The sequence below is a fragment of the Bufo bufo genome, chromosome 4 (assembly GCF_905171765.1).
Source record: "Bufo bufo chromosome 4, aBufBuf1.1, whole genome shotgun sequence".
Lineage (NCBI taxonomy): Eukaryota > Metazoa > Chordata > Amphibia > Anura > Bufonidae > Bufo > Bufo bufo.
In genome coordinates, this window is record NC_053392.1 from 213,874,048 (window position 1) to 214,018,226 (window position 144,179).

Here is a 144,179-nt window from a genome sequence, read left to right on the forward strand (position 1 = left end):
GTCAAAATTGCTTTTGTGAATCGGGTAAAACGGGAAAGTTCCTTGCACGATTAGTGGCCAATCAGAGAGAGACTACCAGTATAAGGGAAATTAGGAACGCACAAGGAAATAGGGTGAGGTCCTCAGAGGAGATTAGGGAGGAATTTGTGAAATATTATTCTTCTCTCTATAAGTCTGATGCTATGTTTAGTCGTAATGATATGGACCAATATTTACAACAATTGGATCTTCCTCAGTTAGCCGTACAGGACAGAGAGATGCTGGATCGCCTTATTCTTTTGGAGGAGTTGCGAGCGATACTCCCATCCCTAAAGTATAATTCATCCCCTGGTCCAGACGGCTTGCCGTTTGAATTGTATAGGTACCATGCTAAATCGCTCCTTCCGATTCTGCGGTTTTGAATGAATCTTGCTCATTTGGTTCTTTACCTCCATCATTTAGAGAGGCAGTGATCATCTTGGTATTAAAAAAGGATAAAGATACAAGCGATATGGGGTCATATAGACCCATATCGCTTTTAAATACGGACTATAAGATATTTGCTAAAATTCTGGCTAATCGCTTGAAGAAGGTTATAGCCTCTCTGGTACACCCCAACCAGACGGGTTTTATTCCGGGCCGGCAAATACAGATGAGTCTTTATAGGGTGTATCTGAATCTTTCTGTTGGGGGTAGTATAGACCACTCCGTCCTGTCTTTAGATGCCGCAAAGGCGTTTGACAGGATGGAGTGGCCTTTTTTGTGGGCTACTATGTTTCAATTTGGTCTGGGGAATATGTTTATGGAAATGACTCAAATGCTATATGAACAGCCGGTGGCACATATCAATATTAATGGTATTAGTTCTTCTTCCGTTATGATGCGGCGAGGGATGAGACAGGGATGCCCCCTATCTCCCCTTCTTTTTGCCCTATTTATTGAACCGTTGGCCTGTAAGATCCGTTTAGATAATCGTATAGACGGCTTCGGGGTGGCGGGAGTGAGCGATAAAATAAGCCTATATGCCGATGATGTGATTCTGTTCCTGGATCAGGGATGGAAAATCCTTCCCTATGTGATAGAAGCAATAGAGGATTTTGGTAAATTATCAGGCTATTTGATCAACTGGACTAAGTCATCGCTCCTCCCGCTGAACCGTAAGGCCGTAGATGAGGGGAGTGGAGTTCGTGTCCTAATGACACCTTGGATTATTTGGGGGTTAAGATTGGGGTTCCCATAAATAGGTTTTATGAGCTTAATTTGGCCCCGGTTTTGAATAAAGTTAAGTCTAAAATATGCGCTTGGAAGAAATTGATATTGGCACAGACAGACCGAATAGCATTGGTTAAAATGATTATCTTGCCTATTGTGATGTACCCGATGTGTGCTTCCCCTGTTTGGATCGATGACATCTTTTTCCATAGATTGGAGACTCTCATTAATGATCTAATTTGGGGAAGGAAGAGGGTGCGTATAAAGCAGAGATATTTATGGCTGTCGGAGTCAGATGGTGGGTTATCATTTCCTTTCTTTCAAGGATATTATTTATGTGCACAGATTCAGCGTTGCTGTAACTTTAAAGAGAATTCACTTGCACGATATTTGATAAAAGTTATGGATAAACCAATAGAGAATATTTTCACATGTTTGGAGTCTGGGTATATGGGATTGAGGAAGTCTTTGCTGATCCCTTGCTCCCTACAGAGGGTTTGGAATAAGCTTAAGGAGATTCTTAAAGTTTCTTGCCCTTTTGCCTTCACCCCTCTGTGGTAGAACAGGGGTCTGGTGGAATTCTTCAAAATTACAGACTTTGTTTATTGGTTACGTAAGGGTGTTAGTAATGTGTGTCACCTTTTTTATGCGGGACACTTTAAATCCTTTTGGGAATTTAATTTCACCGATAGTTCACCATTAGATTTGTTTATGTATTCACGCTTAAAACATACATATGAAGCCTCTAGGAATAAAGGCTACATTTTTCCACGAGAGAATCTATTCTTTGATTATTGTTATGCCCAGAAAGATGAGAAGGTCAAGATATCTAGATTATACGGTAAACTCCGAATGGCATTGGCAACTGTGACACTATTTAAAAGCCCAAGTAAGTGGGAGCAAGAGTTGAATTGCTCTCCACTACAGTGGACCAGTATTTATAGGAATGTGAGAAAGGCTACAGTTTCCAATTCTCATAGATTAATTCAATTTAAGATCCTGCACCTACTGTATTATACGCCAAAAATGCAAGCGAAATTCCCCCAAAATAAAGGATGGGATTGCTGCTGCCCTAAATGTGGATATGTGAATTGGGATTTTGGCCATCTACTTTGGAATTGTAGTAAACTAAAAAATTACTGGGAGCAGGTCTTTATAACCCTACAAAAGGAGTCTTCTACGATATATAACCCCGGGATATTGACAGTGATATTAGGATACTATGCTCCAGAAATGGAAATCCCGGTCCGGGTCAGACAGATCTGGATAAGGGGCATGATGGTGGCAAAAGTTATTTTAATCAAACACTGGGGCTCTGTCTCCCCGCCCTCGATAAATGAATGGATCCTGTACCTTCAACAAATTAGAATGTTTGAGGATATTGAAAGGAAACGGAGAGCGGCACGTATGACTGCTTAGCTATAATTAATATTGTCACTGTGGGTATATTTCATTGAGTGGCTTTGACGACAGCCAATTTGGGGGGGGGGGAGTGTATAATTCTATTCTCTGTACATCAACTTTGAATTTATAGTGATATGTATAATTTAGGCAGGGTTCTGCCTTTCTTTATAGGGTAGTTGATTGTTGTTGACAATGGCTATCCTGTCTAGACTGTCTTGTTTACTATAATGCACTGTTTATTTATATTGTTTTTTTTTTAAATAAAAATAAATATTTAATTAAAAAAATATATATTATTATCTGAGTACCATTTCCTTTATTAAGGCATAGCACCTGTGGGAGATAGGTGCATTATAACAGCCTCTGCAGTAAGGCAGATTCCATAAAAGATGGGTATACTTACATGGCCATATTTGATGTACTCAAGGATGTTGAGCTTAAAGTGTACTTCCAGTTATAAATTTCCATAAATGCATAGTGAATATAAGAAACTTTGTGATATATATTATTAAAGAATTATAATTCCTCCTAGGTTTTTCAGGGTGCTTTCCTCCACTTTTCCTTCACTCAGCCTCCTACCTCTAGTAGCTCCTGTTTCCATCTCCAGCCACACACCAAAAGTCCATGGAGAGAGGAGGAGTGATGAGAGGGCTGCTGTCAGCTAGGAAGTGATTAACACGCTCTGAACAGTGGTAGAGCCTTATATTACTAGATATAGCAGGGTCAAAAGTGCTAAGTGCAAAAGAGCTAAGAAACTGCAGTTTGTGTCTCTTATCCAGCAGCTTCCTCCTCCGCCCTCCTCTCTCCATAGAGGTCAATGTTAAAAGCAGGAAAGAGCAAAGCAGCCTGATAAAAGCGGTCCAGAACAAGCTGCTTCACCTCCTCCATTTATGTGGTCTGGAGATGCTGTTTAATATACTGTATATAGAGATGAGCGAATAAAAAAAAAAATTGATTCGGCCGGTTCACCGAGTTTTCCGAAACGATTCGATCCGAATTTATTTGCGGTGAATCGCGTAAAAAACTGCTATTTCCTGGCTGCAGAGAGCCTGTATAGTGGTGTAGAACACTGTGCCTTGCAGTAACATGCATAGGGAGTCTGCTGTGGTAGTGAAACAATACTGTGAATCAGTATGACACGCAGATGACAGGCGTCGCTCCTAGAATCACTGCACACTTTGCTTATTTGGGCAGTCATGGGCCATAACTGACCAAATAACTCAAGTATGAACTCAGCCTTACAGGTCAATGTTAGCGTCAAGAAGAAGTGCACTCCTTTTACACCATCGTCAGCTGATTCCACATTCCACAGAACCTGTTCTATTAAACACTTACCGTATTTTTCGCCCCATAAGACGCACTTCCTCCCCCCAAAGTGGGGGAAAAATGCCCCTGCGTGTTATGGGACGAATACTAATGAGCGCTACCATTATGGAAGCGCTCATTAGTACCGGAGGACCAGGAAGGAGGAGGAGCAGCGGCGTCCAGGAGCAGGAGAGGTAAGTGTTTTTTTTTATTTTGCGATCTGAGGCTGAATTATGGCTGGGGGCTGCTCACATATGGCTGGGGGCTGAGTACATATGGCTGGGGGCAGGGTACATATGGCTGGGGGCTGAGTACATACAGTGTGGCTGGGGGCTGAGTACATATGGCTGGGGGCTGATTATATGACTGGGGGCAAATCACATATGGCTGGAGGCTGATATGAGGAATGGGGGTCTCATCTGAGGTCTGATTGGGGGTCTTCTTTATATTGGGCTCTGATCTGAGGTCTGATTGGGGGTCATTCACATTGGGGATTTTATTGCTCTGATCTGGGATCTTATTAACATTGGGGATCTGATTGGGGCTGTGAGCTGAGGTCTGATTAACATTGTGGGTCTGATTGCTGATCTGAAGCCTAATGAAAAATGTTTTGTTCTTATTGACCAGCTCTAAAACCTATGTGCCTCTTATGGGCCGGTGCGTCTTATAGGGCGAAAAATACGATATACAAGTAGAGCCCCGCTGACAGAGTGTAGAGGGTGTCAGCATGAAGTTTGTGTTGACATCACTGATTTATTTTGCCCTTCCTCTGATCCGTCAGAAAAATAACCCCCAAAAAACGGATCTTGTCTGTTGAGCATCCGTATTCCCTCGGTCAGCCTTTGGTCAGTAATCCATCAGTATTGCTAATGCCAAAAAAAACAGGAGTGGATCCAAAACAGAGATGACACGTGAATGGAATATTTGCATGTCTTCTGTGTTTTGTACTCACTCCTGCTTTTGGCTACCAAATCATAAGCCAATTCTGATAGGACCATACAGGCCTTACAGCTGCTACACAGACAGGATCCGTTCTGCGTCTCATTTTTCCTTCCTTCTGAAAGACCAGAAGAAGGGTCAAATAAATGGTGATGTCATCCAGGCCAAAACGGCAAAATAGTGGCTCAGTCATGGAGTGGGGATGGTGGGAGAACAGCTTGAGGAGACCACAGAATGGCCCAGTGACATAGTGGTGAGGTGGCAGCAGCAGCAGCATGAGAAGGCCACAGAGTGGCACAATGACAGAGTGTGGAGTTGGCAGCAGCAGCAGCATGAGGATGCCACAGAGTGGTAAGGTGACATGGTGTTGAGGTAGCAGCAGCAGCAGCATGAGGAGGCCACAGAGTGGCCCAGTGGCATAGTGTTGAGGTAGCAGCAGCATGAGGAGGCCACAGAGTGGCACAATGACAGAGTGTAGAGGTGACAGCAGCAGCATGAGGAGGCCACAGAATGGCAAGGTGACATAGTGTGGAGGTGGCAGCAGCAATGAGGAGACCACAGAGTGGCAAGGTGACTTAGTGTGGAGATGGCGGCAGCAGCAGCATGAGGAGACCACAGAGTGACCCGGTGACAGAGTGGGGAGGTGGATGGCACTAACAGTACCCGCTGACGATGGTGGGTGTAAGAAGGAGCACTTAGCATCAGATGTGTGGCATCAGGCGGGTGGCAGCATCAGAATAGTAGCTGAGGCAGGAAGCCATAAGAAAACGGTCTCTTTTGTCAAGGTTTGGGTGAGGCAGCATGGATGATCTAATCTGATGCATCCGCCATTGGTGGGTGGAAATCCTGGCTGATCCATGCCTGATTCATCTTGACAAAGGTCAGTCTCTCCACATTTTGTGTGGACAGGCGAGTTCTCTTCGGGGTAACTATGGCCCCTGCCGCACTAAACACCCGCTTTGATGCCACACTACTGGCCGGGCAGGACAGCTTTTCCAGGGAAAACTTGGCCAGTTGCAACCACAAATCCAGTGTGGCTGCCCAGTAGTCCAGCGGATCTTCAATGACGGCTGGCAGGGTGCACTTCAAGTAAGCCACCACCTGCTGGTTCAGGTTCTGCTCTGTGTCTAGCTGCTGGTGAGTAATTTCTTCACTATGTGGGTGAAGAAATCTGCTCATCAGCGACTCTAGACTCAGGCTGCTGCTGATGGAGCTGGTTCTCCTCCTGCCCCCCCCCCTCCCCCAGCAGCGATTGCAGTGGAATGTGAGCGCAGACGGCCCCCCCAGTCAGACCTGCGAGAGGATGAACGATGGCACAGATAGGCAGCAGCCAACTGACTACATAGGATGTCTCTATAGTAGTTCAGTTTGTCCTCCCTCTCAGCGGGTGTAAAAAAAGGCCGGTAGTGAGGGTCCAACAAAGTGGAGAGCCAGAAGTCATCTTTCTGCCGAATGGTGACAATTCGGCTGTCACTACGCAAGCAAGTGAGCCTGCATCGGGCCATTTGTGTAAGTGACTTGGAGGGACTCCCTGCCTCAATCTCCACTGCATTTTTTATATAGAGAAAAATACGCACACTTTATTGATTATAATATGCAAGGTTGGATTTATTGTGTTACACACTAAAAATGTGAAAAACTAAAAAAGATTAAAATAAATTTGCACTAGATTGCCTTACACTGCAGGCAAACTTAGTATTACAGCTCTAGATTTTCAGTTATGTCGTATATATTGGATCATTGATCTTGTCCAATGAGGCTGCGATATTTTGGTAGACGTTTCGGTCTCTGTCGACCTTTATAAATTTATCGCTGTAACATAAGAGGAGAGTATGAATATCAAGAAAGTACTCATAGGTGCTGTATATACAAAAAGTTACTGGTATTGGTAGTATTCAAATTGAGCATATTAGTACAGGTGATGTTCACATTTCAACATATTAGTACACTTTGATAACATTGAATTGTGACAACTCATGAATGCAGATGTGACATTTAAAGTACTGGGTAGCTGTATGTCTCAAGTTACGAGGTGGAGACGGATAGGCACAGAGTAATATGGGTAGATCATATAGTAGGTGCTGGGTCAAGGGATGAAGGACAGGAGGGAAAGAGAGATGATTCTTACCAGGTGAATTGGCATGGTGGTAGTTGAATAGTGGAGCTGTGGTATGGCGCTGTGATGTGAGCGTCTATAAATATGTCCCTAGTTATTAGTTTCCTGTGTGTGCGCTGGACGTGGGCGCATGTGCGTCATGGCTGTGGGACTAGCAAGGGTCATGTGTGTTGAGGCGCACGCGCTACGTGTATTAGGAGTATGCGGCGGCCATCTTGGAAAGGGGAGGATATGCGCCATGGCATCCAGAATATAATGAGACGGTGCGCCTGCGTTTTAGTGGGTATGGACATGGGAGCGGGGGGGAAGGGGGATGAAGCCGGGAGGGGGGCTAGACCCGGAACCTGATACTACCTGTGATGGAGCTGGGGGAGTATTTTCAGAGTGTCTAGGAAGAGAATAAAATAATTGTGTTAATCATAAGAACAATTACATAAAACATATGAGCTATGTATAAGTCATGACTGAAAGATGTCGTATTCGCGATTGGGGGCCAGAGTCCCTAGGGTATGGATCCAATAGGATTCCCTTTTCTTTAGTAGTCCAACGTGGTTGCCGCCGCATCTTGGTCTTGTTATCTGTTCCATGATTTAAAACTGTAACTGTGCGACGTTATGTCCCGCCTTTTTGAAATGATCCGGTAGGGGAAGCCACGTCTTTTCGCATCGTATGGTTGACTTGTGGCTGGCTATTCTATCTTTCATTGCCTGGGTGGTTTCCCCAACGTGCATGAGGCCACATGGACATTTAATTAAATAGATAACAAAATTGGAATCGCATGTGTAATAGTCCTTAATTGGAAAGGGATGTCCCGTGTGTGGATGGTATATCGTGTTGCCTTTCAGAACATTGTTGCAACATGCACAGTGTAAGCATGGGAAGGTGCCTTTCTTTTTGGTGCCCATAAATAGCTGTCTAGGAATTTTCTTTTGACTGCCTATATCTGCCCGTATTAGGTGGTCTCAGGTTTTTAGGTCTCTTGAGGCACATTAAAGCCGGTGTTTGAAATTCTGTGATGGTGGGGTATGTTTGCTGTAATAGGGGCCAATGTTTCCGGATGACCTGTTGTATTTTAGGGACGATGGTATGGTATGTGTGAATAAACGCTACTCTGCATTTGTTATTGGAATTACGTGGTTGTGATATTTTAGTTGTTTTGTCTGTTAAAAGGTGGTCTGGATATCCTCTGTCTCTGAATTTTTGTCACATTGTTTCCAATTGACTAAGTTGGTTGTTTGGATTGGGATTTCGCTAGGGCTTTTTTTGTATTGTGGGGATGACAGCTGGTATATTGAAGAAGGCCGTTCCTGTCTGTAGGTTTTGTGTAGAGGTCTGTGGAAAGATTACCACCATTCATATCCTTTTGAACTAGTGTTTCCAGGAAACTCATGGAGTTGGAGTCATGGTGTAAGGTGAATTTTAGTTCAGTTCTTATCTGATTGATGTTGTCCACAAACTGTAAGAGGGTATGTGTCTGACCTGTCCATATGCAAAATACATCATCTATGTATCTGTACCAGCAGAGGGCAAACTGTTTGAATAGTGGATCTTCGTAAATGAAAGTGGTTTCAAATTATGCCATGTACAGTACAGACCAAAAGTTTGGACACACCTTCTCATTCAAAGAGTTTTCTTTATTTTCATGACTATGAAGGCATCAAAACTATGAATTAACACATGTGGAATTATATACATAACAAACAAGTGTGAAACAACTGAAAATATGTCATATTCTAGGTTCTTCAAAGTAGCCACCTTTTGCTTTGATTACTGCTTTGCACACTCTTGGCATTCTCTTGATGAGCTTCAAGAGGTAGTCCCCTGAAATGGTCTTCCAACAGTCTTGAAGGAGTTCCCCCAGATGCTTAGCACTTGTTGGCCCTTTTGCCTTCACTCTGTGGTCCAGCTCACCCCAAACCATCTCGATTGGGTTCAGGTCCGGTGACTGTGGAGGCCAGGTCATCTGGCGCAGCAACCCATCACTCTCCTTCATGGTCAAAAAGCCCTTACTTTCAAAGTTTTCCCAATTTTTCCGCTGACTGACTGACCTTCATTTCTTAAAGTAATGATGGCCACTCGTTTTTCTTTACTTAGCTGCTTTTTTCTTGCCATAATACAAATTCTAACAGTCAATTCAGTAGGACTATCAGCTGTGTATCCACCTGACTTCTCCTCAACGCAACTGATGGTCCCAACCCCATTTATAAGGCAAGAAATCCCACTTATTAAACCTGACAGGGCACACCTGTGAAGTGAAAATTATTTCAGGGGACTACCTCTTGAAGCTCATCAAGAGAATGCCAACAGTGTGCAAAGCAGTAATCAAAGCAAAAGGTGGCTACTTTGAAGAACCTAGAATATGACATATTTTCAGTTGTTTCACACTTGTTTGTTATGTATATAATTCCACATGTGTTAATTCATAGTTTTGATGCCTTCAGTGTGAATCTACAATTTTCATAGTCATGAAAATAAAGAAAACTCTTTGAATGAGAAGGTGTGTCCAAACTTTTGGTCTGTACTGTAGGTGTTAGCATATGGCGGCGCCACATTTAAACCCATGGTGGTCCTGCACGTCTGGATGTAGTAGCTGTCTCCAAAAAGGAAATAATTGTCTTTGAGAACTAGTGTAAGTAAATCAAGACAGAAATTAATGGAGTCTTGGGTTAGGTTTGTGCATCAATGAGGGACAAACGTGTGGCTTGTATGCTGAGGTCATGTGTAATGGATGTATATAAACTGTTTACATCGAATGTTACTAGAAGAGATGTGGGAGGAATCATAGATATGTCTCGTAAGATGTTTAAAAAATGGCCTGTGTCTAGTAAGAAGGATCTGGAATTATGGGTGAGTGGAGTAAGAATCTTTTCTAAGAAAATTGAAAGTGGAGCCAAAATGGATTCTGTAGATGCGACTATGGGTCTACCCGGTGGGATTTTAGGGAGAATTTAAAATACTGGGGTGATTGGATGTGGATCAATTAAAAAATTGTATGTTTTCTTGTCGATGACTTTGTTTGTTAGGTATTTGTCTAGTGTAACTTGTATCTTGGAACGAATGGAGGGAATTGGATCACTATTCAGTTTGGTATAGGTAGTTGTGTCAGAAAGTTGTCGTTCAATTTCTGCGATATAGTCCTTTCTGTCCATCACGACAATAGCACCACCTTTATTGGCTGGTTTTATGATAATGTGTTGGTTGTTTTTGAGATTCCGTACGGCACCTTGTTCTTCTGGTGTTAGGTTCTGTTTGGTGGGGTATGTGCCTTGCTTGAATTAAGTAGTAATCTTTTTAATGTCGTGATCAATTAAGGTAATGGAAGTTTCTACTCCATGGTTAGATTTGGGAGGATTAAAATTACTTGGTTTACGTAGGCTATGTCTATGGACAATTCTGATTGAGATGCAGTGTCCTTTTCCATAGTTGTATGGTGTTCATCACAGAAACAGGCTTTCAGTATCAAGGTTCTGTAGAACCTCTGTAGTTCCTGAAATAAGATAAAAGTGTCATACTGTGGTACAGAGCAGAAGGAGAGGCCTTTCTGTAGCACATATAGTTCAGGTGATGTTAGGGTATAGGATGAAATGTTTATAACTAAATCAGGTGTCTTCTTACCTGAGATTGTGTCTGGATTGGTCTGGCGTGTTTCTCCGGAACGTTGTGACCCACGGGTTGGTTTCCCCTTCTTCTGCATTGTCCTAAAAAAGCTGGTGGATGTCTTTGCCCATGAGAAGTTTTGCTGCCGGAACTGGTGGAATCATAGTGGCGGTCCATTCTTGATGATCTTATGTAGCTGTATGATGGATTCTCCACCCATCTGTACACTCGCATACTGCCACAGTGTGTCTGGGTCCTCTGCCTCGTCTTCCTCATCACCCTGTAGCTCCTCTGGCTGCTCCAATGTCCTCCTCCAGTTCAGCCCCCACAGGGCTCATGTGGCCGTGAGATCTAGGCGCCATGTCTCCAGTCCCCTGACCAACCAGATTTACCAGTATCTGTTCCAGGACATGAAGCAGCGGAATGACGTTGTTCATCCCGTAGTCCTGGCGACTGACAAATAACGTGGCCTCCTCAAAGGCCTGAGAAAATGGCAGGTGTCACACATGAGCTGCTACTGGCTGACATCGAAGTTACACAGGGGAGTACTCCTGTCCACTTGGATCATCAAGAAATCGTTTATGTCTCTGTTCGTATAGTCGGTCCAACATATGGAGGGTGGAATTCCACCGGGTGGAAATGTTGCATATCAGCCTATGTTGGGGGATGCCATTCTGCTGCTGCAGCTCAAGGAGGGTGTTCTTTGCGGTATACGAGTGGCTGAAGTACATGCAAAGTTTCCTGGCCATTTTTAGGATGTCTTGCAGATGGAAGGAAGACTTCAGGAACCGCTTGACAACCAGATTGAACATGTGTGCCATGCAGGGCGCATGGCTCAGCCCTCCTTGATGCAGCGCCAACATCATGTTCTTCCCACTGTCGGTCACCATGGTTCCGATTTCGAGTTGTCACAGAGAAATCCAGGATTTGATTTCTTGATGAAAGACACGGAGCAGTTCCCCCCCTGTGTGACTTCATTCACCCAGGCAAACGAAGTGCAGAACAGCGTGACACCGCCGTGCCCTGCACATGTGGTATGCTGGTGGGGCACTGTGAATTGTCCCTGCAGTGGAGGCTGAGGACAAGGTGGAGGATGAGGATGCAGAGGCGGACATTGTTGCAGGACCAACGGCGTGAGAACATGGAGGCGGAAGTGGCGTCACCTGGCCAAATTGCTGGTTTGGCTGGGCAGGAACCACATTTACCCAGTGGGTCGTAAAGGACATATATTGTCTTTGACTGTAGTTACAGCTCCACACGTCGGCGCTGCTGTGCACTTTGGCAGACACCGACAGGCTCAAGGACTGGCCCACCTTCTGTTCTACATATGTGTGCAGGGCTGGTACTGCCTTTTTGGCAAAGAAATGAAGACTTGGGACTCTCCACCTCGGCTCGGCACAAGCCATCAGTTCTTTGAAAGGTGCAGAGTCCACCACTTGGAAAGGGCGGGACTGCAGTACCAGCAACTTGGCCAGGAGCACGTTCAGCTTCTTCATTGTTAGATGAGTGCATGTTTCTTGGTAATCGCTTCGGTGATCGATTGCTGACAGAAAGACTGACTTGGAGGAGTAGGAGCAGGAGCTTCAGGACCAGCAGATGATGGGAATGACAGACAGTTTCCTTCGGTTGAGGTGGTGGAGCCTTGACTGCCTGAAATCGGGTGCGTGCCACTGGGTGATGCAGCGGTTGCTGCGGCAGGCTGGACCACCACATTGGAGCCACGGTTCTCCCAGGCTACTTTATGGTGACGCTGCATATGTTGACGCAGGGCTGTGGTGCGAACATTGGCACCTTGGTCACACTTCACCTTCTGCCCACATATTCGACAAATGGCCATGTTCACCTCCCCCGGCAGCTTAACAAAAAACTGCCACACTGACGAGTAGGTGATTTCACCCCCACAGTATACGGATATATCAGAATCCGAAATATCAGAATCTGAGGGAAGCACATATAATCAGAAAACTGGTACAAAAAGAAAGACTAAGAATAGAGGAGGATATCAACAAAGGAGAAAAAATCCTCCTATTCCAACTACTAATTCAGGATGGCAACAAGGCCAACAATTAAACCAAACCCGCACATAATAAGTACCATGTCGCAGCCATCTTTATCATCATATGCATACTGTACTACAGTGGCATCGACTTTGCCTGGAACCCAGGCAATTACATCACAAGCCACAATACCAAATATTCCCTCTCCTTTTTTAGTGCCACGTATTCAATTGAGGGATCGAGACAAGTGGGGATACAATCAGAAAATGTAGAAAAAGAATCAGCAATGCAGATTATCAATCTATCCAAAGAGACGTTCAAACCTGAATATGAAACTCTGATAAGTAAGGGATTATCCTATACCCCCACTCCAGGCTTTGACTGTTTTCTATGGGTCAAGGATATAAATGTATTTGCCAGGAAACTGGCACTTAATAAAAAATTCAAGACCAAAGAATACAACAGAGGAGAAATGAATAGGAGAGAAATAGAAGCTCTGGAGACCCTAGAGCAATTATCTAGGGAAGGGGCAGGAGAAATCCTGAAGCCACAAGCACCTTTTAGCAATATGCGTCCGAAATCTAAATTTACCCCTCTTTTTACTGGCTATGCCAATATAGAAACGTTTGTAAACCTAGTAACAGAAGATTTGCAGAAGATAAAAACAAAAAAGATAAAGTGGGTGGGAACCTCAGCATTGAGGATAAGACAGCTATGAAAGCACTTATAGAAAAAGATGACTTAGAGATAAAACCTTCTGACAAGGGAGGAAACGTCGTACTTATGAGCAGGGAGGAATATGTTGCGATGGTTATGAGATTATTAAATGATAAGACCACGTATAAGAAATTAGAGCAGAATCCAACAGAAAAATATAATAAAGAACTGAGAAGTATACTAGTAAAAGCAAAAGAAGAAGAACTCATTACAAAAGAAGAGTTCAAGATTCTCTATAAATCGCATCTAACCATCGTGACTTTTTACGCCTTGCCAAAGGTCCATAAAAAACGAGAACATATTCCAGGAAGACCGATAGTTTCGGGAAACGACAATTTGTGCGAAGGTATCAGCACATATGTTGACGCCATCATCACACCATTTCTGCAGGCGCTTCCTTCCTTTATAAAAGATACGAATGACACTGTCATCAGACAGGGATTTACATGTTACGGAGAATAAATTTGTAGCAAGTTTGGACGTTGAGGCCTTATACACAAGCATCCAACACGAAATGGGTATAAAAGCTGTAGAATCCTACCTGTACACAAAAGGCACGCAATTTCATGAACACAATAAATTTGTTATTACACTTTTACGTTTCCTACTTACGAACAATTTTTTCACTTTTGATGGACAATTTTATTTACAGACAAATGGCACCGCGATGGGCACTATTTGTGCACAGAGTTTCGCTAATTTATTTTTAGGGTGGCGGGAGGCTAAATATGTTTTCACAGACCACAACTCACAATACACTGATCACATTTCTTTTTGGGGAAGATATATAGACGATATTTTAATTTTTTTGGATGGCACAGAGTCCGACTTTTTTCAATTCACCAGAAATCTCAATGAAAATGATATAGGTTTATCATTCACCGCAGAAATTCAAAAACAGAGTTTATACTTTCGTGATCTAAAAATTAACCTTGGGTCTGATGTCATGACAGAAGTGTATAGAAAGCCCACATCCACCAACAGTACTAATGAGCAAGCCTTTAAAAAAGAGAGCAGTCTCTTATATTGCAGATTTTTGGCTAGAGGCTATCCAAAGAAGACACTCCACCGAGCCTATAACAAAGTAAAAAATATAGAAAGAGACAGTCTATTTCACAATTTAAAAAAAAAAGAAAAAAAGATGAAAAAATAGTACACTGTATAGGCACCTATGATATAGAACATCAAAGAGTGTATAAAATCCTTAGACGACACTGGAACATATTGTGGGCAGACCAAGATCTGAGAGAAATAATCCCAAGGAACCCGGCAATAACATATAGGAGAGGGTAAAATGTAAAAGAAATATTGGTACATAGCCATTTTCAGCGACAGCAAAAACATACAGAAACTTGGCTAACAACAAAAGGATCATATCCTTGTGGGGGATGTACCTTCTGTAAGTATATGTCCCCAGAGAATGAATTTAAAAATCCGATAGATGAGAAAACATATACCATAAAAGACTACATTAATTGTAGGACCACAGGAGTGGTATATGCGATCCAATGTGGGTGCCCCAAGCTCTACATTGGAAAAACAACTCAGGAGCTGAGGAGAAGAATTTCGAAACATCTGAGCAGCCTAAACACAAATGAAGAAACACCTCTGTCCAAACATATAATCAATCAACATAAAGGGAACCCCTCAAGTTTAAAGATATGGGGGATACAGAAAGTTAGAAGAGGCCCCAGACAGGATGACATAGACAAGAGACTACAACAAGAGGAGACCAAGTGTATCTATCGCCTGAAATCTCTCTCGCCAGGAGGAATAAATGAGGGATTTACCTTTGCCTCATTTTTTATAATCCCCCAAAAAGTATATAAATGAAGACCAACACACAAAAGTAAATAAAAAAGGCTATGCCAGGAAATACAAATACTAATAGAAAAAAATAGACTAGCTAGATAGGGGACTAATGTACAGAAGACATAAATATGGATTAAATATAACAAATATTTAAATGCTGATAAAATGTACAGAAATGAACTTACACCCCTGGAGGGGTGGTGTACCATCTTTCACTGCACCTATTCGGTTCCTATAAAAAGAATACAAAAATAAAGGATACATCATTATTATGGTTGAGCGGACGCGAACTGTAAAGTTCAGATTCGTACCAAACTTTAGGATTTTTGGACCCCAGACCCGAACCCGAAAAGTTTGAGTTGGGGTTCGGTGTTCGGCGCTTTCTTGGCGCTTTTTGAAAGGCTGCAGAGCAGCCAATCAACAAGCGTTTAACTGTCTGACCTTAGAAGCCATCACAGCCATGCCTACTAATGGCATGGCTGTGATTGGCCAGTGTAGCATGTGACCCAGCCTCTATATAAGCTGGAGTCACGTAGCGCTGCACGTCACTCTGCTGTGCTTAGTGTAGGGAGAGGATGCTGCTGGTGATTTCAGGGAGAGAATAGAACTGAATCTTTGCTCAAAACCTGAATCTAACTCAGCGATCTACATACATTGTGTTTTGTGGGTGCAGGGCACAATTTTTTTTATCCTGCCCTGAGCCCAGTGACCGAAAAAAAATAACTTTTATAAGTCAGTTAGGTGGGCGGCGGCCATTTTATGCAAGCTTAGTGCACTAGCACTGCATCTGAGCTTTTGGGACATTGAAAATCAATTATTTTTTTGCAATTTACAACATCTGGTGCATTTGCAGGCTTAGTCAGTGTGCAATTTAAGCTAGAAATACAGCCATCATTTTCTGGGTTTTTAAAAACACACTTTTTTGCCCAAAAACACTATTTTCCAGATCTGCAAGTGTTAAATTCAAGTTTAATATATACAGCTTTCATATTCTGTTACCAAAAAACAACACTTTTTTGGCAATATACAACATCTGGATTAGTCAGTGTGCAATTTAAGCTAGAAATACAGCCATCATTTTCTGGGTTTTTAAAAACACACTTTTTTGCCAAAAAACACTATTTTCCTGAACTGCAAGTGTTAAATTCAAGTTTAATATTCAGCTTTCATATTCTGTTATCAAAAAAACACCTTTTTGGCAATATACAACATCTGGATTAGTCAGTGTGCAATTTAAGCTAGAAATACAGCCATCATTTTCTGGGTTTTTAAAAACACACTTTTTTGCCAAAAAACACTATTTTCCTGATCTGCAAGTGTTAAATTCAAGCTTAATATATACAGCTTTCATATTCTGTTACCAAAAAAAAACACTTTTTTGGCAATATACAACATCTGGATTAGTCAGTGTGCAATTTAACCACCTCAGCCCCCATGGCTTAAACACCCTGAAAGACCAGGCCACTTTTTACACTTCTGACCTACACTACTTTCACCGTTTATTGCTCGGTCATGCAACTTACCACCCAAATTAATTTTACCTCCTTTTCTTCTCACTAATAGAGCTTTCATTTGGTGGTATTTCATTGCTGCTGACATTTTTACTTTTTTTGTTATTAATCGAAATTTAACGATTTTTTTGAAAAAAATGACATTTTTCACTTTCAGTTGTAAAATTTTGCAAAAAAAACGACATCCATATATAAATTTTGCTCTAAATTTATTGTTCTACATGTCTTTGATAAAAAAAAAATGTTTGGGTAAAAAAAAAATGGTTTGGGTAAAAGTTATAGCTTTTACAAACTATGGTACAAAAATGTGAATTTCCGCTTTTTGAAGCAGCTCTGACTTTCTGAGCACCTGTCATGTTTCCTGAGGTTCTACAATGCCCAGACAGTACAAACACCCCACAAATGACCCCATTTCGGAAAGTAGACACCCTAAGGTATTCGCTGATGGGCATAGTGAGTTCATAGAACTTTTATTTTTTGTCACAAGTTAGCGGAAAATGATGATTTTTTATTTTTTTTTCTTACAAAGTCTCATATTCCACTAACTTGTGACAAAAAATAAAAACTTCCATGAACTCACTATGCCCATCAGCGAATACCTTGGGGTGTCTTCTTTCCAAAATGGGGTCACTTGTGGGGTAGTTATACTGCCCTGGCATTCTAGGGGCCCAAATGTGTGGTAAGGAGTTTGAAATCAAATTCTGTAAAAAAATGACCAGTGAAATCCGAAAGGTGCTCTTTGGAATATGGGCCCCTTTGCCTACCTAGGCTGCAAAAAAGTGTCACACATCTGGTATCTCCGTATTCAGGAGACGTTGGGGAATGTGTTTTGGGGTGTCATTTTACATATACCCATGCTGGGTGAGAGAAATATCTTGGCAAAAGACAACTTTTCCCATTTTTTTTATACAAAGTTGGCATTTGACCAAGATATTTATCTCACCCAGCATGGGTATATGTAAAATGACACCCCAAAACACATTCCCCAACTTCTCCTGAATACGGAGATACCAGATGTGTGACACTTTTTTGCAGCCTAGGTGGGCAAAGGGGCCCATATTCCAAAGAGCACCTTTCGGATTTCACAGGTCATTTTTTAAAGAATTTGATTTCAAACTCCTTACCACACATTTGGGCCCCTAGAATGCCAGGGCAGTAAAACTACCCCACAATTGACCCCATTTTGGAAAGAAGACACCCCAAGGTATTCGCTGATGGGCATAGTGAGTTCATGGAAGTTTTTATTTTTTGTCACAAGTTAGTGGAATATGAGACTTTGTAAGAAAAAAAAATCAGCATTTTCCACTAACTTGTGACAAAAAATAAAAAATTCTAGGAACTCGCCATGCCCCTCATGGAATACCTTGGGGTGTCTTCTTTCCAAAATGGGGTCACTTGTGGGGTAGTTATACTGCCCTGGAATTCTAGGGGCCCAAATGTGTGGTAAGGAGTTTGAAATCAAATTCTGTAAAAAATGACCAGTGAAATCCGAAAGGTGCTCTTTGGAATATGGGCCCCTTTGCCCACCTAGGCTGCAAAAAAATGTCACACATCTGGTATCTCCGTATTCAGGAGAAGTTGGGGAATGTGTTTTGGGGTGTCATTTTACATATACCCATGCTGGGTGAGAGAAATATCTTGGCAAAAGACAACTTTTCCCATTTTTTTATACAAAGTTGGCATTTGACCAAGATGGGACACTTTTTTGCAGCCTAGATGCGCAAAGGTGCCCAAATTCCTTTTAGGAGGGCATTTTTAGACATTTGGATACCAGACTTCTTCTCACGCTTTAGGGCCCCTAGAATGCCAGGGCAGTATAAATACCCCACATGTGACCCCATTTTGGAAAGAAGACACCCCAAGGTATTCAATGAGGGGCATGGCGAGTTCATAGAATTTTTTTTAACTTTCCGCTAACTTGGGACAAAAATGTCAATCTTTCATGGACTCAATATGCCCCTCACGGAATACCTTGGGGTGTCTTCTTTCCGAAATGGGGTCACATGTGGGGTATTTATACTGCCCTGGCATTCTAGGGGCCCTAAAGCGTGAGAAGTCTGGAATATAAATCTCTAAAAAATTTTACGCATTTGGATTCCGTGAGGGGTATGGTGAGTTCATGTAAGATTTTATTTTTTGACACAAGTTAGTGGAATATGAGACTTTGTAAGAAAAAAATAATAATTTCCGCTAACTTGGGCCAAAAAAATGTCTGAATGGAGCCTTACAGGGGGGTGATCAATGACAGGGGGGTGATCAATGACAGGGGGGTGATCAGGGAGTCTATATGGGGTGATCACCCCCCTGTCATTGATCACCCCCCTATAAGGCTCCATTCAGATGTCCGTATGTGTTTTGCGGATCCGATCCATGTATCCGTGGATCCGTAAAATCATACGGACATCTGAATGCAGCATGACAGGGGGGGTGATCAATGACAGGGGGGTGATCAGGGAGTCTATATGGGGTGATCACCCCCCCTGGAAGGCTCCAGGGAGACGCCTGTATGTGTTTTGCGGATCCGATCCATCTATCAGTGGATCCGTAAAAATCATGCGGACGTCCGAATGGAGCTTTACAGGGGGGTGATCAATGACAGGGGGGTAATCAATGACAGGGGGGGTGATCAGGGAGTCTATATGGGGTGATCACCACAGTCATTGATCACGCCCCTGTAAGGCTCCATTCAGACGTCCGTATGCGTTTTGCGGATCCGATCCATCTATCAGTGGATCCGTAAAAATCATGCGGACATCTAAATGGAGCTTTACAGGGGGGTAATCAACGACAGGGGGGTAATCAATGACAGGGGGGTGATCAGGGAGTCTATATGGGGTGATCACCACAGTCATTGATCACGCCCCTGTAAGGCTCCATTCAGACGTCCGTCTGCGTTTTGCGGATCCGATCCATCTATCAGTGGATCCGTAAAAATCATGCGGACGTCTGAATGGAGCTTTACAGGGGGGTAATCAATGACAGGGGGGTAATCAATGACAGGGGGGTGATCAGGGAGTCTATATGGGGTGATCACCACAGTCATTGATCACGCCCCTGTAAGGCTCCATTCAGACGTCCGTATGCGTTTTGCGGATCCGATCCATCTATCAGTGGATCCGTAAAAATCATGCGGACATCTGAATGGAGCTTTACAGGGGGGTGATCAATGACAGGGGGGTAATCAATGACAGGGGGGTGATCAGGGAGTCTATATGGGGTGATCACCACAGTCATTGATCACGCCCCTGTAAGGCTCCATTCAGACGTCCGTATGCGTTTTGCGGATCCGATCCATCTATCAGTGGATCCGTAAAAATCATGCGGACGTCTGAATGGAGCTTTACAGGGGGTAATCAATGACAGAGGGGTGATCAGGGAGTCTATATGGGGTGATCACCACAGTCATTGATCACGCCCCTGTAAGGCTCCATTCAGACGTCCGTATGCGTTTTGCGGATCCGATCCATCTATCAGTGGATCCGTAAAAATCATGCAGACATCTGAATGGAGCTTTACAGGGGGGTAATCAATGACAGGGGGGTAATCAATGACAGGGGGGTGATCAGGGAGTCTATATGGGGTGATCACCACAGTCATTGATCACGCCCCTGTAAGGCTCCATTCAGACGTCCGTATGCGTTTTGCGGATCCGATCCATCTATCAGTGGATCCGTAAAAATCATGCGGACGTCTGAATAGAGCTTTTCAGGGGGGTAATCAATGACAGAGGGGTAATCAATGACAGGGGGGTGATCAGGGAGTCTATATGGGGTGATCAGGGGTGATCAAGGGTGATCAAGAGTGAATAAGGGGTTAATAAGTGACAGGGGGGGGGTGTAGTGTAGTGGTGCTTGGTGCAACATATTACTGAGCTACCTGTGTCCTCTGGTGGTCGATCCAAACAAAGGGGACCACCAGAGGACCAGGTAGCAGGTATATTAGACGCTGTTATCAAAATAGCGTCTAATATACCTGTTAGGGGTTAAAAAAATCACATCTCCAGCCTGCCAGCGAACGATCGCCGCTGGCAGGCTGGAGATCCACTCGCTTACCTTCCGATCCTGTGAACGCGCGCGCCTGTGTGCGCGCGTTCACAGGAAATCTTGCGTCTCGCGAGATGACGCGTATATGCGTGACTGTGCGCAGCGCTGCCACCTCCGGAACGCGAATCTGCGTTAGGCGGTCCGGAGGTGGTTAAGCTAGAAATACAGCCATCATTTTCTGGGTTTTTAAAAACACACTTTCCCCCCCCCAAAAAAAACACTATTTTCCTGATCTGCAAGTGTTAAATTCAAGTTTAATATATACAGCTTTCATATTCTGTTACAAAAAAAAAACACTTTTTTGGCAATATACAACATCTGGATTAGTCAGTGTGCAATTTAAGCTAGAAATACAGCCATCATTTTCTTGATTTTTAAAAACACTTTTTTTTGCCAGATTCCACTATTTTTCTGGCCTTGCAGCATCAGCACGTGTGAAATTACAGGCTTATATACTGCTGTCAAATTCAGTTATTAAACAAACACCCGTTTGGGCAAAAAAAATTAAAATTGTTGGCAGCCTTTGCTGCAGATGTCATTGTGAGATACCGCCTTTACATATTGTCTATTTAGTTATTTGAAATAAAGCCATTTTGGGCACAATTCTTTGATAGCGTCCTAGTGTGGATCAGGGCGTGTGAGATACACCCTTAAATACAGGGGTTCTATTCAGGTATTTTAAATACAGCTATTTTGGGCCAAAAAATTAAATTGCGGCCTAGAGTGGATCAGGGCGTGTGAGATACACCCTGTATATACAGGGGTAATCTTTCAGGTATTTGAAAGACAGCCATTTTGGGCAAACAAAATTAAAAGAAGGCCTAGTCTGGTTCAGGGCGTGTGAGATACACCCTTTAAATACAGGGGTTTGATTCTTTTATTAATAAAACACCTTTTTTTGTGCAAAATACACAATTTTTCAGGCCTTGCAGCATGTTGATGTTTGAAATTCCAGGGTTATATACTGCTGCCATATTCAGTTATTAAACAAACACCCGTTTGGGCAAAAAAAGTTTATTTGGCAGCCTTTACTGCATATGTCATTGTGAGATACACCCTTTATATATTTGGGTTATAATCAGATATTTGAAATACCGCCATTTGGTGCACAAATCTTTAATTGAGGCCTAGTGTGGGTCAGGCCATGTGAGATACACCCTTTAAATACAGGGGTTTGATTTAGGTATTTGAAATACAGCTATTTTGGGAAAACAAATCATTAATTGAGGCCTAGTCTGGTTCAGGCCGTGTGAGATACACCCTTTAAATACAGGGGTTTGATTCAGGTATTTGAAATACAGCCATTTTGGGCAAACAAATCTTTAATTGAGGCCTAGTCTGGTTCAGGCCATGTGAGATACACCCTTTAAATACAGGGGTTTGAGTCAGGTATTTGAAATACAGCCATTTTGGGCAAACAAATCTTTAATTGAGGCCTAGTCTGGTTCAGGCCGTGTAAGATACACCCTTTACATACAGTGGTTTGATTCAGGTATTTGAAATACAGCCATTTTGGGCTAACAAATTTAATTGAGGCCTAGTCTGGTTCAGGGCATGTGAGATACACCCTTTAATAACAGGGCTTCTATTCAGGTATTTGAAATACTGCCATTTTGGGCAAACAAATTTAATTAAGGCCTAGTCTGGTTCAGGCCGTGTGAGATACACCCTGTACATAATGTCGTTCTATTCTACTATTAAACACCCATTTAGGGCAAGATCCTAAATTCAAGAAATATGAGGAGAACGTCAAATAAGGGACGTGGCCCAAGTCGTGGTGCTGCTGGTGGAGCTCCTGTTGCAGGGAGAGGACGTGGTCGATCTGTGCCAGCTACACGCACAAGTGAAAACCCTTCCTCAGGTGCGAGTAGGCAACAGAACCTGCAGCAGTATTTGGTCGGGCCTAATGCTGCTCTACGAATGGTGAGGCCTGAATAAGTACAGGCGACAGTAGATTGGGTTGCTGACAGTGGATCCAGTTCCTTCACATTGTCTCCCACCCAGTCTCCTGCTGAAAGACCACAGTTGGCACCTGCAGCCGATGTCCATCAGTCTTTTACCTCACCCCTTGCAAATCAGCCAAGCAGTCTGAGCCCCAAGTCATGCAGCAGTCTCTACTGCTTTTTGATGACTCTGTTAGCAGTGTTTCCCAGGGCCATCCACCTAGCCCTGCCCCAGAAGTGGAAGAGATTGAGTGCACCGATGCCCAACCACTTATCTTTCAAGATGAGTACATGGGAGGACCATCGCAGCACGTCTCGGATGATGACGAAACACAGGTGCCAACTGCTGGGGCTTTCAAAAGAGTGCAGACCGACAAGGAAGGCAGGGGTAAAGACTGGGTGGAAGATGATGTGGAGAACGATGAGGTCCTCGACCCCACATGGAATCAAGGTCATGCGAGTGACCTATGTAGTTCGGAGGAAGAGGCGGCGGTCGCACAGAGCCACCAGCACAGCAGAAGAGGGAGCAGGGTGCAAAAGCGGAGCGGCCGTCCTCTAGACAGTACGCCTGCTACTGCCCACCGCAGCAAGGGACCGAGCACACCAAAACCAGCCCCAAGGAGTTCCCTGGCGTGGCAGTTCTTCAGACAATGTGCTGACGACAAGACACGAGTGGTTTGCACGCTGTGCAATCAGAGCCTGAAGCGAGACATAAACGTTCTCAACCTGAGCACAACCTGCATGACCAGGCATTTAAGTGCAAAGCACGAGCTGCAGTGGAGTAGACACCTCAAAAACCAAGAAAGGTCTCTGGCTCCTCCTGCTTCCTCTTCTGCTGCAGTCTCGGCCTCTTCATCCACCTCTGCAGTGACAGTGCCACCTGCCACCCTGCAAACAGAAGATCTGCCAGCAACACCAACACCTGGGTCACCAAGCATCTCCACAATGTCCCACGGAAGCATTCAGCTCTCCATCTCCCAAACGCTGGAGAGGAAGAGGAAGTATCCCCTTACCCACCCGCGATCCCTAGCCCTGAATGCCAGCATTTCTAAATTACTGGACTTTGAAATGCTGTCATTCCGTCTGGTGGAGACGGATAGTTTTAAAGGCCTTATGGCAGTGGCTGTCCCACAGTACGTCGTGCCCAGCCGCCACTACTTTTCCAGGAGAGCCATCCCTTCCCTGCACAACCAAGTAGGGGACAAAATCAGGTGTGCACTGTGCAACGCCATCTGTGGCAAGGTGCACCTCACTACTGATACATGGACCAGTAAGCACATTCGGGGATGTTATTTCTCTATAACAGCACACTGGGTAAATGCAGTGGCGGCTGGGCCTGAGGCGGATAGCAGTTTGGCGCATGTCCTTCCACCACCGAGGATTGCAGGGTGCTTCAGTTTGCCTCCTGTTGCTCCGGTCAGCGTAGCACCTTCACCACCAACTTCAGCACAGCCAGGGGCAAACGACAGCAGGCAGTTTTAAAACCCCACACCGCGCAGGAGCTGTGGACGGGCCTTGAACAACAGACCGATGAGTGGTTTGTGCCAGTCAGCCTCAAGCCCGGCCTGGTGGTGTGCGATAATGGGCGAAATCTCGTAGCAGCTCTGGGACTAGCCGGTTTGACGCACATCCCTTGCCTGGCGCATGTGCTGAATTTGGTGGTGCAGAGATTTCTTAAAAATTACCCCGACATGTCAGAGCTGCTGCATAAAGTGCGGGCCGTCTGTGCACGCTTTCGGCGTTCTCACCCTGCTGCTGCTTGCCTGTCAGCGCTGCAGTGTAACTTCGGCCTTCCCGCTCACCGCCTCATATGCGACGTGCCCACAAGGTGGAACTCCACCTTGCACATGCTGGCCAGACTGTGCGAGCAGCAGCAGGCGATAGTGGAGTTTCAGCTGCAGCATGCACGGGTGAGTCGCTCGGCGGAACAGCACCACTTCACCACCAATGACTGGGCCTCCATGCGAGACCTGTGTTCCTTGTTGCACTGTTTCGAGTACTCCACCAACATGGCCAGTGCCGATAACGTCGTTATCAGCGTTACTATCCCACTTCTATGCCTCCTTGAAAAAACGCTCCTAGCGATGATGGAAGAGGATGTGGCACAGGAGGAGGAGGAGGAAGAGGTATCATTTTGTAGGGTTTCCGGCCAGTCATTCCCAAGTGGCTCTGAGGGTGGGTTCCTGCACCCACAAACGCCAGGTACACAATTGTCCAGCCAGGGCACAGTTCTGGAGAAGGACGAGGTGGAGGATGAGGAGGAGGAGGAGGAAACATGTTCACAGCAGGGTGGCACCCAGACCAGCTCATGGCCATCACTGGTGCGTGGCTGGGGGGATACAGAGGACACAGACGATACACCTCCCACAGAGGACAGCTTTTCGTTGCCTCTGGGCAGCCTGGCACACATGAGCGATTACATGCTGCAGTGTCTCCGCAACGTCCGCCGAGTTGCCCACATTCTAACTTGTGCTGATTACTGGGTGGCCACGCTGCTGGATCCCCGTTACAAGGACAACGTACAGTCCTTAATTCCGTCACTGTAGCATAATCGTAAGATGCGCGAGTACAAGCGCACGCTGCTAGACGCGCTGCTGGTGGCATTCCCACCTGACAGCGGGGGCACAGTGGAAGCACAAGGCGAAGGCAGAGGAAGAGGTCGCCAACGCAGCTGGGGCACCGCCAGCACCTCAGAAGGCAGGGTTAGCATGGCCAAAAGCTTTGTCAGCACGCCACAACAACCAGCACCACCAGCTGATATGGAACGTCTTAGCAGGAGGCAGCATTTCACCAACATGGTGGAGCAGTATGTGTGCACACGCCTACACGTACTGAATGACGGGTCTGCCCCCTTCAACTTCTGGGTCTCCAAATTAGGCACATGGCCTGAGCTTGCCCTATACACCTTGGAGGTGCTGGTCTGCCCTGCAGCCAGTGTATTATCTGAACGTGTGTTTAGCACGGCAGGGGGAGTCATCACAGACAAGCTCAGCCGCCTGTCCACAGCCAATGTGGACAAGCTCACGTTCATTAAAATGAACCAGGCATGGATCCCTCAGGACTTGTCCGTAGCTTGTGCAGAATAGACATGTATACCGGCACTAACCAGCCATTGTTATACTGCAGCACAATTGCTCATTCTTGTATTTTGGATATTTCACACTCTTTTAGAGTGTACCCTAATTTTAAAAAATTAAATTAAAATCAAAAACCTGTGTTGGCTACCTCATCCTCCTCCACCGTCGCTTCCACCTACACCACTACGTCCACCGCCTCCTAAAACTCCTACTCCATATGGAACTCCACCTCATAAATCAAATTTTTTATTTTTATTTGTATGTATTTTATTTTATATCATTTCACTACTTTGTCATTTACATTTTCGGGTGAAATTCACAAATTTTTGTGTGTATAGTACCACTGCTATACCTAGTAGACCAGTAAAAAATAAAATAATAATTGTCATTTACATTTTCGGGTGAAATTCACCAATTTTTGGGTGTATAGTACCACTGCTATACCTAGTAGACAGGTTAAACAATAAAAAAAATTGTCTGTTACATTTTCTGGTGAAATTCACCAATTTTTGGGTGTGATGTACCACTGCTATACCTAGTAGACTGGTAAAAAAAAAAATCTATAATTTGTCTGTTACATTTTCTGGTGAAATTCACAAATTTTTGGGTGTGATGTATCACTGTTATACCTAGTAGGCCGGTTAACAAAAAAAAAAATTGTCAGTTACATTTTCCGTTGAAATTCAACAATTTTTGGGTGTGAAGTACCACTGCTATACCTAGTAGACCGGTAAAAAAAAAAAAAAATTGGCAGTTACATTTTCTGGTGATGTACCATTGCTATACCTATTAGACCGGTAAAAAACAAACAAAAAAAAAACATTTCTCAGTTACATTTTAGGGTCAAATTCACCAATTTTTGGGTGTAATATCCCTCCTCTACCTAGTTGACAGCTTAATAAATTTCAATAATTTTTATTTTACATTTTCGGGTGACAATAAACAATTTTTTTCTGTCATAGACCCCTGCTCTACCAGGTTAATAAACAGACAAGTTAATAAATTTCTGTAATTTTTCTGTTACATTCTTGGGTTGACATTATACAATTTTAGACGTGAATAAACCCCTGCTCTGCATAGGTGACAGGGAATAAAATTTCTGAAATGCTTCTTTAATTGATGCGCGCCACCTCCTTTGATTCAATGCTTAAACTTAAACAAGTTGTACCACATTTGCACTTCAATAATTTGTCCCACATTTCCGCTATACTCTTTTGGCCAACATTTGCACCTCAATAGCTTTTCCCACATTTCCGCTTGACTCTTTTGGCCAACATTTGGGCTTCTGTAATTTGTAGAACATTTGCGCCGTAATAGCTTTTCCCACATTTCCGCTTGACTCTTTTGGCCCACATTAGGGCTTCTGCAATTTGTACAACATTTGCGCCTTAATAGCTTTTCCCACATTTCTGCTTGACTCTTTTGGCCCACATTTAGGCTTCTGTAATTTGTAGAACATTTGCGCCTTATTAGCTTTTCCCACATTTCCGTTTGACTCTTTTGGCCCACATTTGGGCTTCTGTAATTTGTACAAGATTTGCGCCTTAATAGCTTTTCCCACATTTCCGCTTGACTCTTTTGGCCCACATTTGGGCTTCTGTAATTTGTACAAGATTTGCACCTCAATAGCTTTTCCCACATTTCCGCTCGATCACAAAAAATTTAAATAAATTTATCTCCCTTAAATTTGGTTTCTTTTTCTCACGCTCCCTCTCCGGCGTGGAACCCTGATTCGCTGATAACCGTGATCAACATGGTAGGCTCAGAAAAGAACATCGAAAGTTGATAGAGAAGATATCCAAATGGATGGTGGATGTCACTGGGGCACCTCTACATAGGTGACAGGAACATAAATTTAAAAAAATCGTCAATTACATTGTCAGGTGACATTTTTCAAATTTTGCCGGATAGAAACTCCTGCTCTGCATAGTTGACAGAGAATAAAATTTAAGAAATTCTTCATTAATTGATGAGCAACACATCCTTTCATTCAATGCTTAAACTTTAAAAAGGTGTCCCACTTTTACGCTTTAATACTTTGTCCCATATTTCCGCTCTATAATTTTAAATTTGAAAAAATTAATCCTCCCTTGGATGTAGTCTCTCTTTCTCACGCTCCCTCTTCGGCCTGGAACCCTGATTCCCCACCACCCGTGATCACCATGGTAGGCGCATAAAAAAACATCGAAAGTTGATAGAGCAGATATTAAATTGGATCGTGAAAATCACGGGGACGTGCGACATGGTGGGGCAGTAAGTATGCACACGCCTACACAAACTGACTGACAGGGGTCAGCCCCTGCAACTTTTGGGTCTCCAATTTGGGCACATGGCCTGAGCTTGCCCTTTACCCCTTGGAGGTGCTGGCCTGCCCTGCAGCCAGTGTATTGTCTGAACGTGTGTTTAGCACGACTGGAGGGTTATATTTCCCAATGTTTTGGGGTGCACCCTAATTTTAAAAAATAAAAAATTTTAAACCAAAAAGCAGTGTAGGCTACCTCCTCCACCGCCGCTTCCACCTACACCGCCACTTCCACCGCCTCCTCAACCTCCTACTCCATATGGACCTCGTCCTCCTAGATCAAGATTATTATTTTTTATTTTTACCTATTTTATGTTATTTAAAGTCATTTCCCTATCCACATTTGTTTGCAGAGCACTTGCCATGCTCTTAACCACATTTTGATGCCATTTGCAGCCCTCTAGCCCTTTCCATGACATTTTTACAGCCATTTTAGTGCTCAAAAGTTCAGGTCACCATTGACTTCAATGGGGTTCGGGGTCAAGTTCGGGTCCCGAACTCGAACTTTTTTCTGAAGTTCGGCTGAACCCGTCGAGCCCGAACATCCAGGTGTCCGCTCAACTCTAATCATTATGTGTTCGTTTTAAAAAAAACATTAAAGTTTGAAACTAGTATCCACTAATAATCACAAACATGATATAGCGTTTGACTAGTACTCTGTAAAGGATACTCATATGCATAGTAAAAATTATAGTTTCAAGACCCACTTCAATAATCTAGTAAAAAATTAAAAAAAAGACAAATATGTATCACTTTTTCTCCCCCCCCCCTAATTTTCTAAGTCCACACACATGCGCGAACTCTCCGTGCAGCGTACGGGTGAAGATGAGATCGCGGCATGACGCAGAGAGTAGGCGACACCTGAGAGGAAGGTAAGCCTGTAAGGATTGGAGAAAGGCAGTGAAGAGGTGGAGTAATCGTACAAGAAGCGACATGATTGATCGCACAGAAAACTTCATCAGCTACCAAAGCATTAAAACATGGTCCCCGTCCCAACACACATACTTGCTTTTTCCCCTGAAGACGCTGGGTGTCCAGTGAAACATGTTGGGACGCAGGGGGTATGTGTGTTAACGTTCTTAGAATCAGTGATAGCAGGCAGGGAGCTCTGATAAGAGCAAATTATATAGCACAGAGAGGAGTGTAGGTTCTGACCATCGGCAGGAGCGCTTGAGCGGCTAAAGTCAATACAATATATCAACCTCCAGAATCTAGATGAGAGCAATAAAAATAGTAGAAGCTAAGACAAGAGCCAATGATACAGAGTAAGAGGAGGTTAGAATTGTGACTGCCATCCGGAGCGTACATGTAGTCTTCTGCTGGAAGGAAACACAGACAGCAGACGTTGTCTGAGAAAACAATTAACCAGCCAGCTTACCACTGAGAATTTTTAAAGAGTCTATAATGTCTAAATGGTTGTTTTAAACAATAAATAAATAAGTAAAAGTGAAGTTTTAAAAATAAACAGCACATAAAAAAGACTTCAGGTCAGAAGGACCATCTGTATTAGTTACTTAAAAAGTTAAACGTCTATATGCGCTGTGAGGTCTTACCCATTCTGTATATTACATTTCACCCCCAACACTTCGCACTGACTGACTGCTACCGCCACTGCCTCCGTGAACTCCTGCACCTTTACTTTCCGGGCCATTAGGCTCCTGAAAAGCGAGTGGTCTACCCTGGGCACATTTGGCTCACGACCTCCCATTGATGCCACCCTGCTGACTGCCGGCCACGCTAGCGAATTGCTGGCTCCGCCGCTGCCTCACACACAAGCTGCCACCCTCTTCTCCCTATGATGATGAAGCCCCTTCGTCACACGGCTCCCAATTGTGATCGGCTACATCATCATTGAGTACTGTCTGCACACCACTGATGTCCTCCTCAATGGTCTCTGAGCCAGGTGCCTGACCGCTCCCATGCCACTCTCTTCATCACTACTTTCCCGCCTACTGGAGGAAGCGGCGGATGTCTCCTTCAGACCTTGGCTGGGCAGTAGCTGCTGACTGTCCTCTAGTAGCTCGTTCTCGCTGTATAGTAGAGCTGAGCCCACAGCATACAATACTTCTCTGGCTGAGGGAACAGAAAAGGACAGAGGAGGGTGAGGACAGGTGAGGGCACAAGGCCTGCTTCCGGGCCATGCCAACTAAGGGTTGTGTCTGACTCGGACTCTTGGCTGGGGGTGTCTGATGTCACTTGCGACGAAGTCGAAGATCGAGTCAACCATTCAAGAACCGCTGGGTTGCCGGTCAAGACACGCCCGCTAGCTGACACTGGGAGCTCAGGCCTCTTGAAGTGACCCATGCTGCCACGCTCCATTACTCTGCTGCGACCTGTGCCTGCGCCAGAAACATTTAGGCCTCTGCCCCTCCCCTGTGCAAGGCCTGTCACTTCTCTGTGTGAAATACTGTTAGATCAAATAAAAAGGAAATTACACTGCGTGCAGAATTATTAGGCAAATGAGTATTTTGACCCCATCATCCTCTTTATGCATGTTGTCTTACTCCAAGCTGTATAGGCTCGAAAGCCTACTACCAATTAAGCATATTAGGTGATGTGCATCTCTGTAATGAGAAGGGGTGTGGTCTAATGACATCAACACCCTATTTTAGGTGTGCATAATTATTAGGCAACTTCCTTTACTTTGGCAAAATGGGTCAAAAGAAGGACTTGACAGGCTCAGAAAAGTCAAAAATAGTGAGATATCTTGCAGAGGGATGCAGCACTCTTAAAATTGCAAAGCTTCTGAAGCGTGATCATCGAACAATCAAGCGTTTCATTAAAAATAGTCAACAGGGTCGCAAGAAGCGTGTGGAAAGACCAAGGCGCAAAATAACTGCCCATGAACTGAGAAAAGTCAAGCGTGCAGCTGCCAAGATGCCACTTGCCACCAGTTTGGCCATATTTCAGAGCTGCAACATCACTGGAGTGCCCAAAAGCACAAGGTGTGCAATACTCAGAGACATGGCCAAGGTAAGAAAGGCTGAAAGACGACCACCACTGAACAAGACACACAAGCTGAAACGTCAAGACTGGGCCAAGAAATATCTCAAGACTGATTTTTCTAAGGTTTTATGGACTGATGAAATGAGAGTGAGTCTTGATGGGCCACATGGATGGGCCCGTGGCTGGATTGGTAAAGGGCAGAGATCTCCAGTCCGACTCAGACGCCAGCAAGGTGGAGGTGGAGTACTGGTTTGGGCTGGTATCATCAAAGATGAGCTTGTGGGGCCTTTTCGGGTTGAGGATGGAGTCAAGCTCAACTCCCAGTCCTACTGCCAGTTTCTGGAAGACACCTTCTTCAAGCAGTGGTACAGGAAGAAGTCTGCATCCTTCAAGAAAAACATGATTTTCATGCAGGACAATGCTCCATCACACGCGTCCAAGTACTCCACAGCGTGGCTGGCAAGAAAGGGTATAAAAGAAGAAAATCTAATGACATGGCCTCCTTGTTCACCTGATCTGAACCCCATTGAGAACCTGTGGTCCATCATCAAATGTGAGATTTACAAGGAGGGAAAACAGTACACCTCTCTGAACAGTGTCTGGGAGGCTGTGGTTGCTGCTGCACGCAATGTTGATGGTGAACAGATCAAAACACTGACAGAATCCATGGATGGCAGGCTTTTGAGTGTCCTTGCAAAGAAAGGTGGCTATATTGGTCACTGATTTGTTTTTGTTTTGTTTTTGAATGTCAGAAATGTATATTTGTGAATGTTGAGATGTTATATTGGTTTCACTGGTAAAAATAAATAATTGAAATGGGTATATATTTGTTTTTTGGTAAGTTGCCTAATAATTATGCACAGTAATAGTCACCTGCACACACAGATATCCCCCTAAAATAGCTAAAACTAAAAACAAACTAAAAACTACTTCCAAAAATATTCAGCTTTGATATTAATGAGTTTTTTGGGTTCATTGAGAACATGGTTGTTGTTCAATAATAAAATTAATCCTCAAAAATACAACTTGCCTAATAATTCTGCACTCCCTGTAATACATGCAAAAAAGAGCTGTAATTTTCTCACTTCACCACACAACGGCTAATAAGCCCCTTTTCTTTCCCCCACTAATACACGCCAAAAAAAAGACTTTAGATCATATAACTGCGACCGTGAACGGCAAAAAAAAATTTTGTGCCACTAATACATGCCAAAAAGGGCTTTAATTTTCTCACTTCACCACACAACGGCTAATAAGCCCTTTTTCTTTTTCCCCACTAATACACGCCAAAAAAAAGACTTTAGATCATATAACTGCGACCGTGAAGGCAAAAACGGGCTGTAATTTTCCCACTTCACCACACAACAGCTAATAAGACCTTTCCTTTTTCCACACTAATACACAGCAAAAAAAGGCTTTAGAACATATAACTGCAGCCGTGGATGGAAAATAAAGGTTTTTTTTTGCCACTAATACACACCAAAAAGGGCTGTAATTTTCTCACTTCACCACACAACGGCTAATAAGCCCCTTTTCTTTCCCCCACTAATACACGCCAAAAAAAAGACTTTAGATCATATAACTGCGACCGTGAACGGCAAAAACTTTTTTTTGTGCCACTAATACATGCCAAAAAGGGCTGCAATTTTCTCACTTCACCACACAACGGCTAATAAGCCCCTTTTCTTTCCCCCACTAATACACGCCAAAAAAAAGACTTTAGATCATATAACTGCGACCGTGAACGGCAAAAACTTTTTTTTGTGCCACTAATACATGCCAAAAAGGGCTTTCATTTTCTCACTTCACCACACAACGGCTAATAAGCCCTTTTTCTTTTTCCCCACTAATACACGCCAAAAAAAGACTTTAGAACATATAAAAGTTTTTTTTGGCCAGTAATACACGCCAAAAAGGGCTGTAATTTTCTCACTTCATCACACAACGGCTAATAAACCTCTTTTTTTTTTTTCACTAATACACGACAAAAAAAGGCTTTAGAACATATAACTACGGCCTTGAATGGCAAATAAATTTTTTTTTTTGCCACTAATACACACCAAAAAGGCTTTAATTTTCTCACTTCACTGCATAACGGCTAATAAAACCCCTTTTTCCCCCTACTAATACACGCCAAAAAGGGCTTTAATTTTCTCACTTCACCACACAACAGCTAATAAGCCCCTTTTTCCCCCCACTAATACACGCCAAAAAAAGGCTTTAGATCATAACTGTGGCCGTGAACGGCAAATAAAGTTTTTTTTGCCACTAATAGATGCCAAAAAGGGCTGTAATTTTCCCACTTCACCACACAACAGCTAATAGGACCTTTCCTTTTTCCACACTAATACACAGCAAAAGAAGGCTTTAGAACATATAGCTGCAGCCGTTGATGGAAAATAAAGGTGTTTTTTTTTGCCACTAATACACACCAAAAAGGGCTGTAATTTTCTCACTTCACCACACAACGGCTAATAAGCCCCTGTTTTTCCCCACTAATACACAACTAAAAAAGGCTTTAGAACATATAACTGTGGCCATGAACGGCAAATAATACTTTTTTTTGCCACTAATACACGCCAAAAAGGGCTGTAATTTTCTCACTTCACCACACAAGGCTAACAAGCTCTTTTTCTTATTCTCCACTAATACACACCCAAAAAAGACTTTGGAACATATAACTGCGGCCGTGAACAGCAAAAAAAAAAAATTTTTGCCACTAATACACACCGAAAAGGCCTGTCATTTTCTAACTTCAACACACAACGGCTAATAAGCCCCTTTTTTTCCTCACTAATACACGACAAAAAAAGGCTTTAGAACATACTGTATATATAACTCCACCACACAAGTGCTAATAAGACCCCAATAACAAGAAAGGTTTGCTGGAATTACAGAGGTATTGCAAACCTGAAATGAGCAGCAGTATAATGGCAATTTGGATCAGTGCAGCAAGGTGTAATAGGCTTGTTCCTATTACCCAGGCGGTACACTCCCCTATTTCACCCTGTTCTTATTCAATACTGTGGAATAATTCCTCCCTATCCTCTACCTACACTTTTAATGCTCTTTCCCTGAACTTATATTGAGCAAAATATAAGTTTTCAAGTCTTTCCTAGCACTGTCCCTAGCGCCTGCTGACGTCTCTCCCTGCACTAAATACACTGGAAAATGGCTGAATCCAAGATGGCTGAGGCCATTTATAGGGCTGTGACATCACAGGGGCTGGCTGGCTTCTGATTGGCTGCATGCATGGCGATGCCTCGTTCAATGCGGCGTGATCACCATTCCATGTCATTGTGCCTGCTACATACAAAGGAATGTGCTTTGTGACAAAGTAATTAGTAACAAATCAAATTTTTCATAACTTCGCTTAACACTAAATATAATGTACATAATATGGTAAAGTTGTAACTGTATATAAACTACAAATTGGCGTGGTAATAAAAAGCAGGAAGTGCTCAACCCCATATGCAGTGTTGCATCTATACCGGGGGGGGGGGGGCAGCGTACCACAAGTACCACAATAGACATCCCTTTTACATAGACAGCTGCACTTTGCAGTCTTACTAAACCCTCATACTAATGTAAGATTGAGAGATTAGCCAACATATCCTACTGTGGAGGACATGTCTGAGCCCGAGCACCTTGCGTGCCTGTTATTTGCCCACTGGCTCCTGGTATTGCCCATACGGCACAGGTAGGTTTAGCGTTAGGTCCCAAGCTACTTGAGAAACCTTGGAGCGGTGCTCGGGCTCAGACATGTCCTCCACAGTAGGATTTGTTGGCTAATCTCTCAATTTTACATCAATATGAGGGTTTAGTAAGATCGCAGAGTGCACCTGTCTTTGTAAAAGTTATTGTTATTTTGTTTTAAAGTTGTAACTGGTATCGCAGTTCTACTACTCTGTAGACAGGTGAGGTGTTGTTGTTGAGAAAGCAGCCATGTTTTTCTAGTCTTGTACAGCAACTTTAACATTCAAAGCCCAAGTGAAGCACATTCCTTCAGGAGGTTTCCTCCACACTGGGGTTTCCTCTCCTGCGTGATGCAGCATGACTCTTCATGAGTTGGTTTTTACCTCATGTGCTTATGAATAAAGTTGTGACAATTTAACACCCAGTCATGTTTAGAGTATTTATTTCACATATTTGTTTTAATTTTACTACAGAGTCAGAATTTATCTATATCACTGCCATGCCTTGTAACTTTTGTGCCATGTTGTTAATTAGTTAATAAAAGGGTTTTCCCATCTCAAACAATTGGGGCATATTGCTAGGATATGCCTCTATTGTCTGATAGGCAGCAAAGTGAAGGAGGGTGCACTGCGCATGCATGGCTGCCTTCCATTAATTTCTAGGGGTCACTGAAAATAGCTGGCTCGGCTATTTTTGGCGGCTCCATAGAAGTGAATGGAAGCAGTGGCCACGCAAGCAAGGTGCATTCCCATTCGGGTGCTCGCTGTCAGAGGGGTGAAAGAAGCAATGAGAGCTTCCATCAATACAGATGAAAGTACTCCTTGCTGGAGAGTCGGGGAGCTGCAGTCCTGTCACTCACTGACCCCTCAACTCCCCTCCTTCTCTTTTTCATCCCACCACAATGAATGGTGAAGCAGGGAACCTTCTGCTCCCTGCTCCACCATTCAGCCTGCAGACACAGATAGCGCTTCTGGCCTTTGTGGGGCAGCCTGCAGCCCCTTGCCTGTTCTCCTCCCACACAGTGCTGCAGAGCCATCTGTGTCTGCAGGGGAGAGCTGGATCTGAGCATCAGGAACGGGACAAGGTGAGTAGTTAGTTTTTTTGTTTTATTAACCCTGAGGGGGCAAAGAGGGCATTACTACTGTGAAGGGGGGCACAAAGGGCTTTTCTTCTGTGAAGGGGGCAAACAGGACTTTTCTACTGTTAAAGGGGCACAGAGGGCATTACTACTGTGAAGGGGTACAATGGGCATTACTACTATGAAGGGGCCACAATGGACATTACTACTGTGAAGGGGGCACAATGGACATTACTACTGTGAAGGGGCATATATGTCAATACTACTATGAAGGTGGCACAATGGACATTAATACTGTGAAGGGGCATAGAGGGCATTACTACTATGAAGGGGGCACAAAGCGCATTATTAGTATGAAGAGGGCACAGAGGGCCTTACTACTGTGAAGGGGGAACAATGGGCATTACTACTGTGAAGGTGGCACAATGGACATTACTACTGTGAAGGGGGCATAGAGGGAATTACTACTATGAAGGGGACACATTGGACACTACTACTGTGAAGGGGAACAGAGGGCATTACTGCTGTGAAGGGGGCACAATGGGCATTACTACTGTGAAGGGGGCACAGAGGGCATTACTAATGTGAAGAGGGTCACAGAGTGCTTTACTACTGTGAAGAGGCAAAGAGGGTATTACTCCTGTGAAGGGGCATAACTGTTATGGATCAAAGAGTGGGCATTACTCCAGTGAAGGGGGCACAGTGGGCATTACTACTATGAAGGGAGCACAGACGGCATTACTACTGTGAAGGGTGGCACAGAGGACACTACTACTGTGAAGGGGCATAACTGTTATGGGGCACAGAGTGGGCAGTACTACTGTGAAGTGGGCACTATGGGTACACAGGTTGTACAATGAGGGCAATACTACTGTGAAGGGGCACAATCTTTTAAAGTATTGGAGGGATGAGGGTGTCAGAGAAAGGACCCATCCCGGGTGCCAAACACCTTAGGCATGCCATTGGGTGTCTGGATCCAGCACTGCTGGCCACCACTTTTCCGTCTTTATTTCCAGCTTTGTTTACGAGATAGGTGCGGGTCCCAGAGGTGGGACCCACACCTATCAGACAATGAGGGCATAACCATTTTTCTATTAATCATTTCAGCGACACTGTCCATAGAGCATGAGCGTTTACCACGTCTCTCCATATGCTCAGTTCACGGGACAATGGTGGTGACTGCGCGGGATGAGGGTTTTATAGGGATTTCTGTGGATTGACTGGCTGCACAGCATTATGGGTGATCTTGCGTTCCAGGGCTTGTTTCCTCTACACTTAGTTTTGCTTTGCAACACGTGCAGCTGCCATTTAAGGAAAACCTGATTCGTTACCACAAAGCACGAGAAAATATGTATTCGTTGCGAATCGAAGTTTTCCTAGACTTCGGACCAAATTCCGCTGCAAATGCTTTAGCTCTAACTATTAGTTATCAAACAATATGGCTACACCAAGATCACACAGTATCACCATACAGTGACTGAATATTAGTTCCATTCATTTATTAAAGCAAATGCACTACACATAGATGAATATTACCAAAAATACCACAATACAAGGCACAAATAATACTGCAACACCATGACCACTAATGTTCCCATTTTATAGTGGCTCAGTAATAATACTGTACTGTTGTTGAATAAAAACCACTATGCAAAGACCAATATTAACATTATACAGTAATCATATGTACTTAGCAGACCTTATAAGTCAATGCAGTACAGTTAAACCCAATAGCTCATGTACACTCTCATTGTAGTTATTCATTTTTGTTGTGTTTTCCATCTGGCTGAGATGGCCGTGAAGATTTTTTCCAGGCTTCTCCTTTTCCAGCATCCTCCCAACCTACACAATCTTATACATACCAACTTTTTTAAATGGTCGTCAGGGAACTATCTACTGTGGCACACTTTTTTAAATATAAGCCATGCCCCTTTCTACAGATCAAAGCCCTTTGCAGGACGCTCCTCACCTGTTCATTGTTATAAACATGCCTAATGCAACCAACGAGGCCCCCGCCGTAATTTTCCATGGCTGTGATATGGAGTAAATGGAAGTATCTTCATGTACACATTGCATTCACCATACACAAAGCCATCCAAGGATACTGCAAATAGCTCCCTGCTCTTTCTATCCCCCCAGGCTTACTAAACCTTGTCCCCTCCTGCTATCCACTTGTCTCAAAGTAAAGCCAACTACAAAAAAAAATTATGTCCTGTATGTAAATCTGCAGCCAAAAGGAAATTTCCTGACTCCAGTACATGCATCAGGATGCCGTGGTCTGATGATGGACCACCAAGAGAGAGAAACTTTCTGAAATATACCTTTCTGAAATATACCTTTCCAGGAGTTATCAGCGGCATCGGGGCAACTTGACAATGTGGGAGAATTGGCAAGTATGCACAAAGTCCTCATCCTGCGGAGTCCCCAATTCTGGTTCTTTTGCTGTCCTTATTACTGTACCTGCTATGTTGCACAGTTCAGCTAAATAATGAGCATCAGAAGGAAAGCTATCAGAATAATAATCCTCCCGAAAAATAATATTAGTGCCAAACAGATAGTGCCTGATATTGGGCCTCCGATACTGGTTGTTCCCCGGATGGCAATAGTACACCACACAGTACTAGCGCCCACATACAATAATATTCTCAAAGCCCACAAACAGGAATAGTGCCACCTTTATGCCGCATACAATAATAAAGTTCCTCTTAAGGTCCCATGCAGTACTAATTCCCACCTTTATGCTTCCCAGACACTAAAAATTCCCCTTTTCTGCTCCAACAAAGTAAGAATTACCTCTTTGCCCCCACCACAAAAAAATGCCCACCTTTGTGACCACTAGAAAGGGATAATGCCCTCTTTGATTCCCATATAAAATAATAATGATGGGTACTTTTATAGTGTGTGGCAAACAAAGGGGTTATGATTTATACCTCCTTTCTATCCCAAAACTGTTTTCATAAGTAACAGTTTTATTTTTTTACCCAGAAAATAATGAAACTTACACTCATCTAGCCACAATTACCAATATTTAGGTTGATTGAGGCATCCCAAACCTGGCCCTAGGGATGGCCCAGACTCTGCCAGGAAATGCCCACTTCTGGGTGCTGTTATCGTTAGCCCCACCCATTTTTGGCCTGGGACAGCCTGGATATACCAGGACTGTCTCTGAAAATCAGGGGCAGTCTCTGCAATCCCATGGTGAGCAAAGCAGCTGAGGCTTCTCTGATATGAATGCAGTGGCCTAGCACATACGGTGTGAGGGCTTTCAAAAGAAGAAGGAAGGAGCAGTAGGTAAGTGTAGAAGAATCTCAGATGGCAGTGCTGTGGCAGCAGGGTTATTGTACATTGGAGGCCTTCCTGAAGAGGTGGGTTTTCAGACTTTGGAAAGACTGGATGGTGGGAAACTGTAACAGAACTGTATGTGTGTGTAGCAGAGCTATGTGTATGTAGCACAGCTGTATCTATGTATGGCAGTGCTGTATGTGTATAGCAGTGCTGTGTTTGTAGCAGAACTGTGTGTGTGTGTTTCTTGCAAATGCTTAAAAATTATCTAGCACATCAAGAAGCATGGCAGGACACAACAGAGTAATGACAGGATACACATTTATTTGGACAGGTACATTTAATGAGGTGACTAGTGATGGACGAACATCGGCCGGGATGTTTCGCGAACCGCGCGTTCGCAGCAGTCCCTATTCACTTTAATGGCAGGCGAACCTCAAAAACCTTCAGGTCATATTTGTAGCCACCAAATACTTACTAGAAGTGCACAAATAGTCCCACAACATGGACAGGTACATACCAGAGGGGGGTCAATGGCAAAAATTCCCACCAAAAAATATGTATTTTTAATCAGAGGCTATTTTTATGCGGCTTAAAAGGAAACTCTCAAAAATGTGCCCTGCTGGAGCCTAGACAAATGTTATTTTAGGCCACAGGAGTACAGGCCCCAAAAATTAGGCATTCACCTGACAGAAAAGAACAAGTGATTATGTGGCTGGAGGTATATTAGACAGTCAGTGGATAACAATATTACTGTAGGCCACTACAGGCCCCAAAAGTTAGGCATTCACCTGACAGAAAAGAAAAAGCTATTATGTGGCTGGAGGTACATTAGGCGGTCACTGATTAACAATTTTACTCTAGGCCAGTGGAGTACAGGCCCCAAATATTAGGCATTCACCTGACAAAAAAGAACAAGTGATTATATGGCTGGACGTATATTGGACGGTCAGTGGATAACAATTTTACTGTAGGCCAGTACAGGCCCCAAAAATTAGGCATTCACCGGACAGAAAAGAACAAGTGATTATGTGGCTGGACGTATATTAGACAGTCAGTGGATAACAATTTTACTGTAGGCCAGTACAGGCCCCAAAAATTAGGCATTCATCGGACAGAAAAGAACAAGTGATTATGTGGCTGGACGTATATTAGACAGTCAGTGGATAACAATTTTACTGTAGGCCAGTACAGGCCCCAAAAATTAGGCATTCACCGGACAGAAAAGAACAAGTGATTATGTGGCTGGACGTATATTAGACAGTCAGTGGATAACAATTTTACTGTAGGCCAGTACAGGCCCCAAAAATTTGGCATTCAACTGACAGAAAAGAACTTGTGATTATGTGGCTGGAGTTACATTAGGCTGTCACTGGCAATTTTTTTTACTGTAGGCCAGTACAGGCCCCAAAAATTAGGCATTCACCTGACAGAAAAGGCCTTTTATGCTGCTGTATATACATAAGACAAGGACCATTCTTTGTTCTAGGTGGTGGTGGATATGTGTGGGCTGGCAGGAGGACATTTAATTACACATAGTTGTCACTGGTGTTGAATTCCTCCGATATCCATGCCTCATTCAATTAGGTGAGTGCGCTTATAGGTCACGATCACCCCTGCTGCGCTGAACGTCTTTTCGGACTAGACACTCAACGAGGGGCAAGCCAAGAGTTCCATGGCAAATTGTGCCAGCTCTGGCCACAGGTCAAGCCTGCACACCCAGTAGTCCAGGGTTTCCTCGCTTCTCAGAGCGTCCACATCGTCCGTTAACCCGATGTGGTCGGACACCTGTCGGTCTAGGCGTTCCCAGAGGCTGGATCCGCAGGGCGGCTGTCGATAGGTTGGCTGCAAGAATAATCTCATATCCAAAGTGGTCAACACATCTTCAAACTTCCCTCTACTTGCAGATGCAGTAGGATTGGTATCCACACCTGTTTCGCTGTGGGTGGAAATTCCTCTGCCAGTGCCCGCAACAGCAGAATGCAGCATTTCTCGCAGCAAGGCCTGGAAATGCTGGATTCTGCCAGCCCTCTGTGATGCTGGTAACATGTCCACCATTTTGTGTTTCTACCGGGGGTCTAAATACGTTGCCACCCAGTACATGTCCTTGCTCTTTATGCTTTTTATACTGGGGTCCCTCTTCAAACACTGGAGCATGAAGGCCCCCATTTGCACTAAATTGGAAGCGGTGGAGCTCCCTGGCTCCTGCTCATCGCCCAGGAGAATGTCATCCTCGGTTTTGGACAACACCAGAGATCCCCGAAAAGTTTAAATTTTCCATCAAAGCCTGCTCTTCATGCTCTTCGTCCGCCTCCTCCACCCAGCCACCATCCTCCTCTGACTCCTCTTCACACTCCTGCTGACTTGTCTCAGATGGAGTAGCCCCCCTGGGCATTAATTCAGCATTGCGACTTCCTCATCTTACAGTTCCTGCTCCTCGACGGCTTGATCAATGACACAACGCATTGCATGCTCCAGAAAGAAGGCGTAAGGTACAATGTCACTGATGGCGCCGTGGCTGCGACTGATCAGTTTGGTGATCTCATCAAATTGCCACAGAAGTCTGCATGCGTCGCGCATGAGCAGCCACTGGCACAGTGAAAAGAAACCAAGCTCCCCAGAACCTGTCCTGCTGCAGAGTTCGTACAGGTAGTCTGCACGTTGCTGCTGGAGCAGCCTATCAAGCATATACATGGTGGACTTCCAGCGCGTAGGGCTGTCACAAATCAGACGTCTGAAGGGCAGGTGGTGTGGCCGCTGAACGTCAGCAAGGCGAGCCATGGCCGTGTAAGATTTTCTAAAATGGCCAGAGATTTTCCTGGTCTGCCGCAAAATGTCCTGGACCCCGGGGTATTTGGCCACAAATCGCTGCACGACTAAGTTTGGGATGCGTGCCATGCACGGCACGTGTGTCATTTTGCCCTGTTTCAGCAAGCTCAGCAAATTGGCACCGTTTTCGCTCAACACTTTACCAACTGTCAAATTGAGCGGGGTTAACCACTGATCAGCCTGTGACCGCAGAGCTGAAAGCAGTGCAGGACCGGTGTGGCTCTTGGCTTCCAGGCATAACAGCCGCAGCACAGCATGGCAACGTCTCACCTGTTACATTGAAAAGGTTCTGGGGAGCTTGGGTGGTGCAGTGGAAGAGGCGGTAGCAGTGGAAAAGGAGGAGTCAGCTGAGGAGGAGACGGAGGATGGAGCAGGAGGAAGAGAAGAAGAGGCAGCCCTGCATGCAATTCGTGGCAGTAACATCAAATCTACACGGGTACCACGGGTTACATGCTTGACGGCCGTCAGAAGGTTCACCCAGTGGGCAGAAAAAGTTATGTACCTTCCTTGCCCGTGTTTGCTAGACCACGTGTCTGTGGTCAGATGTATCTTAGCACCGACTCTGTGTGCTAGAGATATATTCACTTGCCGCTGAACCTGGCCATATAGCCCTGGGATGCCCTTCTGGGAGAAATATTTCCTTCCGGGGACTTTCCATTGCAGTGTGCCAATGGCCACAAATTTTCTAAAGGCCTCCTAGTCAACCAGTTTATATGGCAGTAGTTGGGCAAGAGGGTTATCCGGCATCATCAACTTTTCATGTTCGAACGTTTGGGCCACGGAAGCCTGCATTCTGCCAGATGAACACGACGACGGCATGGTGGAAGGCGGAGTAGAGGACAATTGGGAGGAGATAGGAGAAGGAGAAGAGGCAGGACATGGAGCGCCAGGAGTATGGCTTTCTGGGTTCTGACGGCGTTGCTCCCACAGGGCTCAGGGATGGGAGGCCAGGTGCCTTCTTAAGGCGATTGGCCCTAGGTGAGTGTTGGGCTTACCGCGACTTATGCGTTGACAGCACAGGCTGCAGATGGTAACACTATTGTCAGCAGCTGACACATTAAAAAAAGCCCACACTGCAGAGCCATGTGCCGGCATCCTGGGAGTGCAAGATGTGACTGTGCATGGTGGATGGCTCGCTCCAGATACATTAGCAGTCTGCTTTTTGCCTCCTGTGCACTGCAAGTTCTGCCTGCTTCTCCGCCTTCTCCTCCCTATCTGCTGCTCCGTCTCTCCCTCTGAACTCCCCTCCTCTTCCTCTTTTCTGGGCACCCACGTGACATCCATCGACACGTCATCATCGTCACCTTCACCACCACTGACATTAGAGATCTCAGAGTAGGCAGCAACAGCGGGGACCACCCTCCTTGGGCTGATCTGGGTACTGTCGTCAGACCGCTGGGTGGCGGCCGTTGCTACCTCCTCTTCCTCATCCGATGCTAAGAATTGCTGTGCATCAGTAAGGTCTGGGAATGGATGGGAAAATAATTCCTCTGTGTTGAATGGAGGGCTGTGGTGGTGGTGTCTTTTGGGGTGCACATAGCAGAGAGTAAGGAGGGTGCAGATACAGAGGATGAGGAGGGTGCAGGAGCAGAAGGCTGAGTGAGCCACTCAACCAACTCTGGTGCGTCCTTTGACGTAATCACGCGCACCTTCTCCAACTTTCTACTTAAGCTCCTGGTGCACCTGCCCGACCCCTACCACCCCTGTGGAACAGCCTGCCTCTTCCTCTGCCTGTCATTTTCAAAATGACCTCTGCCAAAGTCCATACAGAATAGCAGTATTTGGTAAAAGCTGGTATATCAAACCCCTTAATCAGTATTTTGTGGAAGCAGGTGTATCGCAGGCCTCAATCAATATTTGGTGGAAGCAGGTATGTCACTCCCCTTAATCAGTATTTTGTGGAAGCAGGTGTATTGCAGCATCAATCAATGTTTGGTGGAAGCAGGTATATTGCACCACTAAATCTGTATTTTGTGGAAGCAGGTGTATCGCAGGCCTCAAACAATATTTGGTGGAAGCAGGTATATCGCACCCCTCATTCAGTACTTTGTGGAAGCAGTTATATAGAACCCTTTATTCAATATTTGGTGAAAGCAGGTATATCGTACCCCTCAATCTGTATTTTGTGGAAGCAGGTATATCGCACCCCTCAATCAGTATTTTGTGGAAGCAGGTGTATCGCAGGCCTCAATCAGTATTTGGTAGAAGCAGGTATATTGCAACCCTCAATCAGTATTTTGTGGAAACAGGTATATAGAACCCCTTAATCAATATTTAGTGGAAGCAGGTGTATCGCACTCCTCAATCAGTATTTTGTGGAAGCAGGTGTATCGCAGGCCTCAATCAATGTTTGGTGGAAGCAGGTATATCGCACCCCTAAATTTGTATTTTGTGAAAGCAGGTATATAGAACCCCTTAATCAATATTTTGTGGACGCATGTATATCGCACCCCTCAATCAGTATTTTGTAGAAGCAGTTATATAGAACCCCTTAATCAATATTTGGTGGAAGCAGGTATATCGCACCCCTCAATCTGGATTTTGTGGAAGCAGGTAAATCAAACCCCTTAATCAGTATTTTGAAGAAGCAGGTATATAGCACCCCTCAATCAGTATTTGGTGGAAGCAGGTATATCGCAGCCCTCAATTAGTATTTTGTAGAAGCAGGTAAATAGAACACCTTAATCAATATTTTGTGGAAGCAGGTATATCGCACCCCACGATCTGTAGTTTGTGGAAGCAGGTATATCGCACCCCTTAATCAGTATTTTGCAGAGGCAGGTATATTGCACCCCTCGATCAGTATTTTGTGGAAGCAGGTATATCGCACCCCTCAATCAGTATTTTGTAGAAGCAGGTAAATAGAACCCTTTAATCAATATTTTGTGGAAGCAGGTATATCGCACCCCACGATCTGTATTTTGTGGAAGCAGGTATATCGCACCCCTAAATCAGTATTTTGTGGAAGCAGGTGTATCGCAGGCCTCAATCAATATTTGGTGGAAGCAGGTATATCAATCCCCTTATTCAGTATTTTGTGGAAGCAGGTATATGAATCCCCTTAATCAGTATTTTGTGGAAGCAGGTATATCGCACCCCTCAATCAGTATTTTGTGGAAGCAGGTAAATAGAACCCCTTAAATGTTTTGTGGAAGCAGGTATATCGCACCCCACAATCTGTATTTTGTGGACGCAGGTATATCACACACCTAAATCAGTATTTTGTGGAAGCAGGTGTATTGCAGGCCTCAGTGAATATTTGGTGGAAGCAGGTATATCAATCCCCTTAATTAGTATTTTGTTGAAGCAGGTATATCGCAGGCCTCAATCAATATTTGGTGGAAGCAGGTATATCAATCCCCTTAATCAGTATTTTGTGGAAGCAGGTGTATCGCAGGCCTCAATCAATATTTGGTGGAAGCAGGTATATCAATCCCCTCAATCAGTATTTTGTGGAAGCAGGTATATAGAACCTCTTAATCAATATTTTGGTGGAAGCAGGTATATCGCACCCCTCATTCTGTATTTTGTGGAAGCAGGTATATCAAACCCCTTAATCAGTATTTTGTGGAAGCAGGTATATCGCACCCTTCAGTCTGTATTTTGTGGAAGTAGGTATATCAAACCCCTTAATCAGTATTTGGTGGAAGCAAGTATATCTCAGGCCTCAATCAATATTTGGTGGAAGCAGGTATATTGCACCCCTCAATCAGTATTTTGTGGAAGCGGTTATATCAAACCCCTTATTCAGTATTTTGTGGAAGCAGGTATATCGCACCCTCCAGTCTGTATTTTGTGGAAGTAGGTATATTAAACCCCTTAATCAGTATTTGGTTGAAGCAGGTATATCGCAGGCCTCAATCAATATTTGGTGGAAGCAGGTATATAGCACCTCTCAATCAGTATTTTGTGGAAGCAGGTATATAGAACCCCTTAATCAATATTTGGTGGAAGCAGGTATATTGCACCTCTCAATCAGTATTTAGTGGAAGCAGATATGTCGCAGGCCTCAATCAATATTTGGTGGAAGCAGGTATATTGCACCCCATAATCAGTATTTTGTAGAAGCAGGTATATCAAACCCCTTAATTAGTATTTTGTGAAAGCAGGTATATTGCAATTTTTTGGGGGGGCAACAGGTATATCACATGCGGTATCGCAGCAGAACCACACACAACTGATGCACAATACAAATGCACTATATACTTTCAATGTTAGAAAGCACATTATAAGTATATCACACCCCTCAGTATATCACACCTATCGTTAGCACACCTATACCAGTCCTTAAAATGACTTTTGTGGCCATATTAGCTAGCGTTTGGTGTCCCTAACAGTCTGCCCTGCTCCATAAAGCAACCTCTCCCTACACTGGCAAAACACAGAATGTAAAATGGCTTCCAGATTGGGTTCTGTTATAGGGTGGGGGTGTGTCCATGTGCTGAAACGTCTCAATTAGCTGTCCTGTCCCACCTGATGGATGTGTCACGGGTCAAAGTTCGGCGCAATGCAAAAGAATATGGCGCATGCAAACATCGCCATATGTTCGCATGTTAGGCGAATCGCGAACAAGCATAGTTCGCCGCGAAACGACCGCTGGGCGAACCGCAAGGCCATCTCTAGAGGTGACCACATGCACCACTGCTGATTGTTACAATGGTCAGCAGATGACACTATAAAAGTAACAGGAGCTAACTAAAACTATCCCCCATCCACACCCCTATGCTACACCCTAAAGTTACTGACCTTGACCCCTCCATGTCATTAAACTACATTCCCTTCAAAGAGGACCTAGAAAATAATTTTTAAAATGCTCTATTGTCTACACCTAGGTTGCATCTTATAGTCCAGTGCTTCTTATAAAGCAAAAAAAAAAAGGTGTTTCCAATAATAAAGGACTTTTGTTTTCTTATGCCTTTTTTCCACTTTTAATTTTTTTTTAGCCCCACTTGAGGACTTAAACTTCCAATGTTCTGATCACTGGTGTGATACACTCCAATTGTAGTGGTAGTACTTAACTTGTGGCAAGCACATGGTAGCTTCTGTTAGCCTATCCTATGATCCTATCTTGAGTAAATGCAGGCACTTCTGACTTGAACTAGCTATGTAGTGATGCAATTTTTAGTAGGTCACAATAGAGAAAACAGAGGATGCCTATTTACTTATTTGCTTTAATATTTTCATTTTGGGGGGAAATGCCATACGAATAAATAGAATAATTCAGGGATTTGGGACATATATCTAGTTCAATATAATATTCTCATTCATATGTGTCTGCATTGTATACTGTCAGGTGAACTATATCATTGCATGCAGCTCTTTCTAAAGCCTTAAGAGTGAATGAATTTCCTCAGTTAACACAACTCTACCAAGCAGAAAACAAAAATCCTTCAACAGTAATATGAGGAAAACCTCTCAACCTGAAGGAAACTGAAGCAAAATTAATAGCAGAATTTATGTGCAAGGAATCACAGTATATTGCAATTGCAATTTTTACTAGAAAATAGTTTCTTTTTATAAATGGCACTAAGAAAAGCTTACATTTTCCACAACAAAACAAAAACTATTAGACAGTTTCTGTGAAAAGATAAACAATTTTGCAAGCCTCCCAAAGTACCAATGTCCCCCAAAGGTCTCTTATTGGTCTATTGGGGTACATATTATGTGCCAAAATACATTTTAAGAAAAAAAAGTAAAAATATAATAAAATAAAGAATAAAAATAAAAATGCCCATGCCATCTGAAACTGTTGATATTATCTGTGTCCGTTTGCATATTTAAAGAATAAAGAAATATGGTTTTGAAGAAAAAAACTTTACATTTTTTTTCCCAAAATAAAACAAAAAAATCACAAAAAACTAATAAAAACAATTTGCTAAAATTATTTTGGGAGTTCATCAAATTAAAAAAGTTACAACTGTTAAACCACCATGTGCACTAAATCACAAAACAGTGTCTGGTCATTAAAGTCTTTTCAGGCCTATTAAATAAGAGGTTACTATGTTCTTGCATCATATGTTTTTCTGAAATTCGATTGGTGACTAAAACCTCACTGAACTATTTGAAATAAATAAAATTTGTTAGAGTAAGGTTGAACTGCCTAAATATAAATAAATGTATATCCAGCTCACCGGTACTCCTGTAGAGGTGGTTTCTATTGCACTGATTCAGCCCCGGCCTAGGTTGTAGTTAGGAAGGAGATCCAGCAAACGTTAAAACAAACCTTCTCTTTATTGCCATCCAAAGTATTAAAAGACATAGTGACACAAATTACACAAACCCCATTAAAAAGCGCTTACGTGTTTCAAACACTGCATGCATTCTTAGTCATAGTGACAAGTGTTGGCTACAGATATGTTAGGCTACAGAACTCTTTGTGGCTACAGATATGTTAGGCTACAGAACTCTTTGTGGCTACAGATATGTTAGGCTACAGAACTCTTTGTAGCACTGATGAAATAATAAAAACCAAATCCATAACAATAATATTAACACACATGCAGTACTATAATGAAGATTAATAATGTAACAAATTATCTGTACATATTTTAACCGTTCGTGTATCAGGTATTTAAATGAAACATCCAATATGCCTCCTTGTCTAACAGAAGACATTTCATATCACCTCCCTGATAAGGCTTTTTCAGCACTTCAATTGTTATTGTCTTCAATACCAATAAGAATTTATGTTCACTCACATGAACACTCTTGGTGGTCATGGAAATTCAGTATCTCACAGCAAAACAGGAGTAATATACAGTGCCTTGAAAAAATATTCATACCCTTTTTCCAAATTTTTTCACATTACACCCACAAACTTAAATGTCCACCTGTGTGTAATTTATTCTCAGTATAACTACAGCTGTTCTGGGAAGGCCTTAGAGGTTTGTTAGAAAACTTTAGTGAAACAGCATCATGAAAACCAGGGAACACACCAGACAGGTCAGGGATAAAGTTGTGGAGAAGTGTAAAGCAGGGTTAGATTATAAAAAATATTCCAAGATCTGAATATCTCATGGAGCACTGTTCAATCCACCATCCGAAAATGGAGGAGTATGTAACTTCACATATACTTGCTACTTTGTGTTGGTCAGTCACATAACATTCCAATAAAATACATTTCAGTTTCTGGGTGTAATGTGAAAAAATGTGGAAAAGTTCAAAGGGTATGAATACTTTTTCAAGGCACTGTAAACTCTGATGGACAGCCTAATTCCGCCTGTGCATGAAAAAATATTACTGCAGCCGTAGACATGATTGTAAAAGTTTAAGGTTAGGGGACTTTTGTAAAAAAGTTGGAAAGTGGAAAAACCCCTTTTGAGTTCACACTTCAGTTATTTGGTCAGTTATTTCCATCAGTAATTGTGAGCCAAAACCAGTAGTAAAGCCTACTCAGAGATGAGGTATAATGGCAAGATTTTGACCCAAACCTGGTTTTGACTCATTATAACTGATGGAAATAACTAACCAAATATCTGCAGTGTGAACTTAGCCTGAAACTATTTGCAAACTTGCTCCATGCTTTTTCTACAAAAAATGTAGAAAAAAGAGCATTTGTTGTTAAAGGTCAATCCTCAATTACAAAATTTCTCATTTCTCCACATCCTATCCATTTTATATTTGTGCTAAAGTGGAGACTTCCTTTAACTTATCTAAAATAGACATTGTGGATAATTAATCAAATACCTATAATCATGCAAAATTATTACTTAATATATGTCAACATATCTTGGCCTGCAAGTAATTGCTAAATCATAAATCAAAATGCAATTAGAAAAGTGGGAAATCTGATATTCGGAATCATGGTGGAGCAAAATGGCATTTCAGGGAATGTGAAGTCTGTCTGTCTAATCTAATCTATTAATCGATCTAGTTTCAAAAGTAATGGCTCATTTACACTGCAGAAGCTCTTCTTCCCAACAGTTGCCTGCTCGTTAGTGGATGTGAAGCACTGCATTTACATGAGTTGATCACCTCCACAGTAGGACAAGTGAGCGATGGCTATTGCTATTGATCGTCCTCATACAGCTGCATTATTTCTGGCAAGCAGAGTGCTGTTAGACAGAATGATCTGCTGCCCAAAAATGATGACTGAGGTGTCCGCACCAACAATTATTTCACCTGATGAATGAACATTTCATTCTCCACAATGGCCAGTAAGACGAGGAGCTTAAACAGAGGACCTCCTCTATTAACTCAGGATTCCCTAATACGACACATAAAAATGGGTTTTCTAAACTAAACAACCCCTTTAAAATAGAAAATCTTCCAAGTCCTTTCTAGATGATTAACGATTCAGAATGCAAAAGTTCCAATACCGTTTCCAATACATGTTTAAGTTTCCTCTGGGTATTCAGATTTCATACTCATAGGCTAAGGGGAATGTGTCATCTAATTCCTGTACACACAACCAATTTTGCCATAGTCAATGCTTAGATAGCTGAGGGTAACCCAAAATACAAAAAATAATACTAAAATAAGAAACTACGGGTACCTTATAAATAATACATAACTTTTATTCATTTATTTCTAAAATCGCCCTAATAAATCATAAACAGTATTAGACTTGTGCAAAACCACATAAAACGCAGCGCCAATTGGCACTTGGTACTAGGGATCACAGGGTCTCTATTAATGGGTCTCTGAAGTCTACTTGACCCTGCCAACCCTATCTCTCCCTGTGAAGGGCGACTCCACAGAGGTGATGTGCTCACTAGCTATCCCTCTCAGTCCCTGCGCCGCAAAAGGTGACTTCCCAGCTTCATCAAGCGCTAATGTGGAGGATGCTAGTGCCAATACATAGTATTGATACGCAATTTGTCCCCCCTATATGTAAAAACAGGCAAGGCACTCCAATTCCAATACACAAAAGATGTCCACAAAATGTTCCAACGCATTTCGTTGGTTCCAAGCCAACTCATCAGGGGACTCGTCACTCCATAGGTGCCTATGTTGTAAAGAAACAGACTCAGGTATGACATTCAATTGTTCTCAACTAGGCTCGCGATGGTCAGTCGCCAGAATCCTGGGTATTCAACACACAATCATATCCAGTCAAATAGGACTGTAATGAATTAGCATTAGCTCGGCAATAATCAAGCATAAATCCTAAGACTACTTAGCTCTCCTCCTCATATATCGGTAGACATGGAGTGAGGCTGCCGTCCTGCGTGTGGCAACGGCCGTTTTTAAAGCATAGTAAAAATTTAACGCCTGAGCTTTGAACAAACATTTCGTAAATCAATAGGACAGTGTACTGGGACTTGCATCTGGCATTTAGTGGTTTTCCTCTGCTGAATAACTGGTTTGAAGCTCTCTCAGTCATGATGGGTGGAGACTAGCTGCCATCCACTGCACACACACACAAAGTAGAGGAAAATCTTATTTCTAACAGTGTCTCACAGTCACTCAGAAGCAGCCCTAGGATAACAAGATAAGTACTGACCTGTATTTTTGTGAATGAAGCACTTGGTATGAGCTACAAGCTTCCTATGTAGCTGTGCAGAACTGCTTGTCTGTGCCTGTCTCCTCAGTTTCTCCTCACCCCTCCCCTCTCCATATATTTGCATTGACAGATATCCATCCTGGACAGTAAAAAGGTATTTTTCAAACTAAAAAGCAATTGGGGGGGGGATTTAGAAAATAGCTAATAACAGGAGAACTAAGGCTGTAATACAATTTTTTTTTGCGAATATCGCAACTTCGAGAATTTGTGAATATTTTGAATATAGTGCTATATATTCGCTATATTGAATATTCGTAATTTTTTTTAACATCTGAAAACATGATTGGCCCACAAGCAACTTAAGCAGGAAGGAATCATGTTTTCATATGGAAAAAAAATTGACGAATATTCTAAAAAACAAATATATAGCAATATAGCGAATATATTCGTTATTTTGAATATTCGTCTTTTTTTTCCCCAATCTGTACAGTTGTTCGCATACTCCTCCCTGACAAACGTCCCCGTCACCATGGGAACGCCAGTGGGTTAGAATATACCATCAGATCTGAGTTTTCCCTGCGATCATGAAAATTCAGATCCGATGGTATATTCTAACCCACAGGTGTTCCCATGGTGACGGGGACGCTTGTCGGGGAGGAGTATGCCGAACAACTGCACAGGTTGGAAAAAAATTAGGCGAATACTCAAAATAACTAATATATTTGCTATATTGCTATATATTCATTTTTTAGAATATTCATCATATTTTAAAACAAGAATGTATCGCAATATAGCGAATTTTCGCTAAATACAAATATAGAGCAATTTAGCTAATATAATGCTATAATCTTTTTTTTATATATATAGACTTTTTGTTTTTCTTCTGAACTTCAGATTTGGAAGAAATGTACACTATTAAAAAAAAATATTATAGCACTATATTAGCTTAGCTAAATTGCTCTGCTTGTATTTTCTCGAATATTCGCTATATTGCTATATATTCTTGTTTTAGAATATGACGAATATTCTTAAAACGAATATATAGCACTATATTTACTGCTATATATTATTTTTTGATCAACTTCGCATTACGCGATTTTTACATTTAAGATTAATCGCAAACGCGAAAATAATCTCGAATACGAATATGAAACGAATATGAAACGAATATTCTAGCGAATATTCGCGAATTCGAATATGGGACCTGCCGCTCATCACTACTAACTGAGGAGACTGCTTCTATTAAATGCAACAATCTCCTCCTCAGTATAGTGAGGAGTGATCATTATACCATCGCTCTTATACTGAATTATTGTTTGCCGGCAGCGGATCATGATTGGACACCAGGATCTGCCGTCTACAAACAAAGATTTTTTAAGGCTACTTTCACACCTGCGTTCAGGTGTCCGCTCGTGATCTCCGTTTGAAGGGGCTCACGAGCGGTCCTGAACGCAGCCGTTCAGCTCTAATGCATTCTCAGTGGAGGCGGATCCGCTCAGAATGCATCCGCCTGCCAGCGCTCAGCCTCCGCTCCGCTCAGTGAGCGGACACCTGAACGCTGCTTGCAGCGTTCGGGTGTCCGCCTGGCCGTGCGGAGGCGAGCGGATCCGTCCAGACTTATAATGGAAGTCAATGGGGACGGATCCGCTTGAAGATGACACCATATGGCTCAATCTTCAAGCGGATCCGTTCCCCATTGACTTTCAATGTAAAGTCTGAACGGATCCGCTCAGGCTACTTTCAGACTTAGAAAATTGTCTAAGTAATAATGCAGACGGATCCGTTCTGAACGGATGCAAACATCTGCATTATCGGAGCGGATCCGTCTGATGAAACATCAGACGGATCCGCTCCGAACGCTAGTGTGAAAGTAGCCTAACCTGTCAAAAGATCTGGATTGCCCGTTTCAGGCTCTAGAAATGTAAAGATAACAATTTTTAGCAATAACACCCCTCCAAAGGTCTTTAAAATATGTTTAACATGATCATCAACTTGATTTAAAGAATAGGTCCTTTTGTGATGAAGCATTCCTATGAAACTGACCTGATTACAGTATGTTCAGTAGCATACATTAAAAAAATAAGTATCGAACTCTACTGTGAGACTTTATTCTTCAAATTCCACTATACCAGAACAGCATGGTCTATATATTGCCAGCTGTGATACAGAAATCATTGAGGACATAATGGGTACATAAAATGAGCCCCAGAATAACTCTGAAGTGGATGCTACTATCTACACCTTGAAGGATTTTCCCAACTACTGTGCTTGATGACTCGTCATAACCAATGCAGATCCTATTTACTACTTGAAGACATTAGCTTTATTTCAATTCATGTTAATGTGATCTAAACAACCTGCTGATTCTGGCCTAGTTTAATTTACTGCAGCAACCACAACAGCTATAAAAAGTTATTTAAATTGATTTTACTGACACTCAGGCTTTAACTATTCTCAGAGTGATGCAAATCAGGATACTAACATTTACATAATAGCTAATGTTTCTTTTGGCAAGATTTCTGATTAGGTCATGAATGCAGTATATGAATGTGAATGGGGTCCTCTCTCAAAGCAAAAGCTATCATCTTTTTCAAAGCTATACTTACGTTAAATTCCGACAGAATATTAGCTGCTCTAGTATTTTTCTATTTTGTTGTCAACTTTTTTGCGACATAAAAAATCGAAATCTCTATAATAGAAGAAAAATTCAGATTTTTAGATGATCATGTACATAGAATGGCAAAATCAAAGCTTATCATTTTCAAAGTATTGTCTTGACCATTAAAATTCACTATAATCTTCTTTGCTGATCTTAAAGGTAGAATAATCTTGAAAGTGTATTTTCCCTAAGTGTGGTGTCACATAGCTTTTTGTGGCCGTTTTTTTTTTTTGCGAAAGACAGAAGCGGGTTGGAAAGGAAGGAGAAATATAAAGAAAGGACTCCGCCTTCCTGCAGAATCCAGTTCTGGCTTTAGCTAAAAAAAACTGCATCAAAAACTGCAATCAAAAGCGGGGGATGAAATGGTTGAATATATATTATTTTATAACATTTTTTTAATTATTTTTAATATTGCTGCTTTTGGGGAGTTATTTAAAATGGAAATCCCATTTAACCGCTTCACTGCTTGTGCCATATACGGTATGTATGACCCATGTTGGGTACTTTAAAGATGGCACCCGTTCAGAAGCTGAGAGGGCACCATAGCTGTTTTACACAGCAGGCACCCTGAGGTATTGTTTGCATTGGCAAGAACATAGATCATGAACTTGTAACCCCTCAGAAATGCTGGTCAATTGCAAAGTTTTTTTCCCAATGTGTTCCCTTTACCCACATTACTCCCCTGCACCAAGATCAATGGAGCTGCAGAGGATAGATCATCAGTATGTAAGTCTTAGAAAATCCCTTTGAAAAAAAAAGTGTTAGAAATGTGCACAAAAGTTTTTAAAAATATATTTAAAAAAAATCAAAAATATAAAAATTCCAATTGTGCCTCTTTTCCCATATTAAAAATAAAAATAAGCAATTTTAAAAATACATGTTATTTAGCATCACTGCACCCCAAAACACCAGGACTATAAAAATACTTAATCTGTACCGAAAATTCCCTTAACCCCTTAAGGACCGGGCTCATTTTCACCTTAAGGACCAGGCCATTTTTTGGAAATCTGACCAGTGTCACTTTAAGTGCTCATAACTTTAAAACGCTTTGACTTACCCAGGCCGTTCTGAGATTGTTTTTTCGTCACATATTGTACTTCATGTCACTGCTAAAATTGGGTCAAAAAAGTTAATTTTTTTGCATAAAAAAATACAATTTTTACCAAAAATTTTGAAAAATTAGCAAATTTCAAACTTTCAGTTTCTCTCCTTCTGTAATACATAGTAATACCCCCAAAAAATTGTGATGATTTTACATTCCCCATATGTCTACTTCATGTTTGTAGCATTTTGGGAATGATATTTTATTTTTTGGGGATGTTACAAGGCTTAGAAGTTTAGAAGCAAATTTTGAAATTTTCAGAAATCTTTTTTATGGACCAGTTCAGGTTTGAAGTCACTTTGTGAGGCTTAGATAATAGAAACCTCCCAAAAATGACCCCATTCTAGAAACTACACCCCTCAAGGTATTCAAAACTGTTTTTTCAAACTTTATTAACCCTTTAGGTCTTCCACAAGAGTTAATGGCAGATGGAGAAACAATTTTGAAATTTCTATTTTTTGGAAAATTTTCCAATATAATCAATTTTTTCCAGGAGTAAAACAAGGGTTAACTGCCAAACAACACTCAAAATGGGTTGCCCTGATTCTGTAGTTTGCAAAAACATCCCATATGTGGTCGTAAACTACTGTTTGGCCGAACGGTAGCACATAGAAGGAGGGGAACACCATATGGGTTTTGGAAGGCAGATTTGGCAGGACTGGTTTTGTTTATACCATGTCCCATTTGAAGCCCCCTGTTGCACCCCTAGAATAGAAATTTCAAAAAAGTGACTCCATCTAAGAAAGTACACCCCTCAAGGTATTCAAAACTGGGTTTACAAACTTTGTTAACCCTTTAGGTGTTCCACAAGAGTTAATGGCAGATGGAGAAACAATTTTGAAATTTCTATTTTTTGGAAAAGTTTCCAATATAATCAATTTTTTCCAGGAGTAAAACAAGGGTTAACTGCCAAACAACACTCAAAATGGGTTTCCCTGATTCTGTAGTTTGCAAAAACACCCCATATGTGGTCGTAAACTACTGTTTGGCCGAACGGTAGCACATAGAAGGAGGGGAACGCCATATGGGTTTTGGAAGGCAGATTTGGCAGGACTGGTTTTGTTTATACCATGTCCCATTTGAAGCCCCCTGTTGCACCCCTAGAATAGAAATTTCAAAAAAGTGACTCCATCTAAGAAAGTACACCCCTCAAGGTATTCAAAACTGGGTTTACAAACTTTGTTAACCCTTTAGGTGTTCCACAAGAGTTAATGGCAGATGGAGAAACAATTTTGAAATTTCTATTTTTTGGAAAAGTTTCCAATATAATAAATTTTTTCCAGGAGTAAAACAAGGGTTAACTGCCAAACAACACTCAAAATGGGTTGCCCTGATTCTGTAGTTTGCAAAAACACCCCATATGTGGTCGTAAACTACTGTTTGGCCGAACGGTAGCACATAGAAGGAGGGGAACGCCATATGGGTTTTGGAAGGCAGATTTGGCAGGACTGGTTTTGTTTATACCATGTCCCATTTGAAGCCCCCTGTTGCACCCCTAGAATAAAAATTTCAAAAAAGTGACTCCATCTAAGAAAGTACACCCCTCAAGGTATTCAAAACTGGGTTTACAAACTTTGTTAACCCTTTAGGTGTTCCACAAGAGTTAATGGCAGATGGAGAAACAATTTTGAAATTTCTATTTTTTGGAAAAGTTTCCAATATAATAAATTTTTTCCAGGAGTAAAACAAGGGTTAACTGCCAAACAACACTCAAAATGGGTTGCCCTGATTCTGTAGTTTGCAAAAACACCCCATATGTGGTCGTAAACTACTGTTTGGCCGAACGGTAGCACATAGAAGGAGGGGAACACCATATGGGTTTTGGAAGGCAGATTTGGCAGGACTGGTTTTGTTTATACCATGTCCCATTTGAAGCCCCCTGTTGCACCCCTAGAATAGAAATTTCAAAAAAGTGACTCCATCTAAGAAAGTACACCCCTCAAGGTATTCAAAACTGGGTTTACAAACTTTGTTAACCCTTTAGGTGTTCCACAAGAGTTAATGGCAGATGGAGAAACAATTTTGAAATTTCTATTTTTTGGAAAATTTTCCAATATAATCAATTTTTTCCAGGAGTAAAACAAGGGTTAACTGCCAAACAACACTCAAAATGGGTTGCCCTGATTCTGTAGTTTGCAAAAACACCCCATATGTGGTCGTAAACTACTGTTTGGCCGAACGGTAGCACATAGAAGGAGGGGAACGCCATATGGGTTTTGGAAGGCAGATTTGGCAGGACTGATTTTGTTTATACCATGTCCCATTTGAAGCCCCCTGTTGTACCCCTAGAATAGAAATTTCAAAAAAGTGACTCCATCTAAGAAAGTACACCCCTCAAGGTATTCAAAACTGGGTTTACAAACTTTGTTAACCCTTTAGGTGTTCCACAAGAGTTAATGGCAGATGGAGAAACAATTTTGAAATTTCTATTTTTTGGAAAATTTTCCAATATAATCAATTTTTTCCAGGAGTAAAACAAGGGTTAACTGCCAAACAACACTCAAAATGGGTTGCCCTGATTCTGTGGTTTGCAAAAACACCCCATATGTGGTCGTAAACTACTGTTTGGCTAAACGGCAGGACATAGAAGAAGGGGAATGTCATATGGTTTTTGGAAGGCAGATTTTGCTGGACTGGTTTATTGACACCATGTACCCTTTCAAGCCCCCTGATGCACCCCTAGAGTAGAAACTCCATAAAAGTGACCCCATCTAGGAAACTATGGGATAGGGTGGTTGTTGTTTTGGGACTATTTTAGGGGTAAATTAGATTTTTGGTTGCTCTATATAACTCTTTTTGAGGCAATGTAACAAAAAAATTAAATTCTAAAATTGTTTCTACATTCGCTATTTAGTTTTGTGGAACACCTAAAGGGTTAACATAGTTTGTAAAGTAACTTTTGAATACCTTGAGGGGTGTAGTTTCTTAGATGGGGTCACTTTTTTGGAGTTTCTAGTCTAGGCTACATCAGGGGGGGCTTCTAATGGGACATAGTGTCAAAAAAAAAACTGTCCATCAAAATCTGCCTTCCAGAAACCATATGGAGTTCCCTTCGTTCTATGCCCTGCCGTGCGGCTATATAGCCATTTACGACCACATATGGGGTGTTTCTGCAAACTACAGAATCAGGGCCATAAATATTGAGTTTTGTTTGGCTGTTAACCCTAGCTTTATTACCGGCAAAAAGGATTCAAATGGAAATTTTGCCCAAAAATGGGTGTTTTGGCACCGTTTTTATTTTATATTTTTAACACCGTTCATCCGAGGCGTTTGGGCAAAAGTTATTTTTATAGCGACGACTTTTACGCACGCGACGATGCCCAATATGTATGGCTCTCAGACTTTGGAGACACTAAGCAGGCATCCTAAAAACTGCGGCCCTCCAGATGTAAAACTACAATTCCCACCATGCCCTGCTGATGGCTGTAGGTTGTCTGGGCATGCTGGGAGTTATAGTTTTACAACATCTGGAGGGCCGCAGTTTGAGGATGCCTGCACTAAAACTAATATTTTTTGGGGAAAAAAAAAGGTTTCCGTGTCTCCAAAGTCTGAGAGCCATAGTTTTTTATGTTCTCTAGTGGACTGTTGGGGATTATAAAAATTTAGTACTCCATGGAAGTGTGATACTCCCTGAAGCAATCGATAATGCAGAGGCCCGGATGATCGGGGCACGTGTCACACTGAGTGGTGGTGTCCTTCCGTATCCCCCTCTTGTGACACACTCTGCACTTTTTTTGGGTTCGTCCCTTCTTTCCAGTATGGGGGACCACACCTGGAAAGTGTTGGCCAGGGACGATCCGGGCGCCTCCAATTCCCGAGGTACTCCGGCCTGCTCTTTCCCGGTCCGAAAAGATCAGGGCCTTGAGGACTGCCTCATAGAATTGGAGGAATGTCCCTGTGCTGCCAGCGCTTCGGGATAGTACAAAAGAGTTGTACATTGCAACCTGCACCAAGTAGACCGCAACTTTTTTGTACCATGCCCGGGTTTTGCGCATGGCGTTATATGGCTTGAGGACTTGATCAGAGAGATCAACTCCTCCCATATACCGATTGTAGTCGACGATACAATCGCGCTTGAGGACCGTTGCCGCGGTACCTCGCACAGGGACTGGGGTGGTGCTGTTACTGTGGATTGTGGACAGCATAAGGACATCCCTCTTGTCCTTATATCTGACCAGCAACAGGTTTCCACTGGTAAGGGCACAGGTCTCACCCCTGGGGATAGGTACCTGGAGGGGGTAGGCAGGGAGGCCGCGTTGATTTTTCCGCACGGTCCCACAAGCGAACGTGGATCTGGCGGCAAGGGACCTGAACAAGGGGATACTGGTATAAAAGTTGTCCACGTACAAGTGGTAACCGTTATCCAGCAGTGGGTACATAAGGTCCTACACGAGTTTCCCGGTAACACCCAGAGTGGGGGGACATTCTGGGGGTTGAATACGGGAATCTCGCCCCTCGTACACACGAAATTTGTAAGTGTACCCTGAGGTACTCTCACAAATTTTGTATAGCTTCACGCCATACCTCGCCCGCTTTGTGGGAATGTATTGGCGGAAACTGAGTCTCCCCTTGAACGCAACGAGAGACTCATCAACCGCGACCTCCCTTCCAGGTACGTAGGCCTCCATGAATTTGGCCCCAAAGTGATCGATGACCGGCCGTATCTTATACAGCCGGTCATAGGCAGGATCACCTCGGGGTGGACATGCTGCATTATCGGAATAATGCAGACATTTCCGGACGGCCTCAAACCGGGAGCGTGTCATGACCATACTGTACAGTGGGGTCTGGTATAGGACGTCCCCACTCCAGTATTGCCTGACACTGGGTTTTTGGACTAGACCCATATGCAGCACGAGGCCCCAAAATGTCCTCATCTCGGCTGCACTGACCGGCGTCCAGCCACCGGGTCTAGCCAAAAATGAGCCTGGGTTTTGAGCGACGAACTGTTGGGCGTACAGATTCGTCTGCTCCACCATCAGATTCACCAGTGGGTTACTGAAAAAAAAACTAAAATAGTCAATTTCAGTAAACCCCACTGTGGGAATCTGGATTCCAGGATTGCCAGCAAAATCCGGAATCTCAGGCTCAAAGTCCACTGGGGGACACCAACTAAGTTCATCGGCAGGGGGCTCCGGTGGACTTATTTGGTGGGCCGGGAAACCAGTACGAACCCCAGGGCGGCTCGTACTAGGGTGGGCCACAGGATCCCTAGCATGTGGGGCCCCTGGCTCCGCCTGGAGGCGTCTCCGCCGCCTTGGTGGCTCATCGTCATCCGATGATGATGAGGAGGATGCGGATGACAAAAGGAACGTGGGGTCATCCTCATCCTCACTGGGGCTCTCAGAGTCGGAGGCAATCTGGGCGTATGCCTCCTCGGCCGAGAACATCCGGCGGGCCATGGGTGTGTGTGCGTGTATGTGTGCGTGTGTGGAAACCTTTATTATATGTGCGTGTGTGTGGGGGCAACGGGTGTTCACGTACTAAAAAAGGCAAAAAAAGAAAGGGCAAGTGTTAGGAAAAAAAAAGTTCAAATTTGCTGATCAGCGGTACAACGCTGATCAGCGGTACAACGCTGATCAGCGGTCGGTGGGGTGGTGCGGTGGTGGGGTGGGCGATGCGCTAACAGTGGACGGACGCTAAAAAGTGCCGGCCAGTCAGCGCACGCAGAAAAAAAAAAAAAAAAAGTGGTGGTGAGGGGAAGGGGGGCTGGTGGGGGGGCTGGTGGGGGTGGGGGGGGTGCGGGGCTGGTGGGGGGGGCGCAAGTGGCAGGGGGGGGTCTGGGGTCTGATGGATCAAAAAAAGTTTTCAAATAAAAGAACTTTTTTTTTTTTCTAACTTTTCCCTTCTTTCCCTGCCTAACGGTGCCTCTCCCTCACTGACCCTAACCTACCTGGGTGGCGATGGGTGCAGGAGGGTGATGGATGGCGATTAGGGGGACGCAGGAGCTGGTGCCGAACAGTGCTGCACGTCAGGGTGCTGGACAGGAAGAGGAGGGGAGAGAGGAGCGCAGGAAGTTTGAATCTCGCGCCTCTCTCCCCTGCTCCAATCAGCACCCTGGACAGCGGCGTTCAGCACCAGGGCCAGCACCGCCTCTCCAAATCCTCGGACTGCGATAGGTGGTGTATAATTACGCCACCGATCGCAGTCTTTTTCCGGTTCATCGGGTCACAGGACACCCGAATGGACCGGAAACGCAGAAAACCGCAGGTCTGAATTGACCTGCGGTTTTCTGCGATCGTCGATACGGGGGGGTCAAATGACCCCCCCCTGCATTGTTACGGGATGCCGGCTGAATGATTTCAGCCGGCATCCCGTTCCGATTAACCCCCGCGGCGCCGGAATGCCGATTTTAAGTCAGGACGTACCGGTACGTCCTGTGTCCTTAAGGACTCGGGAAATAGGGCGTACCGGTACGTCCTATGTCCTTAAGGGGTTAAAGGGGAAAAAATCAAAATGGCTGATCTCCCTTTTTTTTGTTGCTTTACCTGACAAAAAAATGAATAAAAAGTGATAAAAAAAAGTCATACACACATTTATGATCACCCGGCAAAAAATGAGCCCTTACAGAGCTCTGTACATAAATATAAAAAAAGATGCAAAGAAAAAAAAAATTTCCCCCAATGTTTATTTTTAAAAAACATTGAAATGCAACAAAAACTGTAAAAATATGGTGTCATTGTAATTTTACTGACTCAGAGAATGAAGTTAACAGTTCAGTTTTACCACAAAGAGAACGCTGTAAAGACAAAACCCAGAAAACTATGGCGGAATTGCGTTTTGTTTTGTTTTTTTCAATTCCACCACACTTGGAATTTTTTTTCCAGCTTCCTACTACATTGTATACAATATTAAATGGTGCCATTATAATGTACAACTTGTCCCCCCAATAAATAAATCCACATACGTCTACATGAATGGAAAAATAAATAAAAAAGTTTTGGCTGTGGGAAGGCTGGAAGTAAAAAACAGAGACAACCCCCCCATTCCCCCCCCCCCCCTGCCCCTTGCATAACCATGTCAAGAAGGAGTTCCTATTTGCAGTGCAGGTATCAAAAGCTACGGATATAGTAGACAAAAAGCATAACTGAGCATGAAGTAAAGGTAAGGGAAAGTTTATTCTTTATTTCTGTTTTGCGTGTGCTTTGGCTTTTCTGGAAAAGATGCAAAGAAAAGGGGGGTAGTCAGCACATCCCAATGCGCAGGTGCACGCTGCCATGGCTAAAAACATAGAGAAAAAAAGAGACAATGCAACAGCACTCTGCATACCAGATAAAGTACAATAATGCCATAGTCACAAAAAATACAGGGAGTGCAGAATTATTAGGCAAGTTGCATTTTTGAGGATTAATTTTATTATTGAACAACAACCATGTTCTCAATGAACCCAAAAAACTCATTAATATCAAAGCTGAATATTTTTGGAAGTAGTTTTTAGTTTGTTTTTAGTTTTAGCTATTTTAGGGGGATATCTGTGTGTGCAGGTGACTATTACTGTGCATAATTATTAGGCAACTTAACAAAAAACAAATATATACCCATTTCAATTATTTATTTTTACCAGTGAAACCAATATAACATCTCAACATTCACAAATATACATTTCTGACATTCAAAAACAAAACAAAAACAAATCAGTGACCAATAAAGCCACCTTTCTTTGCAAGGACACTCAAAAGCCTGCCATCCATGGATTCTGTCAGTGTTTTGATCTGTTCACCATCAACATTGCGTGCAGCAGCAACCACAGCCTCCCAGACACTGTTCAGAGAGGTGTACTGTTTTCCCTACTTGTAAATCTCACATTTGATGATGGACCACAGGTTCTCAATGGGGTTCAGATCAGGTGAACAAGGAGGCCATGTCATTAGATTTTCTTCTTTTATACCCTTTCTTGCCAGCCACGCTGTGGAGTACTTGGACGCGTGTGATGGAGCATTGTTCTGCATGAAAATCATGTTTTTCTTGAAGGATGCAGACTTCTTCCTGTACCACTGCTTGAAGAAGGTGTCTTCCAGAAACTGGCAGTAGGACTGGGAGTTGAGCTTGACTCCATCCTCAACCCGAAAAGGCCCCACAAGCTCATCTTTGATGATACCAGCCCAAACCAGTACTCCACCTCCACCTTGCTGGCATCTGAGTCGGACTGGAGCTCTCTGCCCTTTACCAATCCAGCCACGGGCCCATCCATCTGGCCCATCAAGACTCACTCTCATTTCATCAGTCCATAAAACCTTAGAAAAATCAGTCTTGAGATATTTCTTAGCCCAGTCTTGACGTTTCAGCTTGTGTGTCTTGTTCAGTGGTGGTCGTCTTTCAGCCTTTCTTACCTTGGCCATGTCTCTGAGTATTGCACACCTTGTGCTTTTGGGCACTTCAGTGATGTTGCAGCTCTGAAATATGGCCAAACTGGTGGCAAGTGGCATCTTGGCAGCTGCACGCTTGACTTTTCTCAGTTCATGGGCAGTTATTTTGCGCCTTGGTTTTTCCACACACTTCTTGCGACCCTGTTGACTATTTTGAATGAAACGCTTGATTGTTCGATGATCACGCTTCAGAAGCTTTGCAATTTTAAGAGTGCTGCATCCCTCTGCAAGATATCTCACTATTTTTGACTTTTCTGAGCCTGTCAAGTCCTTCTTTTGACCCATTTTGCCAAAGGAAAGGAAGTTGCCTAATAATTATGCACACCTAATATAGGGTGTTGATGTCATTAGACCACACCCCTTCTCATTACAGAGATGCACATCACCTAATATGCTTAATTGGTAGTAGGCTTTCGAGCCTATACAGCTTGGAGTAAGACAACATGCATAAAGAGGATGATGTGGTCAAAATACTCATTTGCCTAATAATTCTGCACGCAGTGTATTATAGGAGTGCACGACTCGCCGGAGTGCCACATCTCCAGCACTGTAAATCTGCAAAGAAAAGGGGGTTAGCTCTCACTACATTCATTGGACGCTGTCTGGCACAAGGAAAGGTATGGAGTGGGCTCGGCATGCATGTTGGTACTTGCATCCCTTGTAAGTAATGGAGGCCATTATGGCACCAAAAATGGTAAAAGGCAGAGTGGATCCAGCATGCATGTGGATCCAACACTTCCTGAACTTTATGGCGGCCATTATGGCGCATAACAGGTAGTATTTAGTGTTAGGACCCATCTTACAGAGATCGCCTTGACGTTCGGCAGACGGGCTCAGATGGTTTTGTACAAAATGCATTTGCCAAGCATCTCACTTTATAAATAAGCGTAGTATTAGCACTATAACATTTTTTGTGACTATGGCATTATTGTATTTTATCTGGTATGCAGGGTGCTGTTGCATTGTCTCTTTTTTTTTCTGTTTTTAGCCATGGCAGTGTGCACCTGCGCATTGGGATGTGCTGACTAACCCCCTTTTCTTTGCAGTTTGTACTGGAGGTGTGGCTGACACCTCAGTCGCGCACTCCTGATTAGCCTGTCTGCTCCATAGGCTGATTTTAATTAGTGTAATTAAAAATGTAGTCTAATAATGCCATAGTCGCAAAAAACATTTAAGTGCTAATGCTATGCTTATATATAAAGTGAGATGCTTGGCAAATGCATTTTGTACAAAACCATTTGAGCCCGTCTGCCAAACGTCATGGCGATCTCTGTAAGACAGGACTCTAACACTAAATACTACCTGTTATAATGGCCGCCATAAAGTTCAGGAAGTGTTGGTTCCACATGCATGCTGGGTCCACTCTGCCTTTTACTATTTTTGGTGCAAGCCAGAATGCTGTCTTGACACCTTTTTCTGGGAGGTCATTATCACCTACTGACTCCAATTAGGATAATGGAATCAACACCTTTGACCCCATGCTGGGTATAATTACCAGATGTTGATTCAGTTACATATTTATTCCCAGAGAATTCTTGTACAGTCACTCAGAATTGAGAAAGCACGTTGGAAGAACGAGTGAAACGTTTTCAAGAAATCTACAGTAAGTCCAGTTGCCTTGATTTATTATTTACAGATATACCATGACCTGGATAAATGAGAACCTTCACAGACAACACTTCCTGAACTTTATGGCGGCCATTATGTCGCATAACAGGTAGTATTTAGTGTTAGGACCCGTCTTACAGAGATCGCCTTGACGTTTGGCAGGCGGGCTCAAATGGTTTTGTACAAAATGCATTTGCCAAGCATCTCACTTTATAAATAAGCGTAGCATTAGCACTTGAATGTTTTTTTGTGACTATGGCATTATTGTACTTTATCTGGTTTGCTCTGTTTCTAGCCATAGCAGCGTGCACCTGCGCATTGGGATGTGCTGACTAACCCCCTTTTACATGTTTTTTATTTATTCTAGCCACCAGGGGAGTAACTAGAAATGGCCAGGCCTCATAGCAAATTTTTGAATGCCACCCCCCTTGAGGCTAGTCAAGATCACCCATGATTGCCACATAACCCCCTACCCAGTAGTTATGCCCTCACACAGTAGACTGTTTCCTTAGTGCCCCTTCACAGTAGATTTGCCTCTTTAGTGCCCACACATAGTAGTTTTGACCCCTTTGTCCCCCAATCATTAGTGTCCCCAAACAGTAGTTATGCCCCCTTAGTGACCTTATACATTAATTATGCTCCCTTTATGCCCCTATACAGTATTTATTAACCCATAGTGCCCCCACACAGTAGTTATCCTCCCTTATGCCCCCACACAGTAGAATGCCCCCTTAGTGACCTCATACAGTAATTACACTTCCTTTATGTTCCTATACAGTATTTATGCCCTCATAGTGCCCCCACACAGTAGTTATCCCCCTTGTGCCCCTTCACAGTAGAATGCTCCTTAGGGCCCCCTTCACAGAAGTTATGCACCCTTAGAGCCTACTTCACAGTAGCATGCCCCATGGTGCCCTTTCACAGTAGCATGCCCACTTAGTGCCCTTTTCATAGTAGTTATGCTTCCTATGCCCCACACAAAAGGTTTGCCCCATTAGTGCCCAAACACATTAGTTATGCACCCTTAGTGCCTCCACACAGTAGTTATGTCCCCTTAGTGCCCCTTTACAGCTCCCCTTATATTAGTGAAGCCCCTGTAGTGGCTGTAAAATAAAATAAAATGTAATACTCACCTACCACTCTTCCTCTGTTGAATAGAGCACATCCCGCTCTTCCCAGTTGGCATGATGCAATTATGACATCGTTCCTTCTGAGCTAAGAGAGCACACAGGCGCGATAGCCCAGTAGGTGTGATAATGTCATTGCATCATGGATGCTGGGAAGAGCACAGGCCTGGGAATGGGGCTCAGGCCATTATGGATGACAGACAGCCATTATAGCCTGGGTGCCATAGCAGCCATTACGGCTGCTACGGCAGTAGACCTGCCCTGCTAGCCTAGTTATTCATTAAAATGTATCTTTATAGCACCACCTGATGTTTTTTCTTTTCCTTATGTCTCTGTCCTCTTCTCTGAGGTGATCACACATACTAAGGGTACTTTCACACTAGCGGCAGGGGACTCTGGCAGGTTGTTCTGGCGGGTGAACAACCTGTCGGATCCGTCCTGCCGCTAGTTCACGTGTGCCCCCAGACTGCCGCTCCGTCCCCATTGACTATAATGCAGTACTTTTAGTCCGGCCGCCTCTTGGCGTGCGCTGCTGTGCTGCCGCCGGAACTCTGCCCCCATTACAGTCAATAGGGATGGAGCGGCAGTCCGGGGGCACATGTGAACTAGCGGCAGGACGGATCCGACAGGCTGTTCACGCACCAGAACAGCCTGCCGGAGTCCCCTGCCGCTAGTGTGAAAGTAGCCTAAGTTCTATCCTTCAATTGCAAAAGCCCTAACTTCTGTTGCAATCTGTGACAGTTACAGGGAGAGATATGCAGCAGAAAGGACATGTTGCTTGAGAAAGGACACTCCCCCCTAAGCTGCCAGTTTTAAATAAATTTAGTAAAGCAATTGAAGCAATGAATCAGTAGAGCTCTTGATCCTTGTTAGAAAAAGATTGTCCTGTACTATATTTTTTACATTAATCCCTTCAAGACCAAGCCAGTTTTCACCGTAAGGACCAAGCCACATTTTGCAAATCTGACATGTTTCACTTTACAGATGTAGTAGAGTTAACACACATGCTTTCTGAGACATGTTATCTAAACTTAAATGCGTTAAGCAAACACCTTCAATTGCTTTTCAATCGCTTTTGTTTCAAGATAACGTGATGAGTTAATACAGGGATGCTCAGCCTAACGCCCTCCAGCTGTTGCAAAACTACAGCTCCCAGCATGCCTGGAAAGCCTACAGCTATTATGGCATGCTAGGAGTTTGTAACAGCTGGAGGGCCGCAAGTTGAGCATGCTTGAGTTTAGAAATGTGAGTTAAGAGTTTGTGTGTTAACCCTGCTAAAAATGTATGTGGTAATAACTTTGGAACGCTTTAAACCCCTTAGGGACCCATGATGTATCGGTACGGCATGGTTCCCGAGTCCTTAAAGACCCATGACGTACCGGTACGTCATGTGTTGTTCCGTTTCAATTCAGACCTGCGGTTTGCGGCTTTTACCTGGTGCGGCGGCGGCGGTGGTGGTGCCATCGGGTCCCCATGGGTCCCCATGGGGCTGTGGGGGGGACCCGATGGCATGGAAGGCATCGGAAGGCAGCACAGTATTACTCATACAGCCAATGCATTCCAATACAGAAGTATTGGAATGCATTGTAAAGGATTAGACCCCCAAAAGTTTAAGTCCCAGAGTGGGACAAAAAATAAAGTGAAAAAAATAAATAAACAAAAACGTCATTTTCCCCAAATAAAGTTAAACAAAATTGGTAAGAAATAGGGGGGGGGGGGGGGAGGGAAGTATACATATTAGGTATCGCCGCATCCGTATCGACCGGTTCTATAAACATATCACATGAGCTAACACCTCAGATGAACACCGTAAAAAAAAAAAAACTGTGCTAAATAAACAATTTTTTTGTCACCTTACATCACAAAAAGTACAACAGCAAGCGATCAAAAAGGCGTTTGCCCACCAAAATAGTACCAATCTAACCGTCACCTCATCCCGCAAAAAATAAGCCCCTACCTGAGACAATCGCCCAAAAAATATAAAATCTATGGCTCAGAATATGGAGACACTAAAACATAATTTTTTTTGTTTTGAAAAAGCTGTTATTGCGTAAAACTTACATAAATAAAAAAAAAGTATACATATTTGGTATCGCCGCGTTTGTATCGACCGGCTCTATAAAAATATCACATGACCTAACCCCTCAGATGAACACTGTAAAAAATAAAAACTGCTAAATAAACCATTTTTTGTCACCTTACATCACAAAAAGTGTAATAGCAAGCGATCAAAAAGTCATATGCACCCCAAAATAGTGCCAATCAAACCATCATCTCATCCTGCAAAAAATGAGACCCTACCTAAGATAATCACCCAAAAACTGAAAAAACTATGGCTCTCAGAATATGGAGACACTAAAACATTTATTATTTTTTTGTTTCAAAAATGATATTATTGTGTAAAACTTACATAAATAAAAAAAAACAGTATACATATTAGGTATCGCCACGTCCGTATCGACTGGCTCTATAAAAATATCCCATGACCTAACCCCTCAGATGAACAGCGTAAATTTTTGTTAATAAAAACTGTGCTAAATAAACCATTTTTTGTCACCTTACATCACAAAAAGTATATTAGCAAGCGATCAAAAAGTCACACGCACCCCAACATAGTGCCAATAAAATCGTCATATCATCCCGCAAAAATCATACCCTACCCAAGGTAATCGCCCAAAAACTGAAAAAATTATGGCTTTCAGACTATGGAAACACTAAAACATGATTTTTCTTTCTTCAAAAATGAAATCATTGTGTAAAACTTACATAAATTAAAAAAAAGTATACATATTAGGTATCGCCGCATCCGTGACAACCTGGTCTATAAAAATATCACATGATCTAACCTGTCAGATGAATGTTGTAAATAACAAAAAATAAAAACGGTGCCAAAACAGCTATTTCTTGTTATCTTGCCTCAAAAAAAGTGTAATATAGAGCAACCAAAAATCATATGTACCCTAAACTAGTACCAACAATACTGCCACCCTATCCTGTAGTTTCTAAAATGGGGCCTTTTTTTGGAGTTTCTACTCTAGGGGTGCATCAGGGGGGCTTCAAATGGGACATGGTGTAAAAAAAAACAGTCCAGCAAAATCTGCCTTCCAAAAACCGTATGGCATTCCTTTCCTTCTGCGCCCTGCCGTGTGCCCGTACAGTAGTTTACGACCACATATGGGGTGTTTCTGTAAACTACAGAATCAGGGCCATAAATATTGAGTTTTGTTTGGCTGTTAACCCTTACTTTGTAAAAGCTAAAAAAATATTAAAATGGAAAATCTGCCAAAAAAGTAAAATTGTATCTCTATTTTCCATTAATTCTTGTGGAACACCTAAAGGGTTAACGACATTTGTAAAATCAGTTTTGAATACCTTGAGGGGTTTAGTTTCTTAGATGGGGTCACTTTTATGGAGTTTCTACTCTAGGGGTGCATCAGGGGGGCTTCAAATGGGACATGGTGTAAAAAAAAACAGTCCAGCAAAATCTGCCTTCCAAAAACCGTATGGCATTCCTTTCCTTCTGCGCCCTGCCGTGTGCCCGTACAGTAGTTTACGACCACATATGGGGTGTTTCTGTAAACTACAGAATCAGGGCCATAAATATTGAGTTTGGTTTGGCTGTTAACCCTTGCTTTGTTACTGGGGAAAATGGATTAAAATGGAAAATTTGCCCAAAAATTGAAATTCAGAAATGTAATCTCCATTTGCCAATAACTCTTGTATAACACCTAAAGGGTTAACGACGTTTCTAAAATCTGTTTTGAATACCTTGAGGGGTGTAGTTTCTTAGATGGGGTAACTTTTTTGGAGTTTCTACTCTAGGGGTGCATCAGGGGGGCTTCAAATGGGACATGGTGTCAAAAAAAACAGTCCAGCAAAATCTGCCTTCCAAAAACCGTATGGCATTCCTTTCCTTCTGCGCCCTGCCGTGTGCCCGTACAGTAGTTTACGACCACATATGGGGTGTTTCTGTAAACTAGAGAATCAGGGCCATAAATATTGAGTTTGGTTTGGCTGTTAACTCTTGCTTTGTAACTGGAAAAAAAATATTAAAATGGAAAATCTGCTAAAAAAGGGAAATTTTGAAATTGTATCTCTATTTTCCATAAATTCTTGTACACCTAAAGGGTTAACGATGTTTGTAAAATCAGTTTTGAATACCTTGAGGGGTGTAGTTTATAGAATGGGGTCATTTTTGGGTGGTTTCTATTATGTAAGCCTCGCAAATTGACTTCAGACCTGAACTGGTCCCTAAAAATTGGGTTTTTGAAAATTTCTGAAAAATTTCAAGATTTGCTTCTAAACTTCTAAGCCTTGTAACATCCCCAAAAAATAAAATATCATTCCCAAAAAGATCCAAACATGAAGTAGACATATGGGGAATGTAAAGTAATAACTATTTTTGGAGGAATTACTATGTATTATAGAAGTAGAGAAATTGAAACTTGGAAATTTGCTATTTTTTACAAATTTTTGGTAAATTTGTTTTTTTTTTTTATAAATAAAAAAGAATTTTTTTTTACTTCATTTTACCAGTGTCATGAAGTAAAATATGTGATGAAAAAACAATCTGAGAATGGCCTGGATAAGTCAAAGCGTTTTAAAGTTCTCAGCACTTAAAGTGACACTGGTCAGATTTGCAAAAAATGGCCAAGTCCAGAAGGTGAAATAGGGCCGAGTCCTTAAGGGGTTAATTAAATAAGCGATTCTGAGATTGTTTTCTCGTGACATATTGTACTTCATGTTGGTAGTTGGTAGTAAATTTGAGTCAATATGTTTCACCTTTATTAATAAAAATTCAAAAATTTACAGAAAATTGGGAAAAATTCACAGTCTCTGATTTTTAGGGCTCATGCACACGAATGTATTTTCTTTCCGTGTCCGTTCCAATTTTTTTGCGGACCATATGCAGAACCATTCATTTCAATGGGTCCGCAAGGCACTCCGTGTGCATTCCGTTTGCGTATTTCGTTTCCGCAGAAAAATAGAGCCTGTCCTATTATTGTCCGCAAATCATGTTCCGTGGCTCCATTCAAGTCAAGGGTTCCGCAAAAAAAAAAAAAAATGCATACAGAATGCAACCTTATGTCATCCATATGTCATCCGTTTTTGCGGAACCATCTGTTCTACATTTTATGCCCAGCCCACTTTTGCCATGTGCTTAGTACACTGCTCAAAAAAATAAAGGGAACACAAAAATAACACATCCTAGATCTGAATTAATTAAAATATTCTTCTGAAATACTTTGTTCTTTACATAGTTGAATGTGCTGACAACAAAATCACACAAAAAAAATAAATGGAAATCAAATTTTTTAACCCGTGGAGGCCACACACTACAGGCTGATCCAACTTTGATGTAATGTCCTTAAAACAAGTCAAAATGAGGCTCAGTAGTGTGTGTGGCCTCCACGTGCCTGTATGACCTCCCTACAACGCCTGTGCATGCTCCTGATGAGGTGGCGGACGGTCTCCTGAGGGATCTCCTCCCAGGCCCGGACTAAAGCATCTGCCAACTCCTGGACAGTCTGTGGTGAACGTGACATTGGTGGATAGAGCGAGACGTGATGTCCCAGATGTGCTCAATTGGATTCAGGTCTGGGGAATGGGCGGGCCAGTCCATAGCATCAATGCCTTCGTCTTGCAGGAACTGCTGACACACTCCAGCCACATGAGGTCTAGCATTGTCTTGCATTAGGAGGAACCCAGGGCCAACCGCACCAGCATATGGTCTCACAAGGGGTCTTAGGATCTCATCTCGGTACCTAATGGCAGTCAGGCTACCTCTGGCGAGCACATGGAGGGCTGTGCGGCCCTCCAAAGAAATGCCACCCCACACCATTACTGACCTAATGCCAAACCGGTCATTCTGGAGGATGTTGCAGGCAGCAGAACGTTCTCCACGGCGTCTCCAGACTCTGTCACGTCTGTCACATGTGCTCAGTGTGAACCTGCTTTCATCTGTGAAGAGCACAGGGCGCCAGTGGCGAATTTGCCAATCTTGGTGTTTTCTGGCAAATGCCAAATGTCCTGCACGGTGTTGGGCTGTAAGCACCACCCCCACCTGTGGACGTCGGGCCCTCATATCACCCTCATGGAGTCTGTTTCTGACCGTTTGAGCAGACACATGCACATTTGTGGCCTGCTGGAGATCATTTTGCAGGGCTCTGGCAGTGCTCCTCCTGTTCCTCCTTGCACAAAGGCGGAGGTAGCGGTCCTGCTGCTGGGTTGTTGCCCTCCTACGGCCTCCTCCACGTCTCCTGATGTACTGGCCTGTCTCCTGGTAGCGCCTCCATGCTCTGGACACTACGCTGACAGACACAGCAAACCTTCTTGCCACAGATCACATTGATGTGCCATCCTGGATAAGCTGCACTACCTGAGCCACTTGTGTGGGTTGTGGACTCCGTCTCATGCTACCACTAGAAAGCACCGGCAGCATTCAAAAGTGACCAAAACATCAGCCAGGAAGCATAGGAACTGAGAAGTGGTGTCACAGCCAGACAGCTGAGAAGCGCTCACAGGAGGTTTTCAGATCCTCCTCCTTGAATTTCTTTGTTTTGGTTTAGTTTCTCATCTCGTTAGTCTATCTCAGCTGTCATGCAGTCGGACTGATTGCTGCCCTTTAAGTTCCTCCCCATAATGCAGTAGTGTGCGGCTGATACAACTTCCTGGAGTGTGTGTGCATGCTGTTCCCAGTTCCCAGTTCCCAGTCCTCAGTCGTCAGTCGTCTGCAAGATAAGTGCTGTTTATGTATTTATGATTTTCTCTTTTCTGGATCCAGGTGACCCTGACTCCCTCCGTGTCAGTGTAGGGAGCCGGTGGTCGTGTCCCCTCACTATTGTAGGGTCTTCAGGTAATAGATAGCCGAGGAACGTGGATATGCGCCAATCCACCTTTGGGGTGTTCGCATAAGCTGAGCAGTGAGGGAGAGCGGCAGGTCTATTGCAGGGGTCTCCCTTTGTTCCTTAGTTGTGGATCCAGAGAGACATTGTTTATATGGTATTGTCTTGTTTCCTGTACACCATCCGTGACATTATCAGCCGCCAAAACCGTCTCAAGCATGGATCCGGTTTCACTTTTGGCTGAACGCTTTCAGGGTCTTGCTTTGGAGGTAGCTGATCTCCGTAAGACTTTTTCTCAGTTTCAAGTGACCGGTTCAGCTTGCGTTCATGGAGTTTGTGCTGAGCCTAAGATCTCGCTCCCGGATACGTTCTCCGGGGGTAGTGAGAATTTTGTGCGTTTTAGAGAGGCTTGCAAACTCCATTTTCGCCTTCTTACCCATTCTTCTGGTGATGAAGAACGGAGGGTGGGGATCATTATATCGCTGCTCAGGGGTAACGCTCAGTCCTGGCCTTTTCGCTGCCGGAGGGGGCACGGCCCCTCCGTTCAGTGGATGAATTCTTTTTAGCCTTGGGTCAGATATATGATGATCCGGATCGTATTGCTCTGGCTGAGTCTAGACTACGTCTGTTATGCCAGGGTAAACAATCCGCAGAGATATACTGCTCAGAATTTCGGAGATGGGCAGCAGATACGGGTTGGAATGATGCTGCACTCCGAAGTCAATTTTGCTATGGTCTTTCAGAGGGATTGAGAGATGCATTTGCCTTTCATGAAAGGTCTACCTCCTTGGATTCTGCTATGTCTCAGGCTGTTCGTATTGACAGGCATCTTAGAGAGAGAGGAGAGATCTCTCCTTCCTGTCATACTCAGTCCCGGGACAGTGCAGCGGTCTCATTCTGTGCACAGGGGTCTCAGTCGCTGTCAGCCCCTTCTGAGCAGGAGCCCATGCAGCTGGGGTTGATTGCCTCTGACAATAGAAGATTCAGCCCGCAGGGGAGGGTTTGTTTTTGTTGTGGAGGTATAAATCATCTGGCAAATGTTTGTCCCTCTAGGAGATTCAGGCAGTTTTCTGGGAGTAATAAAGAGAAAAAAAGGAAAAAATCTTTTAAAATGTTCCGTCTGTTACTATTGGCAGGGTTGAGGCGGAAATTGAAGGTTTCCCGTTTGCTTGTAGTTCCCGTTTTGTCCTGCCTGCTAGGGTGGCGCTAGAGAGCAAGAGCATTTTTTGTGAGATTTTTGTGGAATGTGGAGCAGCTGTCAACCTCATTGATAATCAATTTGCAATAACTCATGGTTTCCAGGTATGCACTTTGGGAAAGGATATTCCTGTTTTTGCTATTGATTCAGCTCCACTTTCTCAGAAATCATTAAAGGGCATAGTTCACAATATCCGTTTAATTGTGAGTGATGCTCATGTTGAGGATGTGTCATGTTTCGTCCTTAGCGGTTTGCCTACTCCTCTAGTGTTGGGGCTACCCTGGCTCACTAAACATAACCCCACCATTGATTGGCAAGCGAGGCAAATAAATGGTTGGAGTAACTTTTGCAGAGATAATTGCCTCACGACATCTGTTTCTGAGGTTTCTACTAAGACTGTACCACCTTTCCTCTCTGAATTTTTGGATGTCTTCTCTGAGAGTGGAGTTCAGGGTTAACCTCCGCACAGGGAGTATGATTGCCCTATTAATCTCATCCCAGGCGCCAAGCTGCCTAAATCTCATTTATACAATCTCTCCCAACCTGAGAGGGTCGCTATGCGTGCTTATATCTCTGAGAGTCTGAGAAAAGGACACATACGACCCTCGAAGTCACCTGTTGCCGCTGGTTTTTTCTTTGTTAAGAAAAAAGATGGTTCTTTAAGACCTTGTCTGGATTTCAGGGAGCTGAACAGTATCACTATTCGTGATCCTTATCCGCTTCCTCTGATCCCGGACCTGTTTAACCAGGTTGTTGGGGCTAAAGTCTTTTCCAAATTAGACCTAAGAGGGGCATACAACCTGGTTAGGGTCAGAGAAGGAGACGAATGGAAGACGGCTTTCAATACCCCTGAGGGCCATTTTGAGAATTTGGTTATGCCTTTTGGTTTGATGAATGCTCCAGCCGTTTTTCAGCATTTCGTCAACAGAATTTTTTATCATTTAATGGGAAAATTTGTATTAGTATATTTGCTGACATTTTGATTTTTTCTCCTGATTTCAAGACTCATAAGGAACACTTACGTCAGGTCTTGCTCATCCTGCGGGAGAATAAATTATACGCGAAACTGGAAAAATGTGTGTTTGCGGTTCCAGAGATCCAATTTCTGGGGTTTCCTGTCTCCGCTTCTGGTTTTCGCATGGACCCCGAGAAGGTCCGCGCTGTGCTTGAGTGGGAGCTTCCTGAGAATCAGAAGGCGCTGATGCGTTTTTTGGGCTTTGCTAATTATTACAGGAAATTTTTTTAGAATTATTCCTCTGTTGTTAAACCACTCACTGATATGACCAGAAAGGGGGTAGATTTTTCTTCCTGGTCGGTAGAGGCGCGTAAGGCCTTTTCTAATATCAAGGAGAGTTTTGCTTCCGCTCCCATCCTAGTACAACCTGATATTTCAATACCTTTTATAGTTGAGGTTGATGCTTCTGAGGTAGGGGTGGGTGCGGTCTTGTCTCAGGGTTCCTCTCATGCCAAATGGCAACCGTGTGCCTTTTTCTCAAAGAAACTCTCCTCCGCAGAGAGAAATTATGATGTGGGAGATAGGGAATTGTTGGCCATCAAGTTGGCTTTTGAGGAATGGTGCCATTGGCTAGAGGGAGCCAGACACCCTATTACAGTGTTTACTGACCATAAAAATCTGGCCTACTTGGAGTCAGCAAGCGTCTGAACCCGAGACAGGCCAGATGGTCTTTGTTCTTTCAAGGTTTAATTTTGTTGTTACGTTCCGCCCTGGGGTTAAGAATGTGAAGGCAGATGCCCTGTCACGTTGTTTTCCGGGAGGTGGGAATTTTGAAGACCCGGGTCCCATTTTGGCTGAAGGTGTGGTGGTCTCTGCTCTTTTTCCTGAATTGTAGGCAGAGGTGCAGGCAGCCCAGTCAGAAGCTCCTGATCTTTGTCCTCCTGGGAGGTTGTTTGTGCCTCTCGCTTTGAGACACAAGATTTTTAAAGAACACCACGATACGGTCCTTGCTGGGCACCCGGGGGCAAGAGCCACACTGGATCTCATTGCTCGGAGATTCTGGTGGCCTGCGCTTCGTAAGTCGGTTGAGGGTTTTGTGGCAGCTTGCGAGACTTGCGCTCGTGCCAAGGTCCCTCATTCACGGCCATCAGGTCCTCTCCTTCCTTTGCCCATTCCTTCCCGTCCTTGGACACATCTGTCCATGGACTTCATAACGGACTTGCCTCGTTCCTCGGGGAAGTCTGTGATTCTGGTGGTGGTGGACCGTTTTAGCAAAATGGTGCATTTTATCCCTTTTCCTGGTTTGCCCAATGCTAAGATGCTGGCGCAGGCATTTATTGACCACATTGTCAAATTGCATGGGATTCCTTCAGACATAGTCTCTGATAGGGGCACGCAGTTTGTTTCCAGATTCTGGAAGGCTTTCTGTTCTCGCTTGGGGGTTCGGTTGTCATTCTCTTCTGCTTTCCATCCGCAGTCGAATGGCCAGACAGAGCGCGTCAATCAGAATCTGGAGACATATCTGCGCTGTTTTGTGGCGGAGAATCAGGAGGATTGGTGTTCTTTTTTGTCCCTTGCTGAGTTTGCTTTAAATAACCGTCGTCAGGAGTCCTCTGATAAGTCACCATTTTTTTGGTGCATATGGGTTTCATCCGCAGTTTGGGACTTTCTCGGAAGAGGGCTCTTCTGGTTTGCCTGATGAGGACAGATTCTCCTCGTCTTTGTCATCTATTTGGCAAAAGATTCAGGATAATCTAAAGAGCATGAGTGAGAGATATAAGCGTGTGGCGGATAAGAGACGTGTGCCTGGTCCGGACCTGAATGTTGGTGATCTGGTGTGGTTGTCTACCAAGAATATCAAATTGAAGGTTCCCTCCTGGAAGTTGGGTCCTAGGTTTATTGGGCCTTACAAGATCCTGTCTGTCATCAATCCTGTTGCCTATCGTCTTGATCTTCCTCAGACTTGGAAGATCCATAATGTTTTTCATAAGTCCTTATTGAAACCTTATGTTCAACCTATTGTACCCTCGCCTTTGCCTCCTCCTCCGATTATGGTTGATGGAAATCTTGAATTTCAGGTCTCTAGGATTGTGGATTCTCGTCTTGTCCGTGGTTCCCTCCAGTACCTCGTTCATTGGGAGGGTTATGGTCCTGAGGAGAGGATGTGGGTCCCAGTGACGGACATTAAGGCCTCTCGTCTTATCAGGGCTTTCCATAGGTCCCATCCTGAGAAGGTGGGCTCTGAGTGTCCGGAGTCCACTCCTAGAGGGAGGGGGTACTGTCACAGCCAGACAGCTGAGAAGCGCTCACAGGAGCTTTTCAGATCCTCCTCCTTGAATTTCTTTGTTTTGGTTTAGTTTCTCATCTCGTTAGTCTATCTCAGCTGTCATGCAGTCGTACTGATTGCTGCCCTTTAAGTTCCTCCGCATAATGCAGTAGTGTGCGGCTGATACAACTTCCTGGAGTGTGTGTGCATGCTGTTCCCAGTTCCCAGTCCTCAGTCGTCAGTCGTCTGCAAGATAAGTGCTGTTTATGTATTTATGATTTTCTCTTTTCTGGATCCAGGTGACCCTGACTCCCTCCGTGTCAGTGTAGGGAGCCGGTGGTCGTGTTCCCTCACTATTGTAGGGTCTTCAGGTAATAGGTAGCCGAGGAACGTGGATATGCGCCCATCCACCTTTGGGGTGTTCGCATAGGCTGAGCAGTGAGGGAGAGCGGCAGGTCTATTGCAGGGGTCTCCCTTTGTTCCTTAGTTGTGGATCCAGAGAGACATTGTTTATATGGTATTGTCTTGTTTCCTGTACACCATCCGTGACAAGTGGTCAGGTCACCACCTGCAGAACCACTCCTTTATTGGGGGTGTCTTGCTAATTGCCTATAATTTCCACCTGTTGTCTATCCCATTTGCACAACAACATGTGAAATTGATTGTCACTCAGTGTTGCTTCCTAAGTGGACAGTTTGATTTCACAGAAGTGTGATTGACTTGGAGTTACATTGTGTTGTTTAAGTGTTCCCTTTATTTTTTTGAGCAGTGTATTTACAAATACTGGCTGAGCACATGTGCTGGAAAGGGACTGAGGCCTAGATTAGCTGCTGACCAGAGCTTGGAAGATGGATGTGTAGAGTCTAATTTTCTTATACAAGAAATACCCCAAATCTGGGACACCCGCAGTGAGGGCTACCATGATCGGGTAGCCAAGGAGTGTGCATGGGAGGAGGTTGAGCCACACATGCTGCCGACCCAATGGGAGAAGGGCAATTCCAAAAAGTGTTGTGACCTAGGTAAGACCACCCATGCTTAAGTTTTGGTTTATGACAATTTACTTGTGTCTACATTTTAAGCAGCTGCGTAGCTATAGGGGAAGCAGGGTAGTCCATGTTTTGCGCCACAACTATGAAGGGGGACACCCAGGAGAATTTAAATTAATTGTAAAGATTTACCTCCTCCTCAGTACTTGTTTTGACAGTTAACTCTTAGAAATGCATAATTTGTATGAAGTCTATGTTGTGTCTTCAACACTTTTCACATTTTTGAGCTATTTTAAAGCATATATGTTATTTCGCCAGTCATATAATATTATGTTTAGATATATAAAATCACATATACATGCTTCAAAAGGTAATGAAGGTCAGCCCCCAGTAATATATGAGTTAGTAACAACTACTGTCTAATACTTGGCTTTGATAATATCAACTAATACACATTTTTTGGAAAGATATACATTATACTTTAAATATTTTTTTGTTAATGTTGTGTCTTAACAGTTCAAAAAGTCAAGACACGATGGCAATCCTGCCATGACCAGGTGCTCAAGTATTTGAGCGAGAGAAGGAAGGAAGGAAAGGAGGAGAGGATGATCCATGGCCTAGCTCCCCTCATCCAAAACTGGCACCCTGAAAAAATCAGACTCTATGTAAATTTAATGTCATCAGTGGCCACAATTATGGAATAAAAACCTGATACCCTGGACCTGCATTATATGGTGGACACCATGAAGCAGCGTATTTATGTGAAGTCTTTAGAGCCTCAACCGGGACCCAGTATAGCCCCAACTCAGACCCGCCCAACCACATTTTCCATGCCCCTGTATTCACAGGACCGGCAATCGGCTTGGAGCCCTGCCATACCCGGGACAAAGCTCAGTCCCCCCACAGTACCATCCACCTGGTGATGTGAGTGTTGATCCAGGCTAAGCGCATTATTGATATGTGAATTTATTTAATTTTTTAGAAAATTTATGTCATGGCTGAATGTTAAGCCCAAATAATATTTTATTTTTAGTAAATATACATTATTAAATCAAATCTTGTGTGGACCTCTTTCTTAAATATTGCCAACATCTTGATATATGACATGAAATTTAATTTGATTAGTCAATGCTAACATGTGAAAATAAAAACACATAGTGACATTTAATTCAAAAACACATTATTTTAGAAAAGGTATTGTATGTAGGGCAAAATCAGTCTTCAAACATAAATAGATAGATTACATCTTCATTATGACCACCCTGCAATTCAGCAGCGGTGGACATGCTTGCATACTATAAAAAGCACCAGCTTTTTGTGTGCTCCCACATTCCCAGCCAGCAGAAAGGCCAATACTTTTACCTATAATTGTGTAGCATGGTCACCACTGCTGGATAGCAGGGTGGTCATAACCATAGAAATCAGCAGTGTATAAAGCGATGGAAAAATGATTTAAACCAGCAATATGGATAGTAACAATACATTAGTAAGTGCCTTGTATTACCTTTCTCTACATGGTAAATGCCACTTGATGAAATGAGACAACCACTTTAAGTGACACTATTGCTTTATGACAGCCTCTGAGCAGGCTCGGACTGACCCACAGGGGTATAGATGAATCCCCAGTGGGCCCATGAGCAAGGTGGGCCCCTTATCTTCCACCTCCTACACAAGTGGCACATAACACAGTAGACTCACTGCACTACATATAGGGGTGTGCAGCTTTGGCAGCCATTCTGGCTGCCCCACCACCTCACCATACCTGCGGAAGGAAGCATTACTTACCTTCTTTCCGTTGCTGGGTTCCAGCTCCTTTGGTCCACTGTTGTTTTCTCTCCAAGTGGCATGCCACTGGGTCACGTGCCGCTTGGGGGACAAGTCACCCCTATGGCCAGTCATTGGCTGCAGTTGTACACATGACCCCTGTCTTCTCTGGAAGTTAACAAGTGGGGACTGGAGCACCAAGACCGCAGCGGGAATCAAAGGAGCTGGAGCCCAGTGGTAGGGAGCAAGTAAGTATGCTTTCCTCTTCAGGTTTGGTGAGGTGGGGGGCAGCCACAAAGGCTGCCAAAGCCAGAAAATCCCTTTAAGTATAAAGACAAAAGGTGGTTATTTCTGGTCTTCTCTAAAGTTTCTGATGTTTCATAGCATGAACTTGATCTTAACTCAATTTCTCATTATTATCTGTTAGGGGATAACAGACTCACAGAGTCCCAACATAGTATTTCTAAATTCAGATGAAATAATTTTGACGCTCTACATGTGCCAGACTGAAAATCTGTTGTCACTGTGTTTCCTATTGTTTAAATCTACAATGGGCAAGTAGATGTCCTTTCTTCCATTGTTATATTTCATAAAAGAATAAAGTGTTAGCATCTACTTATTCACCTAGTATTGCAAATGTATAATTGCTATAATAAATCACCTGGATAAATATAGGACACAATAGGGAGCAGATGTTCTTTAGAATAAGAAAACGTTCTCATAAAAGTTTCTGAATATATGAAAGCATGACTACATTTACAAAATTACTTTACTGTACAAAACTTCTACAAACAGAACAGAAAAAACAACAAATGCCTGTAATTCTGATTGGGGACAAAACCTAGACTAAATACAGCCTCTATTATTGATTTGTACAGGAATATTTAGGAGCATAATAATACATAGTTATTATTGTGGATACATTCATGGGAATTGTTAAAGTGCACACGCCATACAATGCTGTTTAGAATAATACAATCAACACATTTGTACTGTTATTACCCTAAAAACTTACATGGTAGTCATTATGAATTACAACAGTACATTATAGCCTACCACTGTGGACACAAAGCTGCCACACATAGCCAGCTAACGTGGTGTCAAAACGGGTCCAGCCACAGTACACCCAAAACAGATTCATATAAGGGTACATTTTTGGTCCGTGTGCGCATGCACCTATTCATTTTTATGGGGCTGCATAAAATGCGGACCAGCTTGCGGACGTCATCCATGTGCTGTCCACATCCATGATACAACTTAAGGAGCCATTTACATAGACCCATATCCAGAGCAATGATTGGGAACAAAACTTTTGTTTCCAATCAATGCCCACTCTTAGGGCAATGTGCTGCCGGTAAATAGGATTTTTTTTTTGTGCTGCTATGGGCAATTAATGACTGCTTTGTTTCTTCCAATTGGTGAAGTGCTTATATAACTTGAATATAATATTACACTTCAGAACAGATTTTATTATAAGGGCTGTCTGTAAAGGTGTGTCAGCGAACAACTGAAGCCATAAGCCATCAAATGCTAATGTTTAGTGATCATTGAGAAAATGGTTTCAATGTATCTTGCCAAGTACCCTCTAGTGACAAGAAGATTGAACATGTTATGGAAAATCCAAACTGAGCCCTAAGCCGGCACATACAATCCATGCCTAGAGTTCAGCGTAGTGTGCAGCTGTACTAGCGGTTGAACTGTATAGCTAGTGAGAGACGAGATAGACCTAAGCCTAGATGCTGTGAATTTCTATATCTGCAACACTACAAAGAGATTCTTCTTATATGTCTCCAATCGGTTAGAATAGAATCAGACAAACAACCTGTCCAGAGCAATGTTTTTATGTGCCCTAAGAACAAAATCCTGCAGATTATGCTACCAGGCCTACACAAGATAGCTTGCCTTCAGAACTCTATATGGTTCTCAGGCCCACCTTTTCTGTATCAGACAGATCCAGATAATCCAACAGTTCTTAATCCTGCTATGCTCTTGACCCAAAAGGTAGACTCTTTATCGGCCCCTTGTGGGGACTTTAGTACAAACAGAACTTCATGGTAAAGCAATGGAAACAAGTCCAGTGTCCTGGCTGATACGTTTTGGAAGAGATGGAGGAGAGAATACCTTACAAAGTCGCAGGAATGGACTAAGACCAGTCCCAATGTCAAAGAAGGAAACGGTGTGTTGTCGAAAGATAGTCAAGAAAGCAGAAACAACTGGCCTATGGGAATTGTCCACAAATACATTGCCAAGTAAAGAAGGTAAGGTTGAAGTCAAAGTGACAAAACAAGGGACTGCTAAAGTGTATGTCAGACCAGTTTTCAGATGTCATTGTTCTCTTTGAATAGGTATTTCTATTATGTTGCTGGCATAATACATACCATAGAGCTAGTCACCATTAGCTTTCAGACATGGACATTCACCATGAGTTAAATTCCTCTGTGGATACAATTTTACATTGGAGATAGTTTGGCCTAGTGCGGCTTCTCCAATCCAAAGATGGGTTATGGACAAAGCTATTTCTTCATGTGGGTGTCATGGCCATGTGTGTGCCGCGACAGTTTCGCCGCGCATGCTGGTTGGCCCAGTGGCAACTTGTTTTATGCATGTGTGTGCGCTTTCCCTTTTAGGATGTTTCCTTTCCTTGCTTTGGTGTGCACGGGGTTAAGGTGTGCTTGGTAGGTGTGGTGGTGTGACCTCAGGCCTCCTATATGTTGGTGTGGGGGAGCCTGAGTGAATGATACTGTCTGTGTGAGCTATCCTTATTTGTTATTTTGTATATCTTGCTTGTCTGTTGTCCCCTCCGGTGTGTTTCTGTCATTCCTCCCCCCACCTGGTGTATGTAGTTATGGTGGCGGTTTTGCTTGGAGGTTTGATTGTTGTATGAGGCTCCGAAAGGGGCGGGCTTTCCTGGAGGGTTTAAGCGAAGACTCACCAGTGGGATTTTCCAGCTTGGAGCCACCTTCCATAATGGCTACGGCGGTAAGTCAGATAACAAAAAAAAAAAAAAAGGAAAGCTCACACAGACAGTATCATTCAGCCCAGGAGCAGAGCTCCACACCAAGCTGACAAACAACCAAACTGACACTCAGGCTCCCCCACACCAACATATAGGAGGCCTGAGGTCACACCCACCACACCTAACAAGCACACCCTTAACCCCGTGCACACCAAAGCAGGGAAAGGAAACATCCTAAAGGGAAAGCGCACACACATGCATAAAAAACAAGTTACCACCGGCAACAAGCATGCGCGGCGAAACTGTCGCAGCACACACCGAGGCCATGGCAGTGGGCTACCAGCTTGAAGTACACAGTCAAGAGACACTGATATTGTGGACTCATGTTATAGTTTATGTTACCAGTTCAGGTCGGGAATGTATTTTCTTATTAGTGTGTTTCCCTGTACAGTAGATATGTATAGGTAGTGATATAATGTATTATATCAGGCAGGGAGCGTGCTGTCTTTATAGGCAAATTAAGTTATAGTTATCTATATAAGTTATGTAGTTTATCAGTGCCATCTAGTGGCAAAAGTGATGGCACCTTTAACTCCTTAAGGACACAGCCTTATTTCACCTTAAGGACCAGGCCATTTTTTGCAAATCTGACCAGTGTCACTTTAAGTGGTGATAACTTTAAAATGCTTGACCTTATCCAGGCCATTCTGAGATTGTTTTTTAGTCACATATTGTACTTCATGACACTGGTTAAAATGGAGTAAAAAAAAAATCATTTTTAATTTATTAAAAAAATACCAAATTTGCCAAAAATTTGGAAAAAATTTGCAAATGTCAAGTTTCAATTTCTCTACTTCTATAATACATAGTAATACCTACAAAAATAGTTATTACTTTACATTCCCCATATGTCTACCTCATGTTAGGATCATTTTGGGAATGACATTTTATTTTTGGGGGACGTTACAAGGCTTAGAATTTTAGAAGTAAATCTTGAAATTTCTCAGAAATCTTCAAAAAAACAACTTTTTAAAGGACCAGTTCAGGTCTGAAGTCACTTTGTGAGGCTTACATAATAGAAACCTACCCAAAAATGACCCCATTCTAGAAACTACACACCCTCACTTAAGGTGTTCCACAAGAATTAATGGAAAATAGAGATACAATTTCAAAATTTCATTTTTTTGGGAGATTTTCCATTGTAATATTTTTTTTTCCAGTTACAAAGCAAGGCTTAACAGCCAAACAAAACTCAATATTTATGGCCCTGATTCCGTAGTTTACAGAAATACCCCATATGTGGTCGTAAACTGCTGTACGGGCACACGGCAGGGCGCAGAAGGAAAGGAATGCCATACGGTTTTTGGAAGGCAGATTTTGCTGGACTGGTTTTTTTGACACCATGTCCCATTTGAAGCCCCTTATGTACCCCTAGAGTAGAAACTCCATAAAGTAACCCCATATAAGAAACTACACCCCTCAATGTATTCAAAACTTATTTTACAAATGTCGTTAACCCTTTAGGTGTTCCAAGAATTAATTGAAATAGAGATACAATTTCAAAATTTCACTTTTTTGGCAGATTTTCTATTTTAATATTTTTTTTACAGTTACAAAGCAAGGGTTAACAGCCAAACATGACTCAATATTTATGGCCCTGATTCTGTAGTTTACAGAAACACCCAATATGTGGTCGTAAATGCTGTACTTGCACACGGCAGGGCGCAGAAGGAAAGGAATGCCATATGGTTTTTGGAAGGCAGATTTTGCTGAACTGGTTTTTTTGACACCATGTCCCATTTGAAGCCCCCTTTTACCCCCCTAGAGTAGAAACTCCTTAAAAGTGACCCCCTTTAGAAACTACGGGATAGGGTGGCTGTTTTGTTGGTACTAGTTTAGGGTACATATGATTTTTGATTTCTCTATATTACACTTTTTGTGAGGCAAGGTAACAAGAAATAGCTGTTTTGGAACCGTTTTTTTTTTGTTATTTACAACATTCATCTGACAGGTGAGATCATGTGGTATTTTTATAGAGCAGGTTGTCACGGACACGGCGATACCTAATATGTATACAATTTTCTTATTTATGTACATTTTACACAATGATTTCATTTTTGAAACAAAAAAAAATCATGTTTTAGTGTCTCCATAGTCTGGAGAGCCATAGTTTTTTCAGTTTTTGGGCGATTATCTTCGGTAGGGTATGATTTTTGCGGGATGAGATGGCGGGTTTTATTGGCACTATGTTGGGGTGCGAGTGACTTTTTGATCTGAGGGTTAGGTCATGTGATATTTTTATAGAGCCGGTCGATACGAATGCGTCGCTAATTAATATGTATACTTTTTTTTATTTATGTAAGTTTTACACAATAATATCATTTTTCAAAAAAATAAAATCATGTTTTAGTGTCTCCATATTCTGAGAGCCATAGTTTTTTTCATTTTTGGACGATAATCTTAGGTAGGGTCTCATCTTTTGTGGGATGAGATGACGGTTTGATTGCACTATGTTGGGGTGCATATGACTTTTTGATCGCTTGCTATTACACTTTTTGTGATGTAAGGTGACAAAAAATTGTTTATTTAGCACAGTTTTTATTTTTTATTTTTTATCGGTGTTCACCTGAGGGGTTAGGTCATGGTGATATCTTTATAGAGCCGGTCGATACGGATGCGGCGATACCTAATATGTATACTTTTTTTTTATTTATGTAAGTTTTACACAATAATTTTTAAAAAGAAAAAAAATTATGTTTTAGTGTCTCCATATTCTGAGCCATAGTTTTTTTATTCCTTTGGTAGACACACAAGCAGTGGGCTTCTGTTTAGTGTTTAGCTGTCCGTTTAGAACCACACATTAGTGTTTTGAGAGTGGAACAGTTCTTACAGGACACCCTGGGAGCAGATCCATTGTCGATCTCATCTCTCGTAGATCTGGTTGCCGGGGTTGCGTAAATGTGTGGAGGGCTATGTGTCAGCCTGTAGTATTGTGCACGTGCTAAGGTGACACATACTCGACCTTCAGGATCTCTACTTCCGTTGTCCATCCCGTCCAGACCTTGACTCATTTGTCATGGACTTTATCACAGATTTGCCGAATTCCTCAGGAAAAACTGTGATTCTGGTGGTTGTTGATCGCTTCAGTAAGATGTCACACTTTATAGCATTACCAGGGCTACCTAATGCTAAAACTCTCCCACAAGTGTATGTTGACATCTTTTGTGGGATGAGATGACGGTTTGATTGGCACTATGTTGGGGTGCATATGACTTTTTGATCGCTTGCTATTACACTTTTTGTGATGTAAGGTGACAAAAAATTGTTTATTTAGCACAGTTTTTATTTTTTATTTTTTTACGGTGTTCACCTGAGGGGTTTTAGGTCATGTGATATCTTTATAGAGCCGGTCGATACGGATGCGGCGATACCTAATATGTATACTTTTTTTTTATTTATGTAAGTTTTACACAATAATTTTTTAAAAGAAAAAAAATTATGTTTTAGTGTTTCCATATTCTGAGCCATAGTTTTTTTATTTTTTGGGCGATTGTCTCAGGTAGGGGCTCATTTTTTGCGGGATGAGGTGATGGTTATAGTGGTACTATTTTGGTGGGTGTACGCCTTTTTGATCGCTTGCTGTTGTACTTTTTGTGATGTAAGGTGACAAAAAAATGGTTTATTTAGCAGTTTTTTTTTTTTTTTACGGTGTTATCTGAGGGGTTAGGTCATGTGATATGTTTGTAAAGCCGGTCGATACGCACGCGGCGATACCTAATATGTAAAAAAAAAAATGCCTATTTTTTTTTTACTTTATTTGGGGAAAATTATGTTTTTGTTTATTTTTTACTTGAAACTTTTCATTTTTGGGGAAAAACTTTATTTTTTCAACTTTTTTTTTCAACTTTATTTTTTGTCCCACTTTAGGACTTCAACTTTTGGGGGTCTATCCTTTAAAATGCATTCCAATACTTCTGTATTGGAATGCATTGACTGTATAAGTACTCATACAGCTTCCGGCCTGTGAGATCCAGGGGGCTGGATCTCACAGGCACGTCACAGGAAGGCAGCGGCGATGCCTCAGGAAGGCATCATGCTGCTTTCCATGCCATCGGGTCCCCCCTACAGCCCCATGGGGACCCGATGGCACAGCCGCCCGCACCATAAAAAGCCGCAAACCGCAGGTCTGAATTGACCTGCGGTTTGTGGCAATCGCCGACATGGGGGGGACACGGAACCCCCCCCCCCCCCCCCCCCCACCCCCCCCCCCCCCCCCCCGTGCATTTAGCCGAGGTGCCTGCTCAATGATTTGAGCAGGCACCGGCTTCCGATCACCACCCGCTGCGCGGCGGTGATCGGAAATACACAGGGCGTACAGGTACGCCCTGTGTCCTTAAGTACCAGGACATCAGGGCGTACCTGCACACCCTGTGTCCTAAAGAGGTTAACCAGGTTATGAAAATCACTTAGGCAGGAAATGACCCCTGACCTAAGAAGTGTCTTCACCCCTTTTAGATTGCTATTCTCTATGGATTCTGCCAGTCTGCTTCTCTCCCAATGGGCTTGAGACATCATCACCTTTTCACAAAAAAAGAAAAAAAATGGAATAAAGTTTGATTCCTTTGGTAGACAACACAAGCAGTGGGCTTCTGTTTAGTGTTTAGCTGTCCGTTTAGAACCACACATTAGTGTTTTGAGAGTGGAACAGTTCTTACAGGACACCCTGGGAGCAGATCCATTGTCGATCTCATCTCTCGTAGATTCTGGTTGCCGGGGTTGCGTAAATGTGTGGAGGGCTATGTGTCAGCCTGTAGTATTTGTGCACGTGCTAAGGTGACACATACTCGACCTTCAGGATCTCTACTTCCGTTGTCCATCCCGTCCAGACCTTGGACTCATTTGTCCATGGACTTTATCACAGATTTGCCGAATTCCTCAGGAAAAACTGTGATTCTGGTGGTTGTTGATCGCTTCAGTAAGATGTCACACTTTATAGCATTACCAGGGCTACCTAATGCTAAAACTCTCCCACAAGTGTATGTTGACAACATCGTGAAGCTGCATGGTATTCCCTCTGATGTGGTGTCTAATAGGGGGACTCAGTTTGTTTCCAGATTCTGGAAGGCGTTTTTGCACTCGCTTGGAGGTACAATTGTCCTTCTCTTCAGCCTTTCACCCTCTGTCGAAGGACAGACTGAGATCCACTAACCAGAATCTGGAGGACTTATCTGAGATGTTTTGTCTCAAAGAATCAGGAGTGGTCTTCTTTTTTGTCTTTGGCCGAGTTCGCCATAAATAACTGTAGGCAGGAGTCCACTGATAAGTGGCCGTTTTTTTGCGGCATATGGGTTCCATCCGCAGTTTGGCACATTTTCTGGTACTGAGACTTCTGGTATACCAGAAGAGGAAAGAATTTCCTCTTCTTTGTCATCTATTTGGTGGAAAATTCTAAATAATCTGAAAAAGATGGGCAAGAAGTTTAAACGAATGGCTGACAAGAGACGTATGAGTGGTCCGGACCTGAGAGTGGGTGATTCTGTGTGGCTGTCCACAAGAAACATTAAGTTGAAAGTACCTTCGTGGAAGTTGGGCCCAAAGTTTATTGGTCTATATAAGATCTCTGCCATTATTAACCTGGTAGCCTTTCGTTTTGACCTTCCGCAGGCTTTAGAGATTCATAATGTTATCCACAAATCATTACTGAAGCGATATGTCAAACCTGATGAACCGTCCTCCCTGCCACCCCCTCCTGTCATGGTGGATGGTAAAATCTTTAATTTCAGATCGCCAGCATAGTGGACTCCCGAATTCTCCGTAGATCCCTCCAGTATCTCGTTCACTGGAAAGATACGGTCCAGAGGAGAGAATGTGGATTCCAGTGGCTGACGTTAATGCCAGTCGCCTTGTGAAAGCCTTTCACAGGGCTAATCCGGATAAGGTCGGTCCTAGGTGTCCGGAGGTCACCTGTAGAAGGGGGGGGTACTGTCACGGTACCTTCTGTGACAGAGGTTAGAAGATCGGAGAGACTGACTGCACGTGAGGTTAACTGAAAGTCTCTTGATTCTCAGTGTTGTGGTTTGGTAATGACCACACCTCTTGTCAGGTGCAGCCCAAGGTCATTACTGCATTCCCTACTAAGTTTGGTCTCACACTTGATACCATGCGGATGATATTCTCTGCTTGGATTTGGAAGACTTGGTGTGTGGACCATACCTGTGTTCCTGCTCATCCATTTTTTCTATAGATAAGTTGTACTGCTCTTTGTATTTGGTTGTGTCCCCTGTGCTTGTTGTTACGAGGCCTCAGGGAGACGCTGGTTCCTTCACCTGGGAAGGAACCAGTAGTCTCATTCCCTGCCACTACCTAGGGCATTTCAAGGCTCCTAGGGTCTAGGTTCTTGTCAGGTGCTCGAGTATTTGAGTGAGAGAAGGAAGAAAGGGAAGGAGGAGAGGATCATGCATGGCCTAGCTCCCCTCATCCAAAACTGGCCCCCTGAAAAAATCTGGCTCTTTGTCAATTTAATGACATTAGTTGCCACTATTATGGATTCAAAACCGGATACCATGGAGCTGCTTCATATGATGGACACCATGAAGCAGCAGGTTTATGCAAGGTCTTTAGAGCCTCAACCGGGACCCAGTATGGGCCCAAACTCAGAACCGCCAAACCACATTTTTCCATGCCCCTGTATTCACAGGACCGGCAATCGGCTTGGCGCCCGCAATACCCGGGACAAAGCTCATTCTGTACTGTGGGGGACAGTACCATCCACCTGGTGATGTGGATGTTGATCCAGGCCAAGCACATGGACCATTCACCCGTGAGCTGTTTGATATTTGATATTTTTGTTATTTATTATTTATGTCATGGCTGAATATTAAGCCCAAATAATGTTTTATTTTCATAAAATATACATTATAAAATCCAATCTTGTGTGGATCTCTTTCTTAAATATTGTCAAAATCGTGATATATTACATAATATTTTATTTAAAAAGTCAATGCTAACATGTGTAAATGAAAACACTGATATTTTATTCAAAAACACATTATTTTCAAAAGGGATTGTATGTAGTGCAAAATCCATCTTCCAACATAAATAGAGAAGAGAAGACAAGGGAGATTATGGGAAAATGAATCAAAACATTATCCATGAGACACATATAAACATTTAAGAACTGAAATCCAACAAAATTATCCAATTTATGGTGAAAAAGGTATTAGAGGGTTTATGTAGTCAAAAAAATTTACACTTGGTAACATACTCATATACATTTTCATTGTACTAAAAATATTGGGAACATTTGGTCTAATATTTTTGACTACAATACACCCCAGCCCACAAGCCCATGTCAAGGGTCCTCTTTGTCTTGGGAGTCCCTACACTATCTACCTTCAGAAAAAAAAATAAAACTGAATCCAAAATAACAAAATACTACAATGGCCAGAGTCCAGATCACATCACTGTCCAAGAACTATGTCCATCTGCTACGGTAATGCACCCTCAGGGCTGGTAAAGTAATTGGCATAGAGGTCTCGAAATGCAAGTCCTGCAGATCCAGGCCATCCATGACGAGTCTGGTCCAATCTTGTGGATGAAGAATAGGTACCAGACTCCTCTAAACCAGCATCTAAGGGAGCATCATGAATCCGGAAGAAGTTGTGCAGGATCACACATGCTTTTAATAACCAGGGTGGCGTTGTCCGGCGCCATCTGTAAGGATGACAGGAATACTCTCCACTTGTTGGTAAGTATTCCAAATGCACACTCTACATACCGACGGGCTCTCGTCAGCCGATAATTAAATATACGTCGCCTGTTATCCATATTGCTTCTGGGGAAGGGTCGCATGACATGTGGGGCCAAAGCAAAACCTTCATCAGCCACTATTGGAGCCGGGGGACCCACAGAACTTGGCAGCATTCTGGGCTCTGGGAGGGCTAATTCATTGGCTCGAAGTCTCTCACTCAATCTGGAAGTACTGAAAATGCAAGCATCTGCAGTGCTACCATAAGCCCCAATATCCAAAATTATAAACTTATATGTAGTGTCAGCTAAAGCTAACAGCACAATTGAAAAGTATTGCTTATAATTGTAGTTCCGGGACCCTAAGTGAGGCGGCTTCTTAACACGAATGTGTTTGCCATCCAGTGCCCCAATGCAGATTGGAAACTGTGCATCAAGATGAAAGCCCTCAGCAATTCTGATCCAATCCTCTGCTTTGGGCTCGGGCATCACCGCTTCCAGAGTCGCTGTCAAATCACTTCACATGTTTGACGAACAATCCGAGAAATAGTTGAGACTCCCAGCAGGAACTCAAAATGCAGAGATGCAAATTAATTACCAGTCGCCAGAAACCCATTGGAATTTTTTTTTTTTTTCAATTAGTTATACACATTAACCAGACACTACTGGGGTCACTAATCATACTGGTGTAAAGTCGAACTCGCTTAGTCGCACATAGCAAAGAATCAGATTACACCTTTCTTTTCAAAAGGAGCTGTCCAAACTGAAAGGTTTGATATGAATGTTTGCTACAGGCAACTAAGCCAGTTCTACTTTACAGCAGTTCAATTAACCACCTAGCCCCCAGTGCTTAAACACCCTGAAAGACCAGGCCACTTTTTACACTTCTGACCTACACTACTTTCACCGTTTATTGCTCGGTCATGCAACTTACCACCCAAATGAATTTTACCTCCTTTTCTTCTCACTAATAGAGCTTTCATTTGGTGGTATTTCATTGCTGCTGACATTTTTACTTTTTTTGTTATTAATCGAAATTTAACGATTTTTTTGCAAAAAAAATGACATTTTTCACTTTCAGTTGTAAAATTTTGCAAAAAAAACGACATCCATATAGAAATTTTGCTCTATATTTATAGTTCTACATGTCTTTGATAAAAAAAAATGTTTTGGGTAAAAAAAAATGGTTTGGGTAAAAGTTATAGCGTTTACAAACTATGGTACAAAAATGTGAATTTCCGCTTTTTGAAGCAGCTCTGACTTTCTGAGCACCTGTCATGTTTCCTGAGGTTCTACAATGCCCAGACAGTACAAACACCCCACAAATGACCCCATTTCTGAAGTACACACCCTAAGGTATTCGCTGATGGGCATAGTGAGTTCATAGAACTTTTTATTTTTTGTCACAAGTTAGCGGAAAATGATGATTTATTTTTTTTTTTTTTCTTACAAAGTCTCATATTCCACTAACTTGTGACAAAAAATAAAAAGTTCTATGAACTCACTATGCCCATCAGCGAATACCTTGGGGTCTCTTCTTTCCAAAATGGGGTCACTTGTGGGGTAGTTATACTGCCCTGGCATTCTAGGGGCCCAAATGTGTGGTAAAGAGTTTGAAATCAAATTCAGTAAAAAATGACCTGTGAAATCCGAAAGGTGCTCTTTGGAATATGGGCCCCTTTGCCCACCTAGGCTGCAAAAAAGTGTCACACATCTGGTATCCCCGTACTCAGGAGAAGTTGAGGAATGTGTTTTGGGGTGTCTTTTTACATATACCCATGCTGGGTGAGATAAATATCTTGGTCAAATGACAACTTTGTATAAAAAAATGGGAAAAGTTGTCTTTTGCCAAGATATTTCTCTCACCCAGCATGGGTATATATAAAATGACACCCCAAAACACATTCCCCACCTTCTCCTGAGTACGGAGATACCAGATGTGTGACACTTTTTTGCAGCCTAGGTGGGCAAAGGGGCCCATATTCCAAAGAGCACCTTTCGGATTTCACTCATCATTTTTTACAGAATTTGATTTCTAACTCCTTACCACACATTTGGGCCCCTAGAATGCCAGGCAGTATAACTACCCCACAAGTGACCCCATTTTGGAAAGAAGACACCCCAAGGTATTCCGTGGGGGGCATGGCGAGTTCCTAGAATTTTTTATTTTTTGTCACAAGTTAGTGGAAAATGATGATTTTTTTTTTTTTTCATACAAAGTCTCATATTCCACTAACTTGTGACAAAAAAATAAAAACTTCCATGAACTCACTATGCCCATCAGCGAATACCTTGGGGTCTCTGCTTTCCAAAATAGGGTCACTTGTGGGGTAGTTATACTGCCCTGGCATTCTAGGGGCCCAAATGTGTGGTAAGGAGTTTGAAATCAAATTCTGTAAAAAATGACGAGTGAAATCCGAAAGGTGCTCTTTGGAATATGGGCCCCTTTGCCAGCTAGGCTGCAAAAAAGTGTCACACATCTGGTATCCCGTACTCAGGAGAAGTTGAGGAATGTGTTTTGGGGTGTCTTTTTACATATACCCATGCTGGGTGAGATAAATATCTTGGTCAAATGACAACTTTGTATAAAAAAATGGGGAAAAGTTGTCTTTTGCCAAGATATTTCTCTCACCCAGCATGGGTATATATAAAATGACACCCCAAAACACATTCCCCACCTTCTCCTGAGTACGGAGATACCAGATGTGTGACACTTTTTTGCAGCCTAGGTGGGCAAAGGGGCCCATATTCCAAAGAGCACCTTTCGGATTTCACAGGTCATTTTTTACTGAATTTGATTTCAAACTCCTTACCACACATTTGGGCCCCTAGAATGCCAGGGCAGTATAACTACCCCACAAGTGACCCCATTTTGGAAAGAAGAGACCCCAAGGTATTCGCTGATGGGCATAGTGAGTTCATGGAAAAAAAAAAATTTTGTCACAAGTTAGTGGAATAGGAGACTTTGTATGAAAAAAAAAAAAAAAAAAAAAAATCATCATTTTCCACTAACTTGTGACAAAAAAAAAAAATTCTAGGAACTTGCCATGCCCCTCACGGAATACCTTGGGGTGTCTTCTTTCCAAAATGGGGTCACTTGTGGGGCAGTTATACTGCCCTGGCATTTTCCAGGGGCCCTAATGTCTGGTAAGTAGGTAAATGACCTGTGAAATCTGAAAGGTGCTCTTTGGAATGTGGGCCCCTTTGCCCAGCTAGGCTGCAAAAAAGTGTCACACATCTGGTATCTCCGTACTCAGGAGAAGGTAAGGAATGTGTTTTGGGGTGTCATTTTACATATACCCATGCTGGGTGAGAGAAATATCTTGGCAAAAGACAACTTTTCCCATTTTTTTTATACAAAGTTGGCATTTGACCAAGATATTTATCTCACCCAGCATGGGTATATGTAAAATGACACCCCAAACATATTCCCCAACTTCTGCTGAATACGGAGATACCACATGTGTGACACTTTTTTGCAGCCTAGGTGGGCAAAGGGGCCCAAATTCCTTTAGGAGGGCATTTTTAGACATTTGGATACCAGACTTCTTCTCACGCTTTGGGGCCCCTAAAATGCCAGGGCAGTATAAAACCCCACATGTGACCCCATTTTGGAAAGAAGACACCCCAAGGTATTCAATGAGGGGCATGGCGAGTTCATTGAAAAAAAAAATTTTGGCACAAGTTAGCGGAAATTGATTTTTTTGGATTTTTTTTCTCACAAAGTCTCCCTTTCCGCTAACTTGGGACAAAAATTTCAATCTTTCATGGACTCAATATGCCCATCAGCGAATAACCTTGGGGTGTCTTCTTTCCAAAATGGTGTTATTTGTGGGGTGTTTGTACTGCCCTGGCATTTGAGGGTCTCCGCAATCATTACATGTATGCCAGCATTAGGAGTTTCTGCTATTCTCCTTATATTGAGCATACGGGTAATGAGATTTTTTTTTTTCCGTTCAGCCTCTGGGCTGAAAGAAAAAAATGAACGGCACAGATTTCTTCATTCGCCTCGATCAATGTGGATGAAAAAATCTCTGCCAAAAAAAGAAAAAGGAGGGGAAAGGCGTCTGCCAGGACATAGGAGCTCCGCCCAACATCCATACCCACTTCAGCTCGTATGCCCTGGCAAACCAGATTTCTCCATTCACATCAATCGATGTGGATGAATAAATCATTGCGGGATTTATTTTTTTATATATACAAAGTGTTTGCCAAAGTATATGAACACCGCCACCTCCTCAGCTCATATGCCTCGGCAAACATATCTTTTACTGCAGAGGAGAAATCTCGTATTGCAGCGCCGCATACACCGACTTGCGTGTAATCTGACAGCAGCACAATGCTTCTGTCTGAATGCACATCAGTGCTGCAGCTAGTCGATCGGTTGGTCCACCTGAAAGGTAAAAAAAACAAAACAAAAAAGAAAAAACCAGGCCGCAAAGCAATAACTTTATTAACTTTAGAACAGAACATATTAACTTTTTTAAACTTTTTTAACTTTTTTACTTACCGGTAATTTTTTTTTTGTTTAGTTTTTTTTACCTTTATAGAACAAACCTCTCCTTCCCCATGGGACAATGTGCAAAGCGCAAATCGCCCAAAGATGTGGCGAAGTACGTTATGCACTTTATCCCAGGTGAAAGGAGAGGTTTGCAGCAGCTGAGAGTAAAAGGGCCCTAATAGCCCTGTGTGCCTGTCCTGTGAGATGCAATCCCTATGCTAGGTGTACCTGTGTGTGGTACTTCCGGAAACACTCTCCATAGCATAGGGCAGGGTGGTCAGCACAGTCAGGACAGAAATAGCGGGTGTCACGCCTTATTCCACTCCTGCTACAGACACGACATCTTTTTCGGGGTGACGGTTGGGTTGAGGTACCAGGAACGACACTGGGGAAATGTCGCTCGTGTAGACGGCTAACTACACTGGGGGATGGGGCCACGGAACCTCCTGGGTAAAGGAGGTTCTCGATGATCTCTTCCTGGAATTTGAGGAAAGATCGTGTTCTCCCAGCCTTACTGTAGAGAACAAAACTATTGTACAGCGCCAATTGAATTAAATATACAGACACCTTCTTATACCAGCGTCTGGTTCTGCGGGAAAACTAAATACGGAGACAACATCTGGTCATTGAAGTCCACCCCTCCATGAGCGCATTATAGTCGTGGACACAGAGGGCTTTCAATGACACGGGTTGCTCGCTCAATTTGGATTGTCGTGTCTGCGTGAATGGAGGAGAGCATGTAAACGTCACGCTTGTCTCTCCATTTCACCGCGAGCAGTTCTTCGTTACACAAGGCAGCCCTCTCCCCCCTTGCAAGACGGGTGGTTACAAAGCCGTTGGGGGAAGCCCACGCGACTAGTTCGCGCGGGTGCCACAGGCGCAAATCCGTTCTAGAAACAAATGCCTAAAGAGGGCCACACTTGTGTAAAAATTGTCCACATAAAAATGGTACCCTTGCCGAATAAGGGTGACACCAAGTCCCAGACTGTCTTCCCACTGCTCCCCAGGTAGTCAGGGCAACCGACCGGCTCCAGGGTCTGATCTTTTCCCTCATAGACACGAAATTTGTGGGTATAGCCTGTGGCCCTTTCACAGAGCTTATACAATTTGACCCCATACCGGGCACGCTTGCTTGGGATGTACTGTTTGAAGCCAAGGCGCCCGGTAAAATGTATTAGGGACTCGTCTACGCAGATGTTTTGCTCGGGGGTATACAAATCTGCAAATTTCTGGTTGAAATGGTCTATGAGGGGCCGATTTTGTGGAGCCGGTCAAAAGCTGGGTGGCCTCTGGGACGGGAGTGGTGTTGTCGCTAAAATGCAGGAAACGGAGGATGGCCTCAAATCGTGCCCCGGACATAGCAGCAGAGAACATGGGCATGTGATGAATCGGGTGCGTTGACCAATATGACCGCAATTCATGCTTTTTTTGTCAGGCCCATGTTGAGGAGAAGGCCCAAAAAAATTTTTAATTTCGGAAACTTGGACTGGTTTTCCACCGGAAAGGCTGGGCATAAAAGCTTCCCGGGTTGGCGGATATAAATTGTGTGGCATACTGGTTGGTCTCTGCCACGACTAAGTCCAAGAGCTCCGCAGTCAAGAACAGCTCAAAAATCCCAGGGCCGAACCGATTTGAGCCGTCTCAACCCGAACTCCAGACTGGGCGGTGAAAGGGGGGAACTACAGGTGCGGCTGAAGTTGGTGACTGCCATTCAGGGTTTGCCCAGCACCTCAGGGATTTTAGGGGCTCTACGGGCCTGTCTGTGCGGTGGCTGCGACGGGGTAACTAGTGCACGTGCCACCATACCAGCTTCAACTGCCCTTCTGGTGCTCGCCACGTCACCATGTTGTACGGCAGTGCTGGTACTAGGTCCAGGGAGGGCTGCGCTGCTGGTGTATGCCTCACCCACGTGATCGGCAGCGACAGCCCCACTCTGCTGCTCTTGAAGCGGATCCTGCATAACCTGTGGTCTAGCGACATGGGGCCGGGTACGCCTGGTGCTGCCAGGGACCTCCACCTCCTCGTCCGAACTTTGGGTCAGAGAGCCACTGCTTTCTACAGGTTCATATTCTGACCCGCTAGATTCGTCAGATGAGGGTTCCCACTCCTCATCCGACTGGGTCAGAATCCTGTAGGCCTCTTCAGAAGAATACCCCCTGTTTGACATTTTGGACTACTAAATTTAGGGGTATTCCCTGAAGCCTACCCAAGAAAAAAAGCAAGCCTGTCTTACAAAGGGGAGGCTAGCGAAGTACCGGAGGCCGCTGCGGTTGATAAAAATATCAAAACTGATTTTTTTATCGCCGCAGTGCGTGTAAAATGAATGTGCAGTGATCAAAAAATATATATTTTTTGTCACTGCGGTGGGGCGGGCGTGGGTGAACGCACGTGTGGGCGACCGATCAGGCCTGATCGGGCAAACACTGCGTTTTGGGTGGAGGGCGAACTAAAGTGACACTAATACTATTATAGATCTGACCGTGATCAGTTTTGATCACTTACAGATACTATAAAAGTACAAATGCTGATTAGCGATACGCTATTCAGCGAATAAAAGTGACTGCGGTGCGGTGGGGTGGGCGCTAACTGACGCTAACTACCTAACCAAGGGGCCTAAACTATCCCTAAAACCTAACAGCCAATACTAGTGAAAAAAAAAAAAGTGACAGTTTACACTGATCACTTTTTTTCCTTTCACTGGTGATTGACAGGGGCGATCAAAGGGGTGATCAAAGGGGTTAATTGGGGGTGCAGGGGGGTGATCAGGGGCTACAGTGAAGTGTTTGGTGTACTCACAGTGATGTCTGCTTCTCTGCTGGATCCAACCGACGAAAAGGACCAGCAGAGGAGCAGAGAAGCCATATAACAGATCATATTTACTAATATGATCTGTTATTTGGCTTGTGATTGGATTTTTTAAAAATCGCCAGCCTGCCAGCCAATGATCGTTGCTGCAGGCTGGTGACGAACTTGTTCTTTAAACTTTTGCCGGCCCGCGATGCGCATGCGCGGGCCGGCTTGGAGCGAAATCTCGCGTCTCGCGAGATGACGCGTATATGCGTGACTGTGCGCAGCGCTGCCACCTCCGGAACGCGAATCTGCGTTAGGCGGTCCGGAGGTGGTTAATGACCCCAGATATTTACACATAACAAAGCGAGTCTAACACACTTAATATCAAAAATAATATGAACACTTTATTTAGATAACCGTTGTAATAAATATACATACCTCAGCGTAACGATGAGCCATTCCTCTGGAGAAATACAGCGCCTTATATTTGTGCCCTGGTAGGTGAGGCCAGGGAGCAAAGCGCTAACAAAATGTCAAAACTGCTCACAGACATACGACAAACCCATGAAATTCTCAGGTTGCCGTCACAGAGCCATGTACAACGTGTGGAAGTGGCCCCTTCCTGCTCTGCTGAGAGACAATTGAGTGAACGCACTGCCTCCTCCTCATCTGTTCGTTGGTCAGCATAGTCGGCTGCTGTACATCGTGCCAAGGAAGCAGCAGCACAGGAGGAACGCTCTGAGAGAAGGACGCTCGCCTCCTCAGCACTCCCTCAGTGCACCTGCGCCGATGACGTCTTCTCTTTCGGTGACGTCATCGGTGCAGGCGCACTGAGGGAGTGCTGAGGAGGCGAGCGTCCTTCTCTCAGAGCGCCTGCGCCGAATGAAGACAGGCGCGGGATTTGAATTGCAGACAGGGCCAGTCAGAGACGAGCGTGTTCGCTGGCCCTGTCAATCAACATGAGGAGGGGGTGTCTTTATGAGATGAGGATGAGGCTGCTACCAGCAAGTAGCCGCCCTACTTGCTGGTAGAGAGGTAATTTACATATTATAAAAGTCCGTACTGAACGAAAATGAGTAAGAGCATTATAAGATTGATAATATCGCAGTATAAGGAATTTAAGTAGCCAAAAAAAATAAAAATGACTTTAGTGGGGTGACAGAAGCCCTTTAAGGGGCACAAAACCATCTGTTAAAGCATATCACAAGTTGATGAGATACAATTCGTACTCTTGCCCGACCCGGGTTTCGCTTTCGCGCTTCTTCAGGGGCGAATGATTCACTCCTTACGGGGCTGTCTTAAATCTCTGAAAGCGTCCCAACTATACCTTCAGATCAGCCAATAGCAACAAACATATATAACCAAATAACAATATATAGCGTACAGATAAAAATATAATGTAAAATTCCTGAAACTATATCTCGTAAACTAAACCTCAATGTTTTCCTATACACTCCTGTACTAACTCCCCTCATTCATAGAAGTCCATACTAGTTCCTTTCGTTCATAAAACTTCCCCGCTTACATATTTGTAATGTGATGTTACTCCACCGAGACTCCCTCTCTATTGTAATTGCATTTTACTTCTGTATTTAGTTTGAGCCAACTTATTAGTAAGGTCATATTCCTAAAGTCATCACACTATGTTGACTCTCTCCATTCATAAAGAACTCCTCCTACGTCATCTGTCATGTGATGTCGCACACATGGGGTGTGCTAGCCTATCCATTTTTACAACTTGCCCATTCACCCGAAGGTCCTTTCTTTCTATGTGGTTGTGAAAAACCTCCTGCATACTGGGGAAAAGGATTTTTTTACTATAACATTTTATACTAGGCAGGGTTTTAAATCACATTCTATGTTTAACCCCTGTGGCTGGAGTGTGTCTAACTGGAACATCCACTCAACTTCCCTCCGATTGACATGAGTCTTAACTAGTTCCATCCCCTTAAAGGACAAGCCCTTCGGGTTCTTTTGATGACAATTTTTGAAGTGTAAAGAGACACTATGGATCTCTAAACCCTTCTTAATGTCTCTGATGTGCTCTTGGATCCTAGTTTTCAATTTCCTTGTTCTGCCGACATATTGGAGGACACACGGGCACTCCAATACGTAGACAACTTCGGTATTTTCACATGTTATGTTTCCTTTAATTTTAAAAGTCAGTTTTTGTTTTTTTTTAGAGCAGACTGTGGACACTTCCTTCTATTTATTTTCTCTATTTTATTTTTGTCTGAATGACAGAATCCATACCACATAAATGTACTATCTTTTTTCTTTAATGTGTTTCTAGGGGCAGCACTATGCACCAAATGAATCTGCAGGTTTGGGGCTTTTTTAAAAATAATCATAGGCTGTGTTGGAATTTCTTTCCCTAAAACTGGGGTCGTTTTCAGGACACCCCAATTTTTCCGGATAATGTTCTTAAGTGTCCCGTCATTTGTATTATATTGGGTTACAAAGGAGAACCTAAAATCCCTTTCCTTTCTTCTAGCTACCTTGGCACTACTTTGGCACTCTCTTCTACATCTTCACAGCACTTGTTTTCTTCCTTGTCATACCCCCTTTTCCACAAATCTTTCTTTAATTACCTGACTCTGATCCCTAAAGTCTTTTGTTTCTGTACAATTTAAATGCATTCTCTTATTTTGTCCCTTGGGGATGTTTTTGAGCCAGGGGCCATGGTGACAATTAGTAATATCAATATAGGTGTTAACGTCTGTAGGTTTAAAAAAAAGTTTTGGAGGTTTTAAAAACATTAAACATTAACATTAAAAATCAACTGCAGTGGCACTGATAAAACTCGTAAAATTTAAATTCCAGTTGTTTATATTTAGTTCTGCAATGAATTCTCCCAAGCCTGTCTCTCTCCTTTCCATATCAACAGACAGTCGTCAATATATATTGCCGCCAAACTATTAGCTCCCCTTTTTGTGTTTTTTATTTAGAATCAGACTAATTGTTTCTTTTTCCCCAAAGGTCCATAAACAAATTGGCGAAATTTGGGGCGAATTTCGCCCCCATCGCCGTTCCGGTGATTTGTAGGTAATAAATATCTGTAAAAATTAAATAATTATGACAAAGGCAGAAATCGACACAATCCAAAATAAATAGCTTTTGAGCATTGTGCATATGGGGGGGTCACCACTTAATGCTTCCTCCACCCCTTTAAGCCCCAAATCTTTTGGAATAATTGTATATAGGGAGGTGACATCTGCCGTAGCCAACCATGTATCTATACTATTGGACTACTACAGATACATGGTTGGCTATGACAGATGTCACCTCCATATATATATATAATTATTCCAAAATATTTGGGGCTTAAAGGGGTGGAGGAAGCATTAAGTCGTGACCCCCATATGCACAATGCTCAAAAGCAATTTATTTTGGATTGTGTCGATTTCTGCCTTTGTCATAATTATTTTATTTTTAAAGATATTTATTACCTACAATGCACCGGAACGGTGATGGGGGCAAAATTCGTAACCAAAGAAAGATCAATGGGACTATGACTATAAAATGTATAATAATCTTTATTAGTTAAATTATATAATTTGAATACAATAATAAGGAGAAAGAGGGTACGATGGAAAATGATCCAGAAAAGATATACATGGGGTACATAGATCAGATACAGCACTTATATCACAGATGTAATAAGGGGAAACAAACCCCAAACTCTTATATCTAGCTACATAATAAAGCCAAAAAATACCATAGAGTCCTAATAGTTGTACTCCACCAGTGGGGGTGAAAAAATACACGCCCCCAAAAACAGTTTGTTAACCAAGCTAGATAATTCAGGTTCTCAACCAGGGCAACAACAAACAGAAGCCAAAGGTAGTAGATTAGACTAAAACTATAAGTCTGAGTACATATAGGAACTTAATGATACCAAGGGCTAGGTGCATAGATATTGCACAAAGTTATATATGCTCCACTTGGCTACTAGCTGAATATATAATGCTAATACAAAATCCAGGTAGCCCTAAAGCTGAATACATATAAAGGCTTTATAATACCTGAAGCTGAGTACATTAATATTGCACAGAGCTGCAGATACTATACTATACTAGACTTCTAGCTAGATATATATTTGCTGAATACATGAAAAGTACACAGAGTCCTAGGTAGGTACTATGTTTCACCGGAGCAGTAGTACTGGTGCCGTGCTGAGTACATATAAATAATGACATATAGTAATCAAATCAATAATTACACACAGCACACATATGTACGTACAAAAAGAAAAACTACTCAGGGGAACAGCCCATATGCAGCTATAGCAACCTACCCACAGACATAATGTGCAATATGCTGAAGTATCACCCCACGCCCCAAGATAAAGAAACAATTAGTCAGATTCTAAATAAAAAAAAACACAAAAAGGGGAGCTAATAGCTTGGCGGCGATATATTGACGACCTGTCTGTTGATATGGAGAGGAGAGAGGACAGGGCTTGGAAGAATTCATTGCAGAACTAAATATAAACAATTGGAATTAAAATTTTACGAGTTTTATCAGTGCCACTGCAATTGATTTTTTAGACCTCACTATTTTTATAGAAGACAACTATTTTAAAACAAAAGCTTTTTTTAAACCTACAGACGTTAACACCTATATTGATATTACTAGTTGTCACCATGGCCCCTGGCTCAAAAACATCCCCAAGGGACAAATTAAGAGAATTCATCGTGATTGTACAGAAACAAAAGACTTTAGGGATCAAAGTCAGGTAATTAAAGAAAGATTTGTGGAAAAGGGGTTATGACAAGGAAGAACTCAACAAGTGCTGCAAAGATGTAGAAGAGAGTGCCAAAGTAGAGAACAAGGTAGCTAGTAGGAAGGAAAGGGATTTTAGGTTCTCTTTTGTGACCAAATATAATACGAATGCCGGGGACACTTAAGAACATTATCCGGGGAGTCCTGAAAAACAACCCCATTTTAGGGAAAGAAATTCCAACACAGCCTGTGATTATTTTTAAAAAAGCCCCAAACCTGCAGGACTCATTTGGTCCATAGTGCTGCCCCTAGAAACACAATAAATTTATGTGGTGTGGATTCTGTCTCCCATGCAAAAATAGAAATAGAGAAATAAAAAAAGGAAGTGTCCACAGTCCGCTCTAACAAGAAAAAACTGACTTTTAAAATTCTGTGAAAATACCGGATTGGAGTGCCCGTGTGGAGTGCCCGTGAGGCCTCCAATATGTCGGCAGAACAACCAGGAAATTGAAAACTAGGATCCAAGAGCACATCAGAAACATTATGAAGGGTTTAGAGAGCCATAGTGTCTCTTTACACTTCAAAAATTGTCATCAAAAGAACCCGAAGGGCTTGTCCTTTATCGGGATGGAACTAGTTAAGACTCCATGTCAATCGGAGGGAAGTTGAGTGGATGTTCCAGTTAGACACACTCCAGCCACAGGGGTTAAACATAGAATATGATTTAAAACCCTGCCTAGTATAAAATGTTATAGTAAAAATCATTTCCCCCAGTATGCAGGAGGTTTCTCACAACCACATAGAAAGAAAGGACCTTCGGGTGAATGGGCAAGTTGTAAAAATGGATAGGCTAGTGAGACATCACATGACAGATGACGTAGGAGGAGTTCTTATGAATGAAGAGAGTCAACATAGTGTGATGACTTTAGGAATATGACCTTAAGTTACTAATAAGTTGGCTCAAACTAAATACAGAAATAAATTGCAATATAACAGAGAGGGAGTCGTGGTGCGAGTAACATCACATTACAAATACGTAAGAGGGGAAGTTTTATGAACGAATGGAACTAGTATAGACTTCTATGAATGAGGAAGTTGATGCAGGAGTGTATAGGAAAACCATTGAGGTTTAGTGTACGAGATATAGTTTCAGGAATTTAATTTATTTATTGTTTAAAATATTTGAGGTGTTTATGTGTATTTTACATTATATTTTTATCTGTACGCTATATATTTTTATTTGGTTGTATATGTTTGTTATTATTGGCTTATCAGAAGTATGAGTGGGACGCTTTTGGAGATTTAAGACAGTCCCGTTAGGGGTGGATCATTCGCCCCTGAAGAAGCGCGAAAGCGAAACTCGGGTCAGGTAAGAGTACGAATTGTACCTTATCAACTCGTGATATGCTTTTAACAAAGACTGGCTTTTGTGAGTATAATAAACCATTTTATCTGACTGGAGAAATCAGTGCTTTACTATTGGTGCGATCTCTCGATATCCTACAGGAGTGTGTTGGAGGAGAGGAGTGCATCTATGGAGGTTGATACTGCTTTCCAACGGATACGGATGGTTTTGTGCTAGATTGAAGATCCCCCTATTGGCAAAACAGCAGCGCGGTTCAACATTGAAAACGCACAGACTGATCTTGTGAATACTACCCACTTCACACTTAGACCTGCGGCGCAAACAATACAGGCAACGTATCAGAATGGATTTTATTTTATTGACTTAAGGGGCACAAAATTATTAAATACATTTATAATGCCTATTCAAATGTATTCAAATGGATGAATGCAGAATGAAAAGAAGGTGATATACACTTAAATTCCTAAGACAAGGCATAACATTATTTAAAAATTCCTCAGCCTTTTTGCAGTCAAAGTGTCATTTCTTGAAATATTTTGCTAGTGTATGCATTTTTACATGACTACCTTACAAGCTTCTAGAGAAAAAAGGTTGCCAGCTAAAAATAAATGATCAACTTATTCCAGTTCAGAGAAGACATGGTGATTAAATACAACAACTTTGGCCCCTGGACCCTTATGTCAGCAAAACGCAAACCTGAGCTACAGTATAAAACTTAGACTGAGCAGAGTTTTCCCTCATGACCCACACAAGCACTTACACAGCACTAGAGATGGCCCGAACTATCCGACGGCGAACAGTTCCCGGCGAACATAGCTTGTTCGCGTTCGCCTCTGCCGGGCGAACACATGCGATGTTCGGTCCGCCCCCTATACATCATCATTGAGCAAACTTTGACCCTGTACCTCACAGTCAGCAGACACATTCAGCCAATCAGCAGCATACCCTCCCTCCCAGACCCTCCCACCTCCTGCACAGCATCCATTTTAGATTCATTCTGAAGCTGCAGTCTTAGTGAGAGGAGGGAGACTGTAACTGCTGCTGATTTAATTGGGAAATCGATAGCTAGGCTAGTGAATTCAGTGTCCACTCCAGTCCTGAAAGACTCATCTGATCTCTGCTGTAAGGACAGCGTCCTGACAGCACCCAAAAAGCCCTTTTTAGGGCTGCAACATTAGTCTGCTTTTTTTTTTTCCTTTATATACATATTGCAGTTGCCTGGCCTGCCTGTGTGTGAGGAGCTGCAGGCCACAGACTGTAGTGTGCCCACTGCCAGTGCTCACCCCTGTCATTCCGTGTGGCACAGGACTTTGCTTAAAAAAAGGCACTAATTTTTACACTTTAATCTAAGGTTAGTTGCCTGCCAGTGTGTGTCAGGCTGACTTCCACTGACTGTAGTGTGCCCACTGCCAGTGCCCACCACTCATACCGGCTGGCACAGGACTTTGCATAAAAAAGGCATTTAATTTTTACACTTTAGTGTAATTTCAGCTGCTTGCCTGCTGCTAGTGTGTGTCAGGCCGACTTCAACTGACTGTAGTGTGCCCACTGCCAGTGCCCACCCCTGTCATCCCGTGTGGCACAGGACTTTGCTTAAAAAAAAGGCACTTAATTTTTTACACTTTAATCTAAGGTTAGTTGCCTGCCAGTGTGTGTCAGGCTGACTTCCACTGACTGTAGTGTGCCCACTGCCAGTGCCCACCACTCATACCGGCTGGCACAGACTTTGCATAAAAAAGGCATTTAATTTTTACACTTTAGTGTAATTTCAGCTGCTTGCCTGCTGCTAGTGTGTGTCAGGCCGACTTCAACTGACTGTAGTGTGCCCACTGCCAGTGCCCACCCCTGTCATCCCGTGTGGCACAGGACTTTGCTTAAAAAAAAGGCACTTCATTTTTACACTTTAATCTAAGGTTAGTTGCCTGCCAGTGTGTGTCAGGCCGACTTCAACTGACTGTAGTGTGCCCACTGCCAGTGCCCACCCCTGTCATCCCGAGTGGCACAGGACTTTGCTTAAAAAATAGGCACTTAATTTTTACACTTTAATCTAAGGTTAGTTGCCTGCCAGTGTGTGTCAGGCTGACTTCCACTGACTGTAGTGTGCCCACTGCCAGTGCCCACCACTCATACCGGCTGGCACAGGACTTTGCATAAAAAAGGCATTTAATTTTTACACTTTAGTTTAATTTCAGCTGCTTGCCTGCTGCTAGTGTGTGTCAGGCCGACTTCAACTGACTGTAGTGTGCCCACTGCCAGTGCCCACCCCTGTCATCCCGTGTGGCACAGGACTTTGCTTAAAAAAAAGGCACTTCATTTTTACACTTTAATCTAAGGTTAGTTGCCTGCCAGTGTGTGTCAGGCCGACTTCAACTGACTGTAGTGTGCCACTGCCAGTGCCCACCCCTGTCATCCCGAGTGGCACAGGACTTTGCTTAAAAAATAGGCACTTAATTTTTACACTTTAATCTAAGGTTAGTTGCCTGCCAGTGTGTGTCAGGCTGACTTCCACTGACTGTAGTGTGCCCACTGCCAGTGCCCACCACTCATACCGGCTGGCACAGGACTTTGCTTAAAAAAGGCATTTAATTTTTACACTTTAATGTAATTTCAGCTGCTTGCTGCTGCTAGTGTGTGTCAGGCCGACTTCAACTGACTGTAGTGTGCCCACTGCCAGTGCCCACCCCTGTCATACCGAGTGGCACAGGACTTTGCTTAAAAATAGGCACTTAAATTTTTACACTTTAATCTAAGGTTAGTTGCCTGCCAGTGTGTGTCAGGCTGACTTCCACTGACTGTAGTGTGCCCACTGCCAGTGCCCACCCCTGTCATACCGAGTGGCACAGGACTTTGCTTAAAAATAGGCACTTAATTTTTACACTTTAATCTAAGGTTAGTTGCCTGCCAGTGTGTGTCAGGCTGACTTCCACTGACTGTAGTGTGCCCACTGCCAGTGCCCACCACTCATACCGGCTGGCACAGGACTTTGCTTAAAAAAGGCATTTAATTTTTACACTTTAATGTAATTTCAGCTGCTTGCCTGCTGCTAGTGTGTGTCAGGCCGACTTCAACTGACTGTAGTGTGCCCACTGCCAGTGCCCACCCCTGTCATACCGAGTGGCACAGGACTTTGCTTAAAAAATAGGCACTTAATTTTTACACTTTAATCTAAGGTTAGTTGCCTGCCAGTGTGTGTCAGGCTGACTTCCACTGACTGTAGTGTGCCCACTGCCAGTGCCCACCACTCATACCGGCTGGCACAGGACTTTGCATAAAAAAGGCATTTAATTTTTACACTTTAGTGTAATTTCAGCCGCTTGCCTGCTGCTAGTGTGTGTCAGGCCGACTTCAACTGACTGTAGTGTGCCCACTGCCAGTGCCAACCACTGATACCGGGTGGCACAGTAGCTTGCCGATAAATAAGGCATTTAATTTTTAGACAGTAGTCTAAATTCAGTTGCTTGCCTGCTGCCAGTGTGTGTCAGGCCCGCTTCCACTGACTGTAGTGTGCCCACTGCCAGTGCCAACCACTGATACCGGGTGGCACAGTAGCTTGCCGATAAATAAGGCATTTAATTTTTAGACAGTAGTCTAAATTCAGTTGCTTGCCTGCTGCCAGTGTGTGTCAGGCCCTCTTCCACTGACTGTAGTGTGCCCACTGCCAGTGCCAACCACTCATACCGGGTGGCACAGTAGCTTGCCGATAAATAAGGCATTTAATTTTTACACTTTAGTGTAATTTCAGTTGCTTGCCTGCTGCCAGTGTGTGTCAGGCCCGCTTCTACTGACTGTAGTGTGCCCACTGCCAGTGCCAACCACTGATACCATCTCCCCGTTCGAAAAATCTATTCAATAAATGGCACCCAGATTGGGGACGTTAGAGGGATTAAAACTGATGAGAATAGTACTACAGAAAATACCACTCATATCGGGTGTGACAGTAAATTGCACGGCGCAGACGCAGTCACCGTGGATAAAACAAAGGGGAGGGAGCCAGCGTTTTTTTTAACCATCTCCCCGTTCGAAAAATCAATTCAATTGACCTTTCGGGGACCCTTGGTGTTGTACGTGGCTGGGTGGAGGAAGAAACCTTCAATGACATCACCGGGACGTGGCTAGCTTGGTATCCAACCTTGTGCAAATGGGGAGTTTGCGGTTGTGCAAATGAACTGTTTGCGGTGCATTAAAAGGGGAGTTTGGTCTGTCAATGTCTGTGATGCGGGCGTAACCCTTACACTACCTGATCGATACAACATCATACCTGATCGTATACACACACTGGATGTTTTAAAGCACGTTATTCCAAACAATTTAGGAATGTTAGTTGATTTATGCCCTTTATGGATTAAAACCCGACTCTGCGTCCACTACGTAATTTTCCATGGGAGTTTTGCCATAGATCCCCCTCCGGCATGCCACAGTCCAGGTGTTAGACCCCTTGAAACAACTTTCTCATCACTATTGTGGCCAGAAAGAGTCCCTGTGGGTTTTAAAATTCGCCTGTCTATTGAAGTCTATGGCGGTTCGCCCGGTTCGCCAGTTCGCGAACATTTGCGGAAGTTCTCGTTCGCTGTTCGCGAACTGAAAATTTTATGTTCGCGACATCACTACACAGCACCAGTGCACTATGATGTTGAATGTTTGCTTTAATGCCTTTGAACCTCAGTGTTATTTGAAAATACTGTCTTATATAAAAATAATAAAAAGAAATAAAACAGTGAACAACCATTATGAGATAGTTAATTCACAATGGATCACAGCACTAGGCAGATAACTGGCAAACGAATGGGTGCTCGTCACTTATTATCCCTGAGTCCACCTCAGGAATTCTTCAAATGGTTAATCAGAGTTTTAGACAGCACACCACAAGAGATTTTCAATGCAATTGGTGGTTTATTCAGCCGGACTTTACATCATTTGAAAAGCAACGTTTCGGGCTTTACATATTGTGCCCTTCATCAGGCTGATACATGTAAGGGAAAAATAAATGAAAACATCCATTAGATATACAATAGAGGCGCTAGTGAGCATAGATCTGATATGCATGGTCTGAATAGAAACATTCATAAGAGACCAAGTGTAAGAGAAAGAACAACAGACCAGGCCATGGCATGAAGAAAAACATGCATAGTGTTAAAAGCGTGCAATCTACCAGAAACAGGCTCACATGGGGCGCTTCAGTAATCAACAAAATATAGAACAGGATGGGCTAAATTGGCATACAATAATAGTGGAAATTCACCATAACAGTATACAGCAGTAGTAAGGATTCAGTACATAAAGCAAACAGAGGAAGCAGACCTTCTTACCTATATCTCATAAGCGTGTGTATGGAGCCGGCATGTATGCTGTAGTGGCGATCAAAGTATAAATACTAGTATGTGGTGTGCTATTGGTGTGTGCTCCATGGTGGGCGGAGGATACCAAATGGTATTGATCTCACCATTGGTCACTTGCGCAGTCGCTCAGAAAAGTTCAGGCAGTGCGGTTGTGCACTAGAGCAGAGTATTTTCTAGCACATGCATGGAGGGGAGACGGCACTGACTTATAGACTTAGCAGGATGCGGTCACCAATAGTCATGTGCGCATGCGCAGGCGCATGCACGAACGCAAGCATACGTTCAAGTGGCCATATTGGAGAAGGGCAAATGCCCTAACGGTAAGAAGGGTTGCTTACTATATTGTTTAACAAAACACTGGAGACAATATCGTAATTAAGCAGAATAAGATAGGCAAACCAGTTCATACAAGCATCGATAATCTCCAATTTCGTAAGGGGAAATAACAGAGCTATATGCATTGGCATGGAGCATCAGTATAAGGCCTCATGCACACGACCGTTTTTTTTTTTAAGGTCCGCAAAAACGGGGTCCATAGGTCCGTGATCCGTGGGTCTTCCTTGATTTTTGGAGGATCCATGGACATGAAAAAAAAAGTCGTTTTGGTGTCCGCCTGGCCGTGCGGAGCCAAACGGATCCGTCCTGAATTACAATGCAAGTCAATGGGGACGGATCCGTTTGACGTTGACACAATATGGTGCAATTGCAAACGGATCCGTCCCCATTGACTTACATTGTAAGTCAGGAGTCCCTATTATACCATCGGATCTGAGTTTTCTCCAATCTGATGGTATATTTTAACTTGAAGCGTCCCCATCACCATGGGAACGCCTCTATGTTAGAATATACCATCGATTTGAGTTAGATCGTGAAAACTCATATCCGACAGTATATTCTAACACAGAGGCGTTCCCATAGTGATGGGGACGCTTTCAAGTTTGAATATACTTTGAACTGTGTACATGACTGCCCCTGCTGCCTGGCAGCCACCCGATCTCTTACAGGGGGCTATGATACGCACAATTAACCCCTCAGGTCCTGAGGGGTTAATTGTGCGTATCATAGCCCCCTGTAAGAGATCATGTGCTGCCAGGCAGGAGAGGGCACACCCCCCCTCCCTCCCCAGTTTTAAATTCATTGGTGGCCAGTGGGCCCCCCTCCCTCCACTGTATTACTGTAGATTCATTGGTGGCCAGTGGGCCCCCCTCCCTCCCCTGTAGTACTGTAGATTCATTGGTGGCCAGTGGGCCCCCCTCCCTCCCCTGTAGTACTGTAGATTCATTGGTGGCCAGTGGGCCCCCCCTCCCTCCCCCTCCTAATTAAAATCTCCCCCCCTATCATTGGTGGCAGCGGAGAGTTCCGATCGGAGTCCCAGTTTAATCGCTGGGGCTCCGATCGGTAACCATGGCAACCAGGACGCTACTGCAGTCCTGGTTGCCATGGTTACTTAGCAATTTTTAGAAGCATTATACTTACCTGCGAGCTGCGATGTCTGTGACTGGCCGGGCGCTCCTCCTACTGGTAAGTGAAAGGTCTGTGCGGCGCATTGCTTATAGCACAGACCTGTCACTTACCAGTAGGAGGAGCGCCCGGCCAGACACAGACATCGCAGCCTCGCAGGTAAGTATAATGCTTCTAAAAATTGCTAAGTAACCATGGCAACCAGGACTGCAGTAGCGTCCTGGTTGCCATGGTTACCGATCGGAGCCCCAGCGATTAAACTGGGACTCCAATCGGAACTCTCCGCTGCCACCAATGATGGGGGGGGATTTTAATTAGGAGGGGGAGGGAGGGGGGGTCCACTGGCCACCAATGAATCTACAGTACTACAGGGGACGGAGGGGGGCCCACTGGCCACCAATGAATCTACAGTACTACAGGGGAGGGAGGGGGGCCCACTGGCCACCAATGAATCTACAGTACTACAGGGGAGGGAGGGGGGCCGCACTGGCCACCAATTAATTTAAAACTGGGGAGGGAGGGGGGGGTGCCCCCTCCTGCCTGGAAGCACATGATCTCTTACAGGGGGCTATGATACGCACAATTAATTGTGCGGATCACAGCCCCCTGTAAGAGATCGGGTGCTGCTAGGCAGCAGGGGCAGTTATGTACACAGTTCAAAGTATATTCTAACTAGAAGCGTCCCATCACTATGGGAACGCCTCTGTGTTAGAATATACTGTCGGGATCTGAGTTTTCACGAAGTGAAAATCAGCTCTGGAAAAGCTTTTATGCAGACGGATCTGCGGATCCGTCTGTGTGAAAGTAGCCTATGGCCACGGACGCGGATGCCAATCTTGTGTAGGACAGGTCATATTTTTTTGACGGACAGGAAACACGGATCACGGATGTGGCTGCAAAACGGTGCATTTTCCGATTTTTCCACGGACCCATTGAAAGTCAATGGGTCCGCGAAAAAAAACGGGAAACGGAACAACAGCCGCGGATGCACACAACGGTCGTGTGCATGAGGCCTAAATGACACTTATTAGGAACCAAGTATGGAAGGCAATACCGTATAAACATGAGTGGTATTACATTTGCTAGGTAGGTTGATCGCGATGTGTGCTTATCGAGTGTCCCCACTTCGCTATTAGATGACACACGACCTGTGAAGGGAAGAAACAAAAACAATATTAATTGCAATTGGTAGTACATTAGTCCCAGCAATATTCTTTATTTAGACCAGACGGATAAAGGGTATTCAAACGTCTGATCCATCGCATCTCTCTCTCCTGGAGCACAGTCTCACGGTTACCACACCGGCGTAGAGGCGGAACCATGTCAATGACTTGGTACCAAAGTTGGCTAACTGCATGTTTCTGTGAAATAAAGTGTTCAGCCAATGGGGCATCAATTTTTTGTGTACGTATATTTAATTTGTGTTGTCCAATGCGATCTTTCACCTTTTGCGTAGTCTCACCTACGTAACCCAGGCCGCATGGACATTTTATAAGGTATACGGCAAAGGTGGTTAAACAAGAGAAGTGGCCTTGTATAGGAAATTTTTTCCCTGTTGAAAGGTGAGTGAAAGAAGGGCCCTTCGAAACATTTCCACACTGGGCGCATGTAAGACAGGGGTATGTCCCTTTGATGGGAGTTCCCATGATGGTTTATTGTACACTATGGACCCTATTAGAGTCAATGTCGGACTTGACCAAAAAGTCTTGTATGTTCCTTCCTCTTCTAAATGACATTAAGGGTTTATGCAAAAAAAATTCCTGGCTAATATGTGCCAGTGTTTAGTGATAATATCCTTAATGTCCTGGCTGAGGTGAGAAAATGTTGTGACACATGGTATGCGTTTATTGTCGCACTTGCTACTTGGTTTTCTTGGAGTTAACAAGTTAATTCATGAAAGTCCTTGGACCTGCTGTTCATGTTTATTAAGTAAATTTTTTGGGAACCCTCTTCTGAGAAATTTGTATGACATTTCTTTCAATCTAATATTTGTCAGACATTCGTCAGACACAATTCTCTTGACCCTCATTAATTGTGAGCAAGGTAATGACCTAACTAGGCCTGGAGGGTAATAACTGTTAAATTTAAGGAGACTATTTTTGTTTGTAGGTTTTTTGCATAGGTCTGTGGACAATGTGTCATCACTCACCTTGAGAAGAACGTCGAGGAAGGAGATTTCTGTTTGGCTGTAGCTCAAGGAGAGGGAGATGGAAGCTATGCTGGATGTAATAATTCCATGAAATGACGTTAACTCATTTTCTGGACCCTGCCAAATATAGAAAATATCATCTATAAAACGAAACTAACACTTGACAAATTTTTGAAAAAGGGGATTAGTGTAAACAAATTTCTCCTCAAAGTTATTCATTATACATGACCGCGAAAGTGGGCCTCCACATTACACCCCATTGCTGTCCCGGAGATTTAGAGATTAGAATTGGTCCTTAAACAAAAATAAATAAAAAATTATGGGTTAATACAAATGTCAAGAGTGACACAATAAAATTTTGTTCATCAGGTGTAAATTCTTGGGTTGCGTTCAATACCTCTATTATGCAATCTATCTCTTCTTTAGTTCGAATGTTGGTATAAAGGCTGGTCACATCCATCGTGACCAGAAAGCAATCTCTCCAGTCCAAATGGGTATCCTGGATTTTATTTAAAAAATTGGTAGTATCCAAGATGAATGACTTGCCTTTCTGGGCATATGATCTTAACAAGGCGTCAAGCATCTTGGCGGAGAGTTGAAACAGAGAATCACATCCCGAGACTATGGGTCTCCCAGGTGGGTGTTCTCTACTTTTATGTACCTTTGGTAGGGTGTAAATTACTGGGATCCGAGGAAAGCCGGGCACCAGATATTCCGCAGTCTTTTTATTGATGAGGCCATCCCTGAGGGCCTTATTAATAATGTTGGAACGTTTCTTATGATATTTTTGAGTCGGGTCGCAGTCAAGGGGTTGGTAAGTAGTAGTGTCGTATAATTGGCGCAGAATTTTATCTTTATAATCTTTTGTATTCATAACTACAATACCTGACCCCTTATCTGCTGGTTTGATCACAATGTTATTATCTTTTCTAAGATCAACCAGAGCTTGTGAGACACTTTTGGGTGTATTATGTCTTACCTTAATCTTCGACGCTTTCTTTTCAAGGCCTCTAAGGTCGTGTTGGACTTTCGCAATGTAGGACTCGACCACCTCATATTTCTTCGGAGGATTATAGGAACTAGGAGGCTTACAATTACTTGTACGAGTTTTAAAAGGTGTTGGGTTGTTATCCTGATTATTGATCCAGCTTGGTTGTTCAATTTCAATATACGCTCGGAGTCTGATTTTATTTTTCAGTTATTTCTGAATGGTACTCCTATCTGCATCAGGTGTAGTCTACAGTAGTCTTCAGCACTTTTATACTACTGCCATTTTCAAATGGATTTCATTGACTTATAGTGGGGTCTATTAAGCTTCAATTGGGTCTTTTTTAACAGCAATAATAGCACCAAAGATGTTATTTTTGCCATCAAAAACAAAGAAACTGAGCTGGAATAGGAAAAATGTGAACATAACCTTATAGGTTTTCTGGGTTTAGTCTAGTTCAAAATGAAAAATGTGTGAGTAAAAGCTAATTCTAAGGACAGGTAGGCATCACAGTAGTTATATCCAGAGCAATCAACTATCCTATAGTGATGACAAATCTTTCTTAAAGGGTTATTCCCATCTAGAACTTTATGGCACTTTATGTCCAAAAGGTTTATCCCTTCCTGCGGCTGCTATGAGCTGAGAGGTTGCTGTGCATGGATGGCTCTCTCCATTTACTTCTATTGGAGTTCCAAAAATAGAGCAAGCATGCTCGAGAATGGAGAGACCCAAACATATGTGGCCACCTCTCCACTCACAACAGTCACGAGATATGGGTCAAGGGACTCCTCATTCTCAAAATTGGTGTGCATTCCTAGAGGTGTGACCCATGGTATTTCCTGTGGATATGCCATACATTTCCAGATAGGAATAACCCTTAACAAACTAAGGATAGGCAATAACCCTGTTTCAAAACCTTGTCTAGCTGAAATCCAATATTGATCTAGTGGGTTTGTGGCAAGCAGTCTTTATACTTTAATCTAATAACAATCAAAACACAAGAAATATTACTATTATGACCTGGATAGTAGATGCTAGAGTCTACAGATGACTTTATACTGGTGAGATTGGTATGCAGAGTCTAAGGGACTCTGGTCTCCATCATAGCCTCCTGCAAGAAAGGTTCTACTTGACTGCAGTACAATCCTGAGGTCATGATTCTCAGAATAGTTATCAGTTAGTGGTGGCAATACAGTTGAACTATAGGGAGGAATTGGGAACAGATCAGAGGTTGTCAACAGAAGAAGCCCGAGCACTTACTGAGGTGTCCAAAGATCAGTGCAGGGGCGTAGTCTGGGAAAGCCAGAGTTAATAACCAGGAGTAGAACTACATGTGTCCACATGGTACCCAAAGGACAATGCAGGATCATATTCTGCAACAGCAAGGGTCAACAACCAAGAGTAGAATTATTACTAAGTCTCAGCGAGGTACTGTATGCAAACGCCAATGCAGGAGCACAGAGTCAGAAACAATCCAAGTCAAATAACAGGACAGACAGTAAATTGAACCAGAGTGCACTCTTATACATGGCACGGAAGTTAGCATGCTAGTGATTTAAACAGAGTGCCAGGTCCTTAGATCGGATTGGCTGGCCGGCAAAAATTCATTAAAATTAGTGGATAAAGGTGCCTTCACACGACTGTCTGGGTCATGCCCTATCTATTGAAGTCAATGGGTCCACACTGTGATGTGGGGTGCACATGGCCAGTGTCCGTGTTTTGTGGATTTGTGGTTTGCGGTCTGGAAAATTGATACGGTCATGTGAATGCACCCTAATAATGAGAACTTTCACATTTCAAAAGTACAATGACAATTTTGTCAAATGCAAAAAGAAAAAATACACATAAAACCTTACCTATACAGTACATTCAGGTATTAATCATAGAAGCATGAATCAGCAGCAATGTTCCACAGTCATCAGAATGGCTACTATATCCATGTCATCCAACATTTATCCCATAGATCAGATAAGAGGGTTGCATAAAAAAAAAGTGCTGGAGAAAACGAGCATCAAATTACAGCTCTTGTTTTTCGTAGCAAGTTGTAACATGAAAGCAGTGGTCTAATAGCTTTGTAAAGGAAGTTGAATATGGTTACATTAAAACTTTTTATTGAATCTGACTCTACATTTATGCATTAAAAAAAACTGAAACTAATTAAGATGAGTGATGAGCAGTCTGTCTATATATAATAATCTCAAGTATGCGATTGTTCTTTCATAGTTTGGCTTCTATGTGAATCACTAAAGCAAATGAGAACAATCTGGTACGTTTTGAGTAATAATACGATCTGTTGATTTAGATTTCACTTCAATCCCATTCAGACATATTTAAAGCAAAACCTGAGTGTGGGTAAATTTGCACTTTGCAGATTACATAATCCAATGACAAAAGAAGTTACAGATGTTGGCTAAATATCTTTTATTGAATGCACTCCCAACAATGGTACTGTACATTTACAATTTTTAAATCGCTAACCTTTTATTTGCAGTATTTGACCCCTTCGGCATCCTGCGATTTTCAGTTTTTGCATTTTTGTTTTTCACTAGTCCCTGACTTCCTCAGAGCCATAACTTTTTTATTATTCCATTCACATAGCTGTGTAACAGCTTCTTTTTACAGGACAAGTTCTACTTTTTAATGGCACCATTTAATATTGCATACATTGTAGTGGGAAAGCTGGAAAAAAAAATCAAATGGGGTGGAATTGGAAAAAGCACAATTCCACCACAATTTTATGGGATTGTTTTTATGGCTTTCATTATGCAGTAAAACTGATCTGTTAGGTTAATTCTCTGGGTCTGTACAATTGCAATTAGAGATGAGCGAATTTCAGGTTATAAAATTCGTTCACGCTCCGTTTACTGGTAAAAGGTGAATTGCGTTATGAATTCTGTTACCACGGACCATAATGCAATTCTATGACGGAATGCCTTTAGAGGCATTTCGTTATTCATTCCATCATAATAGAAGTCTATGGCCTGCAAAACGGATCCGTTCCGTTTCCGTTATGCAGGGGAGTCCTCTCCTGCATAACGGAAACGGGACGGATCAGTTTTGTAGCTCACAGACTTTTATTATGACGGAATGAATAACGGAATGCCTCTAAAGGCATTCCGTTATGCATTCCGTCATAGAATTGCATTATGGTCCGTGGTAACAGAATTCATAACGCAATTCACCTTTTACCAGTAAACGGAGCGTGAACGAATTTTATAACCTGAAATTCGCTCATCTCTAATTATAATGATAGCACATTTATGTTGTTTTTCTTGTATTTTAATAAAAAATATATACATATATTCATATTCTGATCATCATAAAATTTTTATAATTATATTTAAAGGGAGTGTCATCAAAGTTTCACCTTTTTAACCCTTCCCATATCTTTCTAGCAGCCTTACAGTTAATAAAAACGTTACATGCGGTTAAAAAATCCAACCCTTAATGCAAGGTAAATAGTCTACGCGTTTCGGACTATGCCATACTCATGAAAAAAATTACACGTACTTCCTGCTTCCTATATACTACTATCCCAACAATCTCCATTCGTTGGAATATCACATGATCTCCATGGCATGGAAGTAAATAAAAATTGAACAGAAAATTCCCAAATAAAAACTCCACAAAAGTGAATGACTCCATAAAAACTAATCTATTGCAATAGACATTTGTCCTGTCAGTGATATTGCAGGATCAGGTCATGTTTTTTATTTAAACCAGTGGGGGAGCAGGTTCCTAATTGAAACATCCAGAAAGCTTCTCCATTAAAAAGCTTTCTTCTATGATCCCCACCTCTTTCAGGTGGGGTAACCCTTTCCACCCCTTGGACCATTAATGCTGCCGTATCACCCTTATGGGCTAGTGCAAAATGTATGCTGGCCACAGAGACATTACCAGTCTTGGAGCGCGGCACATCCGAAATATATTTGCGAATTTAAGTTTTAATTGGATTAGTTGTGCAGCCTACATATTGCAGTAAACAAATAGTGCACGTAATTACATAAACAGCAAACTTTGTGTTGCAATTTATGTAAGATTTCACCTTGTAACAACTACCGTTTGCAGTGGATTGAACAATTTTATTTATACTCATATGGTCACAACAAATGCATCTCATATGGCCACATTTGTAACTACCCTTGACTGAGAGCCATGTGGACCTATCCCGAAACATACTGGGGCTGATCATCTGTCCTATAGTAGGAGCTTTGCGGGCCACACATTTTATACCTCCTGTTACTAATCCAGTCCAATGGAGTGTGTATGACTTTTTGATCTCTTTTTATTTAATTTTTTTGGGGAGGTGTAATGACCCAAATTTTTTTTACAGCGTTTACCAAATGGGTTAAATACATTAATATTTTATTAGTTCAGGCATTTTGGGATGCAGCAATGTCTATGGTGATTTTTTTTTTAAATATATTTGAAACAACTTTTACTACCGAGCCACTTTTCACCTTAAATCCCAAATCTGACATGTGTCACTTTATGTGGTAATAACTTTGGAACGCTTTTACTTATCCAAGCCATTCTGAGATTGTTTTCTCGTGACACATTGTACTTCATGATAATGGTAAATTTGGGTCAATTTTTTTCACCTTTTTTTATTAAAAAGCCCAAAAATGACAGAAATTTTGGAAAAATTCACTATTTTCTAAATATGAATTTCTCTGCTTTTATGGCAAATAGTGATACCTCAAAATAGTTATTACTTTACATTTTCCATATGCCTACTTTATGTTGGCTTCATTTTGTAAATGTCATTTCATTTATTTAGGACGTTAGAAGGCTTACAATTTTAGATGCAATTTTTCTAAATTTCAACAAAATTTCCCCAAAATTTTATTTAAGCACCAATTCAGTTATAAAGTGATTTTCAAGGGCTTCTGTAATAGAAACCACCCATAAATGACCTCATTTTAGAAACTACACCCCTCAAATTATTCAAAACTGTTGTTACAAACGTTGTTTACCCTTGAGGAGTTCCACAAGAATTAACTGGAAATTACAGTAAAATTTCTAAATTTCATTTTTTTTTTTCAGATTTCCATTTTTTTCCATTTTTGCTGTAACATAGCAAGGGCTAAAAGGAAAATAAACCTCATTATTTATGTATGAAGACACCCTGAGTTACCCATACAGTGGAAACCCCAAAAAAGTGACCCCATTCCAGAAACTAGACCCCTCAAGGAGTATTTCAAGGTATGTAGTGAGCACTTTGACTGATCAGGTGTTTCACAGAATTAGTAAACACTTGGCTGTGAAAATGAAAAATTAAAAATTTTTTCCAGAAAAAGTTGCTTTACACCCACATTTTTCACTTTCAAAAGGGGTAACAGGACAAAATGCACACCACATTTTGTTACCCATTTCCCCCTGAATACGGCAACACCTCACATGTGCTCAAAAACAGATGCATGAGTGCATGGCAGGGTTTAAAAGGGAAGGAGCACCATAGGGCTTTTGGAGGACAGATTTGTGTATAGCGCTGGTATCTTACAGGTTAAGTCACCCTAAGTGGCTATAGCAAGTAATTATTAGATTGCTTCTCCAATACATATATGTCTGAAAGGGGAGCTGCTACAACTTGGTCTGTCTCAAAGCTCTCAGTTTAAGCTTTAAAGCAAGACCAGGATCTTGGTGCTAACCATGCTGTATATACTTGCAGTTCTCACTCCTAACCCAGTTTCTAAATCTTCTATCTCTAGGCGTATAGCTAGCCCAAATCTTGTTCTGACCCGGTGGCTCAGTGGTTAGCACTATTGCCTTGCAGCACTGGTATCCCAGGGTTCAAACCATGTTTGTTTGATTCAGCCTTCACTTCAGCTGGCTATGGTCTAAGTCAAAGTGGAACGGAAGAGGGGTGCCAGAGGGACATGCTGGCAGGCTGCAAGGAGAGGAGAAACATAGATCCTCCTCTAACTGCATAACTATAAAAAAAAATCCCAGGGGAGGGGTAACATGGACTTTTGTGCATGTTATAAATCCTCCCCATCAATCAGACAGAATACTTGCTCTCTGATTGTCACATATGGGGACTTTTTTCCCCAAAAATAAGTCCTAAGACTTATTATTGACACCATGACTCATACATTTACAAGTGTGGGGATCATGGCATCAAATTAGTTGCACAAAACACTTATCCTACACATACATACAAGCTACAGTAACAGCGATAACAATTACCACTAGAGATGAATATCTAATATATTTTTGACAGATAGAAATGTTTTCCCTTAGACAGAAGAATACATTTTCTTCCTCTGACTGTTACCATAGAGTAGACTATCATTTTCAAATAGTTAGCAGCTTACACCCTTAGCTATCACATCACAGAATATTATGTTCAGAGATTTATAATTTTCAATTAGAAATACAGTTTGCATACAGGGGATGGAAAATTATATACATACTGTATATTATCCCCCTAGTTGCATGCAAAAGTTGGTCAATGTATTCCTGTAATTTTTGCATTTCTTATACCAATGCAGCAGTGGAATATATACATGAGTGGTATGTATGAACTGCTCACATCTTACAGTTAGTGCAGACTATATTTTATTTGCATAAGGACTCTGCTAGAGTGTGGATTTTAGTCACAATTTTGAATTTTCTTTAAATTTTTGCTTATATTTACTGTTTACTCCAAAATTGCATTAAAGGTGTTGTCCCACGACAACAGCTTATCCCCTATCTTGTGGAGCAACTGATTGGCAGGGGTCCGACTGAAGGGGCCCCCACTCTGCTTTGATGTGAGTGCAATCTGCTGACAACATGATATAGCTTTTTATTGACCCAATTCTCTGATTGTTCTGGTCATATGAGTCCAGTGGGCAGTTCTACACAATGATTGACTTCCCTGTATAATGTGCCTATAGATAGCTGTCAGTCACTGAGAAGGACCACCCACTTGACTATGCTTAGAGTGAGTAGTGGTTTAAAAAAAAGCATTACAAATTATACTAAAACTTTTTTAACAAAACTATGCATCAATTTGCTCATCCCCTCCTGCTCTATAACATGCTGCCAGCAGATTACATAGCATTTTCAATGTGAAAGGTTCGGTTTTTACTGACCTTATACATTTTGTATGGCATGTCATATAGACCACTACCATTAAATACATTTATTATTGGAATCACTCCCGGAGCTGGAACAGAACAATATGATAGGGCAGTGGTGGGAAAAGCAATCTTCTTGCTGCCCTTTAGAGACATTTCTGGAAGTTCAGAAAGATCATTTCACACTGATCCCTCTACAAAGACCTACTACATGAAAACATCATGCTTCACATCAAGTAAAATGATAAGATTATTTCCTGGTATTTAATGAACTATAACACAAAGTAATTTTAAGAGAAATGTGATTAATAGAAGTTGAGAACAGAGACTCCATGGTAATACTGTCATCATGCTGAATTCCTCTTGATAGCTATATATAAAATGGTTACTAGGGATACAATGCCTAACAGCTAGGAGTGGGCTCTGGGTACCATTTATTGCTGTTAAAAAAATTAATAAGTATGTTAAAAAGTTTGCAGTCTGTAGATTGTATAAAGCAAATTAAGAAAATGTAAATGCTATGTGGAAAATCTCTGTGAGACTGGACATATTGTGAAGGGGTTTCCAGGATTTGGATATTGATGACCTCTCTTCCGGATAGGCCATCAATATCAGATCGGCGGTGGTCTGACACTCTGCATCCCCACCAATCAGCTGTTTCCTAGTAGCTTTGGCGCTGGAACTCGACAGCTCTGTCCATTGCAGGGGTGTTGCTAGGGTCTCAAAAGATTTGGGGCCCAATTTCCCAATGTATATGTGTCAAATTCTTAATCCAACCACCCAGCCCCAGTGCTACGGCATATCTGAATGGACATTATATTTGGTGCTATCACACATATAGGAGAATACAGCAACAATACATCCAGTGACATCTCTTCTGATCTAGACATTCTCTTTCCTCATCTTCTCCATTCAGCCCAGACAGCCATGAGTACTTCTCTTAGCCATGTCTCATACCTGCAGAGTTTGCCACACAGGCATCTTAGGTTCCTAACATTTCTATTATCATCCTCTTCCTGGTGCCACAACGATGTTATCCAGCTGCTACCCCCAATACTGTGCCTGTTGTGTTCCCCAATGCCCCTGAATACTATACTTTCATTAGTAATCATTCCTCCTGCAATGATAATACTCACTGAGAGTGACACTTAGTATTAGTGTCCTCAAATTTGTGCCCAATTATAATAATGCCCTCACTGAACTCCCAGTCGTAATAATGCCCCATTGTTCCCCCTATAGTGATAAAGCTCCCCAAAGTGTTCAGGTGTCCCCAGTAGTAATAAGGCATGTCCATAAGCATCCCTGTAGAGCCCTCAGAAGTTATAATGCCCTTATAATGCCCCTGGTTGTTATAATGCCTCCTATAGTGCTCCCAGTAGTTACAGTGCTCCTATAAAGTACCTTCAATAGGTACAATGCCCCTATAGAGTCCCAATGAGTATAATGGCCCCATGTTGTGTCCTCAAAGTTACACAAATAAAGTCAAGCCCGACTTCGCAAATAACTAACTTCGGCTCATTTGAGCCCATACAGTTTACGACTGTACGGAGATGGATATAGTTATAATGCCCCTAGCAGTTATAATGCCTACTGTAGTTCCCCTAGTACTTATAATGCCCTGTTAGGCCCCCAGTGGATAAAATACCCCTTATAGTGTCCCAGTAGTTACAATGTCCCTGTAATACTTTAGCAGTAATAATGCCCCATATAGGTTCCCAAATAGTTATAATGGCCCCCTGTATTGCCCCCAGTAGGTATTAAGCAACTATAGTGCCCCCGTAGGTATAATGCCCCTGTTGTGCCCCACAGTATTTCTAGTGCCCCCTGTTGTGGTCTCAGTACTTAGTGCCAATCAGTTATTGATTGCCTCTCCTGAAGATAGGCCATCAATAATAAAATCAAGGAATACCCCTTTAAGGCTAGGGAGGCATGGCATAGACAGCCTTGTAACAATTTCAAGAAATGCAGATATACTGTAACAAGGTCACAACTTTCTAATAGGAAAGCATAGAAGTCATAGGGCAAGAAGTGGTAATACAGAGACTTCCAAAATGCAAAGGGTAATCCAGTCAAACGTATCTTTTTATATGTCATAGATACGTGTGAAAAGATCAGATTGGTGAAGTCTGTGATTTTTGAACAACCTTTATTTGAAAAATGTAAGATGGTAAGATGTGTTGTAAACCCTATATTGTAAGTTAAAATTGACTACCATTTAAAGTTGTTTAGCTACTATACCATGTGTCACTCTGATGCATTTTATTTTTAAACTAGCTTCCATGTGCTACATCGCAGGTTCCATAGGACTCTGTACGTATGGACATGGAGCAATATGTCTATAAAGCAATGGATTCATTTGGAATCTAACAGTAGAAACCTCTGTATGTCTCTGGTTTCATAGGAGTCATACAGAGGAAGGTTTACATGTCAGATTCTACTATAAACCTCTATGCCTATTATGGCTCCATACAAATTGAAGCTACAACACTGGCCAGGCCAGAAAATTTGGTACTTATCACTTGCATCAAATTAAAGGGGTTGTCCACCTTTTTCTTACTTTTAAACTATTCTTTGGATAGGTCATCAGCATCTGGTTGGAGGCAGGGGCGTAGCTAAAGGCTCATGGGCCCTTGTGCAAGAGTTCAGCTTGGGCCCCCCCTTCACTGTGCGTTGGTGCACCTAGCTTTTCCGCTGCCTGGGGCAAATATTGAAACGCCCCCCCCATGCCAAATTCTCAACCTAACCCCTTCCCTCCAGTCCTATTGTTAAAGGGGTTCTCCTCTTTTTACTACTGAGATGACCCATCCTCAGAATAGGTCATCAATATTAGATCGGCCGGGGTCCTCCGGCACCCCCAACGATCAGCTGTTTGAAGAGAGGGCAGCACTCATATGAGAACTGCTTTCTCTGCTCTGTTCATCTGCTCGTCGTAGCATTTGCAGTGATGAGCAGGTAAACAGAGCAGAGAAGGCAGCACTCATACAAAAAAAAGCGGACAACCCTTTAAAGACATACTTGGAAAACATTCCATACAGCACTACAGAACATACAGGGTCACACAGCGCCACATATGTACCTCTAACATCCAGTGGAGTCTCCTCTCTGATGTAGATATTCTATTTCCTCTTCTTCTCCTGTTAGACCAGACCACCATGGTGACTTCTTCCAGCCGTGCCTCGTCTCTGCAGAGTTTAACAGACATCTTACTTTCCTACTTTTCCATCATCCTCCCACCTTCTCAACACCCCATCCTGCCACCCCCAATACTGTGTCCGCTGTGCCCCCCAATACTAACCTGCAGAAACAGTCCCCCTGAAAATACTGGTACTACACAGATAGTGCGTCAGTACAAAAACAACCCTTTATATTGTGCGCTAGTACAAAAAAATCCCTCTTCCCCCATATAAAACCCTAAATGAGATCCTCCCATCTTAGACCAAACCCCCTTTAAACCTCTATGTCAGACCCCATATAAGACCCCAGTTGTAGACCTCAGATCAAACCCCCATTAGACCTCCATGTAAGACCCCGACCCAATATCAGACCTCAGATAGACCTCCAGACCCCCATATAAGACCCCCATTAGACCTCCAGACCCCCATATTAGACCTCAAGACCCACATATCAGACCTCCAGACCCCCATTAGAGCTCCAAACTCCCACTAGACCTCCAGACCCCCATATCTGACCCCTATTAGACCTCCAGACCCCCATATCTGACCCCCATTAGACCTCTAGACCCCCAGTCAGACCTCCAGACCCCCATTAGACCTCTCCAGACCCCAGTCAGACCTCCAGACCCCTCAGTCACATCTCCAGACTCCCCAGACAGTCATCCAGACCCGCCAGTCAGATCTCCAGACCCCCATTAGACCACTCCAGGCCCCCATTCAGACCTCCAGACGCCCAGTCAGACCTCCTGACCCCCCAAGTCAGACCTCCTGACCCCCCCAGTCAGACCTCCTGACCCACCCCCCAGTCAGACTTCCTGACTCCCCCCATCAGACTTCCTGACTCCCCCCAGTCCAGACCTCCTGACCCCCCCAGTCAGACCTCCTGACCCCCCCCCATTCAGACCTCCTGACCCCCCCAGTCAGACCTCCTGACCCGCCCCATTCAGACCTCCTGACCCCCCCAGTCAGACCTCCTGATCCCCCCAGTCAGACCTCCTGACCCCCCCCAGTCAGACCTCCAGACCCCCCAGTAAGACCTCCAGACCTCCCCCAGTAAGACCTCCAGACCTCCCCCAGTAAGACCTCCAAGACCTCCCCCAGTAAGACCTCCAGACCACCCATAGACAACTCCAGATCCCCATTAGACCTCTCCAGACCCCCCCCCCCAACCTTTATTGGACCTCCATATCAGACCTCAGATCAGACTGTAAAATAATAAAGTAACTTACCTCTCCTGCCACCACTCTCCCTGTCCTGGCTGTCTTCTCTTCTCAGGGACCGCGCTGTAATCACCTGACCTTCTGCAGTGTCAGGTCAGAATGCGCTCTGTATGTCCTGATGCGAGCGCCACTGCCTTCTCAAACATCTGATCGACGGGCGTCCTGGGTGTCGGACCCCTGCCGATCAGATGCTGATGACCTGTCCAAAGGATCAGGGGCAGAAAAACCACCTGTGAAGCTGGTCCCCTCCCCCCATATCAGATGCTCATTCAGGCCGCCATATGAGAAGCTCAGGCCCCCATATGCTCAGACAGACATCAGTTGCTCAGACCCCCCCCCCCCCCCCATAGTGATGCTTAGGTCCCCCATCAGACCTTGGATCAGACTCCAAATAAATAAATAAACGTACCTCTCCTGCTCTGCCACTGGTCTCCATGTCCGGGGTGTCCTGCAGTCCCAGCTCTGCTGGTCTCCTCCGGCCCATGCTGCCAGTATAGTCAGTGGCATATCCGTTTGGTGCATTTTTTTCTGTGATTTATAGGATTATATTTTTCAATCCGCACAATGCTCCGTTTTTGTGTAGGATGCCTTTGTGGTGCATGTGGACCGCGCCGACATCCTCCACCGTATGCATTTTTTTGCTGGGGATAGTCGTTTGCTGCGGTCCACATGCGGTGGGGCTGCTCCCCCCAATGAAAAACACGCTACAGTGTTAGGGGTTGAGCAGCTCCCCCAGATTTGCCACTATATTTCTGTGTTTGTGTCCTGTTTTTTATGTAGTGTAAGTGCCTTTACCTGGCATTCTAACACTCCTTTGCACCTGGTAACTTCCATCACACGGTCTGATATGGGTGTGGCTTACAGTCTTGCTTTGTTCACATTGCATCGGTTGTCCTGCTATGCGGTTGTGTGGAAGCTTGGCTGTGAGCTGGATTACATCACCTTCAGACCTTGTTCACACCATAGGTAGCTTAGTGGTATCACCCCTTGCCATGCTGAGTGACCGTGACGTGGTGCATGATGGGCTCCGATATTTTCCTGACAGGAATATATTGGCAAAAGTCTCAGCTTTTAATATCTGCATTTATGACTAGCCAGTATAGTCAGTGGCATATCCGTTTGGTGCATTTTTTCTGTGATTTATATGATATATTTTCATCCGCACAATGCTCCGTTTTGTGTAGGATGCCTTTGTGGTGCATGTGGACCGCGCCGACATCCTCCACCGTATGCATTTTTTTGGTGGGGCTGCTCCCCCAATGAAAAACACGCTACAGTGTTAGGGGTTTAGCAGCTCCTCCAGAATTGCTACTATATTTCTGTGTTTGTGAGATGAGACATGGCTGAAAAAATCCATTATTGCGGTCTGGTCAAAAGAAGGTGAGGAAAGAGAACATCTACATCAGAAGAGATATCACTGGATGTAAGAGGTGGGGCTGTATGTAATGGCCAAATTAAATATGCCTTTAGCAATAGGGCTGGGATTGAAAATTTGACATGGGGGAGTGGGCGCCATTTCAATTTTCACCTCAGGCAGCAGAAGAGGTAGAATAGTCCCTGGCCACAGCTTTAAACTGTATCTGCCTCCTATGCAGACTCATGGTTGTGGACAGACAGAGGACCACTACGGTGAATGGTGATTCCTGGCTGTCGATCCAGATTAGGGCCGCCAGACATAAATTTGTTTGGGGCCCCAGAAATACCAAGCCCGTCCCTGTATGTATTATAAAATGATGCTAATGAGAACTGCAACTTACACTGCAAAAAAAAAAGAAAAAAAAAAGCCATCAACAGAATAATAGAAAAATAAAAGTGATGACTCCTGGCATGTGCAATGAAAAAAATACAATAATAGTTTTGTCTTGAAATGCAGGGACCCAAAAAATACAGCAATTTTAAATCCACTCTGCATGTTAATTTATGTGCAGATATTTATCAGCAGTGTCTGAGTGCGATCGGTCAAAATCTCTTTCCAATCATAAACCTGGATGGAAAATCTGAGTATTTCTGCTACGTGTGGATGTAGCCTTTAAGGGTTAAGGGGAATGAGACAGCAGTTGGCTTTTTAGAAACAGTTTGGAAACAGGTGATTGGGAGCAAACACGTTAAAACAAGAAGCAATCTCATTACATCTGTTTGAATTTATTTTAAATAACTGTGGGAATAGTCTTGACATTGGCAAGGTACCTGATCTGAACTTGTTGCTGGGGATTAAGAAAATATATATATTCCACATCGACAACAGCAGTGTAAATGTACCGATGTCCCTGAGACTTAAGTGCTAAATACACTGATTTCCTTGTGACAGCAACACATTGCATTATGTGAAGTCTTTTTCCTTCAGTATCTCCTCTGTCTAAGGATCTGAGTGGGCTGTCTGTTATGTGCTTTAGAATGAGCAAGCAATAAAAATGGAGCAAGTTAAAGGGAATATCCCACAAATTAAAAACAATATCTGGAGTAATACAGACTATATCAATGCAAAAACATTGCTCTCCAGTGTAAGGCTCCATTCACACGTCCGTGGTGTGTTGCGGACCCGCAAATTGCGGATTCGCAACAGACCCGCCCGGTTGCGGACTAGAATGGACATGTTCTATCTTTTGCGGAGCTGCGGACCCAAAGATCGGGGCCGCGCTCCGCAAATGCGGATGCGGACAGCACACTGTGTGCTGTCCGCATCCATTCCGTCCCCATAGAGAATTAATGGGTCCGCACCCGTTCTGAAAAATTGCGGAACGGATGCGGACCCATAGCGGACGTGTGAATAGAGCCTAATTGTCACCTTTTTCCTCTTTTTTAATAAATCATCTATTTTAAGCTCTTGTATTCCCAGTTTCTGCTTCTTACATGAGATGATCAAGCACCTGTATCACCCAGGAGTGCATTGCAATCAACTATTGTTAGGCTAGTTTCACACTAGCATTTACAGATCCGGCAGACTCTTCTGGTCCGGAACAGCCTGCCGGATCTGTCACTGCCGGATGCTGCCAGAATACCATCCAGTCCCATTAACTATAATGCGGTCCGGTGGTGATCCAGCCAAAACCCGGCAAATATGTCGACAACCAGCAGGACAAATACCAGCGGTTTGCTGGCTGTGTTGGCAGTGTGAAACCAGATTAAGTTGAAAGTTCATAGGAGCAAACTGCAGGGAAGTTGATAAAGTAATAAAAACCCCTAAAACGTACCTTCCTGAACCCTCTCCAACCCAGCACCGCCACTACATCCTCTCAGCCGCTATGCAGCAATGGCGTATCACTTTGGCTGTGGCGGTGATGTCCCGCATGCCATGGCATTCCAATCACTTTCATCAGTGGTGTAAGGCATGAAATCACTTAGGCTAGTGATTAGAGATGGCCTTACGGTTCGCCCGGCGGTCGGTTCGCGGCGAACTTTGCACATTCGCGATTCGCCGAACATGCAAACATATGGCGATATTCGCGCCCGCTATATTATTTTACATTGTGAAGAACTTTGACCCATGACACATCCATCAGGTGGTAAAGAACAGCCAATTAAGACATTTCAGCACATGGACATACCCCCTACCTTATAAATAATCCTGATCTGGCCGCCATTTTACATTTAGTCTTTTGCCAGTGTAGGGAGAGGTTGCTGTGTGGAGCAGGGACAGACTGTTAGGGACACAAAACGCTAGCTAATAGGGCCACAAAAGTCCTTTTAAGGACTGGTATAGGTGTGCTATCGATAGGTGTGACATACTGAGGGGTGTGATACACTTATAATATACTTTCTAACATAGAAAATATATTATAGTGCATTTGTATTGTGCAGCAGATGTGCGCGGTTCTGCTGCGATACTGCAGCCACACAGAGTGACAAACGCTATTGGAACAAATAATTTCTACTGGTGTGATTTACCAGTTGCCCGCCCAAAAAACTGATTGAAGCAGGGGTGTTATATACCGATAATATACTTTCTATATAGTGTATTTAGGTAGTGCAGCATTTGTCTGCGGTTTTGCTGCATTACCACATCTACACAGAGTGAAAAACACTATTTGAAGAAATAATTTCTACTGGTGTGATTTACCAGTTGCCCCCCCAAAACACTGATTGAAGCAGGGATTTTATACACCAATAATATGCATTCTATATAGTGTATTTAGGTAGTGCAGCATTTGTCTGCGGTTTTGCTGCGTTCCTGCATCTACACAGAGTGAAAAACACTTTTGGAACCAATAATTTCTACTGGTGTGATTTACCAGTTGCCCCCCCAAAAAAACTGATTGAGGCAGGGGTGTGATATACCTTCTTCCACAAATACTGCTTTTCTATAGGGACTTTTGTGACAGGGTCATTTTAAAAATGACAGGCAGAGGAAGAGGCAGGCCATTCCGCAGGGGTGGTAGGGGTCAGGCAGGTGGCATCAGGCCGGAGGTCTAAGTGGGAAGTTGCAGAAGGTGCGTGCGATTACGCACAAGACTTGGTTGAGTGGCTCACTCAGCCTTCTGCTTCTGCACCCTCCTCATCCACTCTATCTGCACCCTCTTCACTCTCTTTTGTGTCCACCCCCAAAGACACCACCACCACCACCACCATATCCCCTCTGCTCGAGTCAGAGGAATTATTTTCCCATAAATTCCAAGACCAAACCTATGCGCAGCCATTCTTGGCATCGGATCAGGAAGAGGAGGTATCAACGGTCGCCCCCCCAGCAGTCTAACCGACAGTACTCAATCAGCCCAAGGAGGGTGGTCCCTGCCTGTTGCAGCCTACTCCGAGATCTCTAATGTCATTGGTGGTGAAGGTGACGAATCCGATGATGACGTGTCGATGACGTCCCGGTGGTGCCCACAAGAGAGGAAGAGGAGGGGAGTTTAGAGGGAGAGACCGAGCAGCAGATAGGGAGGAGAAGCATGCAAACTTACAGTGCACAGGAGGCAAAAAGCAGACTGCTAATGTATCTGGAACGAAACATCCACCATGCACGGTCACAATTAGTGCTCCCAGGATGCCGGCACATGGCTCCGCAGTGTGGGCTTTTTTTTATGTGTCCGCTGCTGACAATAGTGTTGCCATCTGCAGCCTGTGCTGTCAGCGCATAAGTCGCGTTAAGCCCAACACTCACCTAGGAACGCCCACCGTTAAGAAGGCACCTGGCCTCCCATCACCGAGCCCAGTGGGAGCAACGCCGTCAGAACCACAAAGCCACACTCCCAGAGCTCCATGTCCTGCCTCTTCTCCTTCTCCTCTCTCCTCCCAGTTATCCTCCACTCCACCTTCCACCGTGCCGTTGTTGCGTTCATCTGGCAAAAGGAAGGCTTCCTTGCCCCAAATGTTCGAGCGAAAAAAGAGATGACGCCGGATAACCCTCATTCTTGCAGCCAACCCATCGATAGCCGTCCTCCAGATCCAGACTCAGGGAACGCCTAGACCAACAGGTGTCTGACTACATCGGGTTAAAGGCCGATGTGGACGCTCTGAGAAGCGATGAACCCCTGGACTACTGGGTGTGCAGGCTTAACCTGTCGCCAGAGCTGGCACAATTTGCCATGGAACTGTTGGCTTGCCCCGAGTAACCTGTCCGAAAGGACATCCAGTGCAGCAGGGGGGATCGTGACCGATAAGCGCACTCGCCTAGCTCACGACAGTGTGGACTACCGCACATTTCTAAAAATGAATGAGGCATGGATCTCGGAGGAATTCAACACATGTGACGAGTCGACCATGTTTGATTGAAATTCCTCATGACAGCCCACAAATAGCCGCCACCACCCAGAACAAATCATGGTCCCTGTCTTAGGTAAATACAGCGGCATAAAAGGCCTTTTATGTCCATAGAATGCCTAATTTTTTAGGCCTGTACTGGCCGACAGTTACATATTTATCTTGTGACCGCCTAATGTACCTCCAGCCACAGAATCCAAAGTTCTTTGCTGTTAGGTGAATGCCTATTGGCTAATTTTTGGGGCCTGCACTGGCCGACAGTTAAATTTTTATCCTGTGACCGCCTAATGTACCTCCAGCCACAGAATCCAAAGTTCTTTGCTGTTAGGTGAACGCCTATTGGCTAATTTTTGGGGCCTGTACTGGCCGACAGTTACATATTTAAATACAAAAACAGAAAGTCAGTCCTGTGTCCCAACACGGACAAATTACTTGCGCTGCTGCTGGTCCCGAAGTAGTGTGGTAGGTCGTTCACACTGATATAGACAAGTCAAAAGGGTTTTGGAACCGCGCCGCCAGAGACTCTGTCTCCCGATCACCAGTGAATGAAAAGGGTGTCAGCCCCTCTCCTCAATACCCGCCGGATCCAGTCCTCCCAGACCTCTTTCACTACAGGGTTGAAAGGAAATAGGCAGAATAGTGAAGCACCCTTTACACTCTTTTTATAAAAGGTTTTATTCCACTCACAAAGGTTCGCAGACAAAAGGCACAAAATCAGTATCAGTCGTCACATTCCTGCCCGACCGCGGGTTTCGCTACCTTGCTTCTTCAGGGGCGATAAGTTACATATTTATCCTGTGACCGCCTAATGTACCTCCAGCCACAGAATCCAAAGTTCTTTGCTGTCAGGTGAATGCCTATTGGCTAATTTTTGGGGCCTGCACTGGCCGACAGTTACATTTTATCCTGTGACCGCCTAATGTACCTCCAGCCACAGAATCCTACAAGGTTGTGTGCTGTCAGGTGAATGCCTATTGGCAAATTTTTGGGGCCTTTACTGGAGTGGCAAGTTCTCACAACAATACTTAGTGCACCAATCACTAATATCTCATGGACCTTATAAAATGTGAAGTTGTGTGTACCGCGAAAAAATAAATAGGGATTTTTGCAATGGTGCTTTTTCAAACACTCGATTCTGCATATACAGCATTTGTTATAACATGCATGTGAAATGTAATCAAATACACTGCTTTAATGTCAAATTACTTACAGTGATCAGAAATTTTTCCTCAACGTCGCGGAAATTGTTGCCAACCATCTTTTCTGATCGCATCCAACTTCGGTGTGGTGGAAACCCAGTTGCTGTAGTAGGTCGCGCCTATTTTGCGCATGCGCATATGCAAAAATTACATTGCCGATATTTCGCATTGAATAAAATAATGAATGGAGATCACAAATTCGAATAATACATCTAGTATGTCACTGTCCATGTTGTGGGACTATTTGTGCACTTCTAGTAAGTATTTGGTGGCTGCAAATATGACCTTAAGGTATTCCAGGTTCGCCTACCTTTAAAGTGAATGGGTCCCGCCGCAAACTTGCGGTTCACGAACATTTGATCGCGTTCACAAACCGTCCCGGCCGATGTTCGGCCATCACTACTAGTGATTGACTGCAGCGGCGTATAGGATGTCAGTGCTTCAGCCAAAATAATACAAAAAGGCTGTTATCCAGCTAAAAGGACAGAGACTTACTGTAGCAGGAATGGATAACAGCAGGCTCAGGAAAGTAAGTTTTATTATCTTATCAGCCTCCCTGCAAATTCCCCCAAGAACTTTCAACTAGGCACCCCTTTAATCACTTTCCCCAGTCCTACCACCCCTGCAATGAAAATAGTCCCTCACTGCACAGCCCCAGTGACTCTACCCATAAATACTTAGCATGTCGATCCACCATGCAGAAAAAAAGTGGAATGGAATTTCAGCACAAGAGAAACAGCAGGGAGAGCCACCAAAGAGGAAATGTAATGTAAATTTTTTTTAAAACTAACAATATTTTTTATTTCATCTATATTGCAATAATACTTCATTTGAAACACCTTATTCATTGCATAGTAAAACTTTTCATGGTATAACCCAATATGAACAGTCAGCAATTTAGCTCACCTGCCAGCATCAGTTTCTTTATAGTACTAGTCCCTTAAAGGGGTGTTCCCATCTCAGACATTGATGGCATATTATTAGGATATGCCACCAATGTCAGATAGGTGCAGAGAGGTACCACCTCTAGGACCCACTCCTATCTCTAGAATAGGCCCCCGAAGTGAAGGAGAGCGCACCATGCAAGTGCAGCTACCGTCCATTCACCGGTATGGAAGTTCTGAAAAGAGTGCTGGCTCAGCTATTTCCTGCAGTCCCATAGTCGTGAATGGGGAGGCGGCCGTGCATGCACGGTGTGCTCTCTATTCACCACTATAGGACTTCAGAAAATAGCCGAGCTCGCTTTTTCGAACACCCATAGCTGTGCGTTCTGCTGTGCGTTCTGCTTCACATTGGGGGCCCCTTTCTGGAGATAGGAGCATGTCCCAGAGGTGGGACCAGCACCTATTTGACATTGATATCAGATCCTAGTGATTTACTATTAATGTCTGTGACATTTGCAGACCACTTTAAACAAGTCCTTCAGTAGCAGAATGAAATAATTAGATTTGGGCTGAATCATTGCCATTATTGAAATAGATGAATAAAATCACTTACCGTATATTTATGCATACTTAGGAGGAAGTAGGGTGATGGCCGCGGTGACGGCAATAATGTATGGAGGCAGTGTATAGCCAAAACTACCAGGGTCAGATCTGCATCTATTATGGGCAGTTCAGGAACAAGGGATGTTGCTGATACTGTGGGCGCAAAACATGCAAGACATAAGCCAAGCTTGGCTGTCACTAGTGCTGCATGAGTACCGTATCTTCTGTCGGTCCGCTTTCCTCCACAGAGCCAATAGACAAAAACATTGCCGTGTACAAGATTTGTAGGATAAAAATGAACCTTGGTCGTTCAAACACAAACACAGGCACTACAGCTCTGTTGCAGTACATAAAATGGCATCACCTGATCCAGTGAGAAAATGGAACTGGCCACCATTAATCGAAACAAGAGTGTCCTCCTTCTCCCGGTCTCCTTTGCATCCACATGCAGTACATGCCATTATAATCAATTACTGTTTCTCCAAGACATGACGAGGGGCTTGAGAGCGTCTGACATCTGACGCTAAGCTCCGCCACCCCACTCGCTATCTCATGCGGGCACGCCGGGATGTTGAAAAACTGAGAGTCCAGGTATGGTGAGGCAGCCCGGGAGCGAGAGGACTTTGTGGAGAAGCGCTACTGGACAAGGCGTGCTCACTTAATTCCAGTAAATCCCACTACTGCTATATGGTCGAGGAAGGAGGAAGGGGAGAAAAAAGGAAAGGAAAGAGAAAGAAAGTAACAGGGTGCTGAGCTTATCCAGGAGCAGCGGAGGTGGAGGAGAAAGACGGAGAGGGATAACCGCTGGTCAAGTTCTATACCCTTCATCTATTAACCGTGCACTGGTGATATTGCTGGGGATGTGGAGGTGAAGGGCGGAGGAGAGCGGTGAGCGAGACACCGTGCCGTGTGGGGGGTGGATGTGTCTGCCTTAGAAGAGAAACGAGAAGACAGTTTGCTGGAGGTGGTGGCCGGAGAGCAAAATGTCTCCCTCCAGGACTGTATGGGGAAGGAAGTAGGCGGATACGGATCTAAAAGCTAATAATAAGCATCCCCCCCTACTGTTTTTCTTCCTATGCTAACCCCACTAACTAACAAATTCAGGCAATACTCTCCCACTTCTCAAGCTGTTACCTGTTAACCCTGCGGGGTGTTTAAGATTCAAGTTTAAAAAGCACATTGGACAGTGTCTGATTAACTATAAGCTTTTTGCTTTTATGCTAACCTGTTTCTTTGATGAACTCAGAAAACTGTTGGTCAAGTCCTGTTTTTTTTTCTCTACTAACCCTGCGCTTTTGATGTTGCTGGTGATGTGAGAAGGGAAGACTGAACTTGTGCTATATTGATGATATACTGGGATGGTCATAGGAAGAGTGGTGGACTGTATTTGTATCCTCATTATTAAGGTTGAGCGGACACCTGGAAGGTCGGGTTTCGACGGGTTTGGCCGAACTTCGCAAAAAAGTCAATGGGGAACCAAACTTTGGAGCACTAAACTGGGCTCGAAAAAAGTCATGGAAAGGGCTAGAGGCTGCAAAAGGCTGCAAAAATGTGGTTAAGAGCATGGCAAGGTGCTCTGCAAACAAATGTGGATAACATAAAATACGTAAAAAAATAAATTATCTTGATCTACGAGGAGGAGGTCCATATGGAGTAGGAGGTTGAGGAGGCGGTGGATGTGGCGGTGTAGGTGGAAGCGGAGGTGGAGGAGGTAGCCAACACTGGTTTTTGTTTTTAATTGTATTTTATTATTTATTTATTTTTGTTTAAATTTGGGTAGACCCCAAAATATTGGGAAATATTAAAAATAAAACAAAGAGAAAGTGAGCTGGAGTAGAACAATGGCTGGGTGAGGCCGATATACATGTCTATTCTGCACAAGGTATGGACAAGTCCTGTGGGTTCCCTGCCTGGTTCATTTTAATGAACGTGAGCTTGTCCACATTGGCTGTGGACAGGCAGCTGCGCTTGTCTGTGATAACCCCCTCCTGCCGTGCTAAACAAACGTTCAGACAATACACTGGCTGCAGGGCAGACAAGCGCCTCCAAGGCGTAAAGGGCAATGTGCCCAATTTGGAGACTCAGAAGTTGAAGAGGGTAGACCCATCAGTCAATACGTGTAGGCGTGTGCACACATACTGCTCCACCATGTTGCTGAAATGCTGCCTCCTGCTAAGACGTTCCATATCAGCTGGTGGTGCTGGTTGTTGTGGCGTGCTGACAAAGCTTTTCCACATTTCGGCCATGCTAACTCTGCATTCTGAGGTGCTGACGGTGCCCCAGCTGCGTTGGCGACCTCTTCCTCCTCCTCAGCCTTCACCTTGTGCTTCCACTGAGCCCCCGCTGTCAGGGGGGAATGCCACCAGCAGCGTGTCTACTAGCATGCGCTTGTAGTCGCGCATCTTCTGATCAGTAACAGATGTTTTTACAAAATTTTGTTCCATGTCAGCAATGCAGAGCAGGGTTTTTTTACCAGCAAAAATGGGTTAATTTCAACCATCAATGTAACAGACGAATTTTTGAAATTTAGGTCCCTGTTACCTATGCAGAGCAGGGGTTTATTCACAGAAAAACTGGGTTCATGTCACCCACCAATGGAACAGACGATTTTACAAAATTTAGGTCCCTGTCACCTATGCAGAGCAGGGGTTTGTATACGGCAAAAATGGTAAAATGTCACCCGAGAATGTAACAGGATTTTTAGAAATTTACGTCCCTGTCACCTATGTAGAGCAGGGGTTTATTCACGGCAAAACTGGGTTCATGTCACCCACCAATGGAACAGACGGTTTTACTAAATTTAGGTCCCTGTCACCTATGCAGAGAAGGGGTTTGTATACGGCAAAAATGGTAAAATGTCACCCGAGAATGTAACAGAGGATTTTTAGAAATTTAGGTCCCTGTCACCTATGCACAGCAGGGGTTTATTCACGGCAAAAAAATGTAAATGTCACCCAAGAATGTAACAGATGCTTTTGCTCCCTCTTTTGCTGTGCTGGTGCCTCTGTGCGACCACCGCCTCTTCCTCCAAACTGCACACGTCACTCACATGACCTTGATTCCATGTGGGATCTATTACCTCATCATCCTCCACATCATCTTCCACCCACTCTTTACCCCTGCCCTCCTTTCTGCAGACTGCAGAAAGCCGCTGTAACGGTCACGTCCACACACACACAGGGTCCTGATGACAGTGGAGAACTGGACGACAGTCCCTTACTTAGGATATGTGCAGGGAAGACAGACAAGACAAAATACGGAACGTGAACGGATCGGGTCAGAACCAAGAGAGCTACGCCGTACAAAGGGTTAAGCAAAGAATAGTCAGGAGAAGCCGGGGTCAAATACCATGAGAGTAGAGAAGTACCAGAGGAGTCCACAAAGAGTAGTCAGGTGGGAGCCAAGGTTCACCAATACCAGGAGAGATGCGCAATACAGGAGGAGCAGGCAAAGGATCGTCAGGGAACAGGATCAGGTGAGTATTCAGTAGTCCAACAAATAGCCAGGAACCTAGAATTAACAGGCAACCTGTGGCCACCAGGCTCCCTGTATTTATAGTGGGGTCTGAGGGTCATGTGACGTGGCCAGCGTCACATGACCGACAGACAGACAAGTCGAGCACCGAGTAATCAGCTCGGCGCTCAAGGCAGACTTAGGAGCAGGGAGCCTCCCAGCTAGCAAAGCCGCCCTGGGAACGAGGCTAAACACAGATCCTCGCTCCCGAAGCTAAGCAGCAGGTCTGCGGCTGATGGGAGACCGAGTGCGCCTTTGGCACCCCGTGACAGTACCCCTCTTTTACGAGGGGCCACTGGACCCAAGACTTCAGGCGATGGCCTTTCAGGGTGTTCTAAATGAAATTTTCGAACAAGTCTAGGAGCATGAACCTCCCTGGCGGATACCCAAGATCTTTCTTCGGGTCCATACCCCTTCCAGTGAATCAGGTACTGTAAGGAATTACGCACTCTCCTGACATCCACTATCTTAGACACCACATACTCGACAGCATCACTAACAAGAACCGGAGGAGGCGAGGCTTTCAACGGTACAACAGGTTAAAAATACTTTTTAAGTAGAGATTTATGAAATACATTATGAATGTGGAATGACTCGGACAGCTCCAACTTAAACGATACCGGATTAATCGCCTCCGTGATCTTATACGGTCCAATAAAACGAGGAGCAAATTTTCTAGCAGCTACCTTGAGAGATAGATTCATGGAGGACAACCATACTTTATCCCCAACCTGAAAGTTCACCCCCTTGGAACGTCTCCTATCGGCCTTGAGTTTTTGAGAACTTTGAGCCTTTCTAGGTTCGATTGAACCCGGGCCCCAAACTGTGCATGGTTCGGAGGAGAGTTTATCCGCTTCAGGGTTAGAGGAGGAGACGGATGACCCAGAATGAAAACTGGGATGAAAACCATGGTTACAAAAGAAAGGGGAGACCCCAGCAGAAGAATTGACACGGTTATTCAAAGCAAATTCAGCCAACGGAAGGAATTTCACCAATAATTGCTGGTCATCAGCAACATACAATCTCAAGAATTGTTCCACAGACTGATTAAGGCGTTCAGTCTGCCAATTACTCAGGATTGTAGGCGGAAGAAAAAGACAATGAAATTTTACATCTTTGACAGTAGGCCCTCCAGAATTTGGAAACAAACTGCACACCCCTGTCAGAAACAATATTTTCCGTGATGCGATGTAAACGAACAATCTCTCTCACAAAAATAGACGCCAGGGTTTTTGCATTTGGAAGTTTAGACAGGGGAATGAAATGAACCATCTTGCTAAACCTATCGACCTTTACCCAAACCACAGTCTTACCCTCCACCAGCGGTAGGTCAGTTATAAAGTCCATCGAGATATGGGACCAGGGTCTACTGGGAATGGGTAGGGGTCGTAGGTTACCAACAGGGTGAGTCCTAGGTGTCTTAGACCTTGTACAAACCTCATAGGCTGACACGTAGGACTTGACATCCTTGGTCAGAGTGGGCCACCAATAAGATCTAGAAACCAGATCCTTAGTGTCCTCAAAACCCGGATGTCCACAAAAGGCAGAATCGTGACACTCCCCCAACAGCTGGAGACGAAATTGTACGGGAATAAACAACTTATCTGTTGGGGTGGATGCCGGTGCCAGATGTTGTTCAGCCTTAATGCGAGCCGAGATATCCTGGGTTAGAGCCGCTAAGAAGATGTTTGCTGGTAGGATGGATTCAGGCGGTGCCTCAGTGGGTTGAAAAGCATGGAAGCTCTGAGATAATGAGTCTGCCTTAACATTTTTACTTCCCGGCCTGAACGTAATGGAGAAATCAAAACGGGTAAAAAACGGAGCCCATCGGGCTTGCCGGGGATTCAACCTCTTAGCAGACTCGAGAAACATTGGGTTTTTATGGTCAGTGACAACAGTTACCCGATGCCTTGCCCCCTGCAAAAAATGTCTCCACTCCTCAAATGCCCATTTAATAGCCAGCAGCTCCCTATTCCCTATGTCGTAGTTTCTCTCCGTGGGAGAGAATTTCCTGGAGAAGAAGGCACACAGTCTCAGGTTAGTGAGGCTAGCAAGACCTTGTGAAAGGACTTCTCCTGCGCCATCCTCGGAGGCATCCACCTCCAAAATAAAGGGTCTCTCCTGATCAGGCTGGATCAGAATGGGAGCGCTACTAATTGCCTTTTTTAATGTTTCAAATGAAGAAATGGCCTTGGTAGACCAATTCTCCAAATCCGCCCCTTTCTTAGTAAGGTCGGTCAATGGTTTAGCAATTACAGAAAAATTAACGATAAATTTACGATAGTAATTAGCGATACCCAAAAACCGTTGTAAGGCCTTTAAGGATGAAGGCCTTACCCATTCCATAATTGCCAAAACCTTACCAGGATCCATCTTAAAGGCGTGAGGAGTCAGAACATGCCCTAGAAACAGTATCTCCTGTACACCAAAGACACATTTCTCTTGCTTAGCGGATAGCTGGTTCTCGCTCAACACCTCTAATACTTGTTTGACATGAGACACATGAGATTCGAAATCAGGAGAGAATATCAAAGTGTCGTCAAGATAGACAATAATAAATTTACCTAAGAACTCCCTAAGAATATCGTTCATTAGGTTTTGGAACACAGCTGGGGCATTGCTGAGTCCAAAAGGCATCACCTGATATTCAAAGTGTCCTATCGGAGTATTGAACGCTGTCTTCCATTCGTCTCCCTCCTTTATTCGGATTAGATTGTATGCCCCTTTCAGGTCAATCTTGGAAAACCAGGTTGCTTCAGAACCTGGTTAAATAAATCCGGAATTAATGGGAGAGAGTATCAATTTTGGACAGTGATTTTATTTAATCTCTGGTAATCAATACAAGGCCTAAGACCACCATCCTTCTTAACAAAGAAAAACCCTGCTCCCATAGGAGAGACTGAAGGTCTAATATGCCCTTTAGCAAGGCTCTCCTTAATATAATCTTCCATAGCCTTGCGTTTGGGCTTAGAAAGATAATAAATTCGCCCTTTAGGAAATTTGGCACCCTCTATTAACTCTATGGCGCAATCATAAGGTCTATGGGGGGGGGGGGTAGAACCTCTGGAGTAGGGGATGAGAATACATCAGAATATTCCTTAATAACTGAGGGTAATGTTTTAGACCTTACTGAAACCCCAGCCTGGACCACGGATATTCATGAGTCACACTTAGGTCCCCATTTCACCAACTCTCCTTTGGACCATCAACCGGTAGGTTCTCCAGGACTAAAAGAGAACATCTCTCAGAGTGGCACACACCCACGGTTAGAGAAATTTCAGAGGTACATGACCTCACCGTACCACCAATCAGGGGAGTAGCATCAATAGCCATGACATGGATAGGTGTAGGTAAAGCAAACATTGAAATACCCAATTTACTAGCATATTCAAAGTCAATAAAGCTGGCCGCTGAACCGCAATCAATAAAGGCCTTACCCGGCCACTTAACAACCCCCAGAGAAATTGTTATGGGTACCAAAAGCTTACATTTAGAAAAATCTGTGTGTACCTGGTCTTTAGGTTGTCTTGCCTTAGAAGACTTGTCAGAGAGGACCCTCTTAGGACACTTGTTGATCCAATGGCCAGGATCTCCACAGTAGAAGCACTCTCCGCGTCTGCGACGAAGATTACCCCGGGTCATGCCAACCTGCATAGGTTCCTTGGTGGAGACCTCAGTGTTGTCCCTGGAAAAGGCCTCTGGCTGGACCACCATCTGAGAACAGAACTGTCGTTATTGTCGTCTCTCTCTAACTCGTCGGTCAAGTCGGACAACTAGGGTCATCATCTCCTCTAAGGTCTCTGGAATTTGATAACTGACTAATAGATCTTTTAAATTATCAGACAGACCAGACCTAAACTGACTCTTCAGGGATGGTTCATTCCATCCGGAGGGGACACACCACCATCTGAATTAGGTGCAATACTCCTCCGCAGGGAGATGGCCCTGAACCAGTGCCCTAAGAGCCGTCTCGGCTACCAGGGCCCTGTCTGGTTCGTCATAGAGGGAACCCAGGGCCTGAAAAAATAACTCCACAGAAGTTAGACAACTGGCCCCAGGAGGTAACGAGAATGCCCAGTCCTGGGGATCACCCTGTAGTAGAGAAATTATAATACCCACTCATTGGCTCTCGGGACCGGAGGACACAGGGCGCAAACGGAAGTAGAGTTTGCAACTCTCCTTAAAGGAGAGAAACCTCTTCCGGTCTCCAGAAAAGGGTTCTGGGAGCTTGATCTGGGGCTCAAAATGTGGACTGGAGTGCTGAGGAGTGGAAGAACCTTGCCCTAACTCAAAAGAACAGAGTTTCTCTCCTAGCTCCTGCACCATCTGTGTCAGGTTTACAGACATGAGAGTTGTATCACTTAATGTAAGGGGATTAAGAGGGAGATTTAAAAGGTTCGCCATTTTTGATTGGTTGAGGGGATACATACCGGCTGTTATTCCTTGCAGGAAACACATTTGGATATAATTTGTCCATAATAAACGTAATTTTCAATGTGTGGCATGTAAAGCGGATGACAGCAGCAGGTATCTCTTCTTACATTGTAATATAGAGAATGTACAGATGGTGATTGCAAATATTTATATTCCACCGCCGTATAAGCTGGATGTGATTTATGAATTACAAAAGTATATGCAAAATTGCATGTTGATTGCAGTAGAAGAGTATAATGTGACTATGGACCCAAGTAATGATAGATTATCTAATAGTAAAAATATATTTTGTAATAATAATTTAGCCAATTTAATAACTGAGTTTGATTGGGTTGATATTTGGCATGTTTTGCACCCGAAGGAAAGAACGTACTCTTGCTATTCAAAAAACACACCAGACCTGGTCAAGGATTGATATGATTTGGGGAAATAGAAAATGAATGGGAAAAAATAAAATAAAAAAATAAAATATCTTTCCATGACCCTCTCTTATTCTCTTCTGCTAAGACTATGCACGTTACATAAAATACATATGGAAGATTGGGTACCCATCTTAGCAGGACGGTTAACTGGGAGGGCAGCTGAAGCCTACCGTACGATACCAGATACAGAAATTAGGAATTACAGCCGTGTCAAAGAGGTTATCCTGGCCCGATATGCTATGACACCAGAGGCATACCGGAGACGGTTCAGGGAATTGAAAAAAGCAGAAAAAGACTCGCATGCAGAATGGGCTTGCCGTTTACAAAGGGCAGCCCTCGGATGGGTACAGGCGAACCAGGCACGGTACATGGAGGACCTATTACAAATGCTGCTACTAGAACAGTTCTATGATGGGATACCCGCAGACCTGCAGGAATGGGTGAAAGACCGTAACCCCACGTCTATCACAGAAGCAGCTAAAAAGGCCGATGACTATATGGATGCCCGCAGGCAGCACAAACTTGTGGGTGTTAAACCAGCTGTGCGACCTCTAGGGGGAAACCAATTTTCAGCTAGCACCAACACACCACTGAGACCGCTACCCCCACCAGCTCCTACAGAGGCTCAACCGAGGTTTCGCCCACCCTCCTCTGTGCAATGCCACCAGTGCCAGAGGTGGGGACACTACAAGCGGGAATGCCCGCAGCTTAGAGACCGATCCACCTGGATCCGACCAGGACCACCACCACCACCGAGAGCCGCAGCACACCACTATCAGGAGGAGACACCCACCGCTTATGGCTCTGCAGTTCCAGTCACCACTATAGAACAGTGGGAAGTACTCCACGAAGCCAACCCACTACAAGCACAGGCGGATAATCGGCAGCACCACAGGCAAACAGTATACCTGGAGGGGAAACCTATGCAGGGACTCAGAGATTCGGGAGCAACCATAACCTTGGTCCAAAGCCACTTGGTCGCGGAAAAAGCTAAAACCAATAGGACTGTGGCTGTCAGGGTTGCTGGGGGAGCCGTATATCGGCTGAATACAGCAAGGGTTCATTTGCATTGGGGTGCGGGGTCAGGGACTGTGGAGGTGGGGTTGATGCCCCAATTACCCGCAGAGGTGATACTGGGAAATGACCTGGGAAAGCTCACATCTGCTTTTGAGCCGCAAACCACAACCACTGAGGAAGCCCATCCAGTGGTCACCAGGCAACAGGCCCGCACCCAGGACTACAACACACTGCCGGAGGTCCAGGTAAGATAACCTTCCCCTTCCCTAGACTGTGTCCCTTGGGCCCCTCCTGACGAATTTGCGGCAGAGGTGATCACTGACCCTACTCTACAGGTATATAGAGACAAAGTCACCTCTGACCAACCGGGGGCGGAGGGGGAAAGATTTGTATGGGATAGGCAGCTATTGTACAGGGAGTCAGACAAGCAGGTAGCTGGGTCAGACCCGATCATCATGAGACAGCTAGTTGTACCACAGAGGTACCGAGCCGAACTGTTTCGGATAGCGCACGATATTCCATTATCCGGACATTTGGGGGTCAGTCGTACTAGATATTGGCTGTACCCAAAGTTTCTTTTGGCCAGGAATTAGCCAGGAAGTACGCAAATATTGCAGCACCTGCGATACGTGCCAGAGGGTAGGGAAGAGGGGGGACCGGCGGAAAGCAAAGTTACACCCGCTACCTATAATCGAGGAACCGTTCCATAGAATAGCCGTAGATATAGTAGGTCCCCTCCGGAAACCTAGCCCCTCTGGCAAGAGGTATATTTTGACGGTGGTGGATTACGCCACCCGCTACCCAGAGGCCGTAGCCTTGACAAACATCCACG